The sequence below is a fragment of the Sus scrofa genome, chromosome 6, assembly GCF_054392235.1.
Source record: "Sus scrofa isolate SSC_HxYL_T2T_F1_AM1 chromosome 6, Sscrofa_HxYL_maternal_Yorkshire_Landrace_v2.0, whole genome shotgun sequence".
NCBI classification, from domain to species: domain Eukaryota; kingdom Metazoa; phylum Chordata; class Mammalia; order Artiodactyla; family Suidae; genus Sus; species Sus scrofa.
In genome coordinates, this window is record NC_139388.1 from 60,732,050 (window position 1) to 60,869,109 (window position 137,060).

At 45.5% G+C, this 137,060-nt stretch overlaps 2 protein-coding genes and 1 long non-coding RNA gene across 6 annotated transcripts in view; 1 reads left to right on the top strand and 2 right to left on the bottom strand.

Moving 5' to 3' along the window:
- LOC110261292 (uncharacterized) overlaps positions 1–2,501 on the top strand; it is a 16,794-nt gene extending 14,293 nt beyond the window's left edge. The window contains exon 4 of the mRNA XM_084961625.1: positions 1–2,501. This exon is cut by the window's left edge and continues 450 nt beyond it. Within this exon, the coding sequence (XP_084817751.1) occupies positions 1–989 (989 nt within the window). The 3' untranslated portion in view covers positions 990–2,501.
- A 27,540-nt stretch (positions 2,502–30,041) lies between these two features.
- Positions 30,042–84,408, bottom strand: LOC106507707 (uncharacterized). Of its 4 annotated transcripts, XR_014806612.1 has the most exons (12): positions 84,339–84,408; positions 82,441–82,559; positions 81,663–81,752; positions 75,578–75,795; positions 51,586–51,725; positions 41,535–41,704; positions 40,535–40,644; positions 40,094–40,184; positions 38,495–39,956; positions 37,913–37,977; positions 37,275–37,341; positions 30,042–30,196 (listed from the first exon to the last, which is right to left on the bottom strand). It is a non-coding gene; the product is annotated as an uncharacterized LOC106507707 (long non-coding RNA). The 4 variants fall into 4 exon arrangements; XR_014806614.1 differs by lacking the exons at positions 30,042–30,196; positions 40,535–40,644; positions 51,586–51,725; positions 75,578–75,795 and adding exons at positions 34,425–35,060; positions 35,987–36,162 and having other exon boundaries at positions 84,321–84,408; XR_014806615.1 differs by lacking the exons at positions 30,042–30,196; positions 51,586–51,725 and adding an exon at positions 36,850–36,895 and having other exon boundaries at positions 38,495–40,184.
- A 30,307-nt stretch (positions 84,409–114,715) lies between these two features.
- Positions 114,716–121,629, bottom strand: LOC102163603 (uncharacterized). Its single transcript, XM_084965678.1, has one exon. It carries the CDS (start codon positions 121,627–121,629, stop codon positions 120,028–120,030), a length of 1,602 nt encoding a protein of 533 aa, XP_084821804.1. The 3' UTR covers positions 114,716–120,027.
- Positions 121,630–137,060: the final 15,431 nt, after the last annotated feature.

Sequence of the window (137,060 nt, forward strand, 5' to 3'; positions counted from 1 at the left end):
ATGGCAGGGATTTCTGGCTTTCCCCGGCACTCACAGCCGACCAGAAGGCACACGTCGGGGAGAAAGCCTACGCATGCGATGGCTACGACGAGGCCCTGACCCACAGCTCCCGGCCCACCAGCCACCAGGCGATCCTGGCGGGTGTGAAGCCTTACACGTGCGAGGCGTGTGGCAGAGCCTTTGCCCAGCGCTCACACCTCACGAGGCATCAGGTGACGCATTCAAGAGGGAAGCGGCACGAGTGCGAGGCGTGCGGTAAGGCCTTCAGTTACAGTTCGCACCTTGTCCGCCATCGGCGCATTCACACCGGGGAGAGGCCGTACCCGTGTCACGAGTGTGGCAAAGCCTTCAGCGTGTACTCGAGCCTCATTTACCATCAGGTCGTCCACACCCGAGAGAAACCTTACAAATGCAAGGCCTGCGGCAAAGTCTTCAGTCAGAGCTCAAGTCTTACCAATCACCGCAGGATCCACACCGGAGAGAAACCGTACAAATGCAGTAAATGCGGCAAAGCCTTCAATCAGAGCTCGCATCTCACCCGCCACCAGGTGATGCACACGGGCGAGAAACCCTACAAATGCGACGAGTGCGGCAAGGTCTTCACCCAAAACTCAAGCCTGGTGAGTCATCGGAGAAATCACACCGGGGAGAAGCCCTTCCGGTGCCACGAGTGCGGCAAAGCCTTCAGCGTGTATTCCAGTCTCACTTATCATCAGGTCGTGCACACTCGAGAGAAGCCTTACAAGTGCAACATATGCGGCAAGGTCTTCAGCCAGAGCTCAAGCCTGCCCAGTCACCGCCGAATCCACACTGGCGAGAAGCCGTACAGATGTGATCAGTGCGGCAAGGCCTTCATCCACTGCTCCAACTTCAACCGACACAAGAAAATCCACACCGGCGAGAAGCCGTACAAATGCAACGAATGCGGCAAGCTCTTTACGCAAAACTCCAGCCTTGCAAGTCATCGGAGGATTCACAGCAGGCAGTGACCTCACCAGCATAATGAGTGTGCCAGAGCCTTCCGGCGTGAATTGCCAGCGGAGTCCACACTGAAGAGAGACCAGGTCCCTGTTGTGTGCACACCCAAGGGCTGCGGACTTGCTGTCTTCACTCAATGTCAGGATGTGCCTCTCTCCTGAGACTGCAAGAATGTAACCTGCACACAAAGGCTTTTACTCACAGATCAAAGCTACATTGGGAGTTCTTGTCGCGGCGCAGTGGAAACGAATCCAACTAGTCTCCGTGAGGATGCGGGTTTGATACCTGGCCTCGCTCCATGGTGTAAGGATCCAGCGTTGCCGGGAGCTGTGGTGCAGGTCGCAGATGTGGCTCGGATCCCACGTTGCTGTGGCTGTGGTGTCGGCTGGCGGCTGCAGCTCCAAATCAACCCCTAGCCTGGGAACCTCCATATGCCTGCGGGTGTGGCCCTGAAGTACAAGCCAAAAAAGCCCCCCAGAAAACTACAGAACATCACAAGGTCCCCGCTGGAGAGCAGCCTTCCAAATGTAATGAATGTGGGAAGGCTTTTTATTAAACCTTCAAGCCTTCAGTGTCAGAGTATTTATACTAGAGAGAAGCCCAGACAAGTTTACTGAATGTGGAAAGGCCTTTCAAGCCACGTTGTCCCCTCAGGAGTCACCAAAGAATTCATAATAGAAAGAAAGCTTACAAATGGAAAGAATATTTTAAATTTCTTCGTGACTTTTCACACCAGAATCCACATCAGAGCATTCATATGAGGAGTCATAGATCTCAAGGTCTCCACCTTTCACCTGAGAAACTGCAGAATAATTAAAAGTCCAGGGCGCTCCCTGATGTCCTAGTGGCTAGGGATTCGATGTTGTCTCTGCTGTGGCGTGGGTTCGATCCCTGGACTGGGAACTTCTGCATGCCGCGGGTATGGCCAAAAAATAAGTCCAAATATGTTAAAACTTAGATAAAGATAGAACAAACATATAGAGGTAGATCCTGAGGATATTATCCCTTGGTTTTTCTTGTCTAAATCTCTCAGAGTTTTAAAGTCCTATAGTTTTGCATTTCGTATTTAAAGCTGTGCTCAATTTTGAGCTAATATTTGTACAGATGTGAAGTTTTGTTGGCATTTCATTTTTTTTCTTTTCCCTTTTTTGGGAAAACCAGTTGAACCAGTGTCATTTTAAAAGCTCTTTCCTCACTTTGCTTGGTACCTTTGTCAAAATTCAGTGGGCAGCACTTGTCTGGGGCCCTTTCCAGGTTCTCTGTTCCCTTGGCCTGTGTGTCTTACTCCGCAAATACCACAGTCTCGGTTACTTTTTACCCGATTAGAAGTCTGGAAATGAATGAGCCCAACCAGTTTATTCTTCTTCAGGTGTCCCAGCTTTTCTAGTTCCTTTGCCTTTCCTTATGAATTTTAGAAAAATCCCACTTGTGTCTACAAGATATCAGTAAAAAGGGCAGTAAGCCTGACTCAGTTGCTCGTCATTTCTGTGTCACCCTTTCCAATAAACGGCTGTGGTCTCTGGTTGGTTGTGTCATCTTTGGTTTCTTCGACCAGCATTTTATGGTTTTTAGTTCAAAACCGTGTCAGTGTTTTGTTTAATGTATTTCTGCTGCTTTGTTGAATAGTCACAGATGTTACTGTATTTTTCGTTTCAGTTTCCACATGCTAACTGCTGCCGTATAGAAATATAATAGATGTTTGAATGTTGATCTTAGCTCCTCAGAATTTACGAAGCTCACTGACGCTAGAGATTTTTGTAGGTTCCTTGGGCTTGTCAGTATACATCACTTCATTAGTTTCCTGATGCAGCTTGCCGACGGAAAGTCAGTGGACTCTCAAGAAGAAAAGGGAATTTTATTTGAGCCAAACTGAGGATTAGAACCCAGGAAGCAGTGTCTCAGAAAGCCGCGAGAAAGGTTCCACCTGTTGTAAGTGGAGGCAGAATCAAGTACGTTTTCGAGACAAAGGCTGGTTCGTCGAAACCACATTTTTACGTGAAGTTCACCAAGGCTGTGTAGCACAGGCAGGCAGGTTCAAAGTGAGCAGCAAATCACCACACAACTCTCCAGAGCTGTTGAAAGAATGCTGTTTAAGAAGTTACCTTGCTGGAGTTCCCGTCGTGGCGCAGTGGTTAACAAATCCGACTGGGAACCATGAGGTTGTGGGTTCGGTCCCTGGCCTTGCTCAGTGGGTTAAGGATCCGGCGTTGCCGTGAGCTGTGGTGTACATTGCAGACGCGGCTCGGATCCAATGTTGCTGTGTCGCTGGCATAGGCCAGCAGCTACAGCTCCAATTAGACCCCTAGCCTGGGAACCTCCATATGCTGTGGGTGCCGCCCTAAAAGGACAAAAGACAGGAAAACAAATAAGTTACCTCACTAGTAGTTCCCATCCTGGCGCAGCAGAAACGAATCCAACTAGGAACCATGAGGTGAGTTGTGGTGTAGGTTGTAGACGTGGCTTAGATCCTGTGTTGTTGTGGCTCTGGTGTAGGCTGTCGGCTACAGCTCCGATTGGACCCCTAGCCTGGGAACCTCCACATGCTGTGAGTGTGGCCCTAAAAAGACCAAAAAAAAAAGGAATGTTGGTTGTAAGGTAAGGTTTCGTGAGTGTTCTTTATTGAATCAAGAAAGTTTTCCCTCCATTCTTAGTTGTCTGAAAGTTTAGATTATAATCGAGAGTTGAATATTGTTAAATGCTTTTTCTACATCAGTTGATAGGATCGTGTGATTTTTTTATTTTTTATTGCAACTTATTGCTATTGGGATTTACACTTGTTTTTTTAAAAACATTAGAACAGCCTTCTATCCCTCCAATAAACCCCATTTGGTCATGGTGTACAATTCTTTCTATATATTGTTGATTTCTAGCCCTAATTTTTTTTTTTTTTTAATTTTAGGGCCACACCCATGACATATAGAGGTTCCCAGGCTAGGGGTCGAATTAGAGCTACAGCTTGCGGCCTACACCACAGCCACAGCAATGTGGGATCTGAGCCATGTCTGCAACCTGCACTGCAGCTCCCAGCAACGCTGGATCCTTAACCCACTGAGAGAGGTCAGGGGTCGAACCCACATCCTCATGGATCCTGGTTGGGTTCGTTAACTGGCTGAACCACGACAGAAACTACCCCCCCCTTACTCTTCAGTGCTCCCTGAGGGACTGGCTCCTGGGCTATAATCCTCGGTGGATGGAATAAAATTTTCCATTTCTCTGTTAGATCAACCGTTGGTTAATTTTCCTCTCACACCACAGTATACATAGCTTCTTTCTCCCTCTTAAACTGGGCATATTACCTGTTTTTGTTTTGTTTTGTTTTTGGGCCAAGCCCTTGGCAGGCAGAGGCTCGGGGGCCAGGGATCACACCTGCACCACAGCAGTGACCCACAGGAGTGACAATGCCAGGTCCTTCACCTGCTGAGCCACCAGGGAACTCCTATTGTACCTGTTTAAAAGGGATGCAGTAATTTTCTCTCCACTAGCATTAAAAAGAAGCCGCAGCAGCCTGAGCTCCGATTGTGCGGATACTGTCATCCTTCCTGAAACGAGGTAAAGAGCAGGGTGGGAGCAGGCCTCGCTGGGCTGCTGAGGACTTGGGCTTGGTGGGCCTGCAGCTGATAGGTTTTTTTCTTTTTTTAACAATTTATTAATCACTCGCAATGTTCTAGGCATTTTTTTTTTTTTTTTTTTTTTGTCTTTTCATCTTTTTGCCTTTTCTAGGGCAGCTTCCCATGGCATATGGAGGTTCCCCACCTACACCACAGCTCACGGCAACGCCAGATCCTTAACCCACTGAGCAAGGCCAGGGATCGAACCCGCAACCTCATGGTTCCTAGTTGGATTTGTTAACCACTGCACCACGACGGGAACTCCAGCTGGTAGGTTTGTCTGAAGGGGAGGGAGAGTGTGTAGAGTGTTGTCGTCCCCCCCCCCCAGGCTCTCTTCCCTCTCCTCCCCTTTCCCCGTTCCTTCCCTCCCCTCCACTTCCTCCCCTTTCCCCTCCTATCACCCTCCACTGCCCCGGCCACCCCTCCTCCTCTCCATTCAGTCCATTCAGGGTGGCTCTGCCTCCACCTCGAGGCCACTGCCCTTCCCTGCCAACCCCCCCACCCCCGGCCCTGTCCTCTCCGCTCCGGGATCCCACCCCTGCCGCACTGTGCTTTCCCCAACCTGGACCAGCTCCTCCTGTGCTGACTCTTGTTTTCTCCTGAGTGATGTGTGCGGTCCTAAAATAAAACACCCAAAAAACAAACAGCAAAATGTGGTCAATAATAAAATACTCTTTAGCCTTAAAAAGGAAGGCTAGTCTGACCCGTGCTACAGCATGGATGGACTTTGAGGACCTTATGCTCGGTGAACTAAGCCAGTCACAAAAGGACAGATATTGTTACGATTCCTCTTATGTGAGGCACCTGGAGCGGTCAGCTCCATAGAGACAGAAAGCAGAATGGTGGTTGCCAGGGGCTGAGGGAGAGAGAAATAGGGAGTTACTGTCTATTGCACACAGCCTCAAAAAGCATCCTAGAGCCAGTGGTGTTAGTTGCATGATAATATCAGTGTATTAACGCCACTGACTGTACACCTAAAAAGAGTGAAAATGTTAGATCGTACCTGTATTTCATCACAGCTTAAAAATACTGTTTTTTTTTTTAAATCCCAAGATATCTTTTTTTCTTTTTAGGGTCGCACCTGCAGCATATGTGGTTCCCAGGCTAGAGGTCAAATCCAGGCTGCAGCTGCACCCCTACACCACAGCCACAGCACTGCAGGATCGGAGCTGCATCTGAGAACCACCACAACGCCAGGTCCTTAACCCACTGAGTGGGGCCAGGGATCGAACCCACATCTTCATGGACACCAGTTGGGTTCGTTGCTTCTGAGCCACAATGAGGACTCCACCTAAGACATCGTCTTTGTTTATTTTCATGCCTTCATCATTCAGCTGAATTTTTTTTTTTTTTGTCAGAAAATACAGAAAGCAAAGCAAAACAAAACACAGCAATCTCTCCCCAACCAAAAATAACACACATACCAAGGTCTCCCTCTTCGGCTTTGAGGTAAAAAAACAGCAGCAGCTCAGGACCTGCAATGTCGTGCTATGTCTGATACCTTATTCCCTCTTCCAGATCCACAGATGATGCACAGATTATGTGAATAATCAAACTCTGGGAGTTGTCGTCGGGGCTCAGTGGTAACAAACCTGACTGGTATCCGTGAGGTTGCGGGTTCGATCCCTGGCCTTGGTCAGTGGGTTGAAGATCTGGCGTTGCCGTGAGCTGTGGTGTAGGTCGCAGACGCGGCTTGGATCCCACGCTGTGGCTCTGGCGTAGGCTGGCAGCTGCAGTTCCAATTGGACCCCTAGCCTGGGAACTTCCAAATGCTGCAGGCACGGCCCTCATAAGGCAAATAAACAAATAAATAAATAAATCAAAGGCTCTTGAGTTCCCGCTGTGGCACAGTGGGTTAAGAATCCAATTGCATCAGCTTAGATCACTGCAGAGGCACAGGTTCAATCCCCAGCCCAGCACAGTGGGTTAAAGGATCCACCGTTGCCACAGCTGCAGCCTGGCTTCAGTCCCTGGCCCGAGAACTTCCATGTGCTGTGGGTGTGGTCATGAAAAACAAGAAGACAAAGGCTTTTCCTTTCCATAAACTCCTGTTTCACTGCATCCTGAACTCTAGGAAAATTCCCATCATTGCGCAGCAGAAACGAACACACCTAGGAACCCTGAGGTTGCGGGTTCGATCCCTGGCCTTGCTCAGTGGGTTAAGGATCCGGCGTTGCCGTGAGCTGTGGTGTAGGTTACAGGGGCTCGGATCTGGTGTTGCTGTGGCTGCGGTGTAGGTTGGCAGCTATAGCTCCGATTCGACCCCAGCCTGGGAACCTCCATGTGCCCCAGGTGTGGCCCTAAAAAGACAACAACAACAAAAATTTTTTTTTATTTATTAGATTGAAATATACACACTCAGGAAAGCTTTGTATTATCTCCAAATAATTGCAGGGCACACTTTCTACAAATTCCTAGATTCTGAAGTACTACGTTGAAATGGCCCATGAAAAGGAAATTACATGGATAGCCTGCTTAATTAATAACTGGCTCAGTGTCTTTCCCAAAAATAAATGTGTGTGTGTGTGTGTGTGTATTTTTTTTTAGGGCCACACCCACGGCATATGGGGTCAAATCGGAGTTGCAGCTGCTGTCCTGCACCACAGCCACAGCAACACAGGATCTGATCCACAGCTCATGGCAATACTGGATCCTTAACCCACTGAGCAAGTCCAGGGATTGAACCTGCATTCTCATGGTTACTAGTTGGGTTTGTTAACCACTGAGCAACAACAGGAACTCCTTCCCCAATATATTTTAACCTTTTTTTTTTTTTTTTTGGTCTTTTTAGGGCAACACCCATGGCATATGGAAGTTCCCAGGCTAGGGGTTGAATTGGAGCTATACCCGCTGGCCTACACCACAGCCACAGCAATGGCGGATCCTTAACCCACTGAGCAAGGCCGGGGAGCGAACCTGCGTCCTCATGGATAGTAGTCGGGTTTGTTTCCACTGAGCCATAACAGGAACTCCCAATATATCTTAACTTATGAGGACAGAGACTCTCATGCTCCCCACTCTCTCTGATGTGGCTGCTCATTGGGAGGCTGAACATTGGGCAAAAACTGAATGCATAAAGAACGTTATACTGTGGTTAGAAATAGCACATTTAGGAGTTCCCCAGTGGTTCAGGAGGCTAAGGGCCCAGCATTGTCACTGCTCTGTCCCGGCTTCAGTCCCTGGCCTGGACATTTCCACCTGCCGTGAGCTGGGGAGAGGGGGCGAGGAAGGGAGGGAAGAGAAAGACGGGAACGGGGAGGGAAGGGAGCATTCAGGGTTTTCTGACCCGATGAGGGACTTGGGTGGTCCTTCTGCAGCAGGCCAAGCAGAGCCTGGCTACAGAGGTGTCTGGGCTCATGAGAAGAAAGGGGCTGAGAGCGGGGAAGCAGGAGTGCAGAAGCCCTGTGACGTTCATCAGCCACCAGCTGGGGTCCCTGCAAGTCACCTGGTAAGTTACAAGAACGGCGGTGAGGCAGTAGAAGGATAGAAAGGTGCTCATCAGGGCAAGGATTTTTTGGGACGCCCTGCACTCAGGAGAGGATCTGGTTGGATGGCTGGTCCGGTGCATGTGTCGGACTTGCTGGTTGTGTCTGTACAGGATGAAAACCATGTATCCACTAGCCAAGACCATGAGTCCGAAAGACAAAGTGCTTGGCGGGCTTAAGAAAACCGCAAAGAGCGTGGATGTGCTTTTATCCAAAAGCGTGCTAGAGCAGTAGCCCAAATCTTTTTCCCTCGTGATATTCACCCTGCTCCATTTACCCGTCACGTATGTGACAACAACTGTATTTACAAGAAGGTGCGAAGTCCAGCACAGGTAGATGGAGAGGCCAGTGTACCTGGGAGCTTTTGCTTTAAGATCTGTCCATATGAAGCTTCTGGGGCTGATCGTGATGGCCTGTAAGATGCTTAAGAGACACATGGCACCGAAGGACATACCCCTGGCCACTCTGTGGACATAGAAAACCACTTTGCATCCGATGTCACTGGGGAGATGCTTCCGCCCAAAGACTGCCGAGGTGTGGGGGATGCCTCTGGAAAGGAGTGTCAAGGTGTTGGCAACAATCAGGTGCCTGAGAATCAAATCTGGGGGCTTTAATCTGCATCCCCGGAAGTGAACGATGGCATCGTGATAAAGCAAAGAGAAATTCCCTAGGATCCCAAGGACGGTTTGGGATAAGACGATAACTCCTACTGCCACATCCCTGGAGGCCATTCCAGGCAGATCCTGAGAGTCATATTTGGGTGAGATGGTGCTGCAGGAAAACGAGATTTGTATTACTGGTGACATGACAGTTGAAATTCCCTCCTCATTCAGAAATACCCCCTCCATGCATTTTTCATTAGCCAGTGTTTCCATAAATAGTAAGATTTTTCTCTGTGACAACACTGAATCTTCAACTCTGAGATAAGTACTGTTGTCATTTTACAGGTGAGAAGACCCTAAATACAGATTGTAGGGACCATCCCAACTTGCATCCCCATAGGTGGCCGCATCAGATCTGGAACCTGTGCTTTCTAGCAGCAGACCAGCCTCTCCACCACGATGCTGCGTGGATGCTACATGATGAAAGGTAGTCAGTTTTGATCTTCAAGTCCTCAACATTTGCACTTCTTTTTTTAAACTGATGTCCTTTGTCATTCTTCCTTTTTTTTTTTTTTTTTCTTTTGGCCATGCCTAGGGCATGAGGAAGTTTCCGAGCCTGGGATCGAATGACCTAAGTCACGGTAGTGACACCAGGTCCTTAACCCACTGAGCCACCAGGGAACTCCATCCTTTACCACTCCTAAATAGTCTGCATGAATAATTGTAGTTAGGGCAATTTTATAACTATGTCTGATTACATTTTATTGGCCAATGTTATCTTCAAATAAATACTTAAAATGCAAAGAAGATGACAATGCACTGACTACCATAAAATCCTCTAAGAAAGATTATCCCAGGAGTTCTCATTGTGGCTCAGTGGCTTAAGAACCCACCTAGTATCCATGAGGATTCAGGTTCAATCCCTGGCCTCACTCCGTGGGTTAAGGATCTGGTGTTGCCACAAGCTATGGCGTGGGTTGAGGATGGGGCTCAGACCTGGTGTTGCTGTGTCTGGTGTAGGCCGGCAGCTGCAGCTCCGGTTCGACACCTAGCCCGGGAATTTCCCTCTGCCGCGGGGGCGGTGGTGCAAAGGAAAAAGATGGTCCCACACGAAGTATTGCGTTTTAGGGGCAAGAATGTCTCGATATGATGGTGGTGACAGAAGATGCATTTGTCCTTGTACCAGAGCCACTCCTGACCTCTTTGTATGTGAAATCTATGTGGTGGGCTTATCTATGGTTTTTGAAACATGTATGAGACAAAAACACAGTACATTATTATTGATTACCTATGATATTAATTGGTTAATAAGGAGGATTGAATGAAACTCTATGAGGAATAACGTACTAATTATTGAAATAGACTTAAATACAAATATTCAAAATAACATCCAGAAAGCATGGAAACAAGTGCCTTGAGTAAGTTTAAATAGTAGATTCGGTGCGAGTTTAGGGTTGATATTCGGACATTTCCTTTTAATACAGAAATATCGCAAGATACACTTGGAGTTCCCTGGTGGCTCAGCAGGTTAAGGATCTGGCATTGTCACTGCTGTGGCATGGGTTCGATCCCTGGCCTGGGAATGTCGCTCACGTGGGCCTGAAGCTGCAAACTGTCAAGTCCCAGATCATTTGCATCTACAGCCCACAATCGTGTTAATTCTTTTTCTCAAACAGCCGTGGCCTAATTCTTTTTGAATTAGTTGTGGAAGGAGGTAAGTGTGATTTCTTCTTTCATTGTTCCAAATTTCAGAACAAAAATCCCCAAGGAAGATGGCTAAATGCATGGTGAATCCTTGCTGATGTCGTCCACGTGCCCTCACGGTAAAAGGGGAAAAAACCCACGTGCGACTGCCTTTATCTTTCTATCCCAGAGAAGGTGCTTAGATTATTCCTGAGCAAACCCAGAGAGCAAAGCTCTGTGGCCGCCCCTCGAGAGCAGGCGAGGAGCCTGAAGGCACGGGACGCAGGTCTATGAGTATCAAACTGGAGAAGGGACACCAAGGAACTGAACTGAGGCTCCCCCTTCCTCTCGAAATGTCACTCTGGACAAGGCACTGACCCTTAGTGCTCCCGGAAAGCAAGGGGGACATGGGGGGTGGGGGGTTCGGGCAGAACAACCAAGAGCATTTGCGCCCAGTGGTGCCGGTGAGCTGCTCTGAACGCCCTGGTGGGTCGCTCAGGAGGAGCTGGTCCAGGTTGGGGAAAGCACAGTGCGGCGGCGGCGGCGGGATCCAGGAGCAGAGAGGACAGGGCCGGGGTTTGGGGGGGAGGCGGGGAAGGGCAGCAGCCTCGTGGTGGAGGCAGAGTCACCCTGAATGGACTGAATGGAGAGGAGGAGGGGTGGCCGGGGCAGTGGAGAGTGATAGGAGCGGAAAAGGGGAGGAAGTGGAGGGGAGGGAAGGAACGGGGAAAGGGGAGGAGAGGGAAGAGCGCCTGGAGGGGCGGGGACAGAAGACGGGGAGGGGGGGACCCCCACTCTACACACTCTCCCTCCCCTTCAGACAAACCTATCAGCTGCAGGCCCACCAAGCCCAAGTCCTCAGCAGCCCAGCGAGGCCTGCTCCCACCCTGCTCTTTACCTCGTTTCAGGAAGGATGACAGTATCCGCACAATCGGAGCTCAGGCTGCTGCGGCTTCTTTTTAATGCTAGTGGAGAGAAAATTACTGCATCCCTTTTAAACAGGTACAATAGGAGTTCCCTGGTGGCTCAGCAGGTGAAGGACCTGTCATTGTCACTCCTGTGGGTCACTGCTGTGGTGCAGGTGTGATCCCTGGCCCCCGAGCCTCTGCCTGCCAAGGGCTTGGCCCAAAAACAAAACAAAACAAAAACAGGTAATATGCCCAGTTTAAGAGGGAGAAAGAAGCTATGTATACTGTGGTGTGAGAGGAAAATTAACCAACAGTTGATCTAACAGAGAAATGGAAAATTTTATTCCATCCACCGAGGATTATAGCCCAGGAGCCAGTCCCTCAGGGAGCGCTGAGAACTGCTCTGAAGAGTAAGAGGGGAGGCCAGTACATGTGTGATTTTGGCAAAGGAGGTACCTGCAGTCAGGCACATACCTCGATAGAAGTTTTCTGCTGGTCAGAAGCAACAGATAATGGTTAATGGTTAATGGTTTTAGTGCTTCTCTAAGTATGGGAAGATGCAAGAATCCAGGTTCATAAAAATTCCTCCTGAAAACATCTGAGCCTCTGAGGGCCGGTTCTGCCAGTTTTCCCAGAGCAGAGAGGGCCTCCTCCTGAGCTTCGCCCTGACGTCCTTGCAGGCTGTGCTGCAGGTCAGTGGCTGCAGTGGCTCATGACCCGATTCCTGCAGAACTGGATGGTGGGCACCTGCTTTCTTTTACAGTCCCTTCCCTTTCTGTCTTAATTTCAGCCAGGGTTTGGGAGGCATTTTGTGGCCAGTGTCTCCCACAGTCTTAGGAATGCTCATTCCTAGATCCGGTGAGTAATTTGCTGATAAGCCTCTCAGTGTGCTCTTACTGAACTAAGCTTGTTAGTGTAGCCAGAAACCTCTGGAGAGCCTGTCTCAGCAAGTCTGTTGTATCCAGGAAATGGTTCCCCTTGTAACAGATTTCTTTAATAATATTATAAAAGAGGCAGAACACGAGTAGTATAGCTAGTAACATTAATAAGTAAGTATTAAAGCTAAGAACATGCACTAAGGGGGGCCCATCATCTCTGACCAGCCCAGCCTGCCCTGCGCCCATAGTTATCTTTAAGGGAACTGTGTTGTTACTGTAGGTAAACTTCACTAAAGTCTGTGTGTAGACGTGGGGGGGGTCGCCCTGACCCCTCCTTAAAGGATGCAGAAGGGAACATTGTCTTCTAAGGAGTTACATGCATCAAAAGGAGAAAAAAAATTTTTTTTTTTTTTTTATGGCCATTCTGACATATGGAGGTTCCCAGGCTAGGGGTCAAATCAGAACTGCAGCTGCCAGCCTACATTACAGCCCCAGCAACACCAGATCCAAGCCTTGTCTGCGACCTACACCACAGCTCATGGCAACTCTGGATCCTGAGCGAGGCCAGGGATGGAACCTGCAGCCTCGTGAATAGTAGTCAGGTTCCTTACCCCTGAGCTGCAGCAGAAACTCCCCCAAAGAGAAGACTTGATCTTTACGGTAGGGCAGGTGTTTGCGCTCACAGGGAGGTCTGGTAAACACGTAATACGGATGCACAGCACACACCAGGACGGAAGGAGGAGCCCAAAGGGCCGAGGAAATTTGATGTTAAATTTTTCCTGTCTTAACCTAATGTAGGAGTTTTCCTTCTGTTGGTAGCCATTGCCTCTCAGACACGGTTCCTCTACAGAAACATCACCCTCTTCGTTACATTAAGTCATCTTCATAAGAAACGAAGTTTTATATCAACGTCTTTACTGTCCCCAAAATTGTGTTTGAAATTCTTGTAGGGTGAGTGAATGTCACAGTTACAATTACAGAGTGAATGAAACATCAGGTTATTGGAGATCCTGCTGTGGTGCAACCGAATCGGCCGCGTTCCCGGAGCACTGGGATACCGGTTTCTGATCCCAGCCCCCACAGTGGCTTAAGGATCCAACTCGGATCTGATTCCTGGCCCTGGAACTCCATATGCCTCAGGGCAGCCAAAAAAAAAAAAAAAAAATAGTGTTGGTACTGGGACAAAACAGCAATCAATCATCTGAGTGAATTGTATGGAGGCATCAGGAACGGATATGTAGAAGCAAGAATTTCCCATCTCTCTGTACAAGTTCTGCACATACCCCAGGAGTTATTCCTGCATCCCAAGGAGACTTAGTACTGGACCACTTTCCAGCAAGAAGAATCCTTTTTCTGCAACGAGCACCTCTCCAGATTCCTGATAGTCTCCCGCACTTATAGCCTCTCTGAATAAAATAGAAAATACTCACCAGACTCCTTTTCCTGCCAGGATGGCAGGCTCAGTGCCAGGGTCCCCACAGCCAGCACGGGTGAGAGGGAGACAGCTGGGCCCGGAGATAAAAACTTGTGAGTCTGTGACCTCAGCTCCCCACAGAACCACAATTATCATATCCCCTGTAGTGGCAATAACTGTACACGCACGCCAGGGGAGCTGAGAATATTTTTAAGCAATTTATCCCAGTTCTCAACTATGAAAAACAATTATTATCAGTGAGTATCTCCCAGAAGGCCGTATTTGGGAGAGGCTTTTTCACCTCTGCACACTCTGGGGCCTTCAGGAGCCTGCAAGGAGCAAGCAGGAAACGCTGAGGACTGAGCCAGGCGGGACTCCGGGCAAAGCACGCATCTCAATGCATCCTCTGCCTCCCTGAGAAGTTGTACAAAACACTCTGATTCCTTCCTACCTCTGAGAGCCCTCCCAAGCTTCTGGACCCCTCTTAGAGAAGAGAAATGGGGTGACACAAAGAGACGGAGGAGGATTGATTCATGGGTTAGAGTAAAAGGGACAATGATGTCAGGAGTGGAAACGTGACAGCATTAGACAGATGGCCACCCTCAGCAGATGAGGGGACAAGTGGATGTGAGACACACACACACACACACACACACACACACACACACACACACACGATGGAATACACTCAGCTAGAAAAAGGAATAAAATTCTGCCCCTTGCAGCAGCGTGGATGGACTTGGAGGGCATTATGCTAAGTGAAATAAGTCAGAGAACGACAAACACTGTGTGATAAAATCACTTATATGTGGAATCTCAGAAATACAACACACTCAGGAATATGAAATAAAAGAAGCGGACTCACAGATCCAGAGAACTAACTAGTGCCTGTCAGTGGGGAGAGGAGAGGTGGAGGGGCAAGATGGAAGGAGAAGGAACAAACTCTCAGGTATGAAATAAGCTGTAAGAAGGAGTGGGCTCAGCGGTTAACGAACCCGACTAGGATCCATGAGGATGTGGGTTCGATCCTGGCCTCGCTCCATGGGTTAAGGATCCAGCGTTGCTGTGAACTGTGGTGTAGGTCACAGACACGGCTCAAATCCCGCATTGCTGTGGCTGTGGTGTAGGCCAGCAGCTGTATCTCTGATTCAACCCCGAGCCTGGGAACTTCCATATACTGTGGGGGCAGCCATGAAAAGCAAAAAATAAAATAAGCTACAAGGTATATTTTACTACATGGGGAATATAGTCAGTCAATATTTTATAATAACTGTACTGGAGTGTAACCTTTAAAAATTGTGCATCGTTCCATTGCACACCAGTAACTAGTATAATATGGTAGATCAATGGTACTTCAATCTAAAAAAATTACATAGCCTATTGTGTTTAAAATAAATGATCAAGTCAGCAAATAACAAATGCTGGAGCGGGTGTGGAGAAAAGGGTGCCCTCCTTCACTGTTGGTGGGAATGTAAATTGGTTCAAACCACCATGGAAAATTGTATAGAGGTTCCTCAGACAACTAAATATAGAACTACCATATGACCCAGCAGTCCTACTCCTGGGCCTATATCCAGACAAAACTTTCATTGAAAAAGGTACATGCACCCGTATGTTCATTGCAGCACTATTCTCCATAGCCAAGTCATAGAAACAACCTAAATGTCCATCAACAGATGAATGGATTAAGAAGATGGGGTACAGGAGTTCCCGTCGTGGTGCAGTGGTTAACGAATCCGACTAGGAACCATGAGGTTGCGGGTTCGGTACCTGCCCTTGCTCAGTGGGTTAACGATCCGGCGTTGCCGTGAGCTGTGGTGTAGGTTGCAGACGCGGCTCGGATCCTGCGTTGCTGAGGCTCTGGCGTAGGCCGGAGGCTACAGCTCCGATTCGATCCCTAGCCTGGGAACCTCCATATGCCGCGGGAGCAGCCCAAGAAATAGCAAAAAAAGACAAAAAAAAAAAAAAAAAAAAAGAAGATGCGGTACATATACACAATGGAATACTACTCAGCCATAAAAAAGAACAAAATAGGATTTCTCATCATGGCTTAGTGGTTAATGAACCCGACTAGTATCCATGAGGTTGTGGATTCATTTCCAGCCATGTTCAGTGGGGTAAGCATCCAGCATTGCTGTGAGCTGTGGTGTAGGCTGGCAGCGACAGCTCTGATTTGACCCCTAGCCTGGGAACCTCCATATGCCTCCGGTGGGGCCCTTGAAAGAAAAAACAAAAAAAAAAAACAACAAAATAATGCCATTTGCAGCAACGTGGATGGAACCAGAGACTCTCATACTAAGTAAAAAAGAGAAAGACAAATACCGTATGATATCACTTATGTCTGGAATCTAATATATGGCACAAAGGAACCTATCTATAGAATGGAAACAAACTCATGGACTTGGAGAACAAACTTGTGGTTGCCAAGGGGGAGGAGGAGGGAGTGGGACGGACTGGGAGTGTGGGGTTAGTAGATGCAAACGATTGCATTTGGAGTGGATGAGCAAAGAGATCCTGCTGTACAGCACAGGGAACTGTATCTAGTCACTTGTGATGGAGCATGATGGAGGAGAATGTGAGAAAAAGAATGTGTATATTTGTGTGTGTGTGTGTATATATATATATATATGTATATGTATGCCTGGGTCACTTTGCTATACAACAGAAATTGACAGAATATTGTAACTCAACTATAATAGAAAAAAATTAAAATCTTAAAAGAAATAGATGATCAAGTAAGTAAGTAAATGGAGAAGAGGCAAATATCCCAGACACCAAAATTCCTAATAATTTATGTACTGTACACACAAAGAAATAGACTACAATTCCCAACTCCCTAGGTGCTGGCTGCATTAGTTACTTTTATTTGTTATTTTTAAAATTTTTATTGACATATAGTTGGTTTACAATGTTGTATTCATTTCAGGCGTACAGCAAAGTGATTCAGTTATACACACACACACACACGTATACATATGTTCCTATTTTTTCTTTTTTAGATTCTTTTCAATTAGAGGTTATTACAAGACAGTGAGTATAGTTCTCTGTGTGTTGCTTATTTTATATACAGTAGTATCTGTTAATCCCAAACTCCTAATTTATCCCTCCCCCTGCTCTCCCCTTTGGTAATAAGATTCCACATAGACGTGATATCATATAGTCTTTGTCTTTCTCTTTCTGACGTACTTCACTTAGTATGAGAATCTCTAGGTCCGTCCATGTTGCTGCAAATGGCATTAGTTCATTCTTTTTATGGCTGAGTAATATTCCATTGTGTATATGCATTGTACCACATTTTTTTTTTCGTCTTATGGCTGCACCTGCAGCATATGGAAGTTCCTGAGCCAGGAGCTGTATCCGAGCCACAGCTACGGCAGTGCCAGATCCTTTAACCCACTGCGCTGGGCTGGGGATCAAAGTGGTGCCTCTGAGCTGCTGTAGTTGAATTTTTAGCCCTCTGCACCATAGTGAGAACTCCTGTACCACATCTTCTTTGTCCATTCTTCTGCCATCAGATACTTAGGTTCCATGAGTTAATTTCCTTTCATTAATTAATTTTTTTTTTTTTGGCTACATCCATGACATATGGAGAGTCCCAGGCTAGGGGTCAAATCGGAGCTGTCCCGGCCTATGCCACAGCCGCAGCAACGCCAGATCCGAGCCGAGTCTGTAACCTTGCAACCACAGCTCACTGCAACACAGGATCCTTAACCCAATGATCGAGACCAGGGATCAGACCCGTGTCCTCATGGATACTAGTCAGATTCGTTTCCACGGAGCTATGATGGGAACTCCCTAACTTCCTCTTAAAGAGTACAGTGTGGGAGTTCCCGCAGTGGCACAACAGGCTCCGTGGTGTCTTGGGAGCACTGGGATGCAGGTTTGATCCCTGGCCCAGCACAGTGGGTTGAGGATCCGGTGTTGCCGAAACTGCGACTTAGGTTGCAACTACGGCTCAGATCTGATCCCTGGCCAGGGAACTCCATGTGCCCCAGGGTGGGCCCCCAACACCAAAAAAAAAAAAAAAAAAAAAAAAGAGAGAGAGAGTAAAGTATGGAAGGGGGAGAAAAGATTAACTGAATAGTGGGGGAACCTCACAAATACAACCTTAGCCAGGTGATCAGGGTCAAAATCAGCAGTGGTCAGTCATGTCGACAGGATGCAGTGTTGATGGGAAGTGATGAAACAAGACATTCCCTCTAGGGGTTCTTCCCCCACACACCTAACTCCAGGCGAATGATGAGAAAAACATCAGTCACATCCCCATAGAGTGGAGCTCTCTAGTAATAGCACTGAAGGCGAGGTTGCACCTGACCCGGTACTCCTCAGAACTATCAAGGCCATCCAGAGCAACAACCTAAAACCGTCTGGGAGGAGTTCCCGTTGTGGCACAGTGGTTAATGAATCCCACAAGGAGCCATGAGGTTGCAGGTTCGATCCCTGGCCTTGCTCAGTGGGTTAAGGATCCAGCGTTGCCGTGAGCTTCGGTGTAGGTTGCAGACGCGGCTCAGATCCTGCATTGCTGTGGCTCTGGCGTAGGCCGGCGACTACAGCTCTGATTCGACCCTTAGCCTGGGAACCTCCATATGCCGCGGGAGTGGCCCAAGAAAATGGCAAAAGACAAAAAAAAAAACAAAAAGAAAAGAAGAGCTAGAATTTCCCTCTCCCTCTCTTTTTTTTGGTTAGAACTTTTACCTTAGAAAACTTGCAAATGTAAGCTGTTTCTCAGTCTCTTTGACACATACCTTTTTAGAAACAAAACAAGCCTTTTATCAGCTTTGTCCTGTAGCCTTAAAAAAATACACAATTGGAATTTTATTTATTTATTTTTTGCTTTTTAGGGCCACACCCGAGGCATATGGAGATTCCCAGGCTAGGGGTCGAATCAGAGCTGCAGCTGTCAGCCACAGCCATGCCAGATCTGAGCCGCGTCTTTGACCTACGCCACAGCTCCTGGCGATGCCGGATCTTTAACCCACTAAGCGAGGCCAGGGATCGAGCTTGTGTCCTCATGGATACTAGTCAGATTCATTTCCACTGAGCCATGATGGTAACTCCCACAACCTGAAAGTTGAGAGTTAAATTTTATTGGGGGTGAAATTAGGACTTAAGCCTGGGAGACAGCATTTCAGCCCTGAGGAACTGCTCCGAAGGAGCTGAGGGGGGAAGCCAGGATATATGAATTTTGGCAACAAAGTAAAGGTAGGTAGGAATAAAATATTTACAGAAAACAGGATTTGCAGAAAACCAGTTTCTCTGGGGAGATGGAAGGGTCTGGGCTCACGGAATTACTCCTTCGATGCCTCAGCTGTGGGCCAGTCTTTGTTTCTTTCCTAAGCTCCCGCGGGCCTCACTGGCCCGCCCTTGGGAGTGGCTGTTCTCACAGATGACCGGGACATTTTTGGTCCACTTAACTACAGCCCAGGAGGAAAGGGGAAATTAAGTCATCAAGGTGAAGGGGGGGGTGCCTGCAGCCCGGCACGCATTTTACACAAGTTTGCTGCTGACCTGGTGAAGGTCACTGCTGGTCACAGACATCAGTCGTCATCAAAGGATTTTAGTGCTTTTCTAGATATGAAGAGATGCAGGAATCGGGCTCATAAAATCCTCCTAAAAACATCTAACTAGCTGAAGACTTGTTCTCGCAGTCTTCTCAGAGCCAGAGCGCCTCACGCCTGGTCTCCACCCTGAGCTCTGCTGGCTGTGGGAGGGGAGGGTGCTGTGGCTCTGCAGCTGCAGTGGCTCAATTTTTTTTTTTTTTTTAGGCTGCACCCTCGGCATATGGAGGTTCCCAGGCCAGCGTGTGCCAGAGCCACAGCAATGCTGGATCCGAGCCCACATCTGCAACCTACACCACAGCTCACAGCTGCCTGGATCCTCAACCCACTGAGCAAGGTCAAGGATCGAACCCACCGCCTCATGGTTCCTAGTCGGATTGGTTTCTGCTGCGCCATGACGGGAACTCTGTGCAGTGGCTTGTGTTTTACTCATGTAGAGGCTGATGGCAAGTGCCAGACTTCAGGGCACAAGGCCTTTTGCTGGTTCCAAGGCTCTGGATCATCACACAGTTGAGGGGAAGGAAAGAAGTTGGCTCTGGGTTGCCCAAACTGTTCACTGAAAGAAAAATGCACAACAAAGAAACTGGGAGTTAAGGGTTTTTTTCAGGGACTTTACTGAAAAATATAGCTTGGAAGAAAGACTCCCAACTCTGAGGAACTACAGAAAAAAGGTAAAGGAATAGCCAGTGTATACATGACATCCTTTTGCTGGGAGAACAAGCCGTGATGTATAAGATGACTGCTAATTCCAAGGAACAGACATCTCAAGTTAATGATGTAAAGTGTTTTTCTATGTGTGGGAAGATGCAAGAATCTGGGGTCACTGGAATTTTTCCTTAGATAAGCATCCTATCTAGGGGTCGGTATACCCAAAGCACAGAATGTTGCCTGTTTTTCTCCATCCCGAATTCCCCTCAGGTGCCCTGTCCCTGGGCCACTGCCAGGGCCAATGAGCTTGATTCCTGCAGAACTGGAAGGGCGAGGCAACATTTTTTTCCATCCAGGTGTTCGTAGGAAATATTTCCCATTCTAAGAGTTGTGTATGTCACATTCTAGTTTGTAATCCCCACACAAACCCGGTTCTTGTTTTCTTAAACTGTGTAAGTTAATTCTCATTGCAGGGAATGTTCCTGGATCCAACCACCGCCCCACAGGAGTGCCTCACTGAGATCCCAGTTCCCTCACTTCAGGACCAGCGTGCAACTGGCAGAAGAAATTTTTCACTTAAACCCTTTGCAACTTGTTAAGGAGAAAATGTCTTCATTTCCAAAACAAGTGGCCCACACAAGTGTTAGCTTTTAATTTAATACGGCACAAAACAAGAGGAGAACTACTCAAGCATTTATGAACCCAGACTACCTTGGGAACAGGACGGACCGCCGCGCGCCCCAGGGCCCCGCGCCCCAGGGCCCCGCGCCCAGCCGCGTAGTCTTCCGGCAACAGTTTACTGCGGAGCCGAAGCCCAGAACGCGGAGTGGAGGTCGCTTTGTGGAGCGTGAGTTACAGTTTTTCTAGTTAAACCTGCGCCTGGTGGCCCTCTTTCCTCCGTATCCAAGGTCTGGGCGTCGCTCCGGGCCTTAAAATCCCCGCACTCGCTCCTGCACCCCAGGTGCACTCAGCTGCTGGCGGTGAGAGGCCCAGGGTCTGCCCTCCTCTCCGTGTGAATTTCGCTCTGAGGCCCGTCCCTGCCCTTGGCTTTCCGCCTTCGGTCCACGGAGACACCGCCTTTTGCGCCGTTTTCCTGCTTAAACCCCTTTCCCGACGTCCCCCCTTCCCTCCGTCTGTGTCGTCCTCTTGTAAAGTGCTCTTCCCCGAGGGGGACCCGCGCCCCCACCTCGCCCCCCGCCCCTGGAGGCAGCCCCGGCCGCCCTGCTCCCGGAGATGCCGCGTCCTCGCCCTGGTCCTGGTACTCGGGAGCCCCCAGTCTCCTGAGGAACCCTCCCTGCAGCCCCTCTGGCCGGTCCTTCTGCCCCGCGGGCCTCCTCTGCGCTGTTAGCCCTTCCCCGCACCCCGCGTAGGTGCGACCTGGGGACTGTAGCCCAGGAGGCAGCTCTCATCCGAGAACTCTTGTGAAGAGGTGATGGGGGAGGCCAGTGTCCCCACGGCAAGGTTCATTTGTCTCCTGTCATAAGGAATTCCGAAATGGTGTGGAAACTAAGGAAGCAAAATGAGGATTATGGCCTCGCGTTGTGAGGGGCCCTCAAATGAACGGGTGGAATATTCATTGGGAAGGAGGGGTTTGGGGGTCCTGCTCCCTGGTTTTTATTCCAGCTCCCCGCTTCCCGAAGGGAGGAGAGCTTTTGTCCTTCGTCTGGATCGGAAGTGTCTTGGCGTCCGTGCAAGATGGGAACTTCTTACCCGCAAGGCTAATTGTGTTGTAATGAGCAACAGGTGACATTCGCGATGCGGCGATTCAGGCTTTTTCCCACCTTTGCCCGTCTCCAGGACTCTTAACCCAGAACGTGTGGTTTCCTGTCAGTCTGCAGGTTCCTGCCTTTTTTTTTTTGGTCCATGAATCCCTGCTGTGTTTACAAGATGCTTGGTTTGCTGCCACCTGGCCCATAGGCCCCCCTTTTCTCTGCTCATACCTAACTGCCCACTGTAACACCACTGTATACGTGATTTTGGTGAAGGGATACGTTCAGTTGAGAGCAAACCTTGGTAGCAATAGGTTACTCCTGTTCTTTAGGAACAGATAGCTTAATGAATGGTTTCTAGTGCTTCCTTTCTTTTTTTTTTTTTTTTTTTTTTTTGGTCTTTTTGTGTTTTAGGGCCGCACCAGCAGCATATGGAGGTTCCCAGGCTAGGGGTCGAATCAGAGCTACAGCTGCCGGCCTACACCACAGCCACAGCAACGTGCGATTTGAGCCACGTCTGCCACCTACACCACAGCTCACAGCGACTCCAGATCCTTAACCCACTGAGCCAGGCCAGAGAACAAACCTGTGTCCTCATGGATGCTAGTCGGGTTCGTTAACCACTGAGCCACGACAGGAACTCCAGTATGGGACGATGCAAGAATCCAGGTTCATAAAAATTCCTCCTGAAAACATCTGAGCCTCTGAGGGCCGGTTCTGCCAGTTTTCCCAGAGCAGAGAGGGCCTCCTCCTGAGCTTCGTCCTGACGTCCTTGCAGGCTGCGCTGCAGGTCAGTGGCTGCAGTGGCTCATGACCCGATTCCTGCAGAACTGGATGGTGGGCACCTGCTTTCTTTTACAGTCCCTTCCCTTTCTGTCTTAATTTCAGCCGGGGTTTGGGAGGCATTTTGTGGCCAGTGTCTCCCACCTTGCTAGAAATGCTCATTCCTAGGTCTGGCAAGGATTTTGCCGATAGGCTACTCAGTGTGCTCTTACTGGACTAGGGCTGCTAATAGCAGCCAAAAGCTGGCGTTCCCGTTGTTGTGAGTCAGCAGAAACGAATCTGACTAGCATCCTTGAGGACGCAGGTTTGATCCCTGGCCTCACTCAGTGGGTTAAGGATCCAGCGTTGCCATGAACTGTGGTGTAGGTCGCAGGTGTGGCTCGTATGTGATGTGGCTGTGGCTGCGGTGCAGGCCAGCGGCTACAGCTCCAGTTCAACCCCTAGCCTGGGGACCTCCATATGCCGTGGTGCGGCCCTAAAAAATCAAAATCAAAAATAAATAGTAGCTGAAAGCCTCTGGACAGCCTGTCTCCGTAGTCTGCTGTATCCAGGAAATAATTCCCTCTTGTTGTTTCTTCTGCTGTCTAGAGTTACTCTACACAATCATTGATCTTTTAGGACTATGTTTGGTCAGTCATTTCAGGTCACTGTCGACCTGGGAAAAATGCACGGCTTCAGAGCTGAGAGTTAGACAGTTAGGCACAGGAAAGAATTTAAGAGCCAAAGTAAAATGAAAGCAAGTTTCTTTGGACAGGTGCACGTTCCACAGGCAGGATGGGGAACTCCTTAGAAAATGAGAGCAAGCCCCCGGATGTGGGGGGGGGTCAGTTTCTTGGGCTGGGTAACTTCATATGCTAACAAGGGGGAGGAATAATGTTTTGGCGGCGAGGGGGGGGGATTTCCAGGAACTGGACCACTGCCCACATTTTGGCTTTATGGTCAGCTTCGGAACTGTCCCTTCGCCTCTGGGTGTGTCGTTTGGCATGCTGATGTATTATTGCAGGGACCCTATCGTGAGGCTCTAGGTCTACTGTGTCTAATCTTCCACCATTTTTGGCCTAGTTAGTTGGTTCTAACCAGGTTTTGTCATATCCCTTTTTTTCTCAAGGGCTGTGTCTCTCTGCCCTCCCCACCCCCATTCTTTTTTTTTTTTCCTGGACATTGTATGCAGTGGCTTGATGTGGATCTCAGTTCCCAGACCAGGGACTGAACCTAGGCCACAGCAGCGAAAGTCTTATGTCCTAACCAGGAGGCCACCAGGGAACTCCCCCATCCTTCATTCTTTTATTGGTTGTGCCCTGTTCTCTTCCTTCCTGTCTCTTAACCCCATAGAGGTCTGAGAATGTTCTGTTCTTAGGAATTACAGGGCTGATGCAAGAAGAAGAAAAATTGGTTTTTTGGTTGAGGAGGTACTGCTGCCACTGGGGAGGTCTGGTTAGCAGACTCGAGGAGAGGGAGGAGGCCCAATCGCACAGAGAAAAAGTTCACATTTAAATGTTTCCTGTCCTGCCTTAAACTGTTTTTATCTTATCCGTGCTCTCTTGGGAGGCAGGCATCTTTCCATCCCACCTCCTCTGAAGGTGTGGGCAAGGGGGGTTGGGGGAAACAGTGACTGAGAGAAAAATAAAAAACTGGGGAGGAAAGAAGAGTGGTCGAGGTCAGAGGGCAACGGAGAGGATGGGTCTTGCGAAGAGATGGTAAGAATGAAAGAGAAAAGGCAGTGAAAGTAGCAGATGCTGCGGAAGCGAGCCTCTGTGCACCAGTACCACACTGAACCTCCAAGACAGAGTTTTGGGTCAAGTACAAAAGAACAGCTTTATTGCTGTGCCAGATAAAGGGGCTACAGGGGCTAGTGTCCTCCCAGCTGTGTGTCCCAGCCCAGGGGTTGGAGTGGTGGAGTCTTAGAGTAATGGTTCAAGGGGCAGGGCTGCCCATAAGGATCAGGGTGCATGCAGCCAGCGTCCCTTCAACCCAGAGAGAATGTGGCGTCAGGTGGTCTCCCGATGGGCTTCTGTGGCTCTCGAGGTTGTGAAACTGTGACCTCCCCGGAATGAAGAAGGTTTCATCGGGTAGTTAACATCTTCTATTTGTGGGGGTTTGAGTTGCGCAGAAAAGCTCAAAGAGGAGTTACTGTCGTAGCTCAGCAGAAACAAATCTGACTAGCATCTCTGAAGACGCAGGTTCAATCCCTGGCCTCGATCAGTGGGTTGAGGATCTGGCATTGCCATGAGCTGTGACATAGACTGCAGACTTGGCTGGGATCCTGCATTGCTGCTATGGCTGTGGTGTAGGCCAACGGCTGCAGCTCCAACTGGACCCCTAGCCTGGGAACCTCCATATGGCGCAGGTGCAGCCCTAAAAAAATAAAAAGATAATAAAAATTTTAAAAAGCTCAAAGATATTGTTAGGTGTGACCCTTGAGAGCGACCCAGGACCCTGTCCCAAGGCTGCACCAGTGACTCGTGACTCCTCTTCCCTGGTCTTGGCACCCCCTCCCCTCCCTTCCCTGACTAGCAACTGTCAGAACCTGCCCTTTCAAACTCAGGGAAGGTCCTGGAGGCTGAAGTCTATTCCCTAAAAACAAAAAATGGGGGACACAGGAAGGCTTGTGCCCAGGAGCCCCACAGGGTCCTGCTCAGTTTCACAGATGTGTAAAAAAGAGGCGTGTACAGAAAACTGTGATCTCCAGGGAGATGAAGGTGAAGAGATAAATAGGAGAGGAGCCCTTGATGAGTGGTACCTGCAGGGTCAGCTGTGGTGAGGTGTTTCCCGGGGTGAGTGGAGGGAGGGATGAAAGAGCTGAAGCCGCGGCACAGAGCAGCCTGATGCCTGGAGAGAGAACAAGGGACTTGAGAACAGAGCAGGATGTTAGTGCAGCCACCAGGGGGTGTCAGAGAGCGGGGATGAAGGGAGTGGAATAGGGATGGAAGGGCAGAGTAGTGTTGGGTGGAGAAAGAGGCAGGAATAGATGGAGGTTCAGGGCAATCAGAAAGGTTGGGGAGAAAAAGCATCAAGAGGGGGAACAAGCTGCAGAACGGGGCAGGCCAGGTATGAAGGAAGCAGCAGCGAGGAGGGCAGGAACAGCAGGGGAGCCGAAGGGAACGGAGAGACAGAGGCAGATGAGACAGACATAAACCACCTGAGAGGGAAACACAGGGTGGTGACGGGCTGTGGGGGGTGCAGATCTGGATGCAGATGGGTTCTGCGTTGTTTGGCTGTGGATGATTAAGTTGTGATATATGACTTGTGGCTTTAGAATCTAATAAATTCAAAGAGTTTCTTTGAACTATACAGATGAGCATTGAAAAACTCCTGTATGAGATGTACGCATTTTGTAATCATTTGTATCAGAAGATAGCTTCCGTTAGCAATCCCTGTTCACCTGGGAGCAGTGACTGGACTCACTCAGAGAGCAGTGGGTCACCCCTTCCCTTTCCCTGGCCTGGGGTACAGGGGAGAAACCAGTGGGACTGTCTCTACATGGTGACATTAAAAGTACTTTTTTTTTTTTTTTTTTTTTCCTGGGTAATGGCTTTACTTTTTACTCATTTCTTTACAGTTAATTCTTTTTGTAGCTTGGGATACATCTTAGTTAATTCCATTTCTTTCCTATAAAGAACTTTTTAACTTCTGAAATGAGCTTTGGTGCCTTCCTGTAATCAACTCACATCACTTTATCAAAATGGGCCTTTTTCTCAAAGTTTTTTTTAACTTGGACACGAAATTTTTTTGATTTAAAAAAACTTTATAATCTTTTTTCTTTAGTTTGCTTCTGATCTGATCAGGGCCTGTGTGTGTTCTGCTTTATATCTTACACATTGGAAAGGTTCTTTGGTAACTAGTAAATAATAATAGACTGATTTGACGAGTACTCGGTAGGAAGGCCTCTGGCCTTTTCTGTAATCTGCTGGCATGGTCAGCTGTGACCTACTAAGTAGGCGTTCCCCTCAAGCCCTTGTCTGTTGTCTGCAAATTAGAGCCCATCTCTTCATGATGGAGAAGTCTACTCAGAGCTTTTTTTTTTTTCCTCTAGAATTTAATAATATAATAGTATATTTCATTTTATTGTATGTACTTTTATAGTCACTTTCTGTTCGTGGGCAAGTGATACTGATTTTATGTTTTTATTCTATTTTTCTCTCCTGGCTGCTGCATGCAGTAGCTTGATGTGGGATCTCGGTTCCCAGACTAGGGATTGAATCTGGGCCATGGGGCTGAAAGCACCAAATCCTAACCACTAGACCACCAGGGAACTCCAGCTCAGAGCTTCTTTCAGTCACCATGCCAGGTGCTATGTTTTTGTAAGTCTGTATTTTAAAAATATTTTACATTGATTTTTCTGGAAAAGAGGAATTACATGGTTGGTATCAGTGTGAACAGACCTTGAAAGAGACATTGCCTTTGCTTCTGCTCATGAAAGATGGTTCTGGTGTTTTTAAGTGGGATGGGCAATAAAGACAGACTGCCACTGACCCTTCTGGCGACCTTTTCAGAATTGTCACTCTCATTTCTTTTCACTTAAGTCAGACCTTCACAGAAAAGTCTCCCCTCTGGGCCACAGGGAGCCCACTTGCAACATGGAGAGGAAAGACTAGACCAGAAACTCAGTCTGAGCAACACTGACCCCTGAAATGATTGGCCAAATTGGCTGTGTGCCTGTGCCTGGCCGTTCTTAGGGGAGTGCCCAGTTATGCTTAAAATTTTAAATGAATCCCAGTCCTCCCAGAATGAAAAAATTTATTTTAATTTTATTTAATAATTGATTTTTATTTTTTCCATCATAGCTGGTTTACAGTGTTCCGTCAATTTTCTACTGTACAGCATGGTGACCCAGTTACACATACGTGTATACGTTCTTTTTTCTCCCATTATCAGGCTCCATCATAAGTGACCAGACATAGTTCCCAGTGCTACACCGCAGGGTCTCATTGCTTATCCATTCCAAAGGCAATAGTTTGCATCTGTTAACCCCAGCTTCCCAGTCCATCCCACTCCCTTCCTCTCCCCCTTGGCCACCACAAGTCTGTTCTCCATGGCCATGATTTTCTTTTCTGTGGAAAGGTTCATTTGTACCATACATTAGACTCCAGATATAAGTGATATCATATGCTATTTGTCTTTCTGACTTACTTCACTTAGTATGAGAGTCTCTGGTTCCATCCATGTTGCTGCAGATGGCATTATTTTGTTCTTTTTTAATGGCCGAGTAGTATTCCACTGTGTATATATACCACATCTTAATCTATTCATCTGTCAGTGAACATTTGGGTTGTGTCCATGTCTTGGCTATTGTGAATAGTGCTGCAGTGAACATGCAGGTGCATGTGTCTTTTTCAAGGAAAGTTTTGTCTGGATATATGCCCAAGAGTGGGATTGCTGGGTCATGTGGTAGTTCTATATTTAGTTTTCTAAGGTACCTCCACACTGTTTTCCATAGTGGTTGTACCAGCTTACATTCCCCCCAAAAGTTGTAGAAGGGTTTGCTTTTCTCCACAGCCTCTCCAGCATTTGTTATTTGTGGACTTGTTAATGATGGCCATTCTGACTTGTGGGAGGTAGTATCTCACAGTAGTTGTGATTTGCATTTCTCTAATAATCAATGATGTTGAGCATTTTTTCATATGCTTGTTGGCCATGTGTATAGCTTCTTTGGAGAAATGTTTATTCAGGTCTTTTGCCCATTTTTCAATTGGGTTGTTGGCTTTTTTGCTGTTGAGTTGTATAAGTTGCTTGTGTATTTTAGAGATTAAGCCCTTGTCAGTTGTATCATTGGAAACTATTTTCTCCCATTCTGTAAGTTGTCTTTTTTTTTTTTTATGGTTTCCCTTCTTGTGCAAAAGCTTGTCAGTTTGATTAGGTCCCATGGGTTTATTTTTGCTTTTATTTCTGTTGCTTTGGGAGACTAACCTGAGAAAACATTTGTAAGGTTGATGTCAGAGAAATGTTTTGCCTATGTTCTCTTCTAGGAGTTTGATGGTGTCTTGTCTTATATTTAAGTTTTTAAGCCATTTTGGTTTATTTTTGTGCATTGTGTGAGGGTGCATTACAGTTTCATTGATTTGCATGCAGCTGTCCAGGTTTCCCAGTACCGCTTGCTGAAAAGACTGTCTTTTTTCCCATTTGATGTTCTTGCCTCCTTTGTCAAAGATTAATTGACCATAGGTGTCTGGGTTTATTTCTGGGTTCTCTGTTCTGTTCCATTGTTCTGTCTGTCTGTTTTGGTACCAGTACCACACTGTCTTGATGCCTGTGGCTCTGTAATATTGCCTGAAGTCTGGGAGAGTGATGGCTTCTCTTGGTTTTTGTTCCTCAGAATTGCTTTGGCAATTATGGGTCTTTTGTGGTTCTATATAAGTTTTTGGACTGTTCATTCTAGTTCTGTGAAAAACGTCATGGGTAATTTGATAGGGGTTGCTTTGAATCTGTAGATAGCTTAGGGTATCTGTAGATAGCTTATGGGTAGTATGGCCATTTTTACAATATTAATTTTTCCAACCCTGGAGCATGGGATATCTTTCTATTTCTTTGAATCTTCTTTAATGTCCTTGATTAATGTTTTACAGTTCTCATATGGAAGTTCCCAAGCTGGGGGTTGAGCCACAGCCACTGTAGAAACAATGCCAAGTAACTATGTTGTGAGCCACATGGGAAGTCCCCAGAATGGAAAACTTTAAAATGGTTGGATAGAGGCAGGAATACAGGCTCAGAGTCGGATGTCTTTCTCTGCACGATGGATGAGTAGTCTGGAAGATTGTGTCACTTCCTGGCATTCAGCACTCCACTGGCTTCCATTTGTCGTCAGGGCAAAATGTAGTCTACACAACCCGGAATCAGCCTTTCAGGCCCTGCCAGTGTCTCCGGTCTCATCCTTGGGAGCTTACCTTTTTCCCAAGATTCACTCTGCCCTGATCGCATTCACCTTTTCTTTGTTCCCAAATACCCAAACCTTTTTGTTGTTGTTGTTGTTCTTTTTAGGGCCAAGCCCACGGCATATGGAAATTCCCAGGCTAAGGGTCGAATAGGAGCTGCAGCAGCTGGCCTATGCTGCAGCATCATGGCACCCACATATTGCAGCAGTGGTGGATCCTTAACCCACTGAGTGAGGCCAGGGATTGAACCCAAGTTCTCATGGATACTGGTTGTGTTTGTTGCCACGGAGCCACAACGGGGCCTCCACCCAAACCTTTTGTGTCTGACTTTAGCTCCTGCTCTTACCCTTTATCTCAGTCTTCAGGTCTAGGCTCAGAGATGTCTTCCTACTTCTTCCTACCCATCACCTAAAGTTCCTGTCCCAGGTCCATCCCTTGATCACCTTATCCTAGTTTTATGGTCCATTATCAACAGCCCATTTCAGAGATGCTCATCTTCATTATTTTTGAGGGTTTCCTGTTCTTCCCCTTGTCGAAGGGCACATGGCCTTCATCTTCCCGGGGTGGTTGCAGCATCTCTCTTTGGGGAATGTCTTTTTTTTTTTTTTTTTTTCCTCATGGTACATGGGCGTTCCCAAGCCAGGGATCAAACCCACACCACAGCAGTGACCTGAGCTGCTGCGGTAACAATGCTGGATCCTTAATCTGCTACATCACAGGAGAACGCCTTTGGGGACATCTTTAGATGCTGGGACTGTGGAAGGAGCCAAGTGATCCTCAGGGCAGACCAAGGGATGTGGGGCAGGGGACGAGGATGGTTCCTATTTTTGTTGTGCAAAGTTCAGCTCTAACCTGTGTTTACTTGCTGGGGCCACTGGAAGAGCAAAAGGACGTTGTGAAGACACAGCACTATAGACTGGTGTCCTCAGGTTTATTCCGCTGTGTCACCGATCTGCTATAGCTCTCAGCTCTTCCAGGCCCTGCACAAATGGGGACCAGCTGCCCCCTTGACAGGAGCTCTGCCTTCCAGCAGTCCATCTGCTTGGAGTTGGGGACATTTCACTTCCCATTAGCTGTGAGTGGGGAGAACAGGAGACAGTGAGAGCCGGGGACTCCTTGTGACGTCTTCAAACTCAACCCAGCCAGCCTTCAAATGCCTTTAAAACTCAACTACCTGACGCCCCATTTGCCAGCAAGTTTTTGAAGGAGGGTCAACTTCTCGATTTCCATAGTGGATGCCCCGTGTCCTTTGATGTGCAGCTTCTGTGCTTCCTGTTGTGATGCCTGTGCCCAGAGGGCCCCGTGGCGTTTAGCCTAGTCTGTCCTTGAATGCCCAGAGGAGAGGGGGTAAAACGAGGAGAGTGGGGGGCGGCAAAGGGTCCGGAGGGGTGTGAAGGCCCGTGTGGGCCTCGGAGTGAACCCAGTGAATGGTGTGGCACCTGTTCCATGATTGAGTGTGTGCAGCTGTCAGAAAGGGAGATCTAAGTTCTGACTGGAGAAACGGGAAGTGCCTTCAAGTGTAATTGGAGGCTGCAGGGAATGATGTGGTGTGCCATGGTGATACAGTCTGGGTTCTCTGAGACACAGTTCCTGAAGCGGATTTGCGTGCATGGGTTTAGTTGGGTAACTCATGATCACACATGAGAAAGAAATGAAGGAAGTGGGTTTGGGCAGAGAGCAGGTGTTACCCCGAATCGTTGGTAAAACCAAGGCCTGAGCTGAGTGTCCAGGGAGTTCTGGGTGCAGGAGGATAAGTACTTTGGTTCTGAGATATTTTATTCTTTTTGATGTGATGGTAAATGGGATTGTAAACTCTCCCACTTTATGGGGAGTTTTCATCATACATGAATGTTGAGGAGTTCCCGTCATGGTGCAGTGGTCAACGAATCTGACTAGGAACCATGAAGTTGCAGGTTCGATCCCTGGCCTTGCTCAGTGGGTTAAGGATCTGGCATTTTCGTGAGCTGTGGTGTAGGTTGCAGGTGCAGCTCGGATCCCGCATTGCTGTGGCTCTGGTGTAGGCCAGCGGCTACAGCTCCGATTAGATCCCTAGCCTGGGAACCTCCATATGCTGCAGGAGGGGCCCAAGAAATGGAAAAAAAAAAAAAAAAAAAAAAACAAGGAAAAAATAAATGAATGTTGAATTTTGTCAAAAGCTTTTTCTGCATCTACTGAGATGACCATGTGGTTTTGGTTCTCCAGTGTGTTGATGTGGGGTATATCACAATGATTGACTTGCAGATAATGAATCATCCTTGAATCCCGGGTATAAATCCCACTTAATCATGGTCTATGATCCCTTTAATGCATTGCTGGGTTCAGTTTGCTAATATTTTGTGGATGATTTTTGCATCTATGTTGATCAGTGGTGCTGGCCTCGTATTTTCTTTTTTGTCATCTGTGTCTAGTTTTGATGTGATGCCTTTGTCAGGGAGATGATGGCCTCATAAATGAGTCTGGAAGTGTTCGGCAGTTTTTGGACTGTTTTGAAAAGGACTCGTGTTAAACCTCTGAACGTGTGCTAGAATTTACCTGTGAACCAGCTAGTCCTGTTAAGTTAGTGATTCAAATTCATTACTATTAATTTGTCTATTTCATAACCATTTTCTATTCCTGATTCAGTCTTAGGAGATTGGATGTTTCTAGGAATTTGTCCATTTCATTGGCCTATACTTGTTCACAGTATTATGATCCTTTGTATTGCTGGTGTCAGTTTTAACTTTTTTTTTTTGGTCTTTTTAGGGCCACACTTAGCACCATGTGGAAATTTCCAGGCTAGGGGTCAAATCGGAGCTATAGCTGCTGACCTACCCCACAGCTCGAGGCAATGCCAGATCCTTAACCCACTGAGCGAGGAATCCACGCTAAGTGTGGCCCTAAAAAGACAATGGGAACTCTAACGTCTTTTTAATTTTGATTTTACTGATTTGGGCTCTTTAGGGGTTTTTCTTGATGAGTATGGCAAAAGGTTTACCAGTTTTTATCTTTTCAAAGAACCAACTCCTAATTTCATCAATCTTTTCTATTGTTTATTTAGTCTCTATTCCATTTATTTCTCCTCTGATCTTGATGGTCCCTCTCCTTCTGCCAGGCTTTTGCTCTTTTCTATTTCCTTGAGGTGTAAAGTTAGGTGGTTTGAGATTTTTCTTATTTACTGAGGTAAGCTTATATAGCTATGAACGTCTCACTTAAAATTGCTTTTGCTGGAGTTCCCATTGTGGCTCAGTGGCTAACGAATCCGACTAGGAACCATGAGGTTGCGGGTTCAATCCCTGGCCTTGGGGACCTGGCGTTGCCGTGATCTGTGGTGTGGGTCGCAGACGCGGCTCGGATCCTGTGTTGCTGTGGCTCTGATGTAGGCTGGTGGCTACAGCTCCAATTCGACCCCTAGCCTGGGAACCTCCATATGCCACAGGAGCGGCCCTAGAAAAGGCAAAAAGACCAAAAAAAAAAAAAAAAAAATTTGCTTTTGCTCCATCCCATGGATTTGGGTTCATTGTATTTTCATTTGTCTGTAGGTATTTTTTGATTTCTTCAGTAGTCCATTGGTCAATTAGTAGCGTATTGTTTGGCTTCCATGTGTTTGTGTTTTTGCAGTTTTTTTTTCTTGTAGTTGATTTCTCATCTCATAGTATTGTGCTCAGAAAAGATTCTTGATTTGATTTCAGTCTTAAACTTATTGTTCTGTGGACTCATATGTGATCTATCCTGACTGATGTTCCGGGTGCAGTTGATAAGGTGTGTGTTCTACTGCTTTTGGATGGACTGTTCTGTATACGCATTTAGTCTGTTGGCCTGATACGTCGTTTAAGGCCAGCATAATAGACGAAGCACCATGTGGTGACAGAAATTCTGTTACTGAGCAAGGGCTCACTGCCCAGTGTACACAGAAGGAAGTACTCCTGCACTGGCTTCTGAGAAAAGAGCTTTATTGCTAGGTGGACTGGCAAGGAGACAAGTCATGGCTCAGATGTCTTCCAGATGTGGTGTTCTGTCAGACTCGCGAGTTACGAGGGACAGACTGGAATGCTAAGCACTGGTGAGGCCGCTTTGGGGGGTTTTTTGTTCTTTTATATATATATATTATAGTTGATTTACAATGCGCCAAATGTGCTGTACAGCAAGGGCCTGAGTCACACACACACACACTATTTTTTTAGTATTCTTAGGAGATTGGATATAGTTCCCTGTGCTAGAGAGTAAGACCTTGTGGTTTTTCCATTCCAAATGTAACAGTTTCTGTCTATTAACCCCTAACTCCCAGTGGTCCCATTCCTCCCACCCCCAGCAACCACAAGTCCGTTCTCTATGTCTGTTTCGTGGACAGGTTTTTTTTTTTAATTTTTTTTGTCTTTTTGTCTTTTCTAGGGCCATACCCGCAGCATATGGAGGTTCCCAGGCTAGAGATCTAATCAGAGCTGTAGCCACCAGCTTACACCAGAGCCACAGCAATGCAGGATCTAAGCCGCGTCTGTGACCTACACCAGAGCTCACAGCAACTCTGGATCCTCAACCCACTGAGCAAGGGCAGGGACCGAACCCGCAACCTCATGGTTCCTAGTCGGATTCGTTAACCACTGAGCCATGATGAGAACTCCTGCAGATAGGTTCTTTAGATTGCATAATATCATATGGTATTTGCGTTCCTCTTTCTGACTGAGTATATGCATCTACATTGTTGGGGATGGCATGATTTTGTTCTTTTTGGTCTGAGTAATATTCTATTGTGTATATGGAATGCACACATCTTAATCTGTTCACCTGCTGATGGACATTTGGGTTGTTTACATGTCTTGGCTACTATAAATAATGCTCATATGAGCAACTGGGGTGCACCTATCTTTTTCAGGTTTTTTTTTCCTCTAGATATATATGCCTAGGAGTGGGGTGGCTGAGTTATATGTTAATGCTATGTGTTGTTTTCTGAGGAATCTCCAGACTGTTCTCCATAGTGGTTGTACCAATTTACATTCCCACCAACAGTGTAAGAAGGTTCCCTTTTCACCACCCTCTCAACTATTTGTTATTTGTAAACTTGTTAGTGGTGGCTGTTCTGATTGGTGTGAGGGGGTACCTCACTGTCGTTTTGATAAGCACTTCTAATAATTAGTGATGTTGAGCATCTTTCATGTGTTTTTTGGCCATCTGTATGTCGTCTTTGGCGAAATGTCTATTTAGATCTGTCCATGTTTTTTCTGTTTCTATTTTGATGTTGAGATGCATGAGATGGTTATATATTTTATATATTTTCAAGATTAATCCCTTGTCGGTTGCTTCATTTGCAAATATTTTCTCTCATTCTTTGGGTTGTCTTTGTTTTGTTTGTGGTTTTCTTTGCTGGCAAAACCTTTTAAGTTTAACTCAGTCCCTTGTGTGGGTTTCTTATTATTATTATTTTCATTACTCTAGGAGGTGGATCCAAAAAGATATTGCTGGGATTTATGTCAAAGAGTGTTCTGCCTGTTTTCCTCTAAGAGATTTATGGTATCTGGCCATGCGTTTAGATCTTTAAACCATTTTGAGGTGTTTTGGGTGTGTACAGTGTTAGGTATGTTCCAGTTTCACTCTTTTTCATGTAGCTGTCCAGTTAGCCCAGCACCATTTTTTAAAGAGACTGCCTTTTCGCCATTGTATACTCTGGCCTCCTTTGCCTTAGATTAGTTAACCATCGATGGCTATGTTTATTTCTGAGCCTTCTATCTTGTGTCATTGATCTGTGTTTGTCTGGGGGCCAGTACAACCCTGTTGATAACTACAGCTTTGTAGTATAGTCTGAACTCACAGAGCCTGATTCCTCCAGCTCCACTTTTTCCTCCTCGGGGGTGCTTTGGCTGATTATTTCAGTAAGAATTTATCCTGTTACTCAGAAGCCTTCTCTGTCCTGCATCGAAAAGCGTCAACTCATGCTGTGAAGGTGTCCACAGTTTCCCACGGCTCCTGGAATTAAGAGTAAAGTCTCCAGGTCAGTCAGCTCCGGTTCTGTCCCTCAGGTCTGCATCCTTTTATTATTTACTGGAGATGGCCCGGTTTAGGACTGTTTGTGACACAAATCGGGCAGTTTTCATATTACCTTTTGGAGGGACCCATGTCCTTGTGGACCAGCAATAAATATTCGTAGGTGATTGAGAGGTTGCACCGCTCCTGTAATAGCCCCCTTGATAATTCTTTCCCTTAAATGTTCAGTTGCTGTTCATCATGAAATCCAGCCTTCTTTGGTTGGTTGGTATTTGTCACCATCTAAATCTCAAGAGTTCCCACTGTCTCCTCCGAGACCCATTTCCGAATCCTGAGGCTTAAAGCGGGACAGGTCCGCACTCAGAATGGATGCTGGAGCCTCAGGATCTGGCTTTCTCTTCTGACCACCTAATGTTGCCGCCTGATCAGCTCAATTATTTCCTTTAGCTGTGTGAGTAAGCATCAGACTTTCGATGGCTTAGGCAACATACCATAGCTGCTTCTAGCATCTTCTGTGCATGTTGAATTTCTTTCCTTCCTGATGTTAGTGGGCCTTTCCCTTTCCACACCCCAGGGCCACATGGGACAGAGAAGGCATATTTAGACTGTAAGTGGTTACCTTTTTCTTTCTTTCTTTTTTTTTTTTTTGTCTTTTTGCCATTTTCTTGGGCCGCTCCTGCGGCATATGGAGGTTCCCAGGCTAGGGGTCTAATCGGAGCTGTAGCCACCAGCCAGCCTATGCCAGAGCCACAGCAATGCGGGATCCGAGCCGCGTCTGCAACCTACACCACAGCTCACGGCAATGCCGGATTGTTAACCTACTGAGCAAGGGCAGGGACCGAACCCGCAACCTCATGGTTCCTAGTCGGATTCGCCAACCACTGCGCCACGACGGGAACTCCGGTTACCTTTTTCTTAGCTCCAAGGTACAGGGCTCTTGTGAGGGCTGCCTTCTGCTTCTGGCACTTCCTGATGAGTGACTATCGCACACCCAGCCTTGAAGTTCTTGGTCCTTGAAGCTGCTCTTACCCACGAGCATTTCCATACCTGGACTGTTTTCCAAAGGCTGTCTCTCAGGTGGGACCTGCTAGAATAGACCTCGTCAGTAATTTGTACAGAGTTGTGGACGGGTTCTCCTGTTCTAGTGACTGGGTTTAGATGGATACAGCCTTTCATTTTACATTCGTGTTGTCAAGTAGCGAGGCCAGGTATTTACCCCGCATTCCCAAATTTAGCCTGTACTTTCATTCATGTAAAGGGGGCCCACAGTGTGGAATGTGCACGGAGTGGCCTGGGTAGGATGGCCCAGGGTGAAATGTCACAGGTTTCGGCCACAGCCTGGAGGCTTACTGTCTGTCCCTGAGTTACGATGTCCAGCTGTTTGGAAAGGTAAGCGACTGGCCTACTGTGCCTCGGTCTTGAGTGAGCACTTCCAGACTCCTGCCCTGTCTTTCATGCCCCATCAGCGAGCCCACGTGCTAGGGCTGTTCAGAGTTTCTCCTTGGTGGGAGGGAACACATCATGGCATCTGCGTCCAGCTTCATGGCTCACTGTCATTGCCTTGAAGAGCTTCATCCAGCATTTCCTAAGCATCCTCCACTGCCTTCTGGAGGTACGTGCAGCCCCCCACCCTCGCTTCTTTTAGATCCTGCCTAAGTTTGGCATTTTGGTAACTCAAGTCCTAGATATGTTACAGTTGGTTGAGAAACGTGTGCCTTTCTCTTGGAGACATGTGTCCTCAGTCTACAGAAAATTTAAAATGAGGATTGTATTTTGGTCTGAAGCTTCCGTAGTTTTACTGATAAAGTATCAACTACCTGCTGGAACAAGACTCCTTTGTTTAACTGAGGGTCTTTTAGGTCCTTGGCTAAGACCCCCCAGAGTTAGTGGGGGCATCTTTAAACCCCTGTGGAGATACCACCCAGCAGTGTCCCTAGACCCCAGCACAAGCCTCCAGATAAAGATGTGGCACCACCGCAGGTACATCCTCTTCGGGTTGGCCCTGGCTTTCAGAGCCCGTCCCCGATGCTGGTCCCCAGCCCTGGGATCTGCACCAGCAGGATGGGAGTGAGGTAGGGGGACTGACGAGGTTGGACGAACCCGCGCTGAAGAAAGGTAGCCCCAAGGCCTGAAACTTCTCCCTCCCCCCACTCGCCTAGTGCAGATTTTCTTCAGGCTCTTCTGGGGGAGACTTACGTCCCATCTGTAACAGCCGCTTGGATGGCTCAGGTCTGTTCTGGAAGTACTGCAGTGTCACCTTTTTCTGTGGAGAAAGTCACGCAGATGTTAAACTCTGTCATCTAATGAACGACAACGCAGCTGTGCTGCGACGCTGCTTTGGCCCTGCGACCCTGGCGGGGTTGCGGAAAGTTGATGAGGATGCCCCTGACACGGCTGTGACAGATGTGTCTGCTGTCTGTAGGAACAAGTAACCCAAGTGTCAGAAACTGGACCGTTTCTCTCCCTCTGCGCTTGGGCCTGGGGTTCCTTGTGGGAAACGGTGACAGAGCTCACGGAATTTCAACGAGTCACGACCACCAGGCTGCCACATCTGGGGCGAAGCGCTGAGGCAAGTCCCTTTTCCTTCCTGCCTTCCAAGGGTCACAGGGAAGGGATTTACCTCCTGAGGCAGGGGAGCCGGAAGTCAGAAAGAGGTTCAGAAACTGTGGGGGCTGCGAGGTGTCTGTGAACCTAGAGCGGGAAGTTTGGGAGCGGAACCTGCCCCCCAGCAATTTCAGTGGGATGTGGATGCAGGCTCTTGGGACCCACGGCGAGAGAAGAAAGGGGTGAACTCAGAGTGGGAGTGGCGAGCGGGTTCAGGGCTTCTAACTTACCCTGCGGTCCCTGAAACCCGCGTGCGGAGAAGCTGGACCTGAAGACAGCAAAGCACAGGTGCCAACTGGAAAAACAGAGGCTCGCTGAATAAATTTCATGTGCATTATCAATAAGTGAAATTCCTGACATCGCTTTGTACTACGGGTGAGGGGGTGTCTGGTTTACTTTTGATTCTGTGAACTGTATACCACTGGATATTCGGGAGGCGGGGGTGACACTCCTCCATCAATCCAGCTGTTCTGTGATCTTGAAGCCGCCTCTTCCTCAGCAGCCCCCCCAACCCCATAACTCACTGCCCCATGCTGGGGACACAGGAGTCCACGCAGAAGCCTCTCTCTTCCCAACAGGCTAATTGGGACCATTACTTGACAGAGGACATCCTACCTTCTAGAAATCCCAAAATTCTTTTTTTCCCCCCCAGACTCAAATTCATCAGCTCTGACTTGAATTATTAGGAAAAGCTTCTGACGTCTTGCTTCCAGTGCGAGTTTGCCCCCAGACCAGATCTGCCCATTTTTACCTGTAAGTATTTTAAATAAGCTCCCCTCTACGCCACACAGTCATGTACTTTGGCTCACTACCTTTCCTCTCGGGGGTTGAGGCCACAAACCCTGGCCTCCAGTGTCCTTCGGAGTGTGACACGGGTCTCATCTCCAGCTGCGTCCAGGGTCTCTTGCTCCGGAACCAGGGTGGTTCCTCCTCCTGTTCCTTCATCATCACACGGGCTTCCCTCGTTACTCAGTTATTCTCCCACTTCTCTCCCCAGTTAATTCTCAGATTTAAAGTTACTTCTAAGTTTCCGTTAGCTACAAGGTATTAGAGACCCCAATTTTAAGTGACTTCTTAGACTCCAGACTTTTCTTCTGCAGTGGAAGTTACAGAAGCAGTGCACACAGCATTTAGTTTAGCGTCTGCTCTGCCCATGTCGTGAATTCTATTAGGTCAGAGCTGGTTTTCACACCCTCTCTGTTACACGCCTGTCCCTTCCAGTGCTTAGATTCCGTAGGGAAAGAACAAATGACCACACGCTGTTCCAAGACACATAAAAGACGTACCTTGCTGTTTTTAGGGAGTCAGATGACCCTGCACACGACGGGGTCACTGCTTAGGAAACAGGAATGGATTGGGGGAGAGGGTGACCCACAGGATCGTCAGGAAGAGAAGGTGCGTGCAGATACCCAAGTGCTTACCAAGAGGAGGCTGCTTCAGGTACCCCCCGCCCCGGCTGAGGGACGTTCTGGAGGACGCGCTGGTCTGTGAATGCGCTGGAGCCACTGCGTGCATCTAAAGAGGCTGAAAACAACAAAGACGCTGAAGCCCTGGATCATGAATCCTCACGCGCAACATGAGCGAGGTTAAAGGTGCTGCAAGGCATGGTTGTGTGATCTTGCCACTCAGATCCCCAGGCGTATTTCTCTGTGATGGTTTCAGTCACATGAAGAGGAAAAGGGGTCCTCACCCGTGTGCTTAGGATCAAGCCTGGGCCGTCAGGCTCACGGGAGCTGCCAAGGCCAAGTGGGATGTGCCGGGAGGCGCCCCCACAGGCTGGGCACCCACAAACAAGCCTGCGTGAGAAAGGGCCGAGGAAGTGGTGCCACCGCAAACCTGCCTTGGTCAGAGGGACGCCGTGAGCAAGGCGCTGCGCCAGCCAGGCCATGAGAGTCAAGTCCCAGGAAGGAACTGTGTGTGACTGGACGGGTCTGTCCGCCACCCGGGAGTAGGCCTCTCCTCCTCTTTCAGTTTCCCTCTCTTGGGAATCTGCTTTTATTGGCTGCAGGACGGGTTTGTGGTTCTCCTCACATACAGGGCATCTCCAGCCACCCTGCACCCTGCGCGGTGCCGGAGGGTTTCCCACCACACCCGTCCTGTCTGAGCTTTCGGCTGGTCCTGCTCAGGAATAACCAGTTCCATGTGACGTAACTCCTGGGGGGAGCGAGAAGGATGGGGGGGGGGGAATGACAGACACACACTGCTGCGTAAAACAGATAACAAGAACCTGCTGCCTAGCACGGGAAATAAATCTGCTCCATGTCCTGTAATCACCTGCATGGGCAAAAAGAATGGCTATGTTTATATGTACAGCTGATTCACTTTGCTGTACACCTGAAATTAACACGACATGGTAAATAACTACACGCCAATAAAATTACATTAAAAAAAAAAAAAAAGGAAGTACTCACTCTGTAGGAAGACCCCTCCCGTGGGTGCACCAACCTTAGAGCTTTTCACACAGCAGCTGCTGAAGAGCACGAAGACGAGCAGAAAAATGCTCTGCAAATAAAGGTGCGAGTAGGAAGTGACAACCTGACAGGAAGGGCAGAGAGGCCTGTCGTGAAGAGCCATCCCCCAGGGTGGGGGACCCACGGCGGGAGATTCTTACAGCTGTGGAGGTTCTCCCTAAGGAGCCGGGGTCCCCCCTCCACTCTGGACTCTCCAGCCAGGGGTCCCGATCTGGGAACCCAGACCCAAAGCCTCGGGCTTTGGAGGCCAGCAGGGCTTCCTCTGAGGAGACCCCGATAGCTCTAGCAAACAGACTCCAGTGTCAGGGGCGCACACGGTCCCAGAGGCGCCCAGACTGAGGGAGGAAGCAGGACCTCGAAAGGCGCGTGAGTCAGACCCACCTGCTGATCGTGGAGAGCCTCTTGAGAAGCAGGTGACAACTGGCGCTCGCTTTGGGGACACAGATGGTGGCTCTGTTTTGAGAGCGCATGCTGCCACGAGGACACTGGTGCTGGTAAGTACCATGTAAGAAGCTTCCCCCGCTGCTGTGGCACGGGTTCAATCCCTGGCCCCATATCTCCCGGGAGCCAGCCTCACCACCTGAGGACTCAGGTCCTGGCCCCTCCCACCAGTGTGCCAGCACTGACCCAGGACTCCAGGGCCCCACAGCCACCCACTGGGATCAGGACCTGACCCTGCCCAACAATGAGCTGACACAAACTCTGGGGCCTAGGTCCCAACCCTTCCCACCCCTGGGCCAACAACACCTGCTTCAGGGCACCCAGGGCCCCACAGAACCTGGCCCCGCCTATCTATGAGCCAGCACTTGCTGGGGAACCCCGGGTGCCCTGGCCCTGCCCACCTACAGGGGTCTGCCAACCCTGGAATGTCCAGGGCACCGTCGCCAGAGACACGGCGACCCAGCTTCACACACCAGCAGCCCCCACTACCCCAGGACCTCCTGGGCCACAGCCCTGCCCACCCGTGGGCTGAACGAGATCCAGACCCCTGGGCTCTGCAGAAAAAGATCCCAGTACCCAGCCCTCTCCACCACTGGATTGGAACCAGACCTCACCCACCAACATGCAGACACCAGCTCCAGGACCAGGGCAGCCCTGGCTTGACTGTGTCAAGACCCAGTCCACCCACCAGCAGGCTGACACCACTTCTGACACACTTTGGGCCCTGAGCCAGCCACCCTGGGATCAGGTCTCCCTCACAAGTGGGCTGACCCCAGTTTTGGGTCCACCCCAAACTCCACAGCCAGCCGTGTCAGAAAAAGCAAGCCAATACTAGACCCAGAAACCCAGCCCTGCAACCAGCCACCTGGAAACTGGCTCTTCCACCTGTGGAACACCCCGGGATGAAAGCTAACCAGCCCAGGGGGCCAGCCATGCTCACCGGACTGCGTGGTAGCCGTCCTGCTACAACAGAAGGACCCAGGCCACCCACGGAGGCAGGCGGCACACGTGGAATGTGCAGCTCCGGTGATCAGAAGGCAGTGCGCCGCTGGGATGCACAGGACATCTCCTGAAAAAGGCCATTTCTCCCAGAATGAGAAACGTAGCCACCTAGCAATACACAGAAATAAAAAGAGCAAATGAGTCAGGAAACTCCTGAAAGAGCTAAGTAAACTGGAGAGAAGCACCCAAGAGCTAAAGATCAGATCAGAAAAATGCTCAAAGACCTCGGGAGAGAAAGAGAGATAGAGGCTAGAAGCCTGAGCAAGGAGATGAAGAACCAGAGCTACAGGATACAGTAACAAATTAAAAATACACTAGAAGGAATCGAGAGTAAAGAAGATGGTCTGTAAACCGCAGTGGAAATCAATGAACAGAAAAAAAAATCGGGCAGATTAAGAGATGTTTGGGACAACATGAAAGTACTAACATGTTAAATACAAACCCCATGGTATAAAGCCCACACCCACACAATCTATACAGGTAAACTTCATGGTCACAGTCCGGGATCTTGACGTGGGACCGGGCACTCCTCCAAGCTCAGAGCTGAACGATTCTATGTTCTCCATCTGGAGCACTGGGGGTCCTACAGCAGACTCTCAATCCACTGCCTTTGCAGTTTTCTTTCCTTTTTTTTTTTTTTTTTTTTTTTTGTCTTTTTGCCATTTCTTGGGCCACTCCCGTGGCACAAGGAGGTTCCCAGGCTAGGGGTCGAATCAGAGCTGTAGCCACCGGCCGACACCATAGTCACATCAACACTGGATCCGAGCCGCATCTGCAACCTACACCACAGCTCACGGCAATGCCGGATCCTTAACCCACGGAGCGAGGCCAGGGATCGAACCCACGTCCTCATGGACGTTAGTCAGGTTCATTAACCACTGCACCACAACAGGAACTCCTGCCTTTACAGTTTTCTAAGTAGCAAGTACAGAATTTCCACACCGCTCCCTGTTACACGCGCCACCCCCTCAAAAGGGGGGCCAAGCAGGAACTGAAGAAATAGCGAGGGGAGGTGAGCAGGCAGCCAGGGCTTGAGGCAGCACTACGCAGGTTCTGGAGCCAGATGGAAAGAAAGAGCAGCCAGTGGTTTCCCATCTTTGGACTGGGTCTTCTACGTAGAGCAAATGGGGCTGGCACTTGGACGGATCCAGGGATGGCAGGACAATGGCAGCATCTGCCTTGATCAGTATGACTGAGAACTGAGCGCCCAGTGAGCTCAGACACAGACGAGGAGACAGCGGGGGATGAGCCGTCTGAAAGAGCCCACCTCGCCTTCCTCGTAGTCGAGCAACGAGGCTGCCGGGAGCCGGGCGACCAAGTGCAGGTCACGAGGACGACTTCACCTTTGTCTCTGCTGAGCTTCCCTATCGCTGGAGGGTCCGAGAAAATCGTTTACGTGTTGAGGGGCAGAGTGACACGCCGGGCACAAGGCAGACTTCCTCTGAGACGCTGCAAGAAAGAAACTTGTTTCCACACAGAACCGTCCCACTCGGCGGGGGAGTGAACTCAAGAAGGAACAGAAAGTCTGAATAAACCCGTAACACGTAGAAGGATGAAATCAGTTATCACATAAAACTTCCGAAAAATACCCAGATGGCTGAATTCCACCCAACATTTAAAAAAGAAGGAACACCCGACCATGCACGGTCAATTGGCTTGACCAGGAGGCGAAGGCAATTCCAGGAGGAAGGAACAGTCTTTTCAGCACGAGGGACGAGACGGGCACAGCCGGACAGCCGAAGGCAGAAGAAAGACACTGCACTCGTCCCAGACACTATTAACAGACGCCTAACGGGGATGCCTCCGCTCTGCCCTGCTGAGATCTGCGTTCACACTGTTGATAACATTCCTGCCTGTTTGGTTTTTTGCTGTTTTCACTTCGCAACAAACCAGGTCGCCTCCTCTTGCCAAAAAAAAAGATTATATTCAAATCAGAAATACAAAGTCCTGGAGTTCCCGTTGTGGCCCAGTGGAAACGAATCCGACTAGGAACCATGAGGTTGCGGGTTCCATCCCTGGCCTCGCTCCGTGGGTTAAGGATCCGGCATTGCCGTGAGCTGTGGTGTAGGTCGCAGATGCAGCTCAGATCCCGTGTGGCTGTGGCTGTGGTCTAGGCCGGCAGCTGCAGATCTGATTGGACCCCTAGCCTGGGAACCTCCATATGCCACAGGTGTGGCCCTAAACAAAAAAAAAAAAAAAAAAAAAAAAGAAACACTTTTTTCAGAGAGAGGACAAGATGGTGGAGGAGTAGGAAGACACGCTCGCCCTCTCCCACAAACACAACAAAAAAAGCACATCTGCAGAATAAATGACTCGCACAGAACAGCAACCAATCGCTGGCAGAGGAACCTAAACTCCAATAACGGTAAGAAATTCGTGACATTATTGGGCAGAACAGGAGAAAAGAGGAGAGTGAGAGAAGGCGAATCCGAGCGAGACGGGGGCTCCCGAAAGGGAACTGCGGAGGAGAAAGGGATCCCGCACCCTGGAAAGTCACCTACAGGGGGAAAGATCAAACGAACCGGAGGAATCTCCAGATGCAGAGAAGAGTGTAGCAGTAAGTTGGAGTACGGAAAAGCCGATCAAGAACCCAACGGACCATCTGAACTACGGGCAGAGTCACCAAAAATTGAGACGCCTGGGTGGGGGCTGGGCACCGAGACCTCGCCGCAGAAGGTTAGTCCGCGAGAGGGGGGCCGGGGGACGCCTGGGTGGGGGCTGAACACCGAGACCTCGCCTCCGAAGGTTAATCCCTGAGAAAGGGCCGGGGGACGCCTGGGGGTGGGGGGGGCTGGGCACCGAGACCTCGCCGCAGAAGGTTAGTCCCCGAGAAAGGGCCGGGGGGCGCCGCCTGGGTGGGGGCTGGGCACTGAGACCTCGGCTCCAGAGATTAGTCCCCGGGCTAGGGGGGCGGGGCAGAGCGGAAACTGCTTGGGAGGTCTAGAAACCAGTAGACGGGCAGAGACTGCCTGGGAGACTAGAAAACAAAGCTGTCGCAGAGGAAGGGAGCAATACTCCAGGAGTGGGGAAGGGGAAAGCCACATCAGAGGGAACCTGGGAGAAGAGCCTGGTCTGCGCCCGTGCTGGGGAGGGGAGAGAAGAAGGGGTGGGTCCCCATAGAATACCCCCCACGCCACAGCAAGCTTACAGGCCCGCTAGCTAGCTGAAAACTCTGCTTCCCAGTGCATCCCCTCCCCCCACCCCCGCCACGCCCTACGCTCTCACGGACCTGGGGCTGCCTGCCATCCAGGAGGGCTGGCCTCAACAATTGCCTGAAGCCTACCACCGCAGGGGCTGTCCCTGCACAGGCCTGCTTGCCCTTTGGAGGGGCTACACTTCTGCAGAGCAGCACCAAACAGCACCAGCCCCCGAGAAAAGGCCTGCAGCCTAGAAAAGCTAGAACAAGCTTAGCCAGGCTGTGAATAGATCGGCCTAATTCTCGGACGGTTTTTCTGAGTCGGGTTGCCCCGGGGAGGAGCCTCTTGGGTTTCCAACGGCCCTGCTACCCGCCCAAGCCCCCAGGGGATGCTCTAGTGAACCAGCTGCATAGGACTGCCAGCTCCAGGCAGGACCCCCTGCAGCCCAGAAAAGCTGCAACAAGCTCAGCCAGACTGTGAAGATCCGCCTACATTCTCAGGCTGTCCTTCTGAGTTGGGCTGCCCTAGGGAAGAGCCTCTCAGGTTCTCAGTGACCCAGATAGCTGCTCCAGCCCCCAGGGGGTGATGCACCCCTAAAAAGCAGCTGCCCAACACCGCCAACCCCCTGCAAGAACCCCACAGCCTAAAAACACAAGAGCAAGCTCTGCATGGCCAAGTGAAATCTGCTACCATCGCGGTGTGGACCTCTCAGTTCTGTCTGCCCTCAGGAAGTCCTCCTTTGCTTCAAAGAAACACTGCTAGCCCCATCAACACTCCAGAAAAGCCACACTGCCTCAAAAAAGATTGACCAACAACGCCAGCCCTCAGGAAATATTCCATGGCAGTGACAAGGCAAACACTGCCCGATAATGGAGAGTACAACTCCCTCAGGAGAAAGAAAACAACAAGCAAGATGAAGACACTGAGAAACCACCCCCAGTCAAACCAACAGGAGAACTCACCTAAAACAGTCAACAATGAAACAGATCTCGGCAGTCTGACAGACCTGGAGTTCAAAAGAGAAATAGTGAAAATACTGAAGGAACTAAGAGAAGATATGAACAGTAATGCAGATACCCTCAGAAAGGAACTAGAAAATATAAGGAAGAGCCAAGAAAAACTAGAACATTCATTTGCAGAGATGCAAACTGAACTAGGGGCAGTAAAAACCAGAATGAATAATGCAGAAGAACAAATCAGTGATATGGAAGATAGAAAAATGGAAATCACTCAATCCGGTCAACAGACAGAAAACCGAATCAAAAAACTGTAAAGCAATATAAGAGACCTATGGGATAATATAAAGTGGGCCAATCTACGCATAATAGGAATTCCAGAAGGAGTAGAAAAAGATAAGGGAATGGAAAATATATTTGAAGAAATTATTGCTGGAAACTTCCCAAATCTAAAGGATACTGGATTCAAGATACAAGAAGCACAGAGGGCCCCAAACAAACTGAACCCAAACAGACCCACACCAAGACACATCATAATAAAAATGGCAAAAGTTAGTGATAAAGAGAGGATCCTAAAGGCAGCAAGAGAAAAACAGAATGTTACCTACAAGGGAACCCCCATAAGAATATCAGCTGATTTCTCTACAGAAACACTACAGGCCAGGAAGGAATGGCAAGAGATATTTAAAGTGCTCAAAGGAAAAAATATGCAACCTAGAATACTCTATCCAGCAAGAATATCATTTAAAATAGAAGGGGAAATAAAAATTTTACCCAACAAACAAAAACTTAAAGAATACAGCAACACAAAACCCAGGTTAAAGGAAATATTGAAAGGGCTTCTCTAAACCAAAAAGAAAGGAAGGAAAGGGAAGAAAAAAGAAAAGAAAAAAAAAAAGAAGAAGAAGAAGAAGAGGAAGAACTAGGACTGAGGAAACTGCAATCAGAGAGAAGTCACTCAAATAAGCCAGCATACAGATTTAATCATGAACATGCTTCAAACAAAATAAAATTAAAAAGAAAAAAATAAAAAAGAGTCATCAAAACCATAAAATGTGGGCAAGGGATGTCAGGAGGTAAATAACCCTTTTTGTTTATATGTATGTCTCTCTTCCTAATTTTAATATAGTAATGAAGTGTTCGAACTTACAGGACCATCAGGCTAAAACACACAATTATGGGAAGGGGTTAGCATACTTAAAAAACAGGGCAATCACAAGCCAAAACCAAATACTGCATTTGCAAAAAATGAAAAAAAAAACCACTCAAGCAGATAATAACAGGAGACCATCCAACCAAAAAAAAAAAAAAAAAAAAATGGAGAACCATAGAATCAACTGGAACACGAGGTTCAAATGGCAATAAATAATCATCTATCAATTATCACCTTAAATGTCAATGGACTGAATGCCCCAATCAAAAGACACAGAGTGGCTGAGTGGATAAAAAGGCAAAAACCTTCAATATGCTGCCTACAAGAAACTCACCTTAGGACAAAAGATACATATAGATTGAAAGTGAAAGGGTGGGGAAAAATATTTCATGCCAATAGACATGACAGAAAAGCAGGAGTCGCAACGCTCATATCAGACAAAATAGACTTTAAAACAAAAGGCATAAAGAAAGACAAAGAAGGACACTATTTAATGATTAAGGGATCCATCCAAGGAGAGGATGTTACTATTGTCAACATATATGCCCCAAATACAGGAGCACCCAGATACACACAACAAATCTTAACAGACATAAAGGGAGATATTGATGAGAATACAATCATAGTAGGAGACCTAAATACCCCCCTCACATCAATGGACAGATCCTCTAGACAGAAAACCAATAAAGCAACAGAGATCCTAAAGGAAACAATAGAAACGTTAGACTTAATTGATATCTTCAGGACACTACATCCAAAAAAAGCAGAATACACATTCTTCTCAAATGCTCATGGAACATTCTCAAGAATCGACCACATATTGGGACACAAAGCGAATCTCAATAAATTTAGGAGCATAGAAATTATCTCAAGTATCTTCTCTGACCACAATGCCATGAAATTAGAAATCAACCATGGGAAAAGGAAAGAGAAAAAACCTACTACATGGAGACTCAACAACATGCTACTAAAAAACCAATGGGTCAATGAGGAAATCAAGAAGGAAATTAAAAACTACCTTGAAACAAATGATAATGAAGACACAACCTCTCAAAATCTATGGGATGCTGCGAAAGCAGTGCTCAGAGGGAAATTTATAGCAATCCAGGCCTTTCTCAAAAAAGAAGAAAGATCCCAAATTGACAACTTAACACTCCACCTAAACGAATTAGAAAAAGAAGAACAAAAAAGTCCTAAAGTCAGCAGAAGGAAGGAAATTATAAAGATCAAAGAAGAAATCAATAAAATAGAGACTCAAAAAACAATAGAGAAAATTAATAAAACCAAGAGCTGGTTCTTTGAAAAGGTAAACAAAATTGACAAACCCCTGGCCAGACTCACTAAAAAGAGGAGAGAAAGAACCCAAATAACCAAAATTAGAAATGAAAAAGGAAAAATCACAACGGATACAGCAGAAATACAAAAAACCATAAGAGAATACTATGAACAACTGTATGGCAACAAGTTTGACAATCTGGAAGAAATGGACAATTTCCTAGAATCTTACAGCCTGCCAAAACTGAATCAAGCAGAAACAGACCAACTGAACAGACCGATCCCTAGAAATGAAATTGAAGAGGTCATAAAATCACTCCCTACAAATAAAAGTCCAGGACCAGATGGCTTCACAGGTGAATTTTATCAAACATATAAAGAGGAATTGGTGCCCATCCTCCTTAAACTCTTTCAAAAGGTTGAAGAAGGAATACTCCCAAAGACATTCTATGAGGCCACCATCACCCTCATTCCAAAACCAGACAGAGGTACCACCAAAAAAGAAAACTATCGCCCAATATCATTGATGAATATAGATGCAAAAATTCTCAACAAAATCTTAGCCAACCGAAGCCAACAACATATCAAAAAAATTATACGCCATGACCAGGTTGGGTTCATCCCAGGTTCACAAGGATGGTTCAACATACGCAAATCAATCAGCATCATACACCACATTAACAAGAAAAAGGTCAAAAATCATATGATCATCTCAATAGACGCAGAAAAAGCATTTGACAAAGTTCAACATCCATTCATGATCAAGACCCTCGCCAAAGTGGGTATAGAGGGAACATTCCTGAATATAATCAAAGCCATTTATGATAAACCCACAGCAAATATAATCCTCAATGGGGAAAAACTGAAAGCCTTCTCACTCAAATCTGGAACAAGACAGGGATGCCCACTCTCACCACTGCTCTTCAACATAGTTTTGGAAGTCTTAGCCACAGCAATTAGACAAACAAAAGAAATAAAAGGCATCCGTATAGGAAGAGAAGAGATCAAACTGTCACTGTATGCAGATGATATGATACTATACCTAGAAAACCCTAAGGACTCAACCCCAAAACTCCTTGAACTGATTAATAAATTCAGTAAAGTGGCAGGATATAAGATTAACATTCAGAAGTCAGTTGCATTTCTGTATACCAGCAATGAAACATTAGAAAAGGAATACAAAAATACAATAGCTTTTAAAATTGCACCTCACAAAATCAAATACCTCGGAATACACCTGACCAAGGACGTAAAGGACCTATATGCCGAGAACTATAAAACTTTAATCAAAGAAACCAAAGAAGATGTAAAGAAATGGAAAGATATTCCATGTTCCTGGGTTGGGAAAATCAATATTGTAAAAATGGCCATACTACCCAAAGCAATCTACAGATTCAATGCAATCCCTATCAAATTACCCAGGACATTTTTCACAGAACTAGAACAAACAATCCAAACATTTATATGGAACCACAAAAGACCCAGAATCGCCAAAGCAATCCTGAGAAGCAAAAACCAAGCAGGAGGCATAACTCTCCCAGACTTCAAGAAATACTACAAAGCCACAGTCATCAAAACAGTGTGGTACTGGTATCAAAACAGACAGACAGACCAATGGAACAGAATAGAGAATCCGGAAATAAACCCTGACACCTATGGTCAATTAATCTTTGACAAGGGAGGCAGGAACATCAAATGGGAAAAGGAAAGTCTATTCAGCAAGCATTGCTGGGAAACCTGGACAGCTGCATGCAAAGCAATGAAACTAGAACACACCCTCACACCATGCACAAAAATAAACTCCAAATGGCTGAAAGACTTAAATATACGACAGGACACCATCAAACTCCTAGAAGAAAACATAGGCAAAACACTCTCTGACATCAACATCATGAATATTTTCTCAGGTCAGTCTCCCAAAGCAATAGAAATTAGAGCAAAAATAAACCCATGGGACCTCATCAAACTGAAAAGCTTTTGCACAGCAAAGGAAACCAAAAAGAAAACAAAAAGACAACTTACAGAATGGGAGAAAATAGTTTCAAATGATGCAACTGACAAGGGCTTAATCTCTAGAATATACAAGCAACTTATACAACTCAACAGCAAAAAAACCAATCAATCAATGGAAAAATGGGCAAAAGACCTGAATAGACATTTCTCCAAGGAAGATATACAGATGGCCAGCAAATACATGAAAAAATGCTCAACATCGCTGATTATAAGAGAAATGCAAATCAAAACTACCATGAGATACCACCTCACACCAGTCAGAATGGCCATCATTAATAAATCCACAAATAACAAGTGCTGGAGGGGCTGTGGAGAAAAGGGAACCCTCCTGCACTGCTGGTGGGAATGTAAACTGGTACAGCCACTATGGAGAACAGTTTGGAGATACCTTAGAAATCTATACATAGAACTTCCATATGACCCTGCAATCCCACTCTTGGGCATCTATCCGCGCAAAGCTCTACTTAAAAGAGACACATGCACCCGCATGTTCATTGCAGCCCTATTCACAATAGCCAGGACATGGAAACAATCCAAATGTCCATTGACAGATGATTGGATTCGGAAGATGTGGTATATATACATAATGGAATACTACTCAGCCATAAAAAAGGATGACATCATGCCATTTGCAGCAACATGGATGGAACTAGAGAATCTCATACTGAGTGAAATGAGCCAGAAAGACAAAGACAGATACCATATGATATCACTTATAACTGGAATCTAATATCCAGCACAAATGAACATCTCCTCAGAAGAGAAAATCATGGACTTGGAGAAGAGACTTGTGGTTGCCTGATGGGAGGGGGAGGGAGTGGGAGGGATCGGGAGCTTGGGCTTATCAGACACAACCTAGAATAGATATACAAGGAGATCCTGCTGAATAGCATTGAGAACTATGTCTAGATACTCATGTCGCAACAGAAGAAAGGGTGGGGGAAAAAACTGTAACTGCAATGTATACATCTAAGGATGACCTGACCCCCTTGCTGTACAGTGGGAAAATAAAAAAAAAAAAAAAAAAAAAGAAACAGAAAGTCTTGCTTAGAAGAAAGGAAAATGAAGCGCTGTGGCTTTTGTAGAGGCACAGCACTCTGTTCAGCTGAGGAACACGTCAGTCCTGCAAACTGCTTCCACTGTCTGTCTCCTGGAAGCCGAGGGAGTGGTACGATGTGGCTATCTCCCTCCCTCAGAACTACACCAAACCACAAGGTTGGAAAACAGGAAGCTGGACATTTTAAAGGATTGCCATTGGGCTTTATAAATGCTTGAGCTCTAGAACAACAACTGGTGTATCATGAGTGGGCAGATCACCCCAAGAGTTTAAGCTCCTGAGTCCACAGGGCTTTGAGCTCAGTCAAGCAAGGCAGAGAGGCTCCCAAGAGGCACAAGAGGGAAAACGCAAAGATACCCAAGGGCAGATCCCGACTCCCGGAGGGAAGCGATGCTCACCCAGGGAGAGCAGGTTCCTGCAGGTCTCCAGCATCACGTCCCTGTACAAGGCCCTCTGGGCAGGGTCCAGGCAGGCCCACTCCTCTGGAGAGAACTCGATGGCCACGTCCCCCAAGGTCACATCCTCCAAGGTCAACTGCCTGAAGTGAATGTGTATTTCGCAAAGGAGAGTTCTTTCTCACACACAAAATGAGGAGAGAGGTAAGTTGAAGTGTGTGTTGCGACAGATCCATGTAAAATCATCCACATAGATCCCTTTTAGTTTTAATTTCTTATGCCTTTTCATAAAACATGTTATCCTCCAAATCGGGGTGTAATTTTCATGTTTCTGGACAAACATAAAACTGAAAATCAAGTTATTTATACAGAAGCGTTAGAAATTATGTTCTGGGGACTAAGTGAGTGATACTCAGTATCTAGATGAGCTACACTATCAGTGGTGTCTTCAGAGACGACAAAGCTCAACATGGCTTTACAGAGCCGTCAGAACCTCTGGCTGTGATGATCACAGCAACAACAGTGCAGGAAGTGTCTGAATGCTTCCTATGTGCTAATAAGCATTCGTCTAAATGTTTTACATTCATTAGTTTACTAATAAATCTCAGGGTTAATAAAGTTATTAGTGTTATACATACGTTTAACAAGTTGAGATTTAAAAATGCAGTACAGTAGTAGATGTTTCAAAAAATTCTTGGATAATTAAAAATCTGGACAAAAAGGAAACTGGGGGAAAAAATGTTCCTAAGCAAGACTATTTCCGTAAACACCATGATCAGCAGGAAACACCTGATGCATTTCCCCTGAAATGACAGTGGAGAAAGGGGCGAGGGGGTCGCTGTTCAGAGCTCTTACCCTTCACCACACAGCGTGTCTGCGCAGGGACCAGGACAAGAGGTCGAAGGGAGGAAAAAATTAGAGTGAGAGACAGAGTGTGTCAAGGAGCTGGAAGGATTAAAATCACTAACCCAAGGACGTCTCCTAGGCTAGAAGGAAGGAAGAGGGAAAGATACTGCACGCTAAAGGGCAGGGACGGCTACAGAGCACTAGACAAAACAGGCGCCAGATGAAAACTGGCCCAAGAGACAGAGGGCAGTATGTAATGATAAAAGGACCAATTTACCAGGAAGCTGTAAAAATTATAAACGCACACACACACACACCTAACATTAGAGCTGCCAAATACATGAATCGAACATCGCCAGAAATGAGAGAAATAGCAGCACCGTAATAGCACGAGACATCAGCGCTCCGGCTGTCCTTATGGATGGAGACAAAAACAGCAATAAGGAAAGCGAGGATCTGGAAACCACGACCGAACCTACCAGACATGTGCCGCACACTCCACCCAACAAGAGCAGAAAGCATCCTTCTCAAGTCCATGCGAAGCATCTTCCATCACAGACCAGGTGTTCGGCCACAAGCCAAACAGTAACAAATTTAAGAGGACTGAAAGAAAAATATCTTCTCTAACCACAGTAAAATGAACCTTGAAACAAGGGAAAACGATTATCCATTAAATATGGAATTTAATTCATTCTTCGACAATCAAGGGGATAAAGAAGAAATCACAGTTCACGACATGGCTCAGCAGCTTAACGACCTGATTCTGTCTCTCCGACAGTGCAGGTTTGATCCCTGGCCTGGAGCAGTGGGCTAAGGATCCAGTGCTGCCATGGCTGTGTCACAGGCCACAGCTAAATCTGCAATTCGACCCCTGGCCGGAGCACTTCCATATGCGACAGGGATGACCATAAAAAAAAAAAAAAAATCCAGATGAAAATAGAACATACCAAAATTTATAGGAAGAGCAACACGAAGAGGAAAGTCTTCCCTCCTAAGTGCATACAATAAAAAAAAAAATTTCACATCAGAAATCTAATTTCACACCTCAAGGAAGTAGAAAAAGAACATCTATCTCGTCACTTATGATGGAGCATGATAATGTGAGAAAAAGAATGTGCATATGTATGTGTGACTGGGTCACCTCGCTGTACAGGTGCCTTATCTCAATTGAGGCAAGAAAAAGCAGTAGACAAAATTAAATCTTTCAAGATAAAAATACCAACCATTAAAAAAAAAAAAACCACTTACAGTACAGGAGAAATTAGTTTCAAACGATGACAAGGGCTTAATCTTGCCACTGTAAACCAGCTATAATGGAAAAAAAATCGAAACCCCGATTTTGCAGAAGAAAAGTTAAATAAGGTAGATGAAATCAAAGACAAATAAAAGGAGAAAAATAATATAACAACAAAGAACTGTGGTTTTTTGAAAAGAGTAACATACTCTGTACAGCAGAAATTGGCACAATATTGTAAATCAGCGATGATTTTAAAAATGCAAAAATGGAGGACCCATTGTGGCTCAGTGGAAATGAACCCAGCCAGTATCTATTACAAGGGAGCACTATGAATAATTTTATGCTAACGAATTACATAACCTAGAAAATACAACCTACAAAGACCTAACCATAAAGAAATTTCAAAATGTGAAAAGAATCATAGCTAAAGAGATTCAAGCAGTAACCCAAAAATTCCATAGAAGAAAAAGTCAGGCCAAGAAGGCATCACTGCAGAATTCTTCTAAACATTTACAGAATAATTAACAATAATCCTGCTAAAACTCTTCCAGAGAGTCAAAGAAGGAACAAGTGCATACTCAGGTTATGAAACCAGCCTGATTCTGACAGCAAACCCAGAAGGAGTCACAGAAGAAACACCAAATATCAGTATCCCTGATGCATACTGATGCAAAAATCCTTAACAAAATACCACCAAACCAAATTAAGGAGCAAAGTAAAATGATTTTACATCATTGCCAAGTGGAATTTGTTCCTGTAAGGCAGGAATGATTCAACATTTTAAAAAAAAATCAGTGAATGGGAGGTCTCTCATGACACAGTGGGTTAAGAAACTGGCATTGTCACTACAGTGGCTTGGGCCACTGCTGTAGTGCTGGTTCAATCCCTGGGCCGGAAACTTCTGCATGTTTTGGGTGTGGCCAAAAGAAAAAAAGGAATTCCTTTGTAAGCCAAAAAAATTTTTTTAAAAATTTTAATTCATTGAATATAATTTGCTACACTAGCAGAATAAAAGAAAAATAATACATGGTTATCTCAATTGAGGCAAGAAAAAGCATTAGACAAAATTGAACCTTTCAAGATGACAATACTAACCATTAAAAAAAAAAAGACAACTCACAGAATAGGAGAAATTAGTTCCAAACGATGCAAATGCCAAGGGCTTAATCTCTAAAATATGCAAACACCTTGTACAACTCACCAGCAAAAAAGCCAACAACCCAATTGAAAAATGGGCAAAAGACCTGAATAGACAGTTATCCAAAGAGGCTATACAGATGGCCAACAAGCACATGAAAAAATGCTCAGCATCATCGATTATTGGAGAAATGCAAATCACAACTACTATGAGGTACCACCTCCCACTAGTCAGAATGGCCATCATTAATAAGTCCATGAATAACAAATGCTGGAGAGGCTGTGGAGAAAAGCAAACCCTTCTACAACTCTTGGTGCGAATGTAAGCTGGTACAACCACTATGGAAAACAGTGTGGAGGTACCTTAGAAAACTAAATACAGAACTACCACATGACCCAGCAATCCCACTCTTGGGCATATATCCGGATAAAACTCTCCTTGATAAAGACATATACAGCCACATGTTCACTGCAGCACTATTCACAATAGCTAAGACATGGAAACAACCCAAATGTCCATTGACAGATGAATAGATTAAAAAGATGTGGTATATATACACAATGGAATACTACTCAGCCATAAAAAAGGGATGACATAATGCCATTTGCAGCAACATGGATGGAACCAGAGACTCTCATACTAAGAAAGAGAAAGACAAATACCATATGACATCCCTTATATCTGGAATCTAATACACGGCACAAAGGAACCTTTCCACAGACAAGAAAATCATGGCCATGGAGAACAGACTTGTGGTTGCCAAGGGGGAGGGAGCAGGATGAACTGGGAATTTGGGATTAATAGATGCAAACTATTGCCTTTGGAAAAGATAAGCAGTGAGATCCTGCTGTATAGCACTGGCGACTATATCTAGTCACTTATGGTGGAGCCTGATAATGTGAGAAGAAGAATGTGTGTGTGTGACTGGGTCACCTTGCTATACAGGAGAAAATTGACAGAACACTGTAAATCAGGTATGATGGAAAAAATAAAAATCATTTTAAAAAAAGATAAAAATACTCAATAAAGGAGGGACAGTCAGCTATCTAAACAAAGTAACGGTCACGTATCAAGAACACAGCTACCATCATGCTCAGTGGTGAAAGACCAAAATGTTTTTCTCTGCAGTCAGGAAGGAGACAAGGATGCACACTCCCTGCACCGTGGCATAAACAAAGTAGTGAAAGACCCAGCCAGAACAAGTCTAACAAAAGAAGAAAGAGAAGTTGTGCAAATTGGAACTGAAGTAGTCAGAAGTATAAGGATTCCAAAAGAAAATGGCTAAGACTAAAAACAATTTTAGAAAAGGCACGGAATATAAAATCAGGACACAAAAATCAGTTTCTGGAAAGAAAATTACGACAGTAATTCTTTTTACTATGTCATGAAAGAGGTTGAAATACTTAGGAATACACTAGCCGTGAAAGTGAAAGACTTGTATACTGAAAACTACTAAATATTTATAAAAGATACGAATAAGTAGACATGATGTGCTTAGATTCGAAGACTCAGTGTTCCTAACGTGTCCTGCTGACCAGTGCTCCATAGATTCAATGGGATCCCTATCAAATGCCCAGTGTCAATTTTTGCACCAATGGGAAAAAACATGCTCAAAATAACATGGAATCTCAAGAAACTGCAAATAGCCAAAACACTCTTGAAAAAGAATAAACTTGAGAGGCCTTGGTTTTTTTGATATCGAAACATAAAGCAAGAATAATAAGTAGGTGTGGAGCACAGATAAATAAACCAATGGAACAAAACAGAATGCTCAAAAATAAAACCTGACATGTATGCCAAATAAATTTCAACAAGAGTGCCAAGACTACACAACAGGAAATGGGCAGTCTCTTCCACAAACGGTGCTGGAAAACTGGATCTCTACATGGAAATGAATGAAGCTGGAATGTTACCTGCATGAAATGTAAGAACTTCTGTGTTAAAAGATACAATCCATGGAGTTCCCGTTGTGGTTCAGCAGTAAGGAGCCCAACTAGCATCCATGAGGATGCGAGTCTGATCCCGGGCCTCACTCAGTGGGTCAAGGATCCAGCATGGCTACAAGCTGTGGTGTAGGTCGCAGATGTGACTTGGATCTGGTGGGGCTGTGGCTGTGACAAAGGCTGGCAGCTGCAGCTCCGATTCGACCCCTAGCCTGGGAACTTCAGATGCTGCAGGTGCAGCCCTAAAAAGCAAAAAACAAAAAGAATTATACACACACATAATCCACAAAGTGCAAAGGCAACCTCTGAGGAATAGACGTGATGAAAATGTTTTAAAGAATCTCCAGGTGTCACAGATTTAGGCTGATTTCATAGTTTAAATCCATGATGAAATAAAATACCTTCTATCAATGACATCTGTTTCTAAACTTTCCACTCCATTCCCAGTCATTATGATTTCGAGTGAGTGACACACTCATTTAGCTTTAAATGTGTTCTAAAAAGTGAGAACTGACTCTGTCTCAGGTGAGAGTATGGCTGTCTTCTTCAAGATACTGATTTAGTTTCCTGTGGCTAATATATTCAGAAACGGAACTGCTACATCCATGCCTGTTTTAATTTTTAAGGAACCTCCATTCTGTTTTCTAGAAAGCTGTATGATTTACATTCTAACCAACACTGCACAAGAGAATCCTTTTTTTGAATTGTGCCTCAAGTCTCTGTGCACGTGTGCATGCTTAGGACACCACAGCGGAATAACCACACTGGGAGTTCCCGTTGTGGCACAGTGGTTAACGAATCTGACGAGGAACCATGAGGTTGCGGGTTCGATCCCTGGACTCACTCAGTGGGTTAAGGATCCCATGTTGCTGTGGCGTAGGCCGGCGGCTACAGCTCTGATTAGACCCCTAGCCTGGGAACCTCCATATGCCACGGGAGCGGCCCCAGAAAAGGCAAAAAGACAAAAAGATCCAAAAAAAAAAAAAAAAATTTAAAAATTTAAAAAAAGAATAACCATAGTGGATATTGACAACAAGAAAGAAGCAGGTTGAAAAAACAAACAAACGAACAAACAAACCCAATGGAACCTAATCAAACTTTGGGAAACCATAAAAAAAAAAAAAAAAAAGACAACGTACGGAATGGGAGAAAATAGATGCAAGTGATGCAACCGACAAGGGCTAAATCCCCAAAATAAACAAACAACTCAAAAGCAAAAATAAAATCCAATTGAAAAATGAGCAAAAGGAGTTCCCGTTGTGGCGCAGTGGTTAACGAATCCGACTAGGAACCATGAGGTTGCGGGTTCGGTCCCTGCCCTTGCTCAGTGGGTTAACGATCCGGCGTTGCCGTGAGCTGTGGTGTAGGTTGCAGACGCGGCTCAGATCCTGTGTTGCTGTGGCTCTGGCGTAGGCTGGTGGCTACAGCTCCGATTTGACCCCTAGCCTGGGAACCTCCACATGCCGCAGGAGCGGCCCAAGAAATGGCAAAAAGACAAAAAAAATTAAAAAAAAAAAAAAAGCAGAATAAATCGAAATAAGGCAGGAATCAATATAACTAAGAAGAGAAATTAATGAGAATTCAAACATGTAATAGGATCGACAAAGTCAAAAGTCCATTCCCTAAAAGTCAAGAAAAAAGAGGAAAAAAAAATATAAAAAAAAAAATAAGAAAAATGAGCAAAAGACCTAAATAGATATTTCTCCAAAAAGGACATAACAAATGGCCAATAGGCACATGAAAATGCTCAACATCACTGATTATTAGAGAAATGCAAATCAAAACTACTATGAGGTACCACCTCACCCTAGTCAGAATGGCCATCATTAATAAGTCTATGAATAACAAATGCTGGAGAAAAGGGAACCCTCCTACACTGCTGGTGGGAATATAAATTGGTACAACCACTATGGACAACAATATGGATATTCCTCAGAAAACTAAATATAGAACTACCATTTGATCCACCTATCCCACTCCTGGGCATATATCCGGACAAAATTTTCATTAAAAAGATACATGCACCCCTATATTCATTGCAGCTCTATTCACAACCTAAATGTCCACCAACGGATGAATGGATTAAGAAGACGGATGTGGTTCGTACCACACAGCCATAAAAAAGAACAAGATAATGCCATTTGCAGCAACATGGATGGAACTAGAGATTCACACACTAAGCGAGGCAAGTCAAAAGGAGAAAGACAAATACCATATGATATTACTTAACATGTGGACTCTAAAATATGGCACAAATGAACCTATCTAACAGAAACAGACTCCAACATGGAGAAGAGACTTGTGGTTGCCAAGGGGGAGGAGGAGAGAGTGGGATGGATGGGGAGTTTGTAGTGAGAAGATGCAAACTATTACATTTAGAATGGATAAGCAGGCAGGTCCTGCTGTACAGCACAGGGAACTCTATCCAATCACTTCTGACAGATCATGACAGAAGATATTATGAGAAAGAATGTATGTATTTAACTTCATCACTCTGCTGTACAGCAGAAATTTACAGAACACTGTAAATCAACAGTAGTAAGAAATAGGGAAAAAAAGAAAGTAAAGGAAGTAGCAAGTTCATTTTCCTCAAATAAGCCTTTCAGGGCCACACGGGCAGCATATGGAAGTTCCTAGTTTAGGGGTCAGATTGGAGCTGCAGCTTTGGGCCTATGCCAGAGCCACGGCAACGCCACATTCTGAGCCATGTCTGCGACCTACACCCAGCTCACGGCAATGCCAGATCCTTCACCCACTGAGCGGGGCCAGGGATCAAACCCGCGTCCTCATGGATACTAGTCAGGTTCCGTTACCACTGAGCCATATCGGGAACTCCTGGGACAATCTTTATTCACACCACAGACTCGTATGGCCTATTAAGCTACCCACACACCCATCCCAGGCAGGGCCTCCCCAGTAAAATCCTTCTCTCCGAAACCCAGGACCAACCACTTCCCGTGTGGACACAGACAAACTTACAAACTCTCATGGGGCCCAAACCAAGACACCCCGTGATGATTCCACCATCCTGCCAGGCAATCCCACAAAATACTCCCAGCCTTCATAACGCATGTGTGAGGGACACACATGAAGACATCCAAGGACCCACTGGGCCAAAGATACCGTATTTTGACTCAGCGACGCCAGTGAAAGCACTCTCACCTCCAGTAACTACATGAAACAAGTTTCCCATGATGCTCCGACTTCCAACCCTCCAACATCGCTCTTGTATCTTACAAAATGTACTGAAACTTCCTGTGCTGCAATGCAAAATGCCTTAAACTGCCAAAGGAAACCCACAAAATGACCTCTGGTATTTTCCCAATACTCAGGACTCTTGCTCTCCCCAACAACCCAGCAGGAGTTCCCATCATGGCTCAGCTGTGACGAACCTGACTAGTATCCATGAGGACGTAGGTTTAATACCTGGACTTGCTCAGTGGGTTAAGGATCCAGCGTTGCCGTGAGCTGTGGTGTAGGTTGCAGATGCGGCTCAGATCCTGCATTGCTGTGGCTCTGGCATAGGCTAGTAGTTGCAGCTCTGATTCAACCCCTGACCTGGGAACTTCCATATGCTGTGGGTGTGGCCCTAAAAAAAAAATGATGAAACCACCCAATATAAGTCACTAGGTTGTTGGAGTTCCCATTATGGCACAGCAGAAACGAATCCGACTGGGAACCATGAGGTTGTGGGTTGGATCCCTGGCCTCACTCAGTGGGTTAAGGATCTGGCATTGCCGTGAGCTGTGGTGTGGCCCGGATCTGGCACTGCTGTGGCTATAGCATAGGCCAGCAGCTGTAGCTCCAATTAGACCATAGCCTGGGAACCTCCATATGCTGCGGGTACAGCCCTAAAAAGCAAAAAAAGTCACTAGGTTGGACTGTCCAGGTGGTGCACTGGGTTAAGGATCTGGTGACACTGCTGTGTTGAGGGTTTGATCCCTGGCCTAGGACCTTCCGCGTGCTGCAAGTGTGGCCAAAAAGGTTTAGAAAAAAAAAGAAGTCACTGAGGGTTGGATGCTGGGGAACATCCTCTAGATCCACCCCCAACTCCTGGACCACGGCACCCATCCTCCCGCACCCAGAGCACCCCGTGGGCTCAGCGCAGGATGTGGTTCTAACAACAGCATGGAAAAACACTTCTCTCTGCCTGACGCCGATGCCTTCATTCCTGCAAAGGTGAGATCATGAGCTACTAATTAAACACTTGCGTGCAAATCAGGGAACCTGAGCTGAGACGCTACCACCCCAAAGCCCACTTGCAGATGCTCCAGCCAGAACTGAGACATCACTTACCAACAGTTCCACACAGCCCTTGATCCCCCACCTACACCCGGGCCAGGTGCACGCATCACTCACGGGGATCACCCCGAGGCCCACGCCTGCTGCCGTTTCCCTCCTGCAGGCCCCTCAAGGCTCCTGTTCACCTTCCTCACTCGTCAGCCTCTCCTTGCATGCATGAGTGAACAGGGACCTCCGGGCACAGGCAGCAAAACAGGAATTCATACGCGTTGCCACCTCAAGGACAGCAGACATTGAGTCTGAAGAAAAGACATGTTCACTGTTGTAAAAAAAGTTCTATCCAGAATGTTTGGCAAGGTGTTTCCACGGACAGATGTTTTCAGATCTCTTGGGTGGATGTGTAAAAGTGGAGTCTGGGTGTAATGTGATGTATAAGAAGTGTGCATTTGGTCCTTCAGCTGAGTAAGGCACTGCTTCCATGCATACCCGCCCTATTCGGCACAGCCGGTTGCATGGCTTTGCCTTGATGCCAGGAGGCGGAGAAATTAGGGGAACACATGACTATGCATGAGAGGGTGTAAATTAAAAGAAAAGTCATTAGATGGGAAGGATCTCCATTATACAAAAAGAACAAAGTGGAAACTATTATGGAGGAGTTCCTGTTGTGGTTCAGTGGAAACGAACCTGAATAGTATCCCTGAGGACGCAGGTTTGATCCCTGGCCTCGCTGAGTGGGTTAAAGGATCCAGCGTTGCCATGAGCTGTGCTGTAGGTCGAAGACACAGCTTGAATCTGGCGTTGCGGTGGCTGTGGTGTAGGCTGGCAGCTGTAGCTCCGATTCGACCCCTAGCCTGGGAACTTCCATAAGCCAGGGGTTGTGCCCCTAAAAAGCAAAAAAAAAAGGGGGGGGGAGAAACAGCATTTAACAAAATTTAGCAACGATTTAGAACATAAATATCAGAAAACTAGAAAGTCAGGGAACCTCACCTCATTGAACTAATGATTGCTCAATAAATTGAGCACCAGCCAAAAACTTACAGCAAACGTCACACTTAATGGTGAAACTAGATGCTTTTCCCCAGAGGTTAGGAACAAGGACAAGAAGCCCACTCTCACCACTGCCATTCGACATGACTTTAGAAGTTCCAGCCAGTAATATGAGGGGAAAAGAGTATATAAAAGCCATAAAGAGAGGAAAGGACGAGAGTACGGTTGCGGTAGGCTCAATAAGGCACCCTCCCCCCAAAACGTCCAAGACCTCACACCTGGACCATGTTGAGTATGACTGTGCAAATGGGATCCACTTAAAATCAGGACGTGGGAGATTATCTTGGGTGATCTGGTCAGTGTGATAAAATCCCGAAGGTCCTTATAAGAACAGGTGCAGGTGGAGTTAGTCGGGTAGAAGCTGGGGATGTGATGGAGGCGCAAGGCCAGAGGGGAAGCAACTTTGAGATGCTCCCTTGCACCTTTGTAGGTGGAGGAAGGCAACAATGAGGCAAAAGATGTAAACAACCTGGAGAAGCCGGGCAAGGCAAGGCAAGGCAGGTATTCTGACCTGGACTATGCAGAAGGAGCGCAGGGCTGCGAATCCAGTCTATAAATCTGGCCTCCGGAACACCAAGAGAACAGAGTCAGTGGGCTGGTCCACTCAGTTGCTGGTCATGTGTCACAACACCCATAGGAACGTGAATGAAATGCACCAAGGCAAAAAGAAGCTACAGGAAATTCTGGTAAAATGGATTTGGTGTCAGGACACCAGAACAAGACACACATTTCTATTGCAATGTTATATACCAACGGTGTGCAAATGGAAATGGAAATTTAAAATGTGATACCGGGTGGGACGGCTCAAAAAATTAAAAGCAGAAAGAAAACAGTGTAAATATAACAGAACATGGACTTTTTTTGCGAAAACTCCAGACTAGTAAGGAAAAGAAATCAAAGGTGGCCTTTCATTTAGGTCACCTCGGAGGAACATACGACGGTCCCTGTGACTGGGAGACAAAACATAGAAATGACATCGGAACACCCGACACTGACATGCAGGGTAGATGCCTTTCTAACCCAGATTTCGTAGATACAAACAGCAGTACTCGAAAATTAATCCAGAAATAGTCAAAAATTCTTCGTGAAAATGAGAAGACAATGTCTCTTTTCTCAAATGCTGCATATCTGAGGTACTTAGTGGAGGGAATACTGCTATACAGTCAGAAAACAGGGATGGTCTGTTAACTATGGGAAGAGGAATCTTCCTCATGAATTTAAAGGCGATTTTTCCACACCACAGCAGTGACAATGGCTGGATCCTTTAACCGCGAGGCTACCAGGGAACTCCCAAGGAGCTGTTTAGAAGGTAATGCCATCGAAGTCTGTCCGTGGGGATTGACAATGGGGGGGCAGGTGCTTCAGCAGCTTCCCCCTAACAAGTAGATTATGTGAGATTTTCCCATGTGGGTTGGAGGCTCATAGAAATATTCTAAAATATTAGAATATTAGTATTAAAATAGGACAGTGTGTGAGTGATTTCATGACATGATAATAAACCATCTACTAAAAATCATTTAATTCTGTAGGTAAAAGTTTAAAGGGATGTAAATTATATCTCAAAAAATATTTATAAATGAATATATATATATATTTGCTTTTTAGGGCCGCACCCACAGCATATGGAAGTTCCCAGGGAAGGGGTCAAATCGAAGCTACAGCTGTTGGCCTATTAGCCCACACCACAGCCAAAGCCATGGCTATCTGAGCTGCATCTGTGACCTACACCACAGCTCACGGTCATGCTCGATCCCCAAGCCACTGAGTGAGGCCAGGCATGGAACCTGCAGCCTCATTTCAATTCAGTGTTACGCTAGACTTACCATAGGTCTATATCAATTATATATATGTATGTATGTATATATTTTCAAAGACTTATGGTGCAATTTTATGCCTTCTCTTTTTTTTTTTTTTTTTTTTTTTTAGCGCTGCACCCACAGCACATGGAGGTTCCCAGGCTAGGGGTCTAATTGGAGCTACACCTGCCGGCCTACACACACATGGCTCCGAGACGCATCTGCGATCTACACCACAGCTCATGGCAATGCCAGATCCTTAACTCACTGAGAGAGGCCAAGGTTTGAACCCGCAACCCCATGGTTCCTATTCGGATTGTTTCCCCTATGCCACGACAGGAACTCCCCTTCTGACTCTTGTAGCTCAGCAGGTTAAGAAACCAAATAATATTGGGAGGGAGTTCCCATTGTGGCACAGCAGAAACAAATCCAACTAGGAACCATGAGGTTGCGGGTTTGATCCCTGGCCTTGCTCAGTGGGTTGAGGATCTGGCATTGCCGTGAGCTGTGATGTAGGTCACAGACGCGGCTCGAATCTGGCGTCGCTGTGGCTCTGGCGTAGGCTGGCAGCAACAGCTCCGATTAGACCCCTGGCCTGGGAACCTCCATATGCCGCAGGTGTGGCCCTAAAAGGACAAAAAGACAAAAAAAAAAAGAAAAAAAAAAAAAAAGAAACCAACTAGTATCCATGAGGATGTGGGTTCAATCCCTGGCCTTGCTAAATGGATTAAGGATCTGATGCTGCCACCAGCTGCAGCATTGTTGCAGATGCAGCTCGGATCCAGTGTTGTTGTGACATAGGCTGGTAGCTGCAACTCCAGTTCAACCCCCAGACCAGTTGACAGGATTACGATGATGGAGTAGAAGGACTGGCGCTCACCTTCTCTCATTTAAGCAACAAAATTACAACCAGCTGCTGAACAACCTTCAACCAAACAGACTGCAAACTATCAAAAAAGACAACCTACTCCAGAAGACAAAGAGGGGGCACATCAAGATGGTAGGAGGGGCGATTACACCATATAAGCAACCCCGCCCCCGCCACCCCCACCGGGGCGGGGGGCAGCCCACAGACTGGAAAGTAACTGTGTAAGAGAATCACCTACGGGAGTGAGCGTTCTGAGCCCAGCGTCAGGTCCTGGGGACCCGGCATTGGGAGGAGCCCCTGGAGCATCTGACACTGAGGGCCACTGGGGCTTGCTCCATGGGACTGGGGCAAACAGAGAACCCATTTTTTTTTTTTTGCTTGTTTTTTTTTTAGGGCTACACCCACAGCACATGGAAGCTCTCTGGCTAGGGGTCAAATCAGAGCTGTAGCTGCCGGCCTCCACCACAACCACAGCAACAACCAGGTCTGAGCCATGTCTACAACCTACACCACAGCTCATGGCAATGCCGGGATCCTTAACCCACTGAGTGAAGCCAGGGATCGAACCCACATCTTCATGGATACTAGCTGGGTTTGTTAACGGCTGAGCCATGACAGGAACACCGGAGACTCCATTCTTGAAAGGTGCACACAGGCTTTCAAGTGCATTGGGTCCCAGGGCCAAGCAGAGGCTCCAGGGGAATCTGGGTTGGACCTGACTGCAGTTCTTGGAGGATCTCCTGGGAAAGCAGAGTGACTGTGGATCACTGTGGGGGAAGGATATTGGAGGCAAAGTTCTCTGGAATAGTCATTCGTGTGTGTTCCTCTAGAGGTGGACATTGTGGAAAAATATGGCCCCACCCATCAGTGCTGAGAAGCCTCAGGCCAAACAACAATCCAGGTGGGATCACAGCCCTTACCCATCAGCAAACAGGATGCCTCAAGATCCCCCAGGCACATAGCAGCCTCTAACCTCAGGAGAGACAGAGCCCCGCAGCCAGAGGATAAGAATCAGCTCTACCTACCAGTGTGCAGGCACAGTCCCTCCCATCAGGAAGCCTACAGCAAGCCCCCAGACCAACTTCAGCCCCAAGGAGGGCAGACACCAGAAGTGAGAGGCTACAGCTCTGCTGTCTGCAAAAAGAAGACCACAGCAAAAATCTATACAAAATGAAAAGGCAGAGACTTATGACTCAGATAAGGGAGTAAGAAAAAAAAAAACCCCGGAAAAACGGCTAAGTGGTCTGGAGATTATCAACCTCCATGAAAAAGACATTAGACTGATCAGAGTGAAGATGATTCAAGACGCTGGAGGGAGTTCCCGTCATGGCGCAGCAGAAACGAATCCAACCAGGAACCAAGAGGTTGCAGGTCCGATTCCTGGCCTCGCTCAGTGGGTTAAGGATCCGGTGTTGCCGTGAGCTGTGGTGTAGGTCATAGCCACGGCTCAGATCTGATGTGGCTGTGGTGCAGGCCGGCAGCTGTAGCTCCAAAAGGACTGGGAACCTCCATCTGCCACAGGTGTGGCCTTAAAAAGCAAAAAAGACATTGGAAATAAACTGGAGGCAAAGATTGATAAATTACAAGAAACCCTGAGCAATGAAATACAAGATTTAAGGATTAAGCATGCAGAGATGCAAAATACAATCAGTGAAATAAAAAAATTTTTAGAATCAACCAATAGCAGAATACAGGAGGCAGAAGAATGAAGAAGCGAGGTGGAGGACCGACTAGTGGAAAGCAATCACTCCCTCAAATCCAGGAAGCACAATGAATAACATACAAAATAAACCCAAGGAGGAACACCCCAAGACACATATTAATCAAACGGACCAAAATTAAAGACAAAGAGAAAATACTGAAAGCAGCTAGGGAAAAGAAACAAATAATATACAAGGGAACCCCGATAACGCTATTAGCAGATTTTTTAGCAGAAACTCTGTAGGTCAGAAGGGAGTGGCAGGATATACTTAAAGCGACGCAAAAAGGAAAAAAGCCTCCAACCAAGACTACTTTTCCAGCAAGGCTCTCATTCAGATGTGAAGGAGAAATCAAAAGCTTTAAAGACAGGCAAAAACTGAGGATTCAGCACCACTAAACCAGCTTTACAACAAATACCAAAGGAACTTCTCTCGGCGGAAAAGAAAAGGCCACAACTAGAAACAAAAATACTACAAATGACAAGGCTCACCAGTAAGGGCATATATACAGTAAAGGTAGGATATCATCCATGCACAAATATGCTACCAAAATCAGAAATTGTGAGAAGAGGAGGGTACAAATGGAGGACACTGGAGGTGCACTTGCAGCTAAGGGACCAACGACTTAAAACAATCTTGTGTGTGTGTGTGTGTGTGTGTATACATATACTCCTATATCAAAACCTCAGGGTAACCGCAAACCAAAAGTCTACAATAGACAGACACACAACTAAGAAAAAGCAACTCAAATACAACACTAAAGATAGTCATTAAACCACAAGAGAAGAAGGGAATAAAAAAGACCAAAAACAAATCCAAAACATTTACTAAAATGGCAATATGAACATCCATATCAATAATTACCTTAAATGTAAATGCACTAAACGCCCCAACCGAAAGACATACACTGGCTGAATGGATACAAAAACAAGACCCATATATATGCTGTCTTCAAGAGACCCACTTATGTCCTAGGAACACATACAAATTGAAAGTGAGAGGATGGAAGAAAATATTCCATGCAAAAAGGAATCAAAAGAAAGCTGGAGTAACAATACTCAGACAAAAGAGACCTTAAAATAAAAAATAAGAGACAGACAAGGACATTACATAATGATCAACTGATCAATGGATCAACCCAAGAAGATATAAAAGGTATAAATACATATGTACCCAATATAGGATCACTTCAATATATAAGGCAACCGCTAACAACCTTAAAAAGAGAAACTGACAAAAATGCAATAACAGCAGGGACTTCAGCACCCCACTTACAGCAATGGACAGATCATCCAGATGGAAAATCAACAAGGAAACACAGGCCCTAAATGATGAATTAGACCAGATGGACTTAATATTTATAGGACATTCCATCCAAAACAGCAGAATGCACATTCTGCTCAATTGCACATGGAACATTCTTTAGGACTGATCACTCTCTGGGCCACAAATCAAGCCTTGGTAAATTTAAGAAAATGGAGATCATATCAAGCATCTTTTCCAACCATGACACTGTATGACTGGAAATCAACAGAAAGAAAAAAAACTGCAAAAAACACAAACATGTGGAAACTAAACAACATGCTACTAATCAATGGATCACTGAAGAAATCAAAGAGGAAAGTAAAAAAATGCCTACAAGCAAACAACAACAAAGACACAACAATCCAAATCCAAAACCTATGGGATGCAGCAAAAGCAGTTCTAAGAGGTAAGTTTATAGCAATACAAGCCTACCTACTAAACAAGAAAAAGCTCAAATAAACAACCTAACTTTACACCTAGAGCAACTAGAGAGAGAACAGACAAGACCTAAAGTTAGCAGAAGGAAAGAAATCTTAAAGATTAAAGCAGAAATCAATGAAATAGAAACCAAGAAAACCACAGAAAAGATCAGTGAAACTAAAAGCTGCTTCTTTGAAAAGATCAACAAAATTGATAAATCCAAATTGATAAAGCCAGTCACATCAAAAAAAAAGGACTCAAATCAATAAAACTAAAAATGAAAACAGAGAAGTTAACAACAGACATCACAGAAATACAAAGGATCGTAAGAGACCACTACAAGCAACTATACGCCAATAAAATGGAAAACCTAGAAGAAATGGACAAATTCTTAGAAAAGTACAACCTTCTAAGACTACACTGAGATGAAATAGAAAAAGATGAATGGACCAATCACAAGTACTGAAGCTGAAACTTAAAAAACTTTGAACAAACAAAAGTCCAGGACCAGATGGCTTCACCAGTGAATTCAATCAAACATTTAGAGAAGGGCTAACACCTATCCTTCTGAAACTTTCAAAAAGTTTCACAGGAAGGAACACTGCCAAACTCATTCTCTGAGGCCACCATCACCCTGATATGATACCAAAACCAGACAAAGATACCACAAAAAAAATTGCAGGCCAACATCACTGATGAAAATTGATGCAAAAATACTCAACAAAATACTAGCAAACCAGGGAGTTCCCGTCGTGGCGCAGTGGTTAACGAATCCGACTAGGAACCACGAGGTTGCAGGTTCAGTCCCTGCCCTTGCTCAGTGGGTTAACGATCCGGCGTTGCCATGAGCTGTGGTGTAGGTTGCAGACGCGGCTCGGATCCCGTGTTGCTGTGGCTCTGGCGTAGGCTGGTGGCTACAGCTCTGATTCGACCCCTAGCCTGTGAACCTCCATATGCCGAGGGAGTGGCCCAAGAAATAGCAAAAAGACAAAAAAAAACCCAAAAAGTAGTAAACCAAATCTAACAATACATTAAAAGGATTGTACATCATGATCACATGGGATTTATCCCAGGGATGCAAGGATTTGTAAATATCTGCAAATCAATCAGTGTGATACACCACATTAACGAACTGAAGAATAAAAACCATAGGATCCTCTCAATAGATGCAGAAATAGCAGCAGAAAACGCCTTTGACAAAATCCAACAGAAAAATTTTGGCAAAGATACAATGCAGAAGGATAACATAAAAAATGTAACAGAGGAGTTCCCACTGTGGCTCAATCAATAAGTTATGAACCTGACTAGCATCCATGAGGATGCAGGTTCAATCCCTGGCCTCGCTCAGTGGATCTGGTGTTGCCACGAGCTGTTGTGTAGGTTGCAGATACTGCTCGGATCCTATGTGTAGGCCAGCAGCTGAAGCTCCAACTCAACCCCTAGCCCAGGAACTTCCATATACTGCAGATGCAGCCCTAAAAAGCAAAAACAAACAACAACAACAAACTGGTGAGTTCTCATCGTGGCTCCGTGGTTAACGAATCCAACTAGTATCTGTGAGGACATGGGTTCAAGAAAAAAACCCTCTTTATGTAGATGTTCAAAAGCTCTTTCACAAGGGTATTAAAATCACTTAGTAATTTAACAAAGGAGGCAAAAATACAATGGAAAAAAGACAGTCCCTTCAAAAAGTGGTGCTAGGAAACTGAACAACTGCATGTAAAAGAATGAAATGACAGCATTCTCTAACACCATACATGTTAACTCAAAATTGATTCAAGACCTTAATATAAACCAGATACTTTAAAATTCTTAGAGGAAAACATAGGCAGAACATTCTTTGACATGAATTACAGCAATATCTATTTGGATCCATCTCCCAGAGTAATGAAAATAAAAACAAAAGGGACCTAACTTAACTTAAAAGCATTAGCACAGGAGTTCCAGTCATGACTCAGCAGTAACAAACCAGTTACTGGTAACTGTTCTAGTAACAACTAGAATCCATGAGGTCGTGGGTTTGATCCCTGGCCTCACTCAGTGGGTTAAGGATCTGGCACTGCTGTGAGCTGTGGTGTAGGCCAGCAGCTGCAGGTCTGAAATGACCCCTAGCCTGGGAACTTCCACATGCCATGAGTGTGGCCATAAAAAGTGTTGGGGGGGGGGGAACACCAAAAACAAAAACCCAAACAAACAAACAAACAAAAAAAAAACGCTTTTGCACAGCAAAGGAAACCATAAACAGAATGCAAAGACAACCCAGGGAATAGGAATATTCGCCAATGAAGCAACCAAAAGGGATTAATCTTCAAAATACACAAATTCACATACAGATTTATTTAAAAAAATGTTCAGAAGAACTGAAAAGACATTTCTGCACATAAGATGTATATACAGTATGTGCTGGAGAGGATATAGAGAGAAAGGAACCCTCCTACACTGCAAATTAGAATGTCAACTGGTGGAATCAATAGGGGAAAAATACAGAGATTCCATAAAAACTTGATATATGATCAAGTGGGATTTATCCCAGGGATGCAAGTATTCTTCAGTTCCTGCAAATCAAAGTGATACATACCACATCAACAAACTGAAAAATGAAAAACATATGAATCATCTCATTAGATGCAGAAAAGGCTTTTGACAAAATTCACCACCCTTTCTGATAAAAAACTCTTCAGAGAGCGGGCATAGAGGGAACCTTCCTCAACATAATAAAAACCATATATGAAAAACCCACAGCTAACATCATTCTCAATGAGGAAAACTAGAAAACATTTTCACAAAGATCAGCAACAAGACAAGGATGTCCACTTTCACTGCTATTATCCAACTTTCGGAAGTCCTACCCATGGCAGTCAGAGAAGAAAAAGAAATAAAGGAAAGCCTAACTAGAAAAGAAGTAAAACTATCACTGTCTGCACCTGACATGACACCATACCTAGAAAATCATGAAGACAGCACCAGAAAACTGTTAGAATTCATCAGTAAACTTGCAAAGTCACAGGCTACAAAATTAATACATAGACATCAACTGCATCTCTATATACTAACAATGAAAGATCAGAAGGAAAAAAATCAAAGAAACCATCCCATTTACTATCGCATCAAAAACAATAAAATACCTAGAGACAAACGACCTATACTCTGAAAACTCTAAGATGCTGATGAAAGAAATCAAAGACGACACAAATAAATGGAAAGATATACCATGCTCTTGGATTGGAAGATAAATATTGTCAAAATAACTATACTACCCAAGGCAATCTACAGATTCAATGCAATCCCTATCAAATTACCAAGGATATTCTTCACAGAACTAGAACAGACTATTTTAAGATTTCTATAGGGAGTTCCCATCATGGTGCAGTGGAAATGAAAACGACTAGGAACCATGAGTGGGTTCCATCCCTGGCCTCACTCAGCAGGTCAAGGATCTGGCATTGCAGTGAGCTGTGGTGTAGGTCACAGACACAGCTCGGATCTGGCGTTGCTGTGGCTCTGGCATAGGCTGGAGGCTATAGCTCCGATTAGACCCCTAGCCTGGGAACCTCCATATGTCACATGCGGCCCTGAAAAGAGAAAAAGACTAAATAAATAAATAAATAAATAAAATTTCTATAGAAACACAAAAGACTCCGAATAGTCAAGGAAATATTGAAAAAGAAAACAAAATTGAAAGAATCACGCTTCCTGACTTCAGATAATACTAAAAGGCTACAATTATCAAAAGAATATGGCGCCAGCACAAAAACAGAAACACTTATCAATGGAAAAGGATACAAAGCCCAGAAATAAACCCAGGTACCTGTGGTCAACTAATCTATGACAAAGGAGGCAAAAATATACACTGGAAGAAAGTAGTCTCATCAATAAATGGTGCTGGAAAAACTGGAAAGCTACATCTCAAAGAATGAAAACACGAATACCATATACAAAAATGAACTCAAAATAGTTTAAAGACTTAAATATAAGGTTAGATACTATAAAACTCCTAGAGAAAAACATAGGCAGAACATTCTTAGACATAAATCACAGCAACATCTTGTTTGACCCACCTCCTAGAATAGTGACAATAAAGATACAAATAAACCAATGGGACCTAAGTAAACTCAAAAGCTTTTGCACAGCAAAAGAAACCGTTAAGGGAAAAGACAACCCATAGAATGGGAGAAAATCTGCAAACGATGCAGTAGATGAGGGCTTTACGTCCAAAATATTCAAACTCAGAGAACTCAACAACAAAAAACCAAACAACCCAACTGAAAAATTGGCAGAAGACCGAAAGAGACATTTCTCCAAAGAAGACACGTGGATGGCCAGCAGGCACACAAACAAAAGGCTTAACATCACTGATTGCTGGAGTTCCCGACGTGGCGCAGTGGTTAACGAATCTGACTAGGAACCATGAGGTTGCGGGTTCGGTCCCTGCCCTTGCTCAGTGGGTTAACGATCCGGCGTTGCCGTGAGCTGTGGTGTAGGTTGCAGACGCGGCTCGGATCCTGCGTTGCTGTGGCTCTGGCATGGGCCACTGGCTACAGCTCTGATTCGACCCCTAGCCTGGGAACCTCCATATGCTGTGGGTGTGGCCCAAAGAAATAGCAAAAAAAAAAAAAAAGACAAAAAAAACAAAACAAAACAAAAAAAATCACTGATTGCTGGAGAAATGCAAATCAAAACTGCAGTGAGGTACACCCACCTCACACCAGTCAGAATGGTCATCGTTAGCAAGCCAATAAATAACAAGTGCTGGAGGGGGTGTGGAGAAAGGGCACCCCCTTCGCTGCTGGTGAGAATGTAAATTGCTACAACCACTGTGGAAAACAGTATGGAGGTCCCTCAGAAAACTAAACACAGAACAACCATACGATGCAGCAATCCCACGCCTGGGCATATATCCAGACAAAACTTTCACTGAAAAAGATAAATGCACACCTCTGTTCATCGCAGCACTATTCACAACAGCCAAGACATGGAAACAACCTAAATGTCCACTGGCAGATGAATGGATTAAGAAGATGTGGTACGCATGAGATACCACCTCACACTAGTCAGAATGGCCATCATTAATAAGTCCACAAATAACAAGTGCTGGAGGGGGTGTGGAGAAAAGGGAACCCTCCTGCACTGCTGGTGGGAATGTAAACTGGTACAGCCACTATGGAGAACAGTTTGGAGATACCTTAGAAATCTATACATAGAACTTCCATATGACCCCGCAATCCCACTCTTGGGCATATATCCGGACAAAACTCTACTTAAAAGAGACACATGCACCCTCGTGTTCATTGCAGCACTATTCACAATAGCCAGGACATGGAAACAACCCAAATGTCCATCAACGGATGATTGGATTCAGAAGATGTGGTATATAGACACAATGGAATACTACTCAGCCATAAAAAAGAATGACACAATGCCATTTGCAGCAAAATGGATGGAGCTAGAGAATCTCATCCTGCGTGAAATGAGCCAGAAAGACAAAGACAAATACCATATGATATCACTTATAACTGGAATCTAATATCCAGCACAAATGAACATCTCCTCAGGAAAGAAAATCATGGACTTGGAAAACAGACTTGTGGATGCGTGATGGGAGAGGGAGGGAGTGGGAGGGATCGGGAGCTTGGGGTTATCAGACACAACTTAGAATAGATTTACAAGGAGATCCTGCTGAGTAGCATTGAGAACTATGTCTAGATACTCATATTGCAACAGAACAAAGGGTGGGGGGAAAAATGTATACATGTAAGGATAACTTGATCCCCTTGCTGTACAGTGGGGAAAAGAAATTATTAAAAAATAAATAAATAAAAAAGATGTGGTACATATACACCATGAAATACTCCTCAGACTCAAAAAAGATAAATTAATGTCATTTGCAGCAACATGGATGGAACTAAAGATTCTTCTACTAAGTGAAATAATCCAGAAAGAAAGACAAATATCACATGGTATCATTTATTTGTGGAATCTAAATTATGGCACAGATGATTTTATCTACAAAACAGAAACAGATCACAGCCAAGGAGAGTAGACTTGTGATTCTCAGGGCGGGGGGGTAGGGGGCACGGGGGAGATGGACAGGTACCTAAGGGTGTTTGCGTGCAAACTGTTACATTTGGAATGGATGGACAACAGGGCCCTACTGTATGGCACAGGAAACTGTGTGTGATTGGGCCACTTTGCTGTAAAAGAGAAACTAAAGATAGTTGTAAATTAACTTTAATTAAAAAAGTAAAACTAAATGTATAAATTACCATATGTTCCAGCCATCCCAGTCATAAGCAGATAGAGAAAAAGCATTATTGGAAAAGATACATGCACCCCAATGTTCACTGCAGCACGATTTCAAGACATGGAAGCAACCTAAACGTCCAATCACAGAGGAATGGATAAGAAAGATAGGCAATGGAATATTACTCAGCCATAAAAAAGAACAAAATAATGCCATTTGCAATACTAAGTAAGTCAGAGAAAGACAAATACATGAGATCACTAATATGTGGAATGTAATAAAAAATGAAACAAAGGAATTATTCATAAAACAGAAAAAGACTCAAAGATTTAAAAACCAAACTTATGAGTACCAAAAGGGAAAGGTTGGGGGGAGGGATAAATTAGGATGTTGAGTTAACATACACACAGTGTTATGTATAACTGATCCACTTTGCTGTACCCCTGAAACTAACACAACATTGTAAGTCAACTATACTCCGATAAAATGAAAAAAACAAAGAGGAATAAGACCATTTAATAGGGCAAAGTGTCTGTGGTACAAACCATTATCTTACACTACAGAAAAAAAATAACTAAAAATGGCTCAAAGACCTAAACCTAAGCCCCAAATGTATAAAACGCCTAGAACTAAACATTCAAGGAAAGTTTCTTGACCCTGGGTTCACCAAAGACTTATCAGGAATAATACCAAAATCACAGGCCACGAATTAAAAACATGAATTGGACTATATGTAAATCATAAATGATTCTGCATGAAAACACAATTACTGTGAAAAGACAATTAACAGAAAATCTTTGCAAATCACATATCTGATAACAGGTGAGTATGAAGAACCTATATAGAAGTCAAAGGAGTTCCCCACATGGCTCAGCAGTAATGGACCTGACTAGTATCCATGAGGATGTTAGTTGAATACCTGGCCTTGCTCAGGGGGTTAAGGATCCAGCGTTGCTGTGAGCTGCGGTGTAGGTCGCAGACACAGCTCAGATCTGGCGTTGCTGTGGCTCTGGTGTAGGCTGGCAGCTACAGCTCCAATTAGACCCCTAGCCTGGGAACCTCCATGTACCGTGAGTGCAGCCCTGGAAAAAGACAAAAGACAAACAAAAAACACCATCTTCAAAATCACAAATATAAAACAAAACCAAGAATAACATGGAAATGTGAGCCTGATGATAAAAATAAGTCATTAATAATGCACAAAAATGTTACCTAATGAGGGAGTTCCCATTGCGTCACAGTGAAAACGACTCCGACTAGGAACCATGAGGTGGCAGGTTTGATTCCTAGCATCACTCGGTGGGTTAAAGATCCAGCATTGCCGTGAGCTGTGGTGTAGGTGGCAGATGCGGCTCGGATCCTGTGTTGCTGTGGCTGTGGTGTGGGCCACCAGCTGTAGCTCTGAATAGACCTCTAGCCTGGGTGTGGCCCTAAAAAAAAAAAAGAGATGCACATACTGAAAGTAACACTCTCTGAAACAAATTATGCTTCCGCACTGAATGTATCACTCAACTGCAGAAGCTCTCTCGTCAAGGTGCTTCAGATCAGGTGTTCAGGGAGAGCGAACAGTGGCAAACAGGCCACGAAAAATGTGGCATCAGCAATGGTTTAGATGACAGCCTCGCAGATCTAAGGACGCCCACCTGGACAAAGTTGCCCTGGATAAACCCCGATACCACTTAGAGAGGAAAAACTGTAGTCTTCGGTGCATGTGAACACCACGCGGCCACTGTGCCCTGGAGACAGGATACGGGACAGTCCTCGAAGCCAGAAACGAACCTGCCAAGACTTCCCGGGCTCTTGCGACACTTTCTACCTCACATCCCAGAACATGCTCAACACTCCACTGAGCAGCTGCAAGCGGTGACTTTCTAAGAAGCAGGACAATACTATGACGTATGCAGGAACGTGGTCTCCCTCCAGCATTTTCTGTTACCCGGGACGCCCACTCCACGGAGTCCGTCACAGGTCACCCACTCAACATGGGTCCATTTTCACAGCACAGAAACTGGGTAAAACTTCCTGTGAACCTAGAACGTCACATCCAAGCAATGCAAGAGGTAAAATCAGACAAACCAAGGAGAATGTCAAATTAGGAAGAGAATCGTGCCCAGAGTAGGGATAGCAGTTCCAGAGCCACAAACAGTACAACTTAGAGGAGGAACAGATATTAAACCATCTTGAGATGGGACCATGTGCTTCACGGCCAGAGAGATGCCAAGCTGAGCCTGAAAGAGTCACATATGTTCCACTTGCAGGATTTCAGCTCAAAAAGAGGTCTCACTGTCCACTGTCCCTACAGTTTTCCTACGAAACCATCACAGAAGAGCCTGTCCGCCTGCCCGTCCCACACACCCCTGAACAGAAGGAACAGCTGAGGGACCTCAACCAGCAGAGGCCCGGAGGCAGCGAAGGCAGGGGGTGTGGTGCCACGGGAAAGAGGGCACAACCAGTGTACTCTCATCTTCTGAGGACGCCTTCCAAGCACAGCAACTGGGATCAAAGCAGGACAGGCTCAGGGGCTGGACTTCAGATCTGATCTACAGGGACTGACAACTGAGCATCCAGTGGGATCCAGGGCAGAGGGGGAGACAAGGGGGCAAGAGACCCTGATAATACCGCCCACCTCATCCTCCTCAAAATCTGGGAACAAAGAGTTCACAGGAGCCAAAGGGCAGAGTTGAGGATCCTGAGAGACTTTGCCTTTGTCTCTGTGGGAGCTGCAGCCACACTGGAGGGTCAGAGAATGCATTTTACACGTGGAAGGACAGAGCACCAAGTCGGGGACAAGAAACCTCTCCTTTGAAGAGTTTCCAATAAATAAACTGCTGGGTGTTCCTGTCATGGCGCAGCGGAAAGGAATCCAACTAGGAACCATGAGGTTGCAGGTTCAATCCGTGGCCTCGCTCAGTGGATTAAGGATCTGGCATTGCCGTGAGCTGTGATGTAGGTTGCAAACACAGTTCGGATCTGATGTTGCTGTGGCTGTGGTGTAGCCTGGTAGCTGTTTGACCAGTTAGACCCCTAACCTGGGAACCTCCATATGCTATGAGTGTGGCCCTAAAATAAAATAAAAAATAAATAAAATAAACTTCTGTTTTCCAAAGAACTCTCACTGTGAGAAGAGTTTCCCAAACACCATTAGTGTTGAGGTCTCCTCTCCACCCTTCTGAGATCCCAGCTGTGTTCACATTTTCACTGACTCCCATATATTTTGGTGTTTTTTTTTTTTTTTTTTTTGCTATTTTCACATATACTACCACTAGCTAGGGCTCTTTCTCTTGCTTCAACATGGAAATAATAGATCATAAGCAAAAACTCCTGATTATCAGAACAAAAAAATGTACAGAGCTCTGGTTTTCCTAAAAACGGGTCTTTTTCAGCTAAGGAGCGAGGACATTCCATGTATGTCTGGAAAAACATGTCACAATTTCATCTCCTGCCTCCTTCCAGATGCAGAGGGAACGCTGTCATCTGCAGATATCTAGTGTTTTTCCTGGAAATACTGAGTCAAAAGCCAAAAGGTAGAAAACAGGAAAATTAGGTATTTTTAAAAAATTTGCCATTGACGGATCCTGCGTTGCTGTGGCTCTGGCGTAGGCCTGTGGCTACAGCTCCAATTCGACCCCTAGCCTGGGAACGTCCATATGCCACGGGAGCGGCCCAAGAAATAGCAAAAAAAAGACAAAAAACAAACAAAAAAAATTTGCCATTGAGCTTTATACAGAGTAAGCTCTGAAACAACCCCTGATAGAACAAAAAGTGGGCAGATCATCAGAAGATTCGGTTTAGACTTGGGATACTGCATCACTGCTGAGTCAACAACAGGGTTCTCAGGTCAAAGAAACAGGGTCTCCCAAGAGGTGCACAGGAGAAAAATACCCAAGGGCAGATGCCAGCCCTTGAGGGAAGCGATGCTCCCCCAGGGAGAGCAGGTTCCCGTAGGTCTCCAGCATCACGTCCCTGTACAAGGCCCTCTGGGCAGGGTCCAGGCAGGCCCACTCCTCCTGGGAGAACTCGATGGCAACGTCCCCCAAGGTTAACAGTGCCTGAAATGAACATACATTTCACCAAGGGGGCATGAGGAGAGGTTTTTGGGGTTTTTTTTTTTGTCTTTTCTAGGGCCATACCCGAGGCATATGGAGGTTCCCAGGCTAGGGGTTGTATCGAAGATACAGGTGCCAGTCTATGCCGCAGCCACAGCAACACCAGATCCAAGCCGCGTCAGCAACCTACACCACAGCTCACGACAACTCGGATCCTTAACTCACTGAGCAGGGCCAGGGATCGAACCCACAACCTCATTGTTCCTAGTCAGATTTGTTAACCACTGAACCACGACGGGAACTCTGAGGAGAGTTATTTTCATGCAAAAGGAAAAGAGGGGTAAGGGGTAAGAATTGATTTGGTTGAAGTATGGGTTCTTACAGGGCCACGCAGAGGTATTTGGAGAAAAGTATGTGCCTCCACTTTTTTTTTTCCTCTCTTTTGCCAACCCCAGGGCATATGGAGTTCCTGGGCCAGGGATTAGACCGGAGCTGCAGCTGTGACCTACGCAGCACCTGCACCAACGCTAGATCCTTTAACCCACCATGCCTGGCTGGGGAGCCAACCTACGTCCTGGCGCTACAGAGACACCACCAATCCCGGTGTGCCCCAGTGGGAACTCCAGTGTCTCTGTTTTCACTTATCTTTTTTCAAAAGACATTATGATATTTCCCCAAACAATATGGATTTTTCATCTTTGTTGTTAAGTCCTAAAACACATACAAAGAAATCTCAACACCAGGCTGCCTATGAGAAGTGTCAGATGTCATATTCCACACCCTTAGTATCTAGAGAAGTTACCCTGTGAGTAACGTCTTCAGAGATGACAGAGTCCGCCCTGAATGCCTTCCCTCGGAATTACGGTGGAGGGAAGGGGGCCAGGGCTCCTGCTTTTCGCCACTGTGCTATGTGCCTGAGCAGAGACCAAAGCGGAAGTAATGGGAGGAAAAACAGGCAGAAAGAACAAGACACACAGGCAGCCTGTGTCAGAGACTTCCGACTGTTAACACCCCAACATTTAAGGACACGGAAAAGCTAAACGTCGAAAGACTGAAAAAGCTATTTCATCCAAAAAGAGAGCAGGGGTGACTGCACGATATGAGACAAAATAAAGAAAAATCCTGACATGAGACGAGAAACACTGCAATAAAAGGGTTAATTTATCAAAAAGATCTAACTAACAGACAGACAGCAGCACAGGGATAGTATGAAACTTCAATGCCCCAGCTGTACTTCTGGCTGGACTCAAAAAGAAAATAAAACCAACCAAACAAACAAACAAAACCCCAGAGTGTACAGATCACTCCAACCAGCAACAGCAGAAAAGACATGTGTCTCAAGCACATGACCACATTAGGCCCCAAACCAAATCTTAACAATTTTAGGGGTTGCTGTCATAAAAAGTATCTTAACAAACCACAATGAAATAAACAGAAGAAAAATATAAAAATTCCCCAAATGTGCAAATTAACTCCTTCTTTTCTTTTTTTTTTTTTTTTTGTCTTTTTAGGGCTTGGTTACCAGGCTAAGGATTGAAGTGGAGCTGCAGCCTCTGGCCTATACCACAAGCACGCCAATGCCAGATTCGAACTGCATCTAAAACCTTCATCACAGCTCACGGCAAACCTGGATCCTTCACCCACTGAAGGAGGCCAAGGATCGAACCCACATCCTCATGGAAACTCGTCAGGTTCATTACCAATGAGCCACAACGGAAACTCCCTAAGTCATTCTCAAACCACCAATGGGATTAAGCAGAAATCGCAAGGGAATTTTTACATACATGGATGAAAAGGAAAAGTCAGCATACCAAAACACATAGTGAAGGCTGTACTGAAAGGAAAGTCTACACTGCTGAATACTTACTAAAAAAAAGAAAAGATCTCCAAGCAGGAGTCCATCTGTATACCTCTAGGAAGCAGAACAATCTCAATACAAATTGAACAGAAGGAAAAAGGTGAACAAGAAAGATTAGACCAGAGAGAAACAAAATAGCAAGTTGAAAAATATACCAGTCAACAAACTGAGAGTTGTTTTTTTTCAAAAAAAAAAAAAGAAAGAAAGAAAAAGAAAAAAAAAAAAAAAAAAGAGGGAAATTCCTAGCAACCTTAAGGGAAAAAGAAAGAAAATTCAAAAATCTCAAAACATGGAGTTCCCATCGTGGTACAGTGGTTAACGAATCCGACTAGGAGCCATGAGGTTGCAAGTTAGATTCCTGGCCTCACTTCAGTGGGTTAAGGATCTGACGTTGCCCTGAGCTGTGGTGTAGGTTGCAGATGCGGCCTGGATCCTGCGTTGCTGTGACTCTGGTGTAGGCAGGTGGCTACAGCTCCAATTAGACTCCTAGCCTGGGAACCTCCACATGCCGTGGGAGCGGCCCTAGAAAAAGGCAAAAACACAGAAAACAAACAAAAAAATCTCAAAACAGATATGCAAGAGAAGGGATTGTAATGAAGTATAAGAAATTTTTTAAAGGTTGACAAAAGTAGTATTATGAACAATAATGCCTACAAATTACATAATCTAGAATATACAGGCAAATTCTTGGAAACATATAACCTACAAAATGTTAATCAATATGAAAAAAAATTTCAACTGAATCACAACTTCCATTCAAGAAGTAATCAAAAACCTCAAACATGAAAAAACCAAGGACCCAATGCTACCAAACATTTTCAGAAGAGTCACCTATAATCCTGCTTAAAAAGGTACAGGGTTGAAGAAGGGACACTGGCAAACCCGTTGTAGGGAGCTGGCGTGATTCCGAAACCAAATCCAGAAAAAGACACAAGGAAGTAAAACTAGAAACCAATGCCCCAGATGAGTACTTTCAATTGCCCTAGAAAAGGTCAGAACAAATTTCCCCTAACTGGTCTGATTTCCAGATTGTACTAAGTACTGCACACTTAACACTTGACTTCCATGTGCAGCATCTTTATCCTGGTTGACGGAGAGGAGACAGTGCATCCAGATGGGGCCCTAAACAATCCCTGCTGCCATTGTCTCCAGTCCACAGGTGAAGTGAAGCCCTGCCCAGGATGATGCCCAGTGGGGCCTCTTAAGCTCCAGGTCACTGGGTCATGAGGACATAGAGTCCAAGTGGAGGTGACAGGCCCTGAGGGATGACCTCAGTTAAGTGTGAATGTACAGGCGTCAGGCAGGATACTTCAGAGTCAGTCAAGGTTAATGAGGCCAAAGAAGGGCATCTCAGGAAGGACAGACGGAGAATCAACTGAGACTATGACTTTACCTGAGAAACAGCCATTCCCGACTCCTTGTCTTTCCTCTTCCTTCTCTTTCAGGCTTTTCCCTCAGACAACATGAGTCTTTAGAGGTCCATCTTGAAAGTTAAAAATATGCTGTTAAATGCTTAGGATCTACACACCTTCTTCCTGTGCCACAACCACACACACAGGGGAGAGGTCACCATGTGGAAGAGACAGGCCTCTGCTGCCCATGGTCCCAGGAGGGACTCAGGACAGGAAACTCCCATAAAGACCCACAAAGGAGTTTTCCCAGACTTTTCTTCAGATCGCAGTATTCTTCTGGTGAGGCCCTAACCCACACCGCAGCCGTGGGCACCTCAGCTGGACCCCACAACGCCCTGCAGGTCACAGACCAGCCCTACTCCATCCCAGTGCAGAGCTGAACCCCTGCCCCCTCAGCCCAGATCCCAGCCTCAGGGTTGGGAGGACGCAGAGCCTTGCTGCTCAAGGATGGATCCAGATTGGAATCACCTGGGGCACCTCTACTATTATTGAGCTTGGGCCTCTCATCAACTAGCTGATGAGGAATCTCTGGTCAGAAGTTCCAGAACAAGTGCATGAAAACTGCCTCATCAATCTAACGTGAAATCTGGATTGACCACCACACAGGAGGAGGCAAGCCAAGCAAACCTCTCAATTTCTACCCCCCACCCCCACCCCCAGCTTTACTGAGGTCAAATTAACAAAAACAGGAGTTCCCATCGTGGCTCAGTGGAAACGACCCTGACTAGCAACCACAAGGACACAAATTTGATCCCTGACCTCAGCTGGTTAAGGATCCAGTGTTGCCATGAGCTGCGGTGTAGGTCGCAGACGCGGCTTGGATTCTGCGTTGCTGTGGCTGTGGTGTAGGCGAACTTTCCATAGTTCCATGTGCGGCCCTAAAAAGACAAAAAATTAAAAAAAAAAAAAAAAAGAGGTACCACATAGGGGAGAGTCATTTCTTCATCCACTTTCCTGTCCCCTGTCCTGTACCCCATGTCAGGAAAAGGGAAGAGGGTGACCCAATTCTGAGTCAAGTCACTAAATAGACTGAACAGTGTTTGCAAACAGAAGTTATCTTCTCATACAAGTAATTCCAAAAAGCCTTACAGACAGAGTTTTGCAAACCTCACTCTCCTCTGTAAATTTTAAACACATTATAAATGTATTAGATGCTAAGGACACAAATCAATATTATCACCACTTAATCATCTGGAACCAAACCACCCACCACTCACTTGGACCCAGGTTCCCCCTCTTCCTGCTCTACTACCTTCTTCCACTTCGTTTTGTTAATTGGTCTCCTAGTTCATCTGCCTCTGTGTTCCTGTCTCCTCTCCTGCTGTTCCCACCCTTCTTCCCTCACACCTGTCCTGCCTCACTCTGCAACTAGTTCCCCCTCTTGATGCTTCCTCTCCAACCATCCTGATTATCCTCTCTGTATGTCTGTCTCTTGCCCCATCTCTGCTCCTGCTCTACTCTGACACCGCTTCTATCCCTGTTACACTCCCTCCCTTCCCACTCTGCCCCCGCCACCATGACCACGCTTTCTTCCTCTGCTCTTCTTGACACCCTAAGGCCTCTTTCTCTGCCAGCACCTCAATGCTGAAGGCCATGGTTCCACCTTCTGTCCTCTCCTAGACTGTCTCTTTGAACTGCCTCAACTCTCCCACCAATGATCCAGGGCCCTCTCCATATGTTGTTCTCCCATCCCTACAGTTCTGGCTTTTTTCTTTTTTTTTTTTTTTTTGTCTTTTCTAGGGCCGCACCCGTGGCGTATGGAGGTTCCCAGGCTAGGGGTCAAATCGGAGCTGTAGCCATCAGCCCACACCACAGCCACAGCCACGTCAGATCCGAGCCGTGTCTGCGACCTACACCACAGATCACGGTGATGCAGTTCTGGCTGTTTTGATTTACTTATCTTACTCACCTGCTACTTTCAAGGTTTAATCTCTTTCATTTTACTGTCTCTCTGCAAGTCCCTCAGCCAACTTCTATATTCCCATCGGTTCTCCCTCATTTCTTTCCCCTCAGTTTTTCTCTTTCCCTCTCAGCTGCTCTGGCTCTGCTCCACCTGCTACTCTACGCCCACATATTTACTGGGCTAGCGACTGAATAACATGCTCGCTGTCGGAAAAGAACATTTTCCAGGGAGGTGGAATGTGGGGCTGAAAAACACTAGGTGTCACACGGGGCCCAGGTCACCTCCCCCAGTACAGGGTCAAGGGAAGGGCTGACGACCCAGGGGAGGCCTGCGTGGAAGGACCGGCCTGAGGAGCCACGAGGACAGAAGGCCTGGAGGGAGGGTGTCTCAGTAGAGGACGGGCTCCCGAATCCCAGGACCAGGGCGAGGACGCGGCCCCTCCCGGAGCGGGGGGCGAGGTGGGGGCGCGGGTCCTCCTGGCGGAAGAGGACGTTACATGGGGGGGACAAGACAACAGGTTTTAAGCAGGAAAATGTCGCAAAAGGCAGTCTCTACGTAGACCGAAGGTAAAAAAGCCGAGGACAAGGACTGGCCTCAGAGCAACTTCAAAGCAAATGGAAAAGGATCTCCGGCCTGTAACGGCGAAGTCAGGATTTACTGGGGGCCCAGTGCCCGCGAGGGGAGTGGGGAGAATGGTAGGGCCTACACCTTGAAGACGGGTTGGGAGACGGGGTACCAAGCATCGCAGACTGACATCAGAAGGAAGAAACTCAGGCTCCGCACGGTGACCTCGGCTCCGCGCTCTCCGCTTCCGGGTTAGGAATGGACTCCGGAAGGCAGAACGGCGGCTTCCGGGGGCGGGGCCTGGACGGAGCGCTACCGGCGGGGGCGGGGCTTGGGGCCGCCCAGCTCGGCGCCCTCTGGACTGGAAGGAGGGGCGGGGAGCAGGGAGGAGCTGGTGCTTCCTTTAAAACTGTTATGGCAAACGTTTATGGCTGTGTGCGCCAGTTAGGTCAGAAGCCCAGATGTTTCCTCTTAAGATGAAAAGGGTTTAAGTGAAAAGTTATTTTTGCCAGCAGGTTGTTCTCATGTCCTGCTAATGAAGCTTAAGCAGTTCAGGGTGGAAGCCTGGGTCTCATGGAGGGGAGAGGGAAAGGTTGATGGGGTCCTTTGGTTAATAACCCAGGAACATTTTGGAGTTCCCGTCGTGGCTCAGTGGTTAACGAATCCGACTAGGAACCATGAGATCGAGGGTTCGATCCCTGGCCTGGCTCAGCCGGTTAAGGATCCGGCGTTGCCATGGGCTGTGGTGTAGGTCGCAGATGTGGCTCATATCTGGCGTTGCTGTGGCTCTGGCTTAGGCCAGAGGCTACAGCTCCGGTTAGACCCCCTGGCCTGGGAACCTCCCATATGCCATGTGTGGCCCTGGAAAAAGACGAAAAGACCAAAAAAAAAAAAAAAAAAAAAAATCCAGGAATACTTCCTAAATCGGAATTGATCTAAGCAGCTTTATGAAATAAGAACAGGACTAGTCTCTGTATTACAAATACAAAACTCTTCCTGGCTGGAATGGCCTGTTTCCTCCTTGAACAGTACCTGGGAGTCTGAAATGGGAAAACCAAGGCAGTGATCATTTAGGTCACTAACCATTCTCTTAAAAAGAGAAATAATTTCTCTTATTGTTACAAATTGTATTATTCCTTCTTTTGTCCAACATGTTTAATTATTTGCCTTTTAAAACTTTTGGAGTTCCCTCCATGGCACAGCAGAAACAAATCCAACTAGGACCTATGAGGTTGCGGATTCAACCCCTGGCCTCGCTCAGTGGGTTAAGGACCTGCTGTTGCCCTGAGCTGTGTTGTAGGTCAAACACGTGGCTTGGATCCTGTGTTGCTGTGGCTGTGGTGCAAGCCAGCAGCTGTAGCAACAATTCGACCCCTAGCCTGGGAACCTCCATATGCCAGGGGTGTGGCCCTAAAAAGACAAAATTTTTTTTAATAAAATAAAAATAAAAACCAATTCTTTACACAGTGACATAAAAGTTGTACATAATGGAGTTCCTGTCGTGGCTCAGTGGTTAATGAATCCGACTAGGAACCATGAGGTTGCGGGTTCGGTCCCTCCCTTGCTCAGTGGGTTAAGGATCCGGCGTTGCCGTGAGCTGTGGTGTAGGTTGCAGACACAGCTTGGATCCCAAGCTGCTGTGGCTGTGGTGTAGGCCGGCGGCTACAGCTCCGGTTAGACCCCTAGCCTGGGAACCTCCATATGCTGCAAGTGTGGCCCTAGAAAAGGCAAAAAGACAAAAAAAAAAAAAAAAAAAAAAGCTGTACAAAGAACTCATACAATAATATACATCACCATATAAGTTTAAGGTGTAGAGCATCACAAACTGATGTATGTGTACTGTGAAACCATTATCACAATAAGTTAGCATCCATAATTTCACATAGATAAAATGGGGAGTTCCCATTGTGGCTCAGTAGTAACAAGCCAGAATAGTATCCATGAGGATGTGGGTTTGATCCCTGTCCTGGCTCAGCAGGTTAAGGATGTGGCACTGCCATGAGCTGAGGTGTAGGTTGCAGTCACTGCTCAGATCCCACATTGCTGTGGCTGTGGTGTAGGCCGGCAGCTGCAGCCTGGATTCAACTCCTAGCATGGGAACTTACATATGCTGCAGGTGTGGCCCTAAAAAGCAACAACAAAAAAAGGTGCAAATATGAGGTATACAAAGTGATCCTTTGACAGATGTATACCCTGTGACTATCACAATCAAGTAATTCACGCATTTGTGAACTAACAATTGCCATTTTGTGACTGTGTACTGAAAATATTTGTTTCTCTGAGCAAATTTCAAGCATATAGAAACACAGCATCCTGTATGCCCAGAACTTGCTCATTTTACAACTCAGTTTGTATCCTTCGACCAGCAGCATCTCATTTCCCTCACCACCCAGCTCCCAGGAACAACCTTTATACTCTAGGGCTACATGAATCTGATAATTCTAATTTCCCCATAGAATAACAGTTTATTGGAGTTCCCGTCATGGCGCAATGGAAACAGATCTGACTAGGAACCATGAGGTTGCGGTTTCGACCCCTGGCCTCACTCAGTGGGTTGAGGATCTAGCATTGCCTTGAGCTATGGACTAGGTCGAAGAAGAAGCTCAGATCTGGTGTTGCTGTGGCTGTGGTGTAGGCCGTCAGGTACAGTCCCGATTCAACCCCTAGCCTGGGAACCTCCATATGCTGCTGGTGCGGCCCTAAAGATGCAAAAAAGGCACCATGTAGTGACAGAGTCAGTCATTTCTTGTCCCAGGAGTCCTCTCCCCTGACTTTTTTTTTTTTTTTTGGCTGTTTTTGGCTTTTTTTGCCATTTCTTGGGCTTCTCCTGCAGCATATGGAGGTTCCCAGGCTAGGGGTCTAACCGGAGCTGTAGCCACCGGCCTACACCACAGCCACAGCAACGCGGATACGAGCCGAGTCTGCAAGCTACACCACAACTCACGGCAACGCCAGATCCTTAACCCTCTGAGCAAGGCCAGGGACCGAACCCGCAATCTCATGGTTCCTAGTCAGATTCTTTAACCACTGTGCCACGATGGGAACTCCTCCCCTGACTTTTATTACGGGGCAGGAAGACAGAAGGGGGATGTCCCACATCTGACTAAATCAAGTCATGTCCCCGTGGTCAATAGGGTTTGCAAATCATTACAAAATGCACACGCCTTTCAGGCAGTTCTGAAGTTCTTATCCTCAACTGTATAATTTAAAAATTTTTTACATGTACACAACTTCATTATCCTTATCGAAATAAGCCACCCCCCCATTTGCATCGTCTCCTCGTTTCCTGCGCGCTACTTACTACCTGTTTCCATTTTGTTCTGTGCGTCTCCCTATTTTATTTCTGCCTTTTTCTTTCTACTTTACTATTTCTGCCCTCCACTCTATTTCACCTGACCACGCTGCAACTTGTTCCCTTCCCCCTTATGATTCATTCCTGCCAATCTTTTTTTTTTTTTTTTTTTTTTTTTTTTTTGCTTTTTTAGGGCCGCACTCATGGCATATGGAGGTTCCCAGGCTAGGGGTCTAATCCGAGCTGCAGCTGCCGGCCTGCACCACAGCCGCAGCAACGTGGGATCCGAGCGTCGCCTGCGACCTACACCACAGCTCAAGCAAGGCTGGATCCTTAACCCACGGAGCAGGACCAGGGGTGGAACCGGCATACTCCTGGCTACTAGTTGGGTTCCTTACCGCTGAGCCACGACAGGAACTCCCGGCTTTTAAATCACTCCTGCATTTTATTCACCTGCTATCTTCAAGGCTTCATCTCTTTGCAAGCCCCTCAGCCATGCTCTGTGTTCTCACAGGTTCTACCTCATTCTTTTCTCCACAGTTTTCTACGTTTCTCTCAGTCTCTCCGTCTCTGTTTCTCCTGATTCCTCATCCTTTTCTCCTTCTGAGTTTTTCTTTCACTCTGTGTCGCTCTTTGCTTCACCAGATACCTCCGCGCCCAAGTATTTACAGGGATGGCCACTGAATCAAATGCCTGCCTACGAGAAGCGACTATTTTGAGCGGGGTGGCATTTCAGACAGATTAAGATCGGGGGGTCCCAAGGCTGGACAAGGTCACCTCCCCCTCCGCGGGGTGCGGGGAAGGGCTGAAAGCGCACGGGAGGCCTGCGGGGCAGAAGGACCGGCCGGAGGAGCCGCGAGGACAGAGGGGCTGCAGGGAGGGTGTCTCCGGAGAGGGCGGGCTCCTGAATCCCAGGACCAGGGCGAGGACGCGGCCTCTCCGGGAGCCGGGCGGCCGGCGCTGCGTCCAGGGGCGGGGGATGCAGGAGGGGGCGGGGGATGCAGGTGGGGGCGCGGGTCCTCCTGGGGAAGAGCGCTTTACAAGGGGGGGGGGGGTCCATCAAGGGGTTTTATAAAGGAAAACGACATGCAAGGTGGTGTCTACGAAGGCAGAAAGCCAAGGGCGGGGAACAGCCTCCGGAAAATTTAAAAGGAAAAGATACAAGACCTATAACGGAGCCGTCTGGATTTACTCCTGGAGGAGGTGGGTGCTGGGATTTTAAGTCCCTAAGAACCTCCTGCATCCCGAGCACGGGCAGGCGGGGCGGATTAGGGTACCGAGCAGCACAGACGGCCGCTAGAAAGACACTCACGCTCTGCAGCAGGACTTCAGCTCGTCTTCGAAGCACGGACACTACGGTTCCCGAGGTCGCGGCGGGGCGGAGAGACCCCGGCGAGGGGCGGGGCGAGGAGGGAACCCAGGTTTGCGCCCTGAGCCCCCGCGGAGGGAGGAGCCTGAGCAGGGAGGGACAGGTGCTTGCCCTTGACCACAGTCTGTAAAGGTTTTAAGGTAAAAGCTTCGGGCTGTGTGATGCAGTTAAGTAGGAAACAAGATGTTGCCTCTAGAGTTCCCGTCGTGGCGCAGTGGTTAACGAATCCGACCAGGAGCCATGAGGTTGCGGGTTCGGTCCCTGCCCTTGCTCAGTGGGTTAACGATACGGCGTTGCCGTGAGCTGTGGTGTAGGTTGCAAACGGGGCTCGGATCCCGCGTTGCTGTGGCTCTGGCGTAGGCCGGTGGCTACAGCTCCGATTCAACCCCTAGCCTGGGAACCTCCATATGCCGCGGGAGCGGCCCAAGAAATAGCAACAACAACAACAAAAAAAAAAAAAAAAAAAAAGGAGACAAAAGAAAAAAAGAAAGTATCTTCAGAAAGTGGTGCTGGGATAACTGGACAGGTACATGTAAATGCATGAAATTAGAACGTACTTAGTTTTCCTGTGACACAGCAGGTTACAGATCTAGTGTTGTCACTAGTGGCTCATGTCACTGTTGTGGCACAGTTTGATTCCTGGCCCAGAAACTTCCACTTACAGTGGGGGCAACCCCTCCCAAAAAAAAGAGAGAGAGAACATTCTCTAACACCACAGACAGGGGGGAAAAAACCCCTCGAAATGGACTGAAAGCCTAAAAATAAAACTCCTAGAGGAAAACAGGCAGAGCACATTCACATAAATTGCATCAATAATTTTTGGATCTGGCTCTTAGAGTAATGTAAACAAAAGCAAAACTAAACCCATGGGGACCTAATGAAACTTAAAACGTTTTGCAAAGCAAAGGAAATCAAACCATGAGCAAAGTTAAGAAATAACCTATGGAATGGGAGAAAATATTGGTGAACGATCCCACCAACAATGGATTAATTTCCAAAATATGCAACAGCTTATACAGCTCAATATCAAAAAAAATCAAACTACCCAATCAACCAGCTAGGATGCTGCCTGATTCATGAAGCCAATTTGATTTTTAAATTTACTCGGTTCAATTTTCGTACACTCATGGAATTCAGAGTCTGAAATGCACTGTTATGCTATTTTTATTATAGCATCTGAAGATTCCAGAACACAGTGCGGAGACAATAACTCAAGCACAAATTATAAGTATATAAACTACAAATTATATGTTGCTTGATTTCATATTGGAAAGAAACTTAGAGATTCTTTCTGTCATAAGGTACCTAGATGGAGTAACACTGTGTTGGCAGAAGGAACATAATGCATCCAGGGTTATGACAAATTTGATTAAATTTCATTAGTTAGGAGACTAATGACACACTTTAAATGTACATTTTACATTTGTGTGGTTTCTCTCCAGGATAAATATTCTGATACCAGAGTTCCCATCGTAGCTCGGGGAAACGTATCTGACTAGTATACATGAGGATGCAGCTTCAATGCCAGGCCTTGCTCAGTGGGTTAAGGATCTGGCATTGACATGAGCTGTGGTGTAGGTCGCAGGCTCAGCGTGGATTCCACCTGGCTGTGGCATAGACTGGCACCTATATCTCCGATACAACCCCTAGCCTGGGAACTTCCATATGCTGTGGGTGCGGCCCTAAAAAGACAAAAAACAACCAACCAAACAAAAATCTGATACGTAGGAACAAGTGGCCAAGGATCTAAATTTTGACATATTCATTGCATTTTAAAGAATGAAGTATTTAGTAAATCCTGAGTATAAGGCGCAACCTAAATAGAAGCTTTGCAAAATTCAGTACATTTGTAATGTTCTGTCCAGGGCAGGCTCCCTGATTACTGGTGTGAGGTGAGCCATGAGAATAGGTTTTGTGCACTCATGACACTGGTGAGGACTCTTTCTAGAACAAATTCATTTTCTAAAGGCTTTGTCACAGTAAACACATTTACCTGGTTTCTAATCAGTATGAATATTCTCACAAAGCCTAAGATGTGAACCCCTATTAAAAGTGTTCTTACCTTCACTATGTTCTTATGGGCTCTCATCCGTATGGATCATCCGATGGCAAGTTAGGCTTAAAGGCACATTGGGAAACTTGCCACTGGGCGCATGCGCAGTGACGGTAGCATGGGGCCTTGATGCCTTTTCCGGTTCCCACCCGGGAGTGACAAAATCTGGCTGGTGTGGGAGCTGAGTTCTGGACTCACAACCGACCCCTTACAAGTGAGTTGGGCAGGGGTGGACGGAGGGATGGAGGAAGCTGCCCCCCGCAAATAACTGGGACCCCGGGGGTCCTGCTTCAGCCCCTCACCCACCTGCAGACTCCCCTGAGAGGAATCTTAGCTCTCCGGGACCTGAGCAGTCAACTTGTCCCCAAAGACTTGAAGGATGACGCCCAACAGCCGGCACATCGCCTACTAAGGCTTCTCAAAGCTTGGGATTTCCGAGGGACACTTGCTTATGAAATGAAACGCGTTTGGAGTTGCAAGGTCCCTACAGTTGCCTGTGGCAGAGGGCTGGGGGAACACAAGGAAATGGGCAGTTTGGCTTCATGTGCGTGAAACGTCCTCCACTCACTTAGCGTGGGACCAGCCCATAGCATTCTCTGTTCGGTCTTCTCCCAGTTTGGCCCTTCTGTATATAAGTCTTCCCAAATGCTGCAGTGGCTGCTCCTGGGTTCTATGCCATCATCAAGTTTTATTCAGCAAGGGATGCCCACAGACCCCAGAAAGCATGCGACCAGAACAGCCTTTTCAGAAATCTCCAGTGAAGCTGGGTCTAAGTGTGGAATTCCTTGCTCCATTGGGACGAAGTGCTCACTTCATCCAGGAAGTTCAGGAGTTCCCATCGTGGCTCAGTGGTTAACGAATCCGACTAGGAACGGTGAGGTTGTGGGTTCAGTCCCTGGCCTTGCTCAGTGGGTTAAAGATCCAGCGTTGCTGTGACCTGTGGTATAGGTTGCAGACACAGCTCAGATATTGGTGTTGCTGTGGCTCTGGCGTAGGTTGGTGGCTACAGCTCCGATTACACCCCTAGCCTGGGAACCTCCATATGCCGCGGGAGCGGCCCAAGAAATGGCAAAAAAGACAAAAAATTAATTAATAAAAAATTAAAATAAAATAAAAATAATAGGTCAGCATTTGTACAGCACTCTGGTTTACAGAATGCTTTCAGGTGCATTGCTCCACTGATTCCCTAGGCTCCCCATTTCTTTTTTCAGATGGAGAAACTTGAACCCATTATGACTAAGTGAACTTAGGGTTCATGACAATAAATGTGGAAGCTAGAGGTCAAACCCAAACTTACTGCTGTTAAACCCCATGTGATTTTTAATCTGCCCCTTAATTTAAGACATCCTCACATGAAAAAAAGAAAAATCTGCCACTCATTACATTCATTTTTCTTCCTTCCTTTCTTTCCTTCCTTCTTTCTTTCTTTCTCTTTCCTCCTCTTCCCCTTCTTCTTTCTGCCTAGGGGCTGAATCAGACCTGTAGCTGCCAGCCTACACCACAGCCACAGCAACACTGAATCTGAGCTGCATCTGATGCTTAACCCACTGAGCAAGGCCAGAGATCAAATCTGCGTCCTCAAGGATACTAGTCAGGTTCGTTAACCGCTGAGCCATGACGGGAACTCCACCTCTCGTTACATTTCTAAGGGTTCTTTCTCTCTAGTAGGAATTTTTGGTGGCTCATAAGGTATGATTTTTGACTAAACAATATGATATAATCATTACCTTGGGAATATTTCTCTCCGTATGAATTATTAGATGAATTAAATGAGGCTTGCCTACACAAAAAGCTCTGCCACACTCATGATATTTTAGTTGTTCTTGAACTTTGAGATTGGAAACCCTTCCCACATATATATCACACTTAAATGGTTTTTTTCACGTATGGGTTCTCTGATGTTTAATGAGGGTTGAGAGCTGAGCGAAGACTTTTCCACACTCGAAACATGTAAAAGGTCTCACTGGTGACTTTTAAGGTGTGAATTTCGACGGAAGACCTTGCCACACTCATTACATGTGTAAGGTTTCTCTCCAGCATGAATCCTCTCATGAGCTGAACAGTGTGAACTGTAACTAAACAACTTGCCGCACTCATCACATTTATAAGGTTTCTCTCCAGTGTGAACTCTCTGATGAGCTGCAAGGTTTGATTTTTGACTAAAGACACTGCCACAGACATCACAGGTATAGACGTTCCTACCTGTAGGAACTATCTGATGCTTAGAGAGGTTTGAGTAGCGATTAAAGCTTTTGCCACACTCGTCACACTTCAAAGGTTTCTGTCCAGTGTGAATTCTCTGATAATGTGCAAGGGTTGTCTTTTTTTTTTTTTTTTTTGTCTTTTTTTTTTTGCTATTTCTTGGGCCACTCCCACGGCATATGGAGGTTCCCAGGCTAGGGGTCGAATCGGAGCTGTAGCCACCAGCCTACGCCAGAGCCACAGCAACTCGGGATCCAAGCCGCGTCCGCAACCTACACCACAGCTCACGGCAACGCCGGATCGTTAATCCACTGAGCAAGGCCAGGGATCAAACCCGCAACCTCATAGTTCCTGGTCGGATTCGTTAACCACTGCGCCACAAGGGTTGTCTTTTGACTAAAGACCTTGCCACACCCATGGCATTGGAAAGGTTCCTCTCCAGTGTGGCTTCTCTTGTGAACGGCAAGGTGCGAGTTTGTGCTGAAGACCTTGATACACACATCACACTTAGGTATTATCGCTTCAGTATGGCTTACGTGAGGATTCCTAAGAACTGAACCATGACGAAAGGCTTTCCCAAACCCAGAACATTCATAAGTCCTTTCCCTGTGTGCTTCCTGGTCTTGGGTCAGGTCGGAGGGACGCAGACTAGCATCCTCCTATGTATCAGGAATGTGGATTTGGGCAAGAGGAAGAACTCTTTGAAGGGGTGAAAATGAGAAACTACGAGGGACAGACTTCTCAGTTTCATTACAGCCATAAACTACCCCATCAGTTTGAAATATCTGCAGATTATCCTCAAAGTTTAATCCAAGCCTACTGCTAACAGACTTGATTCCTGCATCCTCTCAACCATGCCGATCGCTTCCATCGGTGAGATTTCTGCCTTGGATCACAGGCATTCCTTTGTCATCTCTTTCATCCTTTCTCCACTGATGCTCAAAGTCAAACATATTTTCCCGGATTTCATTGAGATAAACAAGTTTGACTTCATAGACGTCAGGCCTTCCCCACATCACTGTCTGCAATACTTCCCCTGTATCATTGTTCACTTTGGGTTGCAATTGCTTAATCACACGTACAGGAAAGACATCTACAAAATACAAAGAAGCAGAGGTAGTCTGTTCACTAAAATTCATAAATAAATGTTTAATGTTGAATATATAATATTGCACTGAATGTAATACTTGTCCCAAACACAGTCATGAAACTTCCTACAAGCAGCTCATAAAAAAAAATACAAACACCACATTCAGCTTTATGCTAAAAAAAAAAACCCAATCAAAATATGAACAGAAGTTCTAAATAGACATTGCTCAAAAGAATACAGTACAGATGGCCAAAAATCATATGAAGTGATGCTCAGCAACACTCATTATAAGAGAAATACACATCAAAACTACAATGAGGTACCACCTCATACCAGTCAGATTGGCCATCATCAAAAAGACTAAAAACGGAGCTGCCATTGTGGCTCAGTGGGTTACGAACCCGAACAGTATCCATGAGGACACAGGTTCAATCCCTGGCCTCGCTCAGTGGCTTAAGGATCCAGTGTTGCTGTGAGCTGCAGTACAGGTCACAGGCGCAGCTCAGATTCTGCGTGGCTGCGGCTGTGGCACAGGCTGGCAGCTGCAGCTCCCATTTGACCCCTAGTCTGGGAACTTCCATATGCCACAGGTGCAGCTCTAAAAAGCAAAAAAAAAAAAAAAGTCTAAAAACAACACATGCTGTAGAGGGAGAAGAGGAAAAGGAAAGGAACCCCCTTTCACTGTTGGTGAGAACAGAAACTGGTATAACCACTATGGAAAAACAGTACGGAGGTTCCTCAAAAAACTAAAACCAACTCATATGATCCAGCAACTGCACTCCTGGGCACATATCTGGAGAAAACCATAGTTTGGAAAGATACATGCACCCCAATGTTCACAGCAGCACTGTTTACAATAGCCAAGACATGGAAGCAGCCTGGCTGTCCATCAATAGAGGAATGGATAAAGAAGTTGTGGTACATATCTAATAAAAAAATAGAAAAAGTATATGTATATTAAAAAAGGAGTTCCCGTCATGGTGCAGCAGAAATGAATCTGACTAGGAACCATGAGGCTGCAGGTTCGATCCCTGGCCTCGCTCAGTGGGTGAAGGATCTGGCATTGCCGTGAGCTGTGGTGTAAGTTGCAGATGTGGCTCGGATCTGGCGTTGCTGTGGCTGTGGTGTAGGCCGATGGCTACAGCTCTAATTAGACCTCTAGCCTGGGAACCTCCATGTGCCCTGGGTGTGGCCCTAAAAAGACAAAAGACAAAAAAAAAATTAGCTGTGGACATAGAAAGTACAGAGGCAGAACACACGGCATGAACCACAGTTTCATCAACAGCCTCACAGATACGAGTATGTGAATCTGGACAGTACTGTTCTCAGGAGAAATCCCCACACCATCGACTGAGGCTCAAAGGTGACAGACTTTCCTGTGAACCACACTGTCACAGTTCCCTTGAGACAGGCTCTTATGACATTGCTCAAAGCTAGAAAGAGAAACTGGAAGGACTTATAGGTCAAGGTCTTGTGATGCTTTCTGTCCTGTATCCTAGAATACACTGGTCATTCTACGAACTGGCTTCAAAGGGTGATTTTTGCCTATAGTAGGAAAATATTACCACATATGAAGGAAGTTACTCTCCTTCAAAAATTTTCTGTTACAGAGTTCCCTGGTGGCGCAGTGGGTTAAGGATCTGGCCTTGCCACTGCTGTGGCATAAGTTCAATCCCTGGGACTTTTTGCCGGCCACAGGCACAGCCAAAAAATAAAAAAATAATAATAATAAAATAAGGGTCGGTTTATACACATGATACTGCATCAGAGCTAAGTCAACAGGGCTCTCAGAGCACTCAACCAAATCAGGGCCTCTAAAGAGGCAACACACCAGCAAATGTACCACATGCAAGGGCCGATCCCAACTTCTGGAGGGAAGCGATGCTCCCTCAGGGAGAGCAGGTTCCTGCAGGTCTCCAGCATCACGTCCCTGTACAAGGCCCTCTGCGCAGGGTCCAGGCAGGCCCACTCCTCCGGAGAGAACTCGATGGCCACGTCCTCCAAGGTCAATGGTCCCTGAAAGGAAGACCCATTACCCCAAGAGCCCATGCGGAGAGTTCTCACCCTCATTCAAAAGGAAAAGAGAAGGGGGAAAGGATCAATTCAGTTGAAGTACGTATTCTGAGAGTCCTGTGTTGAGGTATTTGGAACATCCTGTGTGTCCCTTAATTTCAACTCTTACGCTGTTTCACAGGAGATTAGGATATCCTCCAATAAGTATGGATTTTTCATCTTTGTGGAGAATCCATAAAACACATGATAAAAAAACGCAACGAAGAGTTGTCGATGTGGGAGCTCCCGCTGTGGCGCAATGGGGTCAGTGGTGTCTTGGGAGCCTCTGGGACAGGGGTTCGGTCCCTGGCCCTGTACAGTGGGTTAGGGATCCGGCGTCACCGCAGCTGTGGCTTAGGTCGCCCCTGTGGCTCCTATCTGATCCATGGTCCAGGAGTTCCATATGCTGTGGGGCAGCCAAAAATGAGAAAAAACACAAAAACAATAAGAGTCGTCTATGTGGAAGGGTCAGATACTATGTCCTACACACTGAGTGACTCTGTTTTTCCGAGATGAGTCACACTATGTGCAGTGGCTGCAGCAATGACGAAGCCCAGAAGGGCTTTCAAGAAAAGCCAAAATCTTCAAATGTGATAATGACAGCAACGGCAACGACTTAAAGTGTCTGAACACTTCCTAGAGGCTAAACTGTACTTAAGATAAGTCCTTTGAAAGCATGAATTTGTTATCAATGTTATAGTTCACTAAAGAAAGATCTGTGTCCATCTTATAGAGCAAACTTGTGTCAGAGACGCTCTGAGAAACACCAAGTCAAGACAGTAAGAAATCAGGAAAAAAAAAAAAAAAAAAAAAAAGGAGTTTCCACTGTGGCGCAATGGGATTGGCGCTGTCTCTGCAGCGCCAGGACCCAGGTTCGATCTCTGGCCCAGCGCAGTGGGTGGATCTGGCTGTTGCTGCCGCTGTGGCACAGGTCACAACTACGGCTTGGATCTGGTCCATATGCCACAGGGTGGCCGAAAAACGAAAAAAGAGAAATGACAGAAGCAGCACTGGAACTCAGGTGGTTGGGCTCTGGAACTGAAGCCTGAAATCAAAGTTACATAAAGGAGGGTTGAAAACACACTGGCAGAGGGATCCCCAAGAAAACGAGAAAGACGTGCAAGATGAACGACATGGAACAGCACGAAAGGCCATTACAGACGTGGCCACACACACATGCTCATAAAATGCCAGTAATCTTCCTACTATTTAAAACCGTTAATACGATAATGCAGAAAACATTCAAGGCCATGGAATATACTGAGGATAGAATTTCAATGGCAAAAACATGTGTAGTTTTGAAATCATGATGTCTTTTATCTAAACCACGAACTCGCACATCCATGCACTGAACACACGTGTCGACACAAAATTAACTGGCATGAGAAGACTTATCTCTTTGACATATTTTCAGACAATTTGTTTTTTCTTTTTTGGCCGTCTTGTGGCACATGGAGTTTCTGGGCCAGGGCTCAGATCTGAGTTGTAGCGGCAGCTGTGGCAATGCCAGATCCTTCATCTGCTGTGCTGGGCTGGGTTTCGAACCTGCAATCTCAGCACTCCAGAGATGCCACCAGGGCACCACAGCAGGAACTCAGCAATTTTTTAAATCATTGTTTTTTCTTTGTTTTCCACTAATGAAATATTGATACAAAGTTAGAAAAGTTACTAGTGTTACACACTATTTTCACAGATTAAGAAAAAATAATTATCACAATAGTAAGTATAAAAAGGTCTTGGAGAATTAAAAATCATGGCAAAAAAATACGTAAAAAAATACATTGTTGGGGAGCTCCCATTGTGGCACAGTGGAAATGAATTAGACTAGGAGCCATGAGGTTGCAGGTTCGATCCCTGGCCTTACTCAGTGGGTTAAGGATCTGGTGTTGCCACAAGCTATGGTGTAGTTTGAGGATGGGGCTCAGACCTAGTGTTGCTGTTTCTGGTGTAGGCTGACAGCTGCAGCTCCGATTCGACACCTAGCCCAAGAATTTCCATATGCTGCGGGTGCCAAGGTCCTACTGTGGAGACCAATGAACTATATCCAGTCACCTGGGATAGACTGTGACGGAAAATAATATTAAAAACAAGAATGCAGGGAGTTCCCTTCATGGCTCAGCAGTTAACCAAACTGACTTGGATCCAGAAGGATGCAGGTTCGATCCCTAGCCTGGCTCAGAAGGTTAAGGATCTGGCATTGCCATGAGCTGTGGTGTAGGTCACAGACACAGCTCAGATCCTGCATCACTATGGCTGTGGTGTAGGCAGGCAGCTATAGCTGAGTCACCCCCAGCTTGGGAACTTCCATGTGTCATGGATGCAGCCCTAAAAAGTGAAAAAAGAAAAAAGAAAGATTCAACCATAAATAAAGTAGAAATCAGAAAAATACAAGAACAAACAGGAGTTCCCATTGTGGCAGAGCAGAAAAGAATCTGACTAGGAACCATGAGGTTGCAGGTTTGATCCCTGGCCTTGCTTAGTGGGTTAAGGATCCCGCATTGCCGTGAGCTGTGGTGTAGGTCCCAGATGTGGCTCGGATCTGGTGTTGCCGTGGCTGTGGTGTAGGCTGGCAGTTGAAGATCCAGTTGGACCCCTAGCTTGGGAACCTCTACATGACGTGAGTGCGACACTAAAAAGCATCAAAAAAAAAAAAAAAAAAAAAGGGAAAAACAAACCAAGAGTCGGTGTTTTGAAGAAATTCAATGGAAAAACCCTTACCTAGACTAAAGAAAAAAGATTAAAATAACTAAAAAGAGATATGAAATAGGAAAGATTGCAAGTGATGTCAAAGACAGGATTATCAGTGATTACTATAAATAATAATGCGTACCAATTACTAAATCTAGAATATACAAGGTAAGGTTGTGGAAACATACAACCTACTAAGCCTTAAAGAAATAAAAAATCTGAACTGAATTATAACTCGAGAGATTCAAGGAGTAATCGAAATCCTCAAAGAAAAATCTAGGACCAGATGGCTTTACTGAAGAATTCTACCAAACATTTACAAAAGAAGTACATCTAATCCTGCTAAAATTCTTACAAAGAGTCGAAGATGGGACACAGGCAAACTCCTTCTATGGAGCCGCTGTGATTCTGAGAAAGACCAAAAGAAAGACATAACAAGCAAGGAAAATTAGAAACCAAGGCCCCTGATGACGATTGATGCAAAATCCTTAACAAAATACTAGCAAACCGGAGTTCTGCAGTGCAGCAGGTTAAGGCATTGTCACTGCAGAGGCTTGGTCACGGCTGTGGCATGAGTTTGATGCCTAGCCTGGGAACTTCTACATGCTGCAAGTGTGCCCCCCCCAATTAATAGGAAACCAACTTCAACACCACATTAAAAAGATTTGAAACCAAAAAGAAAACAAAAAGACAACTTTCAGAATGGGAGAAAATAGTTTCAAATGATGCAACCAAGGGCTTAATCTCTAGACTACATAAACAACTTAGACAATCCAACAGCAAAAAAGCCAATAAATCAATGGAAAAATGGGCAAAAGACCTGAATAGACATTTCTCCAAGGAAGATAAACAGATGGCCAGCAAATACATGAAAAAATGCTCAACATCGCTGATTATAAGAGAAATGCAAATCAAAACTACCATGAGATACCACCTCACACCAGTTAGAATGGCCATCATTAATAAGTCCACAAATAACAAGTGCTGGAGGGGGTATGGAGAAAAGGGAACCCTCTTGCACTGCTGGTGGGAATGTAAACTGGTACAGCCACTGTGGAGAACAGTTTGGAGATACCTTAGAAATCTATACATAGAACTTCCATATGATCCTGAAATCCCACCCTTGGGCATCTATCCGCGCAAAACTCTACTTAAAAGAGACACATGCACCCGCGTGTTCATTGCAGCACTATTCACAAGAGCCAGGACATGGAAACAACCCAAATGTCCATCAACGGATGATTGGATTCAGAAGATGTGGTATATAGACACAATGTAATACTACTCAGCCATAAAAAGAACAAAATAATGCCATTTGCAGCAACATGGATGGAACTAGAGACTGTCCTACTAAGTGAAATGAGTCAGAAAGACAAAGTCAAATACCACATGACATCACTTATAACTGGAATCTAATATCCAGCACAAATGAACATCTCCTCAGAAAAGAAAATCATGGGCTTGGAGAAAAGACTTGTGGCTGCCTGATGGGAGGGGGAGGGAGTGGGAGGGATCGGGAGCTTGGGGTTATCTGACACAACTTAGAATAGATTTACCAGGAGATCCAGCTGAGTAGCATTGAGAACTTTGTCTAGATACTCATGTTGCAACAGAAGAAAGGGTGGGGAAAAAAATGTAATTATAATGTATACATGTAAGGATAATTTGATCCCCTTGCTGTATAGTGGGAAAATAAAAAAAAAATAAAAAGATTTGAATTCGTGGCCATGTAGTTTTTATTCATATACAGGGTAAGGAGGACTTAACATTCAACAGTCAATTAATGTGATATCCCACATTTCACAGAACAAAGGGAAAAAACACACATTATCATCTCAATTGATACAAAAAAAAAAAAAAAAGCATTCGATAAAACTCAACAAGCTTTCAAGACACAAACACAGGAGTTCTGTTGTGGCGCAGTGGTTAACGAATCCAACTAGGAACCGTGAGGTTGCGGGTTCGATCCCTGGCCTTGCTCCATGGGTTAAGGATCTGGCGTTGCTGTGTAGGTCACAGATGGGGCTCTGGATCCCGAGTTGCTGTGGCTGTGGTGTAGGCTGGCGGCTACAGCTCTGATTCGACTCCTAGCCTGGGAACCCCCATATGCTGTGGGAGCAGCCCTAGAAAAGACAAAAAAAAAGACAAAAAGACAAAAAAAAAAAAAAGACATAAACACAAACTAGAAACAATAAATTATCACAACATAATAAATGGCATATACAAAAGAGAACAGCTAAGATCATACTCAAAGGTGAAAGACTGAAAGCTTTTCCTCTCAGATCTGGAAGGAGGGAAGAAGACATATGCTCTGATCTACTGCTCAACAAAGTACCGACAGTTTTAGCAGGCACAATTAAGTAGGAAAAAGAAAACAAAATTTCCCCAAATGAAAAAGAAGTAAAATTACCTTCTTTCCAAGATGGTAAGATTGTATACGTAAAAACTGTAAAGATTCCATCAGAAAACTGTTCCATCAAATAACACTTTAGAAAAGGCTAAAAAGTCAGCTGCATGTCTATACACAAGGAACAATGCCAAAAGAAAATCAGAAAGCAATTCTAGGGCGTTCCTGTCATGGCGCAGCAGAAATGAATCCAACTAGGAACCATGAGGTTGCAGGTTGGATCCCTGGCCTCGCTCAGTGGGTTAAAGATCCGGTGTCACCATGAGCTTTGGTGTAGGTCGTAGACACGGCTCAAATCTGGCATTGCTGTGGCTGTGGTGTAGGCCGGCAGCTGTAGCTGTGATTCAACCCCTAGCCTGGGAACCTCCATATGCCAGGGGTGCGGCCCTAAAAAGACAAAAAAAAAAAAAAAAAAGCCATAAAACATTATCTATCACTGATGCCTGGTCCAAACTTGCTACTCCATGCCCAACCATTAAGATTTTCAAGTGAGTGGGTCATTTAGTTTCAACTGCATTAGAAAAAGAACAAATTGCCTGACCCAAACTGCTGCAGTGACAACACCAGATCCTTTTTTTTTTTTTTTTTTTTTTTTTGGTCTTTTTAGGGCCACACCCACAGCATACGGAGGTCCCCAGGCTAGGGGTCTAATCAGAGCTGTAGCCGCCAGCCTATGCCACAACCACAGCAACTCAGGATCCGAGCCACATCTTCGACCTACACCAGAGCTCACGGCAATGCTGGATCCTTAATCCACTGGGCAAGGCCAGGGATCCAACCCGAAAGCTCACGGTTCCTAGTCAGATTTGTTAACCACTGAGCCACGACAGGAACTCTGATGCCAGATTCTTAACCTGCTGCACCACAAAGGAACGCCTGCAGCTTCTTCATCCTGGTTTACAGAGAACAGGCAGTACATCCAGAGGGGGCATCTAAACCATCCCTGCTGCCCAAAAGCATTGAAACCCCAAGTGAATCCATGGGTGTGATGCCCTGCCCAGGTTGATGCCCAGTGGAGCCTCTTCACAAGCTCCAGGTCACTAAGTCAGGGGGAGATGGAATCTAAATGGAGACGACAGGCACTGAGGGTTGGGCTCTGAGTGACTATGAACGTACAGGTGTCAGGCAGGATATTTTAGAGTCAGACAAGATCATCAAGATCAAAGAAGGGTATTTCAGGAAAGACGACTGAAGATGAAATGAAAATGTGACTTTACCTGAGCAACGGCCATTCCTGACGCCTTTTCTTTCCTCTTCTTCTTTTCCTGGATGTCTTCCTCGGCCAGTGTGAGTCTTTAGAGGTCATTTTCACAGTTGCAAAGATGCTGTTTAAGGCGTGGAATCCCCATACCTCACTCCTGTGCCACAACCACACACACGGGGGAGGGCGCACCATGTGGAAGAGACAGGCCTCTGCTGCCCTCCATCCCAGGAGGGACTCAGGACAGGAGACTCCCGCACAGAGAGCAAGGGAGTTTCCCCACACTACTTGCCTTCACACCATGCACCCCTCCTGGTGAGGCCCTCACCAAACAAACTTTAAACATTCTAAAGGAGCAAATGAATACAGGACAACCTAATCATCCATATCCAAAGAACTCACCACTCCAGTATTCTTCCTCTGTCTGCACTACTGTGGTTCTGTATCATTATCTGTCTCCCTATTTCTCTCTCTTTTTGTTCCCTTCTACGGCTGTGCCTGCTGCCCTCGTATTTCTTCTCTCGCTCCTGTCCTGTCCCACTCTGCCATTTGTTTCTCCTCTTGGTGCTTTTCCCCCTCAAACTTTCTGACTGTCCGAACTGTCCATGTATTTCTGCCTCTTCCTTCCTCCATCTTGGCTCCCTCTCTACGCACCAGGTTACAGCCCTTCCTGCTTTCTCTCTTCCTCTGCTCTGCTAGTCATTAGCTGTCACGTTCCTCTCCCAGCATCTCCAGGCTCTGAAGACCATGGTTACAACTCTTTTGTCCTTTCCCCCAACTTTTCCCTGGGAAATGCCTCTCTCTCCATTTAGCTCTCCAATCCACACAGACCCTGCTCCTTTATTCACTTCTCTATTTTATCCAGCTGCTACTTTAAGGGCTAGATCGTTAATTCATTTCACTATCATTCTGCAAGTCCCTCAGCCATCCTCAACGACCCCATCCATGCTCCCTCATTCTTTTACCCTTCTGAGTTTTTTTCTTTCCTTCCGAGTCGCTCTTGCTCGCTCCACCTGAGAGCTTGCGCCCAAGTGTTTACAGCGATGGCTACAGAAAAAGACGCCCGCCTGCCAGAAGAGAATTTATTTTGTAGCGGAGTGGAATTTGAGACAGAACATTGGGCTTCAAATGGCTGGCCCAGGTCACCTCCCCCTACGCGGGAGGAGCGGAAGGGGGAGGCCTGCGGGGCAGAAGGATCGGTCTGGGGAGCCGCGAAGACAGAGGGGCTGGAGGGAGGGTGTCTCAGGAGAGGGCGGGCTCCAGCATCCCAGGACCAGGGGAGGATGCGGCCTCTCAGGGAGCTGAGCCGCCCTGCAGCCGCAGGGGTCGAGGTGGGGCCGCGGGGCCGCCTCGCGGGAGAGGACTTTACTTGGCCTGGGATAGTAGATCGGAGGGAACGGAAAACATCGGTAAAGGGTTTTAAGCAGGGAAACGTCGCGAAATGCGGTGTCTATGTGGACCGAAGGCCGAAAAGCCAAGTGCAGTGACCAGCCTCAGCGATTTCAAATCCAAAGGAAATCATACAAAACCGATAACGGCGACGTCTGGGTTTACTAGGGTTTACTGGGGGCGAAGAGCTGGGTGCTAGGATTTTAGCTCCGCAGTGACTCGAGACCCTGAGAGTGCAGCGAGGGGGACTGCGCAGCATGGACTTACACTGGAAGTAAGAAACCAACGCTCCGCTGTGAGACCTCCACGCCGAGCTGCTTCCGGCTCCGTAAGAAATTGCGCACGCGCCAGGCCAGAGGCGGGGCTTCCACCAGAGGCGGGGCTTCCACCAGCGGGGGGCCTGGGCGGGGCGCTACCGGCGAGGGGCGGGGCGAAGGGAGAGCGCTAGTCTCCGCTGGTAGCGGAAGGGCGGGGCGTGGACCCTGCTTCCCAGGACTTAATTTTTAAAAATTTTTTTGTTTTTGCCATTTCTTGGGCCGCTCCCGGGCATATGGAGGTTCCCAGGCTGGGGGTCTAATCGGAGCTGTAGCTGCCGGCCTACGCCAGAGCCACAGCAACGCGGGATCCGAGCCGCGTCTGCAACCTACACCACAACTCAGGGCAACTCGGGATGGTTAACCAACTGAGCAAGGGCAGGGACCGAACCCGCAACCTCATAGTTCCTAGTCAGCTTCGTTAACCACTGCGCCACGACGGGAACTTCTTCCTAGTACTTTAAAACTGCTAGTTATTGTCTGTAACAGTTTTAAAGTCAAATGTTAGTTGCATGGATCATTATATAGGAAACAAGGATGTTTCCTCTTAACAAGCTGAAAAGGGTTTCAATCAAATGCTGTTTTTGCCAGCGTATTGCTCGCATGGCGTGCACCTGAGGCTCAAACAATTCAGTGCTTAGTAACTTGGGTCTCCAAGTGGTTGCTATGGGGCAGTGGTTGGATCTGCAATTAGAATTAATTTAAGCAGTTTAAGGAAAGCAGAGCTGGACCCGTAGGTGAATTATAATTTTGAGTGAGAATACAAAACTCTGCCTGGGTAGAATGGGCCATTTCATACTGACACCTTACAGAATAGCTTTTCTGTACTATTCCTCCTTCAGCCACGAGTCCAAACTGAACACTGTTCAATTTCAGAGACTCAGGGACAAAACCTAAGGTCTGAAACTGGAGGACTAACGTAGGTAATAGTTTCTGTCATCAACCATTTTTTATTCCCCCCCCCATAAATTCTCAGGCCAGGGATTGAAGCTGTGCCACAGCAGTAACAACTGCCAGATCCTTAAACAGCTGAGCCACCAGGGAACTACTATTCTCCTTTGTAAAAAAATTTTTTTTAATTTAAAAAATTTTAATGATCATTGCTTTAAAAAGACCAATATATTTTTTAAATTATTCTATTTTTTTTTTTTTAATTTTGGCTTAACTCACAGCTTGTGGAAGTTCCTGGGCCAGGGATGGTAACTGTGCCACAGCTGCGGTAATGCTAGAACCTTAACCGGCTTCACAACAAAGGATCTTCTAGGAATACATTTTGAAGAACTGATATAAATTGCATTTTTCTTTCTGTTACCAAGTCCAAGATCGTACTGGTGGCCAGGGTGACAGGCCAATAAATGCGGAGAGGATTTGCTGGAAAAAGGAATAGGGAGACTTCTGAAAGCCATTTGACCAAGAAGATGGTGGACTTGTTGGCAATGAACCAGCTTGCCTGAGTTAGAATTCAAGCTTCTTTTACTCATTTTTTCAAGTTTTATTGAAGTATAGTAGATTTACAATGTTGTGATAATTTCCGCTGTACAAAAAAAGTGATTCAGTTACACACACATATATATATATATCCATCCTTTATCAGATTCTTTTCCCTTATAGGTTATCACAGAAAACTGGGTAGTTCCCTGCGCTATACAGCAGGTCCTTGTTGACCATTCAATACACAGTAATGCACACATGCCAATCCCAAACCACCAATCCAGTGCTCCCGCCACCCCCTGTCCACTTCGCTACCCATAAGTTTGTTTTCAAAGTCTGCGAGTCTGTTGCTATTTTGTAAATAAGCTGATATGTAGCCTTTAAAGAAAAAAATCCACGTATTAGTGATCTCATGATATGTACCTTTCTCTGACTTAATTCACTTAGTGTGATAATCACTAGGTCTGTCCATGTTGCTGCAAATGGCATTATGTCATTCAGTTTTATCGCTAATATTCCGTTGCATATACGTACCACATCTTCCATTCCATTGGAAGTGGACATTCAGGTTGCTTCTCTGTCTCGTCTATCGTAAATAGTGCTGAGATGAACACTGGGGTGCCTTTATCTTTTCTTTTTTTTTTTTTTTTTTTTTTGTCTTTTGTCTTGTTGTTGTTGTTGTTGCTGTTTCTTGGGCCGCTCCCGCGGCATATGGAGGTTCCCAGGCTAGGGGTTGAATCGGAGCTGTAGCCACCGGCCTACGCCAGAGCCACAGCAACGCGGGATCCGAGCCGCGTCTGCAACCTACACCACAGCTCACGGCAACGCCGTATCGTTAACCCACTGAGCAAGGCCAGGGACCGAACCCTCAACCTCATGGTTCCTAGTCGGATTCGTTAACCACTGCGCCACGACGGGAACTCCCCTTTATCTTTCCAAATTATGCTTTCCTCTGGATAGATGCCCAGGGCGGGATTCCTGGATCATACAGTAGCTCTATTTTTAGTTTTTTGAGGAACCTCCATACTGTTTTCCATAGCGGTTGTCAGACGCCTTTTATTCTAAAAGGGGAGGAAGTCAGACATTTATTTCCTGGGGTCGGTCACCCTCCTGAGAGGATGTGTTAATTTCTTCCTTCCTGTAATCAGTCACAAGAGGGCCTGGTTTCCTATGAGCTTAACAAAGGTATTTTGGCTTAAGGCTCATTACCTGGGAGGCAGGGTTCCATGAGATGGGCCGTCATGTAAAATTTAAGCTTACAGTCAACACCTCTTTAATGACTAATTTGACTAAAATACAAAGGTTCTCCCCTATTAATTTCCTTCTTTTTGCTAACATCTTTGACTACTATATTCTCCCCCTAGGTTTACTGAGACATAAGTGACATACTTCACATAAAAGTTTAAAGTTTACAGCATGATGTTCTGATTGACATATATTAAAATAACTACCACAATAAAAATAACTGCATCATATATAGACATATTTTTATGACCACACCTGCAGCATATGGAAGTTCCCAGACCAGGGGTTGGATCCAAGCTGTAGCTGAGGCCTATGCCAGAGTCACAGCTACGCCAGATCCGAGCCACATCTGCAAACTATGCCAAGAGCTTGCAGCAACACTAGATCCTTAACCCTCTGACTGAGGACAGGGATGAAACCCACACCCTCACAAAGACTACCTCAGGTTCTTAACCCACTAAGCAACAATGGGAACTCCATAAGTGCATAATACTAAAAAGAAACTACTTGCACGGAGTTCCCATTGTGGCTCAGCAGGTTAAGAACTTGACTAGCATCTATGAGGATGTGGGTTTGATTCTTGGCATCCCTCAGTGGGTTAAGGATCCAGTGTTATCATGACTGTTGCACAGGCGGGCAGCTGCAGCTCCGATTTGACCTCTAGCCTGGGAACCTCCACATGCTGCAGATGCAGCCCTAAAAAGACAAAAAGACAATACTTGCTCTACTCCTTACTTGTGAGAATTACCTTTAAATATCCTTCATAAAAACCTGTTCATGAAAATATACTTAACAATATAATAATTAGATATAAAGTAATTTCTTTTTTTTTTTTTTTTGTCTTCTTGCCATTTTCTTGGGCCGCTCCCACGGCATATGGAGGTTCCCAGGCTAGGGGTCGAATCGGAGCTGCAGCCCCCGGCCTACTACGCCAGAGCGACAGCAACGCCAGATCCAAGCCATGTCTGTGACCTACACCACAGCTCACAGCTCACGGCAACGCCGGATCGTTAACCTACTGAGCAAGGCCAGGGATCGAACCCGAAACCTCATGGTTCCTAGTCGGATTCGTTAACCACTCACTCCGCCACAACGGGAACTCCTAAAGTAATTTCAAACTTATGAAGGTAAGGAGAAATTTTCATTTTTTATTTTCAAATTGCAATATATTTTAGCTCTCTTCTTTATTTTCTACTTCTTTTTTTTTTCTTTTTGTCTTTTTAGGGCCGCACCTATGTCACATGGAGGTTCTCAGGCTAGGGGTGGAATCGGAGCTATAGCTGGCGGCCTACACCACAGCCACAACAACACAGGATCCGAGCCGCGTCTGGGACCTACACCACAGCTCACGGCAAGGCCGGATCCTTAACCACTGAGTGAGGCCAGGGATGGAACCCGAAACCCATGGTTCCTAGTCAGATTCGTTAACCACTGGGCCATGACGGGAACTCCTTTATTTTCTACTTCTAACAGTTCTGTTAACTATGGATAACAAAGCCTGTAAAATATATAGTCTTCAGAAGATATTGGGGTTTACTGCCATGTAAAGAATAATTAAGTGGTAATATTTCGAAGAGTAGGCCCCTTGCATTATGAGATGGCCCACACTCTATGGAGTGTGTAACTCTCTTAAAAAAAATCTGCTTTCATTAAAAAAAATTTCCGGGAGCTCCCGTCGTGGCGCAGTGGTTAACGAATCCAACTAGGAACCATGAGGTTGCAGGTTTGATCCCTGGCCTTGCTCAGTGGGTTAACGATCCGGCGTTGCCGTGAGCTGTAGTGTAGGTTGCAGACGTGGCTCGGATCCCACGTTGCTGTGGCTCTGGCGTAGTAGGTCGGGGGCTACAGCTCCGATTCAACCCCTAGCCTGGGAATCTCCATATGCCGTGGGAGCAGCACAAAGAAATAGCAAAAAGACAAAAAAAAAAAAAAAAAAAAAAAATTCCTTTAAGGGTATTTGGTAAGGAGGTATGTCTCTTTAATATGAACCCTAATGAAAGTAAAACCAGATTATCAAATATGGAATAATTTCATTTTGACACTCAATTTCTTTTCTTTTGTCTTTTTAGGGCCACACCCACGGCATATCGAAGTTCCTGGGCTAGGGGTCGAATCAGAACTGCAGCTGCCGGCCTACACCACAGCCCCAGCAATGCCAGATCTGAGCTGTGTCTATGACCTATACCACAGCTCAAGGTAAGGCCAGATCCTTAACCCACTGAGCAAGTCCAGAGATTGAACCCGAATTGTCATGGATATTAGTTGGGTTCATTACTGCTGAGCCACAACGGGAACTCCTGACACCCAATTTCTTTTTGGGCCAAGCTCACAGCATGTGAAATTTCCCAGGCCAGGGATCAAACCTGGGCCACAGCATTGCCAAGGTCAGATCCTTAACCTGCTGAACCACCCAGGAACTCCTCGACACCCAATATTTTTAAGGCGGCACCTGTTTAGACAACATCTACTACCAAGTATGTTTTGTTTTGTTTTGTTTTGTTTTGTTTTAGGGCTGCACCCACGGCATATGGAGGTTCCCAGGCTAGGGGTCGAATCGGAGCTGTAGCCACCGGCCTATGCCACAGCCACAGCATTGCAGGATCAGAGCTCCATCTGCGACCTACACCACAGCTCACAGCAATGCAGGATCCTTAACCCACTGAGCAAGGCCACAAATCATACCCACAACCTCATGGTTCCTAGTTGGATTCGTTTCTGCTGCGTCACGACGGAACTCCTAGACAGATTTTATTCCAAAAGATTGTTACAATATAGGAGATGCTCCAACCATAAAATCTATAAAATCTCAACTTGCTAATCTAGGGTTTTTTTTCCACTTTTGAAATATTTAAAATAAATAGTGGATCTGTTAACATTCTTTTTCTGGTCTTTGTGCCTTTTCTAGGACCGCTCCCATGGCATATGGAGGTTTCCAGGCTAGGGATCTATTCAGAGCTGTAGCTGCTGGCCTACACCACAGCCACAGCAGTGTGGGATCCGACCACGAGTCTGCAACCTACACCACAGCTCCTTAATTCGGAGGTCACGCCAGATCCTTAATCCATTGAGCAAGGCCAGGGATCAAACCTGCAACCTCTTGGTTCCTAGTTGGATTCATTAACCACTGAGCCACAACAGGAACTCCGACAATTTAAAATAAGTTAAAAAAAATCTACAAAACCTCAAAAGTTGGACCAAAATGACCTCTTCTTTTTTTCCTTCCTTCTTTTTTTTTTTTTGTCTTTTTAGGGCTGCACCCATGGCATATGGAAGTTCCCAGGCTAGGGGTTGAATCGGAACTTCAGCTGCTGGCCACAGCCACAGCCACAATCACAGCAACGCGGGATCTGAGCCGTGTCTGCGACCTATACCACAGCCCACAACAATGCCGGATCCTTAACCCTCTGAGCAAGCCCAGGGATTGAACCTGAGTCCTCATGGGTATTAGTCGGGTTGGAACCACTGAGCCACAGCGGGAACTCCAGGACCTTTTCTTTTCCGTTGGAGGTCAAGGCAGACAAATGCCTACTCAGAGGAGGGGGATGGGCAGGTGGCCCGAGGCTACGTTCTCAGGGGATATTTTACACTCAAGTCACCTACTCTTAGGAGTAGATGTTTGGGCCATGCTGTTGTTCTGAATCAGGATACTCAAAAGTGGCCTAAAACATAGGGGCTTTGTCAGGGGAGAAAAACATAAGTCAATTTTGATTGAATCATGATAACAATCCCTGTTTCCAGCGATCACGGAGGACAAACAAGTCAGCAATCATCCTACTGTGATGAATGGGAATTTGGGGGATTCTCACCTGGCTGGTTTCGAAGGAAACAAGGGGATTATCCGCAGTCGGACTGAAATTAACAAGGAAGTGTTGTTGTTAGCGAGGAAGCGGTTTCCCTCCGCACGGAGGAGAAAAAGAGTTCTTTGACCTTTGCTGTCCTCCAGAGTTAGGGGGAGGGAGTAAAGTCTCACGCTGTCACTCCATGATATGACATCGACGAAATTCAAAAGATAATAAATACACACGTTGTATGTGAAAAAGGGAATGTCAGAAAATTTAAACGGGGGAGCTCCCATTGTGGCTCAGAGGTAATGAAGCCAACGGGGATCCCTGAGTTCTATCCCTGGCACTGCTCAGGGGGTTAAGGATCTGGCGTTGCCTTGAGCTGTGGTGTAGGTCACAGACTTGGATTGGACCCTGTGTGGCTGTGACTGTGGCTGTGGCTGGCAGCTGCAGCTCCAGTTCAACCCCTAGCCCAGGAACCTCCACATGCTGCAGATGCAGCCTTGAAAAGCAAAAAAAAAAAAAAAAAAAAAAAAAAAAAAAAAAAAAAAATATATATATATATATATACACACACATATATATATAAACTAATAATGATAATAACAAATATGCCCAGGAACCTTGGCATTCATGTCACTGGATGGCACTGAAGGACCCATCATGTTTATCATGTCTGTGTCACATACAAGAAAAATCGTTAAGCCTTCAATGATATTACTCAAAATCAAGTCAAGAGGGGTATGAACTATAAATTGAATGAATTCCTGAAGGTTATTTTAAGACCAATATTTTATATTCCCTGAGCTCATCTAGTTCTAGGGTTTTCTTATTCAGATGTGGCACTGCCATGCAAGAGGACAATTTTAGTGAGATTATTTACAAATATTTGATCAGGAGAAATTAGTTGGAAGTGTTTCAACTGAAAATACAAAGTTCTCTGAAGGTTTCTAGAAAATAAACAATGTATGTGTAATTGAGGTAAAAATAAATGAATATTCTATACAGATGAACTTATTTACAAAACATAGATTCAAAAACATAGAAAACAAACTTTTGGAGATGGCCCTGTGATGCCACAGGATTGGTGGCGTCTTGGGAGCACTAGGAGGCAGGTTCAATCCCTTGCCTGGTACAGTGGGTTAGAGTCCAGGGTTGTTGCAGATTTGGTTGCAAATATGGCTTGTACCTCATCCCTGGCCCAGGAACTCCGTATGTCATGGGGTGGCCAAAAAAAAAAAAAAAAGAAAGAAAACAAACTTATGGTTACCCAAGGGGAAAGAGCAGGAGGAATAAATTGGGAGTTTGGGATTAATAGATATATATGCAATTGACAAAAAGCAAGGAGTTACTGCATAGCAGAGGGAAATATAATCAATATCTTGTAACAACCTACGGTGAAATCGAATCTGAAGAATTCTGCAGCATATGGAAGTTCCTGGGCTAGGGCTCGAATCAGAGCTCCAGCTCCGGGCTATGCCACACCCACAGCAACGTGGGATACGTTAACCTCCTGCACATGAGTTCCCACGGTGGCTCAGTGGGTTAACCTTACCTAGGGTCTGTGAGGATGCATGTTCAAATCATAGCCTTGCTCAATTGGGTTAAGGATCCAGTGTTGCCAAAAATCGTGGTGTATGTCAGAGATGTGGCTCTGACCCTGTGTTGCTGTGGCTTTGACGTAGGCCTGCAGCTGTGGCTTCAATTTGAACCCCAGCTGGAGAACTTCCATATGCCACAGCTTCAACCGTGAAAAGTGGGCCTGTTATTGCAGAATCTCAGGGTGTTTGTTCCCTCTTAAGATGAAAATAATAGTTTAGTAGCTAATGTTTTAAAATCTCTTGGATATGTATTTGTACAAGAGGAGCATCTGAGTTTGATATTGTGCCTTATGTGAAATACGGGTTTGGGGAGCTCCTGTCGTGGCTCAGTGGTTAACAAATCTGACTAGGAACCATGAGGTTGTGGGTTCGATCCCTGGCCTCGCTCAGTGGGATGGGGATCCAGCATTGCCGTGAGCTGTGGTATAGGTTGCAGACGCAGCTTAGATCCCACGTTTGCTGTGGCTGTGGTATAGGCTGGTGGCTACAGCTCCGATTAGACCCCTAGCCTGGGAACCTCCATATGCAGCGGGTGTGGCCCTAAAAAGCAAAAAGAAAAAAAAGAAGAAAAAGAGGTCTCAGGGCTTTGGCTTGATAAAAGGACGGGGAAACCACAGAAACACATGGATATGCGTGAGAATGTAGTAAAAGCGAATCAGTAAACCGGAATGATCATCACGCACAAAGAGCCAAGTGTAAACCTGACATAAAGCATCATTTGCTGTATAAAATACACTTGTAGAATTCAAAATTATGTGCAAGTTATCTATAGGAAAAAAAAAAAAAAACCAAAATGCTTAAGAGCGGATTTAATGTGGATACATGAAAAACATCCCTGATGTTATTTTATCTCTGCAGCATTTAATTTGATATTAGATCTCTCTAGTTTGAACACTGATCTGCCTGACATAAAAGAACCCTGACAGTATTCTTGCAGCAAGAGGGAAGACGCTATAAAGTGCCCATGACATAATCCTCTTTAAAAAATGGAACTGATAGTCTAACTGTGCAGAGGAATTATGTGTCAGTCAAATGGGTAGAAATTGTGTCATGGCTTAGGCTGGACATCTGATGTGCTCCATGGAGATAGAAATGTACACAGAAGTCCCTGATGGTGTGTTAACCTTGGTGAGAACAGCTTCCTTCCCTCTTGAATTTAAAGAAGGACCTTTTCTTGGAAATTCTTTTTTTTTTTTTTTTTTTTTTTGTCTTTTTGCTATTTCTTGGGCCGCTCCCGTGGCATATGGAGGTTCCCAGGCTAGGGGTCGAATCGGAGCTGTAGCCGCCAGCCTACGCCAGAGCCATAGCAACGCAGGATCCGAGCCACATCTGCAACCTACATCACAGCTCACGGCAACACCGGATCGTTAACCCACTGAGCAAGGGCAGGGACCGAACCCGCAACCTCATGGTTCCTAGTCGGATTCGTTAACCACTGCACCACAACGGGAACTCCCCTTTTCTTGGAAATTCTTAATGTCATCCAAGCGGGATTCTTCCCTGTGCAAGGTCAGCAGGTTGGGAAGAGGAACTTCAGCCTCTTCCACGCATCAAATATACAGTGTGGGAGTTCCCATTGAGGTGCAGCAGAAACACATCCGACAAGTATCCATGAGGATTCAGGGTCAATCCCTGGCCTCGCTAAGCGGGTAGGGGATCCAGTGTTGCTGTGAGCTGTGGTTGTTGGTCACAGACGCAGCTCGGATCTGGCTTGGAGGTGGCTGTGGCTGTGGCTGGCAGTTGCAGGTCTGATTGAACCCCTCGCCTGGGAACCTCCATACACTGCGGTTCGGCCCTAAAAAGCATATATATGTGTGTATATATATACATGTGGGTGTGTGTGTATGATATATATATATATATATCATGTGGAGTTTACAGCTTTGTAAATCAACTGAAAAAAAATCACTTAATTCCATATTTCAAATGACAAAATTGTATGTGAATTATATATCAATACACTAGTTTATTTTTTGCCTGTGCCTGAAGCATGCAGAAGTTCCCAGGCCAGGGATTGAACTTACTCCACAGCAGTGACAACATCAGATCCCAAACCCAGAGTCACTAGTGAACTCCATTTCTATCTTATTTAAAACACTTTTTTTTTTTTTTTTTTGGTCTTTTTAGGGCTGCACTCCTGGCACATGGAGGTTCCCAGGCCAGGGCTCCAATAGGAGCTACAGCTGCCGGCCTACACCACAGCCACAGCAACGCCAGATCCGAGCCACGTCTGTGACCTACACCACAGCTCACGGCAACGCCGGATCCTTAACCCACTGAGCAAGCCCAGGGATCGAACCCGCATCCTTAGGGATCCTAGTCAGATTTGTTAATAGCTGAGCCACGGCAGGAACTCCAGTTCTTCTTTTAAACAAATTTTTTTTTTTACTTAATTATAGTTGAGTTACAATGTTGTGCCACTTTCTGATACACAGCAAAGTGATTCAGTTCTTTTTCTTTTAAAAAAAATTTATTATAATTGCTTTACAATGTTCTGTCAAGTTCTACTATATAGCAAAGTGGCCCAGTTACACATACATACGCATTTTTTCTCACATTATCCTCCATCATGTTCCATCACAAGCGACTGGATGTAGTTCCCTGTGCTACACAGCAGGATCTCATTGCTTATCCGCTCCAAATGCAATAGTCTGCTTCTACTGACCCCCGACTTCCGCTCCCTCCCCCTCCCTCTTGGCAACCCCAAGTCTGTTCTCCAGGTCCATGAGTTTGTTTCTTTTCCGTATATAGGTTTGTTTGTGCCAGATATTAGATTCCACATATGTGATATCATATGGTATTTGTCTTTCTCTGACTTACTTCACATAGTATGAGAATCTATAGGTCCATCCATGTTGCTGCAAATGGCATTACTTTGTTCTTTTTTTTATGGCTGAGTAGTCAGATCTTTTTCATGTTTTTTCCATTATGGTTTATTACAGGATATTGCATATAGTTCCCTGTACTATATAGTAGGCCCTTGTCATTCTGTAAATGACATTTCATGTCTTTTAATCCCAAATTCTCAATCTGTCCCTCCCCAATCCCCCTCCCTCCATGGCAACCACCAGTGTTCTCTGTGAGTCTGTTCCTTTTGTGTAGGTAAGTTCATTTCCTTTATATCTTTGATTCCAAATACATGTGAAATGAAACTGTATTTGTGTTTCTCTTTGACTTACTTCATGTACTATGATCACCTCTAGGTCTATTTTGCTGCAAACGATATTATTTCATTCTTTCTCATGGCTGAGAATTCAGTCATGAAAGACAGTAGAAACATCAAAGATAACCGATTACAGACATTATAACAAATAATGCAAAAAGTTAAAATATCGTGATAATTACCAAAATGTGACAGAGACATGAAATGACGCAATGCTCTTGGGAAAATGGTGCAAGGCAACGATCCCTGCAGGGTGGCCAGGAGCCCTCAATTTGCAAAAATGCGATTATCTGTGAAGGCAATAAAACAAAGTGCAATAAGGAGTTCCCACTGCAGTGCACTGGATAAAGGATCCGGGGTTGACACAGCTGTTGCACAACAGGATCGGGAGAATCTCTGCAGTGCCAGGACGTAGGTTCAATCCCCAGCCTGGCACGCTGGGTTACAGATTCAGCATTGCTGCAGCTGTGGCATAGGTTGCAACAGTGGGCTGCATCTGATCCTCGGCCGGGAAATCCATATGCGGCAGGGTGGACAAAAAAGATAAAAAAACAACACACCAGAGTTCCTGCAGTGGCACAGCGGGAAACGAATAGGATTAGGAACCACGAGGTTATGCGTTGGATCCCTGGCCTTGCTCAGCAGGTTAAGGATCCTTGCAGACACGGCTTGGATCCTGCACTGCTGTCACTGGGGTGTAGGTTGGCAGCTGCAGCTCGGGTTTGACCCCTAGCCTGGGAACCTCTCATATGCCTTGAGTGCAGCCCTAAAAAAACGAAAAACAAAAAACCACAAAACAACAACAACAACAAACAAAAACAGGCGTTCCTTGGTGGTATAGGGGGTTAAAGATCTGGTGTTGTCACTGAAGTGGTGAAGGCTCAATCCCTGACCTGGGAACTTCTGCAGCCAAGGGGGAAAAAAAAAAAAAAAAAACTTATTATGGTAGAAAATCAACTATGTGACTTATTCCTAATTTCCGTAACTTTTATTTGAAAATTTTAAGGGCTTTGGATAACTGCTGTCCTACTAGTAAATTTCTTAGTAATGTTTTATAAACATTACCACATATTAACTTTTATCAAACTAGTCTAAAAAATACTTTAGGCAATTTAGTTCAACAGTTTGTTACAAACATTTAAAACAATCATATTGTGCAATGAAGGCGTGTGTGCTGTAATAAAAGAAATACGGGAGTTCCCGTTGTGGCTCAGCGGTTAACGAACCCAACTAGGATCCATGAAGTTTCGGGTTTGACCCCTGGCCTCGCTCAGGGGGTTAAGGACACAGCATTGCCGTGAGCTGTGGGGTAGGTTGCAGAGGCGACTCGGATCCCACGTGGCTGTGACGGTGGCTGGCAGCTGTAGCTCCAATTTGACCCCTGTTCTGGGAACTTCCACATGCCGTGGATGTGGCCTTAAAAAGCAAAAAAAAGAAAAAAAAAAGAAAAAAAAAAGAAAGAAAGGTAAGTCTGGTATTTCCCAGAAATCAGGAATTTCAAGAGTAAACACCTAGTGTTTTCTCAGTCTCACTGGATTTTTGATATCTGACTAGTGACAGCTTTACCCTGAAGGACGACCACTTCCTACTGTGCCCATCTGGGCAAACTTTTTCCCTGAAGGATCCCTCCTGTAGTAAAAACTACAAGTTCAAAGTTCAAGCCGTACCAAGTAACCTCCAGCGAGCCAGTCACATTCCCTGTTTCTTCAAACCGTGTTTGGAACACCTTGGAATTCTCCCTTGTCCATCCAGAGAGCTGAAGTATATAACAAACGTTCTCATCAAACTTTAATGTTAAAATCAATCTAAATGATTTGCGTGGAGTTCCGCCCTTTTACAGTGAAATGGCCACAAATGCAAATTAGCAACAACACAAGTTTTGGAGGGTGATACACGAAATTTCAAGCGCCTCAAACAAAAATGTTTCCATTTATATATTCATTTTTCAAAGAAAACTCAGAAACACTGTTATTTTCACATGACTGTACTGAACAGCTCGAGAAAACTGAACCTGAATAATTCTGAAAATGTTCTAATATTTTTTGTCTACTCACCATATGCCCATTTTCCCATCATGTAAATCAAGAAGCAAACCATCAGACTTAAATGGACACAAAAGAAGAAGCAATCCATTCATATACTGCATACTCATGAGTGTGGAGCCGGCTGCAGGGAGTGCTTAAAAATAAACATTTCTGGAAGCTCCCTTCAGGCACAGTGGGTTAAGGACCCAGTGCAGCTGCAGCTGTGACACAGATTCCAACTGTGAAGCAGGTTCAATTGTGGCCCAGGAACTTCCACATGCAATGGGCGGAGCAAAAAACAAAAACAAAAACAAACCCAAGGTGGAGTCCCTTGCCTCCGGACAGCAAATCAAGACTTAATACAACGGCAGTTTCACCCTCCCCTGAATGCTACCTTAAACTAATCACTATCATTTACTGAACGCTAGTGAGATAATAAACAGGATAAGACTTCTGCCCGCCTTTCCCCCACAAGTGTAACCTTGCCTGAAACCAACTTTTTTTTCTTTTAAAAAATAACTTTTTCAAAATTAATTTTTTTTTCTTTTTAGGGCCACAACAGCAGCATATGGAAGTTCTTGGAGCTGTAGCGGCTGGCCTACACCACAGCCACATCACCGTAAGATCCAAGACTCATCTGTGACCTACACCACGGCTCATGGCAATGCCGGATCCTTAACCCACGGAGGAAGGCCACCAATCCAACCCACGTCCTCATGGATACTAGCTGAGTTCGTTTCTGCTGCAACACAACAGGAGTTGCCACAAATAGATTTTTTAATATCACCCAGTTTCTGCCTAAAAAAAGTTTTCCATATTGTACATAGTCTTGGAGCACCTCTATTTTTTTATGTGGGATGAGCTCAGTTTCTGTACATTCTATAAAACCAATTCGGTCCTTCAATTAGAAATCACCATTAAGTTTTATGCACTAATAGACATCAGAATCTGGAAGAAACTTGATAACCATCTGGATATTCTGGTATAGAGTGTAGACAGAACAAGTTAAATATAAATCATGGGTATATAATCCCTAAATTGAATGTTGTTTGATTCCATATTGGAAATAAATTGTTAGAGATGTTTTTCCACCATGACAACCTAATAGTGCATTGTACCAAGTAGCCGGATGGGGTCAAGACTGTGCTGCTAGAAGGAACAGCATTCATCCAGGGTCACAAAAATAGTGACTAAATTGTATTATTTACAATTGGAGAGGGAGTTCCCACCATGGCTCAGTGATTAATGAACCCAACTAGTAACCATGAGGTTTCAGGTTCGATCCCTGGCCTCGATCAGTGGGTTAAGGATCCAGCATTGCCGTGAGCTGTGGTGTATGTAGGTCACAGACGTGGCCTGGATCCTGAGTTGCTGTGGCTGTGGCGTAGGCCAGCAGCTACAGCTCTGCTTTGACCCCTAACCTGGGAACCTCCATTTGCAGTGGGTACAGCCCCCAAAAGACAAAAAAATAATAAAATAAAATAAAATAGGAGACATATAATACATTTTGGATAAAATAGTAGCAAAAATAGCAGCAGTTAAATGTGCATAATATGCACATGTATATTATGATTATTTTGATTGAATGTTCCTCTCAAGATAACTGCTCTCTCTTCAATTTTCAACGATAAAATTAATTTTTCATGGAGTTCCCATCATGGCTCAGTGGTTAACGAACCAATTAGTAACCATGAGGTTGCACATTCGATCCCTGGCCTTGCTCAGTGGGTCAAGAATCCAGCATTACTGTGGCTGTGGTGCAGGGCATCACCATAGCAGCAATTCGACCCCTAGCCTGGGAACTTCCATATGCCACATGTGTGGCCCTACTAAAAAAAAAAAAAAGAGGAAAAAAGCAAAAACCAAAGACCAAAACACACACACAAAAAAACGCTTTGCCATATTCAGAACATCTGTCATGTTCTATCCACTATGGATTATCTGATGACTGATGAGAAGTGAGTCCCAAGTAAAGGTTATTCCTATTCTTGGCATGTGTGGGCTTATTTCCAGAACGAATTCCTTGCCTAAAGCCCTGGTCACATGGATTTCTCATGTGGTGCAATGGGGGGGTTAAGGATCTGGCATTGTCACTGCAGTGGCTTTGGTTGTTGCTGTAGTGAGGGTTTGATCCCTGGCCCAGGAAGTTCCACATACCTCAGGTAAGGCCAAAAAGAAAAAAAAAGAAAAAAAAAAGAAAATTCACTTGATTTCTCTCCAGGATGACTTTTGCAATGAATCCGAAGACATGGACCCCACTAACACACTTGCTTAAATTCCCTCACCAATATGGACTACCTGATGGCATGTTAGATTTGAAAGTGCACTGAAGGATTTACCAGTCATTTTACTTGTATTGTTTCTCTACAGTATGAATTCTTTGGTAGACTTTAAGGTGTGAATTTTGACTAAAGACTTTGAGACAGTCATTGCATTTCTTTGATCTCTGTCCAGTGTGGAGCATCTGGTGGTTAAGGGAGGCTTTATCCCACACTCATGACTGTGCATGTTTCCTCCCACTATGAACTGCCCATGAATTTAAACTGTGAATTTTGAATGAAGACCTTCCCCACACATCACAATAATATAGCTTCCCCTCTGTGGTTATCATCTTCTGTGAGGTGATCATCCAGAGGTCTTTCTGTCTTCCGACACTCATTACTTTGGAAGGCTTTCTGTCGATTATGGATTTTCTGGTGACTTGAAAGAGTTGTTTTATGATGAAAGGCCTTGCCACACTCCTTACATTTGTAAGGTTTCTCTCCAGTGTGAATTCTATAATGACCGGTAAGGTTTTCTTTTCGATGAAAGACTCTGCCACATTCATCACATTTATAAGGTTTCTCATCGGTATGAATTCTCCGATGCAGTTGAAGTTTTCTATTTGTAAGAAAGTGTTTGCCACACGTGTCACATCTATATGGTTTAACTCCAGTATGGATGCTCTGATGTCGAGTAAGGAGTGAGCCACAATAAAAGGTTTTCTCACACTCTTTACATTTGTAAGGTTTCTCCCCAGTATGAATTCTCTGATGACCTGCAAGGGTTGATTTTTCTCTAAAAACCTTGCCGCACTCATTGCATTTGTAAGGTTTCTCTCCAGAATGAATTTTTTGATGGCGTTTGAGGCTGGTTTTTTGACCAAAGACCTTGCCACACTCATTACATTCATATGGTTTCTCTCCAGTATGAATTCTCTTATGCAGTGAAAGTTGTGAACTTGAAGTGAAGACGCTAAGACATACATCGCATTTGTGTAAGAGGATTGCCTGATGACGGCTGAGAAGTGAGCTCAAACTAAAACTTTTGCAACATTCGTTACACCTGTAAGGTTTCTCTCCAGTATGAACTCTCTGATGACCTGTAAGGTGTGATCTTCGACAAAAGACTTTGCCACACACGTCACACTGATGTGGTTTTGCACCTGTATGGATTCTCTGATGTTTTCTGAGCTGAGAGCCATAATAAAAGGATTTTCCACACTCACTGCATTTGTAAGGTTTCTCTCCGGTATGAATTCTCTGATGACTTGCAAGGTTTGCTTTCTCCCTAAAAACCTTACCACACTCATTACATTTGTATGGTTTCTCTCCAGTATGAGTTCTCTGATGAACTGCAAGGTTTGACTTTTGATTAAAAAGCCTACCACACTCACTACATTTATAAGGTTTCTCTCCAGTATGAATTCTCTGATGACTCGCGAGGTTTGCTTTTTCCCTGAAAACCTTGCCACACTCATTACATCTGTATGGTTTCTCTCCAGTATGAATCCTCTGATGTTTTGCAAGGGTTGACTTTTGATTAAAAAGTTTACCACATTCGTTACATTGATAAGGTTTCTCTCCAGTATGAGTTCTCTTATGAATTGAAAGTTGTGAGCTTGTAGGGAAGACCCTGACGCATACGTCACATTTATGTAGTATCTCTTCTATGTGGATTGCCAGATGATGGCTGAGAAGTGAGCTCAATCTAAAGCTTTCGCCACATTCATTACATGTGTAAGGTTTCTCTCCAGTATGAATCCTCTGATGACCTGTAAGGTGTGACCTTTGATGAAAGACCTTCCCACACACGAAAGACCTTCCCACACACGTCACACTGATGTGGTTTTGCACCTGTATGGATTCTCTGATGTTCTCTGAAGTGGGAGCCATAATAAAAGGATTTTCCACACCCATTACATGTGTAAGGTCTCTCTCCAGTATGAATTCTCTGATGAATTGCAAGGGTTGACTTTTGATTAAAAAGCTTATCACACTCACTACATTTATAAGGTTTCTCTCCAGCATGAATTCTCTGATGACTCGCAAGGTTTGCTTTTTCCCTGAAAACCCTGCCACACTCACTACATTGAAATGGTTTCTCTCCACTATGAGTCCTCTGATGACCTGTAAGGTGTGATCTTCGATGGAAGACTTTGCCACACACGTCACACTGATGTGGTTTTGCACCTGTATGGATTCTCTGATGTGCTCTGAGCTGGGAGTCATAATAAAAGAATTCCCCACACTCATTACATGTGTAAGGCTTCCCCCCAGTATGAATTCTCTGATGACTTGCAAGGTTTGCCTTTTCCCTAAAAACCTTGCCACACTCATTACATTTGTATGGTTTCTCCCCAGAATGAATCCTCTGACGATGAGTAAGGCTGATGTCTTTATTAAAGGCCTTGCCACATTCATTGCATTTGTAAGGTTTCTCTCTGGTATGAATTCTCTGATGAATTACGAGGTATGCATTTTGACTAACGGCTTTCCCACAAACATCACATTTATGTGGTTTCTCCCCTCTATGGATCATCTGATGTCTTCTGAGGCAGACTTCTTGAAGAAAGGCTTTGCCACACGCATCACATTTGTAAGGTCTTTCAGTGTGTGCTTCACGGTCTTGTGTCAGTACTGAAGGATGTATAAAATCATTCCCATTTGTATTAAAGGTCTTGGTTTGGACAACAGGAGAAACTGCTTGAGGTGGTAAAAATGAGGCACTACTATCAATATGCTTGGCAGATCAATTAAGTTCATTAATTTTCTCCGGACTATTACATAGGTGCAGTTCATCCCAAAAGCTTAACGGAAGCCTATTTCCAACAGGCTTGATTCCTGCAAGACTCCAACCATGTCCATCTCTCTTATCAGTGAGGTTTTCATTATGGCTTATGGGCATTCCTTTGTAATTTCTTACCTCATCTCTCTGCTGATACACAAAGTCATATATATTTTTCTCAATAACCCCGAGGTAAAAATGTTTCATTTCATTCTTTTCATGTCTTTCCAACATCACTGTCTGGAATACTCCTGTATCAGTGTTAGCTTTTAGTTGTAATTTCTGGATCACATGTGGATGAGAAATCCCTACAAGACATAACAAACCTTAATATACTATTCATTGCAATTAATTAATAAATGTTTCATGTTAAGTAAATATTACACTTAAGAAAACACTTACAAGGAGTTCCCATTGTGGCTCAGTGCTAACTAATCTGACTAGTATCCATGAGGACACAGGTGTGATCCCTGACCTCGCCCAGTGGGTTAAGGATCCAGTGTTGCCATGAGCTGTTGTGGAGGTTGCAGAAGCAGTTTGGATCCTGCACTGCTGTGGCCTTGGTGTAGGTCAGCAACTACAAAACTCCGATTTGACCCCTAGCCTGGAACTTCCAAATGCCATGAGCGTGGCCCTAAAAAGCCAAAGAAAGAAAGAAAGACAGACAGACAGACAGACAGATGCTTATGTCAAACAAGGCTAAGAAATTACCTACTATGATTTGTTAAATTTTAGAAACAGAAAAGCAAGTGGATTCTTTAATAAGGAAAAAATGATCCAAGGTAATTCTAGTAATTTTGGAGCACCTTAGTTTCAAACAAACTGGAACAAAAACAGACAAATGTCTATTAGCAATCAAAGAAAGTGTGTATCTCCACAACTCGCCCCAACACATGTAGCAAGTAAGAGTGGACACTCTGCTGTCTCAGAACTGAAGAGAAAAGAATACTATACTATACATATATTTTGCATACATACTATAAATAAATGATGAAGAACACATAATATATTGTCAAACTAAATAAACCAAGACTATTTTATCTAGTGAATAACCTAAATGAGTCTCAGTTAACAATGGGAAACAAATATAGTATAGAGAAAGCGAAGAATTTGAGAAAACAATTTAAAAAATATATTCACTAATTACCTCCTGTAACATAATGTACCCATGTGAAACAAAACATTCTCAAAGGCCGTGATGTGTAAATCAAAATGACGTAATAACATATGAAACACTCTGTGGATATACTAACAACAAATAAATACAACAATTTGCTACCTATACATTACCCTTCAATATCCAGTTCCTTGGCTCCAAAACATATGTGATCAAGGGAGAGCAATTTTTAACTTTATTAACAGGATCAGAAACAATGCTGTTGAGAGCAAATTCCAACAGAAAAGCATACATGATGCAGGAGTTCCCATCGTGGCTCAGTGGTTAACGAATCCGACTGGGAACCATGAGGTTGCAGGTTCCATCCCTGGCCTTGCTCAGTGGGTTACGGATCTGGCATTGCCGTGAGCTGTGGTGTAGGTCGCAGACGCAGCTGGGATCCCGCGTTGCTGTGGCTCTGGCGTAGGCCGGTGGCTACAGCTCCAATTCAACCCCTAGCCTGGGAACCTCCATATGCTGCGGGAGCAGCCCTAGAAAAGGCAAAAAGACAAAAAAAAAAAAAAAAAAAAAAAAAAAAAAAAGATATGATGCAAAGGAGTGTCTGAATAAACACGACAGCATTTTAATACCTCTTCTTATACAATAGTAACTTTTGAATCTCTGTCCACTGTCCCTTTTTCTAAGTAACAGTTACAGAAAATCCAACTACCTATCTGTATTAGAAACACCTCTGAAGAGTGTGATTAAAGCAGAAGAGATAGAATGTCTGAGGGGTATAAACAAGCAGACAGGGCTTGAGACAGCTCCACACAGGCTCTGAGGGACCAGAGGAATCAAAGAGCAGCCAGTATTCTCCCATCTTCTGATGAGGTCTTTTAAAAACATCAAATGGGGATGGAACTGGGAAAGGTTCAGTGATTAGAATCTGAAGGCACTGGGTATTATCTGTATGGCCTGAAAACAGAGCATCCAATGGAATCATGCCCTGAAGGAGAGTGGAGAGGGCAAGAGACCTCAATAACACAGCCTACTTCATGCTTCTCAAAGTCAAGCAACAACCAGTTCACGAGAGCCAGATGGCAAGTGCTGTGGGTCATGATAAAGACTTTGCCAGGAGTTCCCACCGTGGCTCAGTGCTACCGAACCTGACTAGGATCCATGAGGACGCAGGTTCAATCCCTAGCCTTGCTCAGTGGGTTAAGGATGTGGCGTGGCCGTGAGCTGTGGTATAGGTCACAGATGTGGCTTGGATCCCACGTTGCTGTAGCTGTGGCGTAGGCCGGCAGCTGTAGCTTGGATTCACCCCTAGTCTGGCAACTTCCATAGGCTGTGGATGTGGCCCTAAAAAGCAAAAACAAAACAAAACAAAAACCCACAAACTTTGCCTTTGTCTCTTTAGGAGCCCAGACCCACGGGAGGGTGAAGGAAACATTTTACACTGTTGAAGGACAGTGATAAGTTACAAAGAAGAAAAGCTTTCTCTCAATATTCACAATAATAAGTCAATTTCTGTATTTCCAAAGACCTCTCTAATGAGTGGAGTTCCCCAAACACTATATGCAAGCTTCCATTGCGCCCTTTCGAGCTATGATATGTCCCAAAGGCATCCATGTCACTCTCCACAGCTCAGGGCTCTTTCTCTTGCTAAAGTACATAAAACATTCAGATCCATCCCAGAAATCCCTCTGTATATGAAGGAAAAGTGATTTGCTGTGGCTTTTCCAGTTCTTTCTTAAGAGAAGCACTGAGGACATGGCCGGTAAATCTAGAAAAATAATGTAAAAACCCACCCACTGCCTTCCTCCTTCTGAATATACAGCAACAGTATAATATGCAGAAAAGTATCTCTAAATCTAAAACTCCTAAATCAAAAGCATACGGGGAGATGGGAGGTTCCTGATGCCACAGTGGGTTCAGGATCTGGAATGGTCACTGCTGTGACAGGGTTTTTCAATCCCTAGCCTGGGAAATTCTATCCCTGCCAAAGGTGGACTCCACCCCCCTAAAAAGCACCTGAGGAGAAAATGGTAACGTGAGCATATTCAGAGTTTGCCACCGAGCTTTATAAATACATTTAAGTTCTAGAACAACCCCTCATGTATCACAGAGAGGGCAGATCATCAAAGGAGAAGGTAATTTTAAACTCCTGATACCAAAGCATGAGGCTTTACATGCCTGAGTCGACAGGACCGTCAAGCACAAGAGGGTCTCCTGAGAGGCACACGAGGGAAAACGCAAAGATACCCAAGGGCAGATCCCGACTCCCAGAGGGAAGCGATGCTCACCCAGGGAGAGCAGGTTCCTGCAGGTCTCCAGCATCACGTCCCTGTACAAGGCCCTCTGGGCAGGGTCCAGGCAGGCCCACTCCTCCCAAGAGAACTCGATGGCCATGTCCTCCAAGGTCAACGGTGCCTGAAAGGAAAACCATTTCATCAAGAGCCCATGTGGAGAGTTTTTACATAAAATGAGAATAGGAAAGAGGGGCAAGGATCAATTCAGTTGAAGTATGTATCTGACAGATCCACACAAAGGTATTTAGAGCAATTTATGGGACTCTTTATTTTTTCTTTTTAAGGCCACACCTGCAGCATACGGATCTGAGCTGCATCTGCAACCTACACTGCAGCTTAAGGCCAACACTGGATCTTTCATCCACTGAGCAAGGCCGGGGATTGAACCCGTGTCCTTATGGATACTAGTTGGGTTCTCATTCCACTGAGCCAATGTAGCATGTGAAAGTTTGGGGGCCAGGAGTTCCTGTCGTGGCTCAGCGGAAACAAATCTGACTAGTGTCCATGAGGACACAGATTTGATCCCTGGCCTCACTCAGTGGGTTAAGGACCCAGTGTTGACATGAGCTGTGGTGTAGGTCACAGGCGCGGCTCGGATCCCGCGTTGCTGTGGCTATGGTGTAGGCCAGCAACTATAGCTCCTATTCGACCCTTAGCCTGGGAACCTCCATATGCCGCAGATGTGGCCCTAAAAAGACACACACACACACACACACACACAAGTTCTGGGGCCAGGGATTGAGCCTGTGCCACAGGAGCAACTGGAGCCACTATAGTAACAATACTGGATCCATAACACCGAGCCACAAGGGAGCTCCCACGGGCATCAAATTTTAATTCTTCATGCTTTTTCATAAAATTGTGGTATCATCTAATCAATGTGGACTTCTATATTGTGGACAATGCATGAAATACAAATACAATTCAACAATGGGTTATCTATATAGAAGGTATCTGAATACTTCCTACATACAAAGCATGACTCTAAATACCTTATAAATAAGACCTTTTTATGAACATCAAAGCTGAATGGAAAAACTCAACTCAGGTCAGGATGCTAAGAAATGACACTGAACTTGCAGAAATAAGCAGCTGAACTTGCAAGAACCTAAAGGTGCTTGGGCCGTGGAATTAAAACTAAAGAAGCACGGAGTTAAGTAACAGACACACCATTAAAGGTAGAGTGACAGAGGGTACATGGAGAAAACGTGAAAGAAGTTCAAGGTGAACAACATGGAAAGGCATAAAGGGTCATTGTACTTGTGGACACACACACACACAGAACATGTTAGTAATTCTATTACTACAGAAACCATTAACAGATTAGTGCAGGAAAAAATCCCAAGCTAAGGAATATATTTAAGGTATAATTTCAACTCCAAAAAGATATAAAACATAGTTATGAAATTATGATGTCTATTATCAAAACCAAAGACCCGCACATCCATGAACTCCTGGACACATACACAATCACACGATGTACGGAAGCGACAGGCGTTGTCTTGGGACGTGGTTTTACATGATTCTTTACATTACGTGAATCATCATTTTGGGGACAAAAAGTGCCAACAGTACTAAATGGTAGGACATGATAAAAACAGAATACTTTTACCCCAATCTCGACAACTGTATTCAAAAATATAAACACAGTAGTTCCTGTAGTCACTCAGCAGTAATGAACCCAACCAGTATCTATGAAGATGCTTCCATCCCTGGCCTCGCTCAGTGGGTTAAAGGATCCGGCGTTGCCATGAGCTGTGGTTTAGATGCTGTTCAGATCCCACGCTGCTGTGGCTGTGGTGTAGGCCAGTGGCTACAGTTCCAATTCGAACCCTAGCTTGGGAACTTCCATATGCCTTGGGGGTGCCCCTAAGGGGAAAAAAAAAAGACTAATAAATAAATAAATGAGTACAAGAGTTCCCACTGTGGTGCAACAGGATTGGCAGCATCTCTGGAGTGCTGGGATGCAGGTTGCACCCCCAGCTCGACACAGAGGGTCAAGGATCCAGTGTTGCCACAGCTGCAGAGTAGGTTGCAACTGTTGCTTGGATCTGATCAATGGTCTGGGAACTCCACATGCTCCATGTAGGCCGGCGGCTACAGCTCCGATTTGACCCTTAGCCTGGGAACCTCCATATGCCGCAGGAGCGGCCCAAGAAAATGGCAAAAAGACAGAAAAAAATAAATAAATAAAACAACTGTACCTACCACTCCACCCCAAAACAGCAGAAAAGACATTCTTCTCAAGCACATGTGAAACATTCTCCATGACAGACCACATCTTAGGTCAGAAAACAAATATTAACAAATGTAAGACTGAGATGATAAAATACATCTTTTTTTTTTTTTTTTTTTTTTTGTCTTCTTGTCCTTTAAGCCCGCACCTGCGGCATATGGAGGTTCCTAAGCTAGGGATCTGAGTGGAGCTGTAGCTGCTGGCCTACGCCACAGCCACAGCAATGCCAGATCTGAGCCACATCTTCGACCTACACCACAGCTCACGGCAATGCTTAACCTACTGAGTGAGGCCAGGGATCAAACCCACATCCTCATGGTTCCTAGTTGGATTCGTTTCTGCTGCGCCATGACGGGAACTCCAAAAATACCTTCTCTAAACACAATGAATGATACTGCCAATAAAGAGCAAGAGTTCCCTGGTGGTTCAGGGGGTTAAGAATCCAGAGTTCTCACTCCTGTATGCTGATTCTCTGGACCAGGAACTTACTCATGCTATGGACGCATGCGAGCACACACACAAGAAAAAAGAAAAGAGCAGCTGGAAAACAGTGTGTAAATTAATCACCTCATTTTTTTTTTTTTGGCTGTGCTTATGGCCAGGGATCAAATAGACACCACAGCAATGACCAGAGCCGCTACAGTGACAAAACCAAATCTTCAACCTCTTTAGCCATCAACGAACTCCCAACACCTCATTCTTAAAGAAATATTGGATCACAGAGAAAATTGCAAGGAAAACTATAAAAATGTATGAATGAAAATAGAAGTCCAACGTACTTCTATTTTTATCCATTGTGCCACAGAGCCTGAATGAATAAAAAATTAAAAAAAAAAAAACCCACAACATAACCAAAATTTATCACAGGCAGTTAAAGCTACACAAAAATAGAAGTTTATCCTGCTAAACGCTTACATCAAAGGGGAAAGATGCACACTCTGCACTACTGTTCAAGAAGGCACTGAGTGTCCCAGTCAATTATCCAAATTGAAAAAAAAAAGTAAAATTTTTTTTTTTTTTTTTTTTTTTTTTTTGCAGGTAACAAGGTCTTACACACACAAAGCAAAACAATTCCATGAGAAAAATCACTGCTTCAAAGAACATCTTATGGCATTCCCATCATAGCTTAGCAAAAACAAATCTGATTAGCATCCATGAGGACGCAGGTTCAATCCTGGGCCTTGCTCAGTGGGGTAAGGATCTGGTGTTGCCTCAAGCTTTGGTGTAGGTCATGTATGAGGCGCAGATCTGGCATTGCTATGGCTGTGGCATAAGCCAGCAGCTGAAGCTCTGATTTGACCCCGAGCCTGAGAACTTCCTATATGCCTCAGTGGCCCTGGAAAAAAAAAAAAAGAAGAAAAGAAAAAAAGAAATATTAGCCAAGCAAGAGAAAGATTTGTAATTTGTTCACTGAAAATGACTAAATGTTCTAAAGGAAGTCCATGGAGATACAAATAAATTAAGAGACATCCTGGAGTCAAGAATTGGAAAACTTACACTGTAAATCAACTATAATAAAAGAAGTTAAAAAAAATTGGACAGAATACTGTAAATCAATGGTAATGGAAAAAATAAAATAAAGAGAAATGGAAGACTTCCTATTTTTGGGGGGGAGGGTGTGCCCACACCCAGGGCATATGGAAGTTCCCAGACCAGGGATTTAATCCGAGCTGTAACTATGACCTACACTGCAGCTATAGGCAACACTGGATCCTTAACCCACTGCACCACAGGGGGAACTCTAGAAGACTTATTATTCTTTTTTTTGGTCTTTTTTTTAGGGTCACACCTGCGGCATATGGAGGTTCCTAGACTAGGGATCGAATTGGAGTTGTAGCTGCAGCCTACACCATAGCCGCAGCAACGTGGGATCTGAGCTGCATCTGCGACCTACACCACAGCTCACAGCAACACCAGATCCTTAACCCACTGAGCAAGGCCAGGGATGAAACCTTCATTCTCATGGATGCTAGTTGGCTTTGTTATCCCTGAGCCACAATGGGAACGCCAGAAGACTTATTAATCCCTATCAAAATTTCAGTGGCAATTTTAGCACGAACAGAAAAAAAAAATACGTGAAAACTCATACAGAATCTTTAAGGGACACCAAATAGCCCAAAAAAAAGTCTTGAAAAAAGAGAAGGTGGGCAGCATTTTTAGATTTCAAAACATACTACAAAGTAATCAAGAGGATGTGGCGTTCCCATCATGGCTCAGGGGTAATGAACTCAACTAATATCCATGAGGACGTGGGTTCAATCCCTGGCCTTGCTCAGTGGTTCAAGGATCCTGTGTTGCCATGAGCTGTAGTGTAGGTCGCAGAGGTGGCTTGCATCTGGCTTTGCTGTGGCTGTGGTAAAGGCTGCAAGCTACAGCTCTGATTCGATCCCTAGCCTGGGAACTTCCATATGCTACAGGTGCAGCCATAAAAAGACACACACACAAAAAAAGATGATATAATACCAGCGTAAACACATATACATAAGCCAATGCGACAGATCAGAAAACTCAGAAAGGATCCTTGGAATATACGGAAAATTTAATGACAAACAGTTGCCAAGACTAAATGAAGAGGAAAGGATAATTTTAATAAGAAATGGTGCTGTGGAATTCCCGCCATTCCTCAAAGGGCTGATGGGCAATGGATTGACAGCGACCCTGGAGCACTGGGACGCAGGCACAGCATCGCTTCAGCTGTGGTGTAGGCTGCAAGTGCAACTCAGATCTATCTCTGAGCACTTTATATGCCACAGGGTGGCCAAAAAAGGAAAAACAAACAAACAAACAAAAAACAAACAAACAAAAAAACAAAGAAAAGAAATGGTATTGAGAAACTAGATATCTACTTGCAAAAGAACGAAGCTGGAACCTTACCTGCATCAATTTTAAGCAATTTTGTATCACAGGATACAATCCACAGAGTAAAAACTTTCTTGGAGTCGCCATTGTGGCTCAGTGGTAACGAACCTGACTAATATCCTTGAGGACAAGGGTTTAATCCCTGGCCTTGCTCAGGGGTTAGGAACCGGCGCTGCCGTGAGCTGTGCTGTAGGTCGAAGACATGGCTCAGATGTGGCATTGCTGTGGCTGTGGCACAGGCCGATGGCTACAGCTCCGATTTGACGAGTAATCTGGGAACTTCCATATGCCACAAGCGCAGCCCTAAAAAGAGAAAGGAAAAAACAAACAAACAAAAAACAACCTCCAGCTTGAGGAATGGAAGTAATGAAAGTGATTTAAAGAATTTACAACTGTCAGAGATTTAGGCTGACTTCATAGTTTAAACTCAGTGATGACTAAAATACTCTCCAACACTTATATCTGTTTCTGAACTTTGCATTCCATTCCCCAACCATTAGGATTTAGAATCACTGACTCACACATTTAGTTTCATTAGCTTTAGAAAAAGAACAAATTGCCCCAACTGTTCTGATTTCCAGATTTTACCAGGTATTGTGCATATTATGACTTCTACATGAAGCTTCTTCATGCAGGTTTATGGAGAGAGGACAGTGCATCCAGGGGGGCTTCTAAATAATCCCTGCTGAGCAACAGCACTGACACCCCATCTCCAATCCACGGGTGTGAAGCCCCGCTCAGGACGATGTCCAGTGGGGCCTCGTCACAAGCTCCGGGTCACTGGGTCATGGGGATTGAATCTAAGTGGAGATGACAGACCCTGAGGGAAGGTGAGTGTGGAGAGAGGTGTCAGGCAGGATGCTTCAGAGTCAGACAAGATTCGTGAGTCCAAAGAAGGACAGAGTGATGAAATCAATAGAGACTACAACTTTACCTGAGAAACAGTCATTCCCAACTCCTTTTCTGTCTTCTTCCGCCCGTCCTGGGCCTCTTACTCAGGGAACACAAGTCTTTAGAGGTCAATCCTGAAAGCTGAAAACATGTGATTTTACACATAGGATCAACACCCCCTCCCTCCTGTGCCACAACCACACACACAGGGGAGAGCTCACCATGTGGAAGAGACAGGACTCTGCTGCCCACGGTCCCAGGAGGGATTCAGGACAGGAGACTCAGAGATCAAGAGGGGAGCTTACCCACCCTTTCTTCTCATCTCACACTCTCTTGAGATCAGGCTCCCCTCCTGGTGAGGCCCTCACCCACACTGCAGCTGTGGGCACCTCAGCTGGACCCCACAATCCCCTGCAGGTCACAGACCAGCCCTGCTCCATCCCCGTGCAGAGGAGAGCCCCTGCCCCCTCAGCCCAGATCCCAGCCCTCAGGATTGGGAGGACGCAGAGCCTTGCTGCTCAAGGATGGATCTGGACTGGAATCACCTGGGGCATCTCACAGATTATCAAATTTTAGCACCACACCGAGTATTTCAAGGGGAAGCTCTAGTCAACCAGCACAAAACATGCCTGCAGAATGTGTCAGCCATCTAAGGGGACCCCTGGCCGAACGCCACTCAGAGGAGGAAAGCCCATAACACTGCACATTCTTTCTTTTCCAGTTTTACTGAGGTACGATTCATGAATAAAAATGGTAAACATGTGAGGCATAGAATGTGATTATTTGACACAGGTATACACTCTGTCATAATTTTCAGAATCACGTAATTACACGTCCATCAACTTTCTGTGGTTAAGAACATTTATGATAGAACATTGTAAATCAACTATAACATTTTTTTTAAAAAAGTACATTTAAATGATATCTTTGGTAATTTTCAAGTATATAGGCACAGACTATGATTAAACATAGGAGTTCACATCACGGCTCAGTGGTGATGAAGCCGACTAGGATCCATGAGTACTCGGATTCAATCTCTGGCCTCGCTCAGTGGGTTAAGGATCTAGTGTTGCTGTGAGCTGAGGTGTGGGTTACAGATGCACCTCGGATCTGGCGTTACTGTGGCTGTGACATAGGGTGGCGGCTACAGCTCCAATTCCACCCCTAGCCTGGGAACTTCTATATGTTACAGGTGTGGCCCTAAAAAGAAAAAAAAAATTAAAAAAAAAGAAAAATCAAAGAGAAAAAGGAGTTCTCTTGTGGTGCATCAGGTTAAGGATCTGGCATTGTCACTGCTGTGGCTCAGGTTCAATCCCTGGCCCCGGAACTTCTAACATGCCTCAGGCAGTGCCAAATAAACCCCCAAACCAACCAACCCACCAACATCACTAGTCGCTAGGTGGGGAACGGATGCTGTGGGCCCACGCTCTATCGATTTCCTCAGGAAATTCTTGGGCCAGGAATTGAACCTGGGTCGCTGCAGATCCTTAACCCCTGAGCCACCATGGAACTCCTTAAAACACCATCTTTCATGAGTCTGAGCGATGGAAACTTCTCTATCAAGGCCAGATCACACTGATAACAAGGCAGGGAATTCCTCTTTTCCAGAAAAGTCACCGTACATTTATTAAAAATACAAAATTACGAAAGCATAGCTGCCGGTGAAGGAAACACTTTTGGTATTTCAGGGGTCTGCTTCGAGCAAACCTCTTGGTCATGAATAGAGGTGCTCTGCTGGGAGCAAGTAGCAACCCATTCCTCCCTGCATCCACTGCAGAGGGTGGTTACTAAGGGCCTGAGGGAAGCGTCTTTGAATTGCCTCATACATAGCTCACTACTTAGAAAAAGGAAGAAAATGGAATATAAAGTTGACCAATTTAGGTTTTGGAATGAATATAAAAGATCATGGACATATTTGCCAAGTACTCATCAAAATAGTTCAAAATTTGGGAGTTTCTGCCGTGGCACAGTAGCTTAAGAATCCGACTGCAGCTTCTCAGGTTGCTGCAGAGGTGTGGGGTTTTTTGCTTTGTTTTGTTTTTTTGTTTTCTTTTGTTTTAGGGCCACACCCGAGATATATGGAAGTTCCCAGGCTATGGGTCGAATCAGAGCTGCAGCTGCCAGGCTACATCACAGCCACAGTAACTCAGGATCTGAGCTACATTTGTGACCCACACCAAAGCTTATGGCAATGCCTGATCCTTAACCCGCTGGGTGAGGTCAGAGATTGAACCCATGTCCTCATGGATACTAGTTGGGTTCATTATTGCCGAGTCACAACGAGAAATCCTGCAGAGGTATGCGTTTGATTCTTGGCCTGGTTCAGTGAGTTAAAGGATCCAGTGTTGCCACATCTGTGGCTTGGATTCAATCCCTGGCCCAGGAACTTCCACATGCCATGGGTGCAGCCATAAAATTGCGGGGGGGGGGGGGTGTTAAATTTTATTACTCACCAGTGAAATTTTCCAAGACAAAGATAAAGAGGAAGAGGCAGATACTGAATAAACCTCAAGAAAATTTAAAGGATAAATTTGTGAATTATTTTTAATCTCAACATTCTGGTGTAAAGTGTTAAATACTAGAAAACGTCTTTTTTTTTTTTTTTTTCCTAGTCACAACCATAGCATGAGGAAGTTCCCAGGGACTGAACCCACGTCACAGCAGTGATCAGAGCCACTACAGTGATAATGCCAGGCCCTTAACCCACCGAGCCACACGGGAACTCCAAGAATATACCATTTTTAGAAAAGAATAACATGAGTAGACTACAGAAGGCCACCAACACTTATTTTAACAGTTAATAATTATTTATAGGTAAGTAGAAATTGAATACACCAAGACTTATTTCAACCTCTAAACAATTAAATACGAAAAATGAGAAAAGTAAACCCAGTACCAAAAAACAAGACTTCAAATGTTCCTTTAAAAAGGCACTAGGTGGGGATGGTCAGGCCTTTCTAGCTGCATTCTCTCCGGTCTGCTAACCCCAATACCAGGACAAGGGAAAAGGGTCACTCACAAATGTCTCAGTCAAGAAACTGTAACCTGGAGTTCCCGTCGTGGCGCAATGGTTAACGAATCCGATCAGGAACCGTGAGGTTGCGGGTTCGACCCTTGGTCTCGCTCAGTGGGTTAAGAATCCAGCATTGCCGTGAGTGCTAGTGTAGTTCCCAGACTTGGCTTGGATCCTGTGTTGCTGTGGCTGCAGCGTAGGCCGGTGGCTACAGCTCCGATTAGAACCCTAGCCTGGGAACATCCATATGCCTCAGAAACAGCCCTAGAAAAGACAAAAAGACCAAAAAAAGAAAAAAAAAAAAGAAAAAAAGAAACTGTAACCTGGTTCTGAAGGAATTGAAAATAATGTTATCTTCTTCTTCTTTTTTGATGGCCACACACCGGGCACAAGGAAGTTGACATAAGGAACTTCCCAGGCCAGGGATTGGACGTGAGTGACCTGGGGCAACGCTGGATCCTTTCACCCGCTGGACCAGGCCAGGCATTCAACCCAGGCCTCCACAGTGACCCCAACCGCTATAGTCAGATTCCTAACCCACTGTACCACAGCCGGAATACTGATGCAAAGAATAACTAAATGCACAGAACTTACGGACGGTTTTGCAGCTGTCATCCTCATGGGGATAACTTAAGCAAAAAACTTTTATATTTGTTCTATCCGAAAGCCACAAATCAATATACCACAACTTAAATAACCATATCCAGAGAACTCACCATCCACCTGAATCCAGTCTCCCCCTCCACCTGCATGCACTGTGTGTTTCTATTGCTTTCTGTTTATTACTCTCCCCCCTTTCTTTCTCACACTGTTTCTGTTTCTCTCTTTCTCTGTTCCTGCCCTGTTTCCACCGGTTCACAGCCCCGTCCACTCTACAGCTTGTTTCCCCTCCTAAGAGTCTTTCCCCCTCCACCTTTCTTATTTATTTATTTGGCCACACCTGAGGCACACAGAAGTTCCCAGGCCAGGGACTGAACCTGGGTCACAGCAGAGACTCTGAGCTGCTGCAGTGACAATGCTGGATCCTTAACCCACTGAGTCACAAGAGAGCTTGCCCCTAACCTTTTTTTTTTTTTTTTTTGGTCTTTTTGCCTTTTTCTAGGGCCGCTTCAGATGGCATATGGAGGTTCCCAGGCTTGGGGTCTAATCAGAGCTGTAGCCGCCAGCCTACGCCAGAGCCACAGCAACGAGGGATCCGAGCCGCGTCTACGACCTACACCACAGCTCACGGCAACGCTGGATCTTTAACCCACTGAGCGAGGCCAGGGATCGAACCCACAACCTCATGGTTCCTAGTCGGATTTGTTAACCACTGGGCCATGATGAGAACTCTGCCCCTAACCTTTGTAATCTCCCTGTAATCTACCTATTTCTGTCTCTTCCTTCCACCATCTCTGCTTCCTGCCTGCCTTCCATGTCACATGCTTTCTTTCTGTCCCTGAATTGCTCCCTTCGTTCCACTGGACAACACCCCCAGGTGGCTATGCTTCCTTCCTGCTCACTTTCTTCCTCTGCTCTTCCGATCACTAGTTTTTCTTTTTCTCTCCCAGCCCCAGGCTGCTCTGAAGGCCAGCCAGCGTTCCTCCTCTTCTAGCCTCTCCCCGACTCTGTGTGTCAAGTGCCTCACCACTGTCACTGCTTCTCCTGCCGCTCGTCCAGGGCCCCTCTCCCCATGTCGCTCTCCAATCCTTGCAGATCCCGTCTTAACTATTTCTTTATTTCATGACCTTGCCAGGTTTTCAAGGGTCAATTTCTTTTACATTACAGCCTCTTGGCAACATTCTCGCAAGCCACGGTCCGCATTCCCATCGGTTCTGTTTTCTCGGTTTTTCTACTTTGGCCTCACTTCTGATAACCTTCGCCCACATATTTACAGGGATGGAGACTACGTGAAACACCCGCATATCGGATCAGAAAAAGCATGAGTACTTTTTTTTGGGGATGAAAATCCAATGAGTTATTATGTATAAAGCATTGATAACAGTGAGTCTAAATCAAAGTCTGACATGGTAACAGACACAGAAATCAGGGTCACTTATCAAAGAAAAACATTCGGCTTTGGTTAGGAACAAGTATTAGGTGGAAGATACTGGGTATCGGCCGCCACGGTAAAAGCAGCACAAAACTTATTTTCTCTGCAAGATCCTCTGGCTCTG

Excerpts from the sequence above, each read along its gene's own strand:
- LOC102163603 (XM_084965678.1), bottom strand. The coding sequence starts at position 121,629 with ATGGGTGTGGAAAATCCTTTTATTATGGCTCCCACTTCAGAGAACATC.